The sequence below is a fragment of the Neltuma alba genome, unplaced genomic scaffold (assembly GCF_004799145.2).
Source record: "Neltuma alba isolate B1F8T4 unplaced genomic scaffold, ASM479914v2 tig00012375_pilon, whole genome shotgun sequence".
NCBI classification, from domain to species: domain Eukaryota; kingdom Viridiplantae; phylum Streptophyta; class Magnoliopsida; order Fabales; family Fabaceae; genus Neltuma; species Neltuma alba.
The window spans coordinates 8,848-137,421 of record NW_021636873.1 but is presented as its reverse complement, the minus strand read 5'-3'; the positions used below and the strand labels follow the sequence as shown (position 1 = coordinate 137,421).

The 128,574-nt window shown below is 34.8% G+C and overlaps 16 protein-coding genes, 1 long non-coding RNA gene, 1 other non-coding gene and 1 pseudogene across 26 annotated transcripts; 9 read left to right on the top strand and 10 right to left on the bottom strand.

Moving 5' to 3' along the window:
* Positions 1-12,215: 12,215 nt before the first annotated feature.
* On the top strand, positions 12,216-12,769 carry LOC114726335 (uncharacterized). Its single transcript, XR_003738498.1, has 2 exons — positions 12,216-12,303; positions 12,429-12,769. It is a non-coding gene; the product is annotated as an uncharacterized LOC114726335 (long non-coding RNA).
* A 195-nt stretch (positions 12,770-12,964) lies between these two features.
* On the top strand, positions 12,965-16,693 carry LOC114726334 (protein SET DOMAIN GROUP 40). Its single transcript, XM_028912913.1, has 7 exons — positions 12,965-13,723; positions 13,916-14,063; positions 14,159-14,290; positions 14,419-14,559; positions 15,001-15,116; positions 15,173-15,293; positions 15,838-16,693. Exons 1-7 carry the CDS (start codon positions 13,572-13,574, stop codon positions 16,459-16,461), a joined length of 1,434 nt encoding a protein of 477 aa, XP_028768746.1. The 5' UTR covers positions 12,965-13,571; the 3' UTR covers positions 16,462-16,693.
* A 699-nt stretch (positions 16,694-17,392) lies between these two features.
* LOC114726358 (small nucleolar RNA Z103) lies at positions 17,393-17,487 on the bottom strand. The gene has a single exon (XR_003738499.1). It is a non-coding gene; the product is annotated as a small nucleolar RNA Z103 (small nucleolar RNA).
* A 2,161-nt stretch (positions 17,488-19,648) lies between these two features.
* LOC114726339 (sucrose synthase 7-like) lies at positions 19,649-24,038 on the top strand. Its single transcript, XM_028912917.1, has 15 exons — positions 19,649-19,935; positions 20,043-20,197; positions 20,350-20,542; positions 20,651-20,769; positions 20,953-21,169; positions 21,277-21,372; positions 21,467-21,640; positions 21,730-21,846; positions 21,955-22,121; positions 22,311-22,535; positions 22,660-23,226; positions 23,307-23,445; positions 23,525-23,598; positions 23,724-23,747; positions 23,836-24,038. The coding sequence occupies exons 1-15, from the start codon at positions 19,702-19,704 to the stop codon at positions 23,849-23,851; spliced, it is 2,517 nt and encodes an 838-aa protein (XP_028768750.1). The 5' UTR covers positions 19,649-19,701; the 3' UTR covers positions 23,852-24,038.
* A 467-nt stretch (positions 24,039-24,505) lies between these two features.
* LOC114726348 (uncharacterized) lies at positions 24,506-28,423 on the bottom strand. The gene is made up of 11 exons (XM_028912932.1): positions 27,737-28,423; positions 27,331-27,433; positions 27,160-27,173; positions 26,827-27,045; positions 26,587-26,658; positions 26,219-26,305; positions 26,069-26,107; positions 25,843-25,941; positions 25,249-25,414; positions 24,939-25,048; positions 24,506-24,832 (listed from the first exon to the last, which is right to left on the bottom strand). The coding sequence occupies exons 1-11, from the start codon at positions 27,956-27,958 to the stop codon at positions 24,746-24,748; spliced, it is 1,218 nt and encodes a 405-aa protein (XP_028768765.1). The 5' UTR covers positions 27,959-28,423; the 3' UTR covers positions 24,506-24,745.
* Positions 28,424-31,488: 3,065 nt separating this feature from the next.
* On the bottom strand, positions 31,489-35,173 carry LOC114726337 (NAC domain-containing protein 86-like). Its single transcript, XM_028912916.1, has 6 exons — positions 35,007-35,173; positions 33,995-34,272; positions 33,507-33,839; positions 33,000-33,434; positions 32,580-32,664; positions 31,489-32,280 (listed from the first exon to the last, which is right to left on the bottom strand). The coding sequence occupies exons 1-6, from the start codon at positions 35,161-35,163 to the stop codon at positions 31,616-31,618; spliced, it is 1,953 nt and encodes a 650-aa protein (XP_028768749.1). The 5' UTR covers positions 35,164-35,173; the 3' UTR covers positions 31,489-31,615.
* A 2,780-nt stretch (positions 35,174-37,953) lies between these two features.
* On the bottom strand, positions 37,954-44,848 carry LOC114726336 (PH, RCC1 and FYVE domains-containing protein 1-like). Its single transcript, XM_028912915.1, has 9 exons — positions 44,548-44,848; positions 43,327-43,413; positions 42,712-42,801; positions 42,506-42,592; positions 42,206-42,400; positions 39,586-41,658; positions 39,246-39,392; positions 38,695-39,053; positions 37,954-38,374 (listed from the first exon to the last, which is right to left on the bottom strand). The coding sequence occupies exons 1-9, from the start codon at positions 44,605-44,607 to the stop codon at positions 38,260-38,262; spliced, it is 3,213 nt and encodes a 1,070-aa protein (XP_028768748.1). The 5' UTR covers positions 44,608-44,848; the 3' UTR covers positions 37,954-38,259.
* A 3,413-nt stretch (positions 44,849-48,261) lies between these two features.
* Positions 48,262-49,023, bottom strand: LOC114726338 (glutathione S-transferase 3-like; annotated as a pseudogene).
* A 5,009-nt stretch (positions 49,024-54,032) lies between these two features.
* On the bottom strand, positions 54,033-54,797 carry LOC114726340 (glutathione S-transferase 3-like). The gene is made up of 2 exons (XM_028912918.1): positions 54,477-54,797; positions 54,033-54,374 (listed from the first exon to the last, which is right to left on the bottom strand). The coding sequence occupies exons 1-2, from the start codon at positions 54,795-54,797 to the stop codon at positions 54,033-54,035; spliced, it is 663 nt and encodes a 220-aa protein (XP_028768751.1).
* A 1,658-nt stretch (positions 54,798-56,455) lies between these two features.
* On the bottom strand, positions 56,456-59,337 carry LOC114726345 (protein REVEILLE 1). The gene is made up of 6 exons (XM_028912924.1): positions 58,874-59,337; positions 58,352-58,483; positions 58,136-58,247; positions 57,890-57,951; positions 57,386-57,718; positions 56,456-57,293 (listed from the first exon to the last, which is right to left on the bottom strand). Exons 1-6 carry the CDS (start codon positions 58,883-58,885, stop codon positions 56,811-56,813), a joined length of 1,134 nt encoding a protein of 377 aa, XP_028768757.1. The 5' UTR covers positions 58,886-59,337; the 3' UTR covers positions 56,456-56,810.
* Positions 59,338-73,267: 13,930 nt separating this feature from the next.
* LOC114726351 (UTP--glucose-1-phosphate uridylyltransferase) lies at positions 73,268-84,710 on the top strand. The gene is made up of 21 exons (XM_028912934.1): positions 73,268-73,497; positions 73,685-73,732; positions 73,896-73,987; positions 74,072-74,162; positions 79,769-79,829; positions 79,921-79,998; positions 80,083-80,133; positions 80,243-80,316; positions 81,098-81,170; positions 81,283-81,340; positions 81,438-81,484; positions 81,567-81,632; positions 81,888-81,920; positions 82,653-82,705; positions 82,803-82,878; positions 83,077-83,133; positions 83,215-83,298; positions 83,650-83,748; positions 83,822-83,926; positions 84,376-84,447; positions 84,575-84,710. The coding sequence occupies exons 1-21, from the start codon at positions 73,415-73,417 to the stop codon at positions 84,599-84,601; spliced, it is 1,428 nt and encodes a 475-aa protein (XP_028768767.1). The 5' UTR covers positions 73,268-73,414; the 3' UTR covers positions 84,602-84,710.
* Positions 84,711-87,369: 2,659 nt separating this feature from the next.
* Positions 87,370-91,613, top strand: LOC114726352 (isocitrate dehydrogenase [NADP]). Of its 2 annotated transcripts, none has more exons than XM_028912937.1 (16): positions 87,370-87,540; positions 88,236-88,279; positions 88,368-88,477; positions 88,617-88,654; positions 88,849-88,926; positions 89,075-89,128; positions 89,210-89,311; positions 89,474-89,565; positions 89,667-89,770; positions 89,894-89,962; positions 90,066-90,181; positions 90,271-90,305; positions 90,451-90,593; positions 90,718-90,840; positions 90,936-91,028; positions 91,269-91,613. In XM_028912937.1, the coding sequence occupies exons 1-15, from the start codon at positions 87,492-87,494 to the stop codon at positions 91,015-91,017; spliced, it is 1,239 nt and encodes a 412-aa protein (XP_028768770.1). In that variant the 5' UTR covers positions 87,370-87,491; the 3' UTR covers positions 91,018-91,028; positions 91,269-91,613. The 2 variants fall into 2 exon arrangements, with proteins under 2 accessions (XP_028768770.1, XP_028768768.1); XM_028912935.1 differs by having other exon boundaries at positions 91,263-91,612.
* Positions 91,614-92,544: 931 nt separating this feature from the next.
* On the top strand, positions 92,545-95,305 carry LOC114726350 (glutamate decarboxylase 1-like). Its single transcript, XM_028912933.1, has 6 exons — positions 92,545-93,003; positions 93,091-93,291; positions 93,389-93,603; positions 94,201-94,454; positions 94,540-94,592; positions 94,670-95,305. The coding sequence occupies exons 1-6, from the start codon at positions 92,713-92,715 to the stop codon at positions 95,168-95,170; spliced, it is 1,515 nt and encodes a 504-aa protein (XP_028768766.1). The 5' UTR covers positions 92,545-92,712; the 3' UTR covers positions 95,171-95,305.
* On the bottom strand, positions 95,296-96,424 carry LOC114726354 (universal stress protein PHOS32-like). Its single transcript, XM_028912940.1, has 4 exons — positions 96,118-96,424; positions 95,878-95,987; positions 95,655-95,773; positions 95,296-95,541 (listed from the first exon to the last, which is right to left on the bottom strand). The coding sequence occupies exons 1-4, from the start codon at positions 96,290-96,292 to the stop codon at positions 95,445-95,447; spliced, it is 501 nt and encodes a 166-aa protein (XP_028768773.1). The 5' UTR covers positions 96,293-96,424; the 3' UTR covers positions 95,296-95,444.
* Positions 96,425-98,938: 2,514 nt separating this feature from the next.
* Positions 98,939-101,369, top strand: LOC114726353 (uncharacterized). Of its 2 annotated transcripts, XM_028912939.1 has the most exons (6): positions 98,939-99,019; positions 99,110-99,234; positions 99,336-99,408; positions 99,686-99,817; positions 99,931-100,158; positions 101,233-101,369. In XM_028912939.1, the coding sequence occupies exons 1-6, from the start codon at positions 98,977-98,979 to the stop codon at positions 101,238-101,240; spliced, it is 609 nt and encodes a 202-aa protein (XP_028768772.1). In that variant the 5' UTR covers positions 98,939-98,976; the 3' UTR covers positions 101,241-101,369. The 2 variants fall into 2 exon arrangements, with proteins under 2 accessions (XP_028768772.1, XP_028768771.1); XM_028912938.1 differs by lacking the exon at positions 101,233-101,369 and having other exon boundaries at positions 99,931-100,455.
* Positions 101,370-103,859: 2,490 nt separating this feature from the next.
* On the top strand, positions 103,860-107,729 carry LOC114726347 (transmembrane 9 superfamily member 4-like). The gene is made up of 7 exons (XM_028912931.1): positions 103,860-104,204; positions 105,066-105,106; positions 105,181-105,772; positions 105,871-106,008; positions 106,103-106,259; positions 106,648-107,132; positions 107,216-107,729. The coding sequence occupies exons 1-7, from the start codon at positions 104,053-104,055 to the stop codon at positions 107,433-107,435; spliced, it is 1,785 nt and encodes a 594-aa protein (XP_028768764.1). The 5' UTR covers positions 103,860-104,052; the 3' UTR covers positions 107,436-107,729.
* Positions 107,730-108,845: 1,116 nt separating this feature from the next.
* On the bottom strand, positions 108,846-114,149 carry LOC114726346 (pre-mRNA splicing factor SR-like 1). 6 transcript variants are annotated; one of them, XM_028912929.1, is made up of 6 exons: positions 114,015-114,149; positions 113,054-113,435; positions 112,597-112,677; positions 111,880-111,951; positions 111,569-111,643; positions 109,870-109,947 (listed from the first exon to the last, which is right to left on the bottom strand). In XM_028912929.1, the coding sequence occupies exons 2-5, from the start codon at positions 113,339-113,341 to the stop codon at positions 111,575-111,577; spliced, it is 510 nt and encodes a 169-aa protein (XP_028768762.1). In that variant the 5' UTR covers positions 113,342-113,435; positions 114,015-114,149; the 3' UTR covers positions 109,870-109,947; positions 111,569-111,574. The 6 variants fall into 6 exon arrangements, with proteins under 6 accessions (XP_028768760.1, XP_028768758.1, XP_028768759.1 ...); XM_028912925.1 differs by lacking the exon at positions 111,569-111,643 and having other exon boundaries at positions 109,021-109,947; positions 114,015-114,148; XM_028912926.1 differs by lacking the exon at positions 111,569-111,643 and having other exon boundaries at positions 109,021-109,947; positions 114,097-114,134.
* Positions 114,150-116,813: 2,664 nt separating this feature from the next.
* On the bottom strand, positions 116,814-119,797 carry LOC114726344 (uncharacterized). 2 transcript variants are annotated; one of them, XM_028912921.1, is made up of 8 exons: positions 119,788-119,797; positions 119,013-119,052; positions 118,822-118,881; positions 117,905-117,964; positions 117,693-117,791; positions 117,546-117,605; positions 117,359-117,453; positions 116,814-117,112 (listed from the first exon to the last, which is right to left on the bottom strand). In XM_028912921.1, the coding sequence occupies exons 2-8, from the start codon at positions 119,043-119,045 to the stop codon at positions 116,986-116,988; spliced, it is 534 nt and encodes a 177-aa protein (XP_028768754.1). In that variant the 5' UTR covers positions 119,046-119,052; positions 119,788-119,797; the 3' UTR covers positions 116,814-116,985. The 2 variants fall into 2 exon arrangements, with proteins under 2 accessions (XP_028768754.1, XP_028768755.1); XM_028912922.1 differs by having other exon boundaries at positions 117,905-117,946.
* A 4,131-nt stretch (positions 119,798-123,928) lies between these two features.
* On the top strand, positions 123,929-124,985 carry LOC114726343 (protein OPI10 homolog). The gene is made up of 2 exons (XM_028912920.1): positions 123,929-124,131; positions 124,256-124,985. Exons 1-2 carry the CDS (start codon positions 124,029-124,031, stop codon positions 124,720-124,722), a joined length of 570 nt encoding a protein of 189 aa, XP_028768753.1. The 5' UTR covers positions 123,929-124,028; the 3' UTR covers positions 124,723-124,985.
* Positions 124,986-128,574: the final 3,589 nt, after the last annotated feature.

The following is a 128,574-nucleotide window of genomic DNA, read 5'->3' as shown; positions in this document are numbered from 1 at the left end:
CTAAAGGCCTCAGATTTAATTAGGATGTGGAATTCAAGAAAGTTAATACACTAACATGTGTAACGACTTTATGAAATCTTAGTATCAAGAAAGAAATACCAGAGAAGGCATCATTTGATAATTATTCTTGATGATAATAAAGAGATCATAATATTGTTAGATTGGATAATTATAAATTACCATGTACTTAAAAAAGCCAATAGGGCTTTACTTGTCGCCCGGTCCGAATCCGGACTAGTCGATCGCTCGGGTACAACTGGCTCAAAGAGGCTGGGGCCCAGAAAAGGCGCGGTTGGATACCGGATAGTTTATATCAAAAAAAAAAAAGCCAATACTTACAAGCCATCACACACACACTTATTATGTTGATGCTTGCTCTAAGACGATGGACTTGCTTCCTAAAGATGTGAGAAACTCTTAACATTTGTATAGTAAGGTTTTTTTTTTGGTAACAGTATATTAAGCTTTATATTCCTAAATTCTAGCTTTTGTTGAATCAGTACATTAATATAATTTTTTTAATATGCAAAATCTAAAAAAGGTTACAATATTTACAACGATTAAATAATTGAGTAGTAGCAATTTATTATTTAATTCTTATTTATTGCATTAAGATGTTAAACGATTAAAAAATTATTCAATTACTTTTGTAACATTTTGAATTTCTCTCTAGATAATCTTATAGTAAAAGTCTATATTGGGATTGGCTAAAAAAAAAAAAACTATACTAACAGAGCTATTCATGAGGGCGGACAACACTTTAGTATGAAATACTCCTCCGGTTCTTAATATAGGATCCAATTATTGAGTTGGTTTTGATCCTAAATATAAGACTCATTTATTATATTTATCAATTTTCTCTAAATTACTCTTATGGATACTCCTTCAACTATAATTAAGTAGAAGAGGGAGATGTAATATTAAGAAAGATGATTATGGTATTTGAGGAAAAACGTGTCATATTTCTTATAATTAACTAACTTACCTAACTTCCTTAATCTAATCAAATTAGTTAAATAGATTTTATATTAAAGACTGAAAAAGTAGTTGTTTACACACACGTACCAGACCACGGTGTTCAGAAATATGCGAATAAATAGTGCAACTTGTTCTCAAGACTTTAAGCAGCACGCCTAACATTCATCACAGTTTTATATATATGTATAAGAAATAGTAAAATTGAAAGCGAAATAAATCTCCTTGAAGAAGCTAAAATTAAAAAACTTGCAGGATAATAACAAACGTCGGATCCGATGATATTGGGAGGTGAACGAGTGAGGGAGACAATTGGGCGATAATCCTTGAATGGATGTCCCATATTACATACTACCTTCAGTGCTGTGCTTAAAGGATGTGTTTGGTATGAGAGATTTGAGAGGAAGGGTGAAAGATTTTAATTATTTCCTTTTGTTTGGCAACACACAAATTTTAGGAGGAGAGGAAAATTTTTTAAAAATTTTCCCTCCCCTCCCCTTCTCTCCTCAACCTCCCATCCAAAATTAGGAGGATTTGGAGGAAAATGGTAATATTTTGTCATGTTGTGACTATTATACCCATATTTTATTATGTTGTGACCATTATGCCTATATCTTAAATAAAATAAGGACAACATTGTTCATGTCAAAATATTTTTCCCTTCCCTCCCCTCACGAATCAAATAAGGTAATATTAAAACTTCTCCATTCCCCTCTTTCTTTATAAATCCAAACAAGATAATATTAAAATCTTTCTACTCTTCTCCCTTCCGCTTCGCTCCATTAAAATTCCTCCACTTCCCTTCCTCTCATTGAGCCAAACAGACCCTAATATAAGATATTGTTTGACTTTTAATTTAATTCTAAATATAAGACCTCAGTTCACTTTGTCCCTCATAGTTATCTATTTTTTTCCAAGATAGTCCTTCTAATAATGGTAGTTCTAGCAAATAAACATGACTAGTAATGATATTTTAAGAAAGACAACACACCTATTTATTACAAATAACTGACTTTATTTATTTTTTTAGTCTACTGAAATTAATTAACTAATTTTTATATTTATGAGTGGATGTAATATATAGATATGATTTATATGGACGCCAAGCATTCTTTCTCTGCCCCTAAAAAGGCTCTATAGAACAACATAACCGAAAAATTGAACGGAAGGCAACGGCCAACTTTAGTACACTGTCGGCAACACAGTTATGAATTATTAGACACAGCGAATGAATTGCATGTTTGGTGCCGTATGTCCATTGATCATTTTGAAATATTTTCTGATGTGTATATATTTTAAGTCTCATCAATCAACATTATCTAAAACACATAACATTCATTGGCGTCGCTATGGGAGCCACTTTGAATTTCTGCAACACATTATTGTTTAGCAATAGAATGATTTTGGATGAAAGTGCACGTACGGTCACGGAATCGCACCTCTCTAGTAGTAGGAGTGTTCAATTTGTCCTGATGCTATCATCCCTTCCTGATCCTGGTGAGTTTGGGATGGGGCCAGGACGTCCGTTTCCCCCTTTCTTAAAAAAAAAAAAACTATAATTTTTATATGATTTTTTATGTTATAATGCTTATTTTTCATTGGGCTTTCAAAGATAAAAATATTATGTAGAAAACTCAATTATATAGTATAAAAAAAGTATTAAAAATAATGTTAAAAAAATACGGTAAAATAAATACTCCTCCGGTCCTTAATATAATACTCATTTAACTAGTTTAATTATATTAAAAAAATTAGGTAAGTTAGTTAATTATAAAAAATGCGACACGTTTTTCCTAAAACACCATAATCATCTTTTTTAATACTCCATTTCCCTCTTCTACTTGATTATGATTGAGGGAATATCCTTAGGGGTAATTTAGAGAAAATTGATAAATATGAGAAATTGGTCCTATATTTAAGACCAAAACCAACTCAACAATTAGGTCCTATATTAAGGATTGGAGGAGTACTATATAATGGCTTTATAAATTATTTTATTGAGCAAGGAAATTTTGTTGAGATAATATTATAACTTAAGAGCTAAAAATACTATAAAAATAATAATTATTATTAATAAGTAAATTATATAGTATAATAATAATTATTATTAAATAATTTTTTTAAAAAAAATTATCCCAAGGCGGGACGAAACACCCCCAATCTCTAGCTAATTAATGCCCTTTTTTTTAAGTAATTAATATGATTTCGTTATTCATTTTGCTGAGATATATTTACAAGCCTTTTTCCTCAGACACAGTCACCACATCTTCCACAAACTCCATTCTGGGCCTAATGATTGTTAATTAATATTATGTCCGGTCCTGGTTAAAAGACTTCATTTACTACCTCCGGTTTTAATTATAAGACTTTGTTTATAAACTATAAACGAGATTTTATAATTAAGACCGGAAATAGTATTATAATTTATTCCTAATTATGACTCAATTGACATCATGCATCTTTGTTAACACTTTCTCACTCACGCGTAAGCTTGTGAGTTTGGATCATTAGTAAAGAGCATGATAATTAGTACGTGAACTATAACAAAAAATAACACACAGTGCTACATGATACATTACATTAGGATAGGGTAGTACGTCTAATATAATAATTAAAAATGTGATAGGTACCAGAGTTTTTTTTTCCAATTAAGCAAAGGATGACAAAAAAAAATCTGATGAAAGCGTTACACCTTCGGTGATCAACAATTTGGTTTTAGTCGATTCTTCATGGTTCGTGTCATCGTGATCACAGTGGTAATAGGCATGCTGTGCATAGCGAATGAATTGCATGCTTTCATCAGAGAAATTACTTTATACTCCTCCGTTCTTTATTATAAGACCCAATTTGACTTTTTATTTAGTCCTAATTATAAGACCCAATCCATTTTCTCTCTTATATTTATGCATTTTTTTCTAAGATAATCCTTCTAATAATGATAGTTTTAGCCAATACACTTAATTAGCAAGGATATTTTAGGAATAACAACACTTATTTATTATAAATAACCAACTTAACTTACTTCCTTAATCTCCTCAAATAAGTCAATTGGGTCTTATAATTAGGACCGGAGGAGTATATATTTTTGTTCAGAATTAAATCATATCATCTATTATATATTTTTAATTTTAAAAAAGTTAATTGTCTATCTGTTAAATTTTGTTAAGATATCTAAAAGCAACTGTAAACTTTAGATCCCTGAGTAAATCCTTCTCAATTTTCTTGGCCAGCTACTTAAATCATTCTCAGTTTCTTTTTATTACCAATTAATATTTCGCAGCTTAGGTGAGTGATTGTTGCGATATTTTATTTGTTCGTATGCCAGCGCACATGTTGAAATTGATTAAAAATTTGAAAGCAAGTTTAAGGGAAGACTAACAAAGGAATTATACGACCGAATTCATGGCGGCTATTATATATATATATATATATATATATATATTATCCATAATTCTACCACGAGATCCAAAACCTTGTAACACAAGCTATCTTTACCATCACAAATCATGTGTTTTCTTTTATTCTGATCATAAATAATATTAGTACCAAAGTCAAATTATATTATTTAAAAAGTGAATTTTAAATTAAACGTTATTCAATTGAATCTATTTTATAGATGGTCCACCTAATATCATATACTAATTAGCCAAATGACGATAAAATTATCCATTGATAAATATAGAAGTAATTGTTGGTCGGCCAAGAAAAAAAGGTCAAAACAATAAGAGTTAACTTTGTTTATAAATGGGAGACGTCAACGTCAGTACGTTGCGCGGCTCGTGCAACGCATGGCCCATGGGGCATGCTAATTAATCACATTTCATTATTATTACTATAACAATTATTATTATTATTATTATTGACTTTCTGGTTAGAGACATCGGGTTTTCATTTGTCCATTGTATTATTGTAATATGAAAATGGGTCCAGTAGATATTCTTGCGTGTCATCTTATTCTAGCGATTGATTAGTTAGTTAATTAATTAACCCATTAGAGATCAGATCAGTCCAATAATCCAATTATACCCATAAATGATACTCCTCCAGTCCTTAATATAGAACCCAATTCTTGAGTTGGTTTTGGTCCTAAATATAAGACCCATTTCTCATATTTATCAAATTTCTCTAAATTACCCCTATAGACACTCCCTCAACTATAATCAAATAGAAGAAGGAGATGAGGTATTAAAAAAGATGATTATGGTGTTTTAGGAAAAATGTGTCACTTTTTTTATAATTAACTAACTTACCTAACTTCCTTAATCTAATCAAATTAGTTAAATGGGTCTTATATTAAGGACCGGAGGAGTATATAAACAGTATTGAACATTGATTTGGAAAGTTTGGCGTGCTTAAAATCAGGCTTTGACCGTTATTCCCACTTGACCATCTCAATTACGTATCATCAATTGTTGCCAACAACCAAAGTGCTGATATTTCAGGCTTGGGAATTTATGATAAAATATTTTCATTATTATTTGCATATTGAATCAATAAAGACGCATAACTCGTGAATCCGTCCTGAGAAATTAAATAAGTTAAAACCATGTCATTTGCTATACGCTTCATAAAATACATTATTGTTTGTCCCTTCGGACATGGAATATGTACATGAATGACCTGGACTTGGATCAAACTGTTTGAAAAATACTACTTCGGTCCTTAATATAAATTTGACTTTTTATTTTGGTTCCACATATAATACTCTAATTTTTTTTGTCTATCATATTTATATAATACATTTTTTCAAAATAGTTTTTGTAATGATAGTAGTTCTAACAAATACACTTGATTAGTAATAATATTTTATGAAAGATAACATCTATTTATTATAAATAACTAACTAAAATAATTTTTTAATCAACTTAAATTAGTGAATTAGCTTTTATATTAAAGACCGAGAATAATAGTTAATTAAATATAGATATTGATGATGGCTACACCTTTGTTTTAAGGGGATTTGGCTTTAATTTCCTCTACTATATTTCTTTATCATGCCCCAGTATGTGTATGGAAACTCTTGAGCCATTCAAATCAAACTCCAATACTATAAACTACTACCACCGGTTCTTAATATAAGAGTTTATTTGATTTTTATTTTGGTTATAAATATAAGATATCAATATATCGTGTTTCTCATATTTATTCTTTTTTTAAGGCCGTTTTTGTAATAATGATAGTTATAACTAACACACTTGATTAGCAAAGATATTTTATGAAAAACAACACATATTTATTACAAATAACTAACTTAACTTATTTTATTAATTAACTCAAACTAGTCTACTAAATCTTATATTAAGGACCAAAGGTAATATTTTATACTTTTAAAAAGCGACAATTAAATCTAAGTCATTAAACTCTAAGTCATTCAAGTCATTAATGCATAATAAAGCATAATTAGGACGTCTGCATGTATATTTAATTTGATAATTTTGCTTGAGTGTCAAATATAATTGGATATAATTAATGTTTTGCAGCTTACAGCGTAACCGATTAGACACAAAACACTGTTTTTTATGATCTTTAACAAGAAACAGACAAACATGTAGTCCCCCCTATTAAACATGTCATGTGACAACATCACTTATTTTTGGACGAAAATGTGTTAATGTGTTACGAGGATGTGCTACGGATAATTTTCATGCTGGGTAGCTATATTGGCAGCTAGCTAAACCTAAGAAGGCTAGACGAGGATTAGTATTTAATTTCATTTAAACATAAAAATTGCGGGCGTTGAATAATATATTATTATCTTCGGTCTTAAATATAAAAATTAGACAAAAAATATTTTAAAAAACTCAAAAACATCATTTAAATTTAAAATGTCAAAAATGAGATTATTAGTACTCTTTCAAAGTCATTGACTATTTTTATAAAAATTTTGACATATATCATCACCTATTTATCATTTTAAAATTCAAGTGGTGCTTTTTTTTTATAATTTCTTTTGTTGTCTTTATTATAAATGTAAGACTTTAATTTATTTTATTTTTTAAATTTATATTTTTTCTAGGTATTCTACTATTTGCACATAGTATGGAGATTTCCATCAATAGGAACCACTACGCATGTGATTATGAAAAGATATTCTATAAAAAATAACATACATTTATCATAAATATTCCTCCGCTTATAAATATAACACTTTTCTTGTAGTGTAAACTACACTACAAAAAGAGTCTTATATTTAGAACCGGAGTAGTAATAATTAACTTGACTACTTTTTTGAATATATACTAGAGAAAGACGGACAAGCGTACCACAAGACAAATGATCCCTCCTTTAATGATTAATGTGTATGCTGCCCACAACCACAATAGCATATTCCCTTATCAAGGGAATCAAATTTCCAAGTTTTGCTGATTTCCTTGTCATTAAAAAGCAGAACCAATATGATTGAATTTAATTAATTAAGAAGAAGAAGAAGAAGGAGAAGGAGAAGAAAACGAAACGCAAGCAATGGCTTGAATTGAAGCTGGGTTATGAAATTAATTTTGAAATCAGCTCGAAATATTATAAACCACACATTATATATGCTCTCTGCTGCATTATATATGGAGTTGGCATGTGATATAGATATTGTTCCGGGGTACCTTGTCACAAAATTATTAGATAAAGTTAGGCCCTCTAACAAACTTGATTTTGGACTTTAGTACGCATGTGCAGCGCAGATATTGGCTTTGCTTGTCTGCACAGATTTGTGGCCATCCTTGCCAAATTGCTGTCAAATATCAGCCCTCACCCATCACATACAAACTCTCGTCTCGTCAATATTCGCTATTATTTGTTCTTTTCCAAGTCGCAGCATTTATGTAATCCTTTCAGTTATTGCCTGAATAAGATTCTAATTCTGGCTGTCTGAAAAATTTAATATGTTTTCATGATTGTTTTTCTCTTTCACATTTTTTCTCTCTTATTAATTTGCTCTTCATGATGAATAAGGTACGTTTGAAAAAAATTTATTTTTTACACATTTAATATTTTTAATTAATTTAAACTGTTTTCTTAAACCGTGTAATTTGGTTATCAACCTCTCATGAGAAGTATCAGGTAGAGTATTATGAGGAATGTGACTACACGTTCTTGATTCGTTTGGTGAGAGAGTGAGAAATTAAATATGTATGCTTGTCTAATGCCTATTTTGTTTTCCGCATGGAGTTTGAATTCTTGGACTCGTGTTTAGGGTGAAAAAAAATTAAAGAAGAGGATTGGTATCATCGGATTATAAGACCCTAACAATAACTTGCATGTTTCTAGTAACATGTTGATCGATATGGGATAGCTATGATGTCTTTGATATCCACCCTTCTCTACTATATATTCCTCTAGTCTTATTTACAATACACTTCCAGTATATTTTATATAGACCAAGAAAAACTTTAAAATAGGTTAACTCTCTATTAAAATATAATTATTTTTTAACTTTACCCATTTTTAATATATACATCTTTTAAAAAAGATAACTACTTATATTATAATAAATAAAGGACAAAACAATACATTTATGCTAAAAATTTAATAAAATAACTTATAAATACAACAACAAAAAACCTTCTTCTTTTTTTTTTCCTGTAAATAGGACCAGAGGAGTATGTGGCAAAATAGTTTTGTGCAAGCAAGAGGGCAGAAAAAGCTGGGTTTATAGTTTTAATTAGGATTATGGAAAATGACTAGGAATGGTTTTATTTTTAACTAGTAGGGACTTTCAGCTTGTACTCGGATTTACCATACACAAAGTAGCAGTAAATGATTTAAAAATTAAATGAAGATGTCTCTTTAATTTGTAGCAAATTGTGGAAAGAGATATATATATATATATATATATATATATGCACACACACTTATATATCTACATCTTACATACTTATATTTAATTAATTATTACTGTGAATTCGAAAGCGTAATATGAACAAATCATAAATTGTTGCTAACAAATTTATCATTGATGTTAAAGTATTAGTCAATGATTTTTGGCTGAAATTTTTTCTTCTTTTTTAAAAACTTTGAAAGCATGGCTAAAGAAGAAAAAAAGATATATTTTGACCAAAAAAAGAAAGATAAAAACTTAAAAGAGATATGGGTGTGGGGGTCTCGTGATCATCAGTAGACAACTTGATTTAATCTTTTGACTTTTTCTTTGAGCCGCTGTCGCCTTGGCTAAGATCTAATCCACTACGTTATTTAATCTAATTTTAAATACAAGACTATAATTCATTCTGTTTATTATATTTAGTTATTTTTTTAAAGTAATTAGTAAGAGTATTTTATGAAAGACAATTTCTGATTATTACAAATAACTAACTGAACAAACTTTCTTAATCTACTTAAATTAGTCAACTAATTTTTATATTAAGGATCAAAGGTAGTATATATATAGTTTCAATTATTACATTTATATATGTTCCATCCGTTGGTAAAAACATATCTGTTCTATTATTATCAGCACTCAATTAAATTACCTTATGTAAACTGCTAATTGTCCCAAGTCCCAAAAGCAACACCACGGTCAGAGTTCTCGGATTCAAACCCGGGTTGACATCTTTATGTACGTTTATTTGTATTGTATTTGAAAAAAATTAAATTACCCTGTATTTTATTCCTTCAAAAATTATATTGACTGGTTTGACCTGACTTATTCTGTGTGAATATCATGAATTTCGTAGGGTATGTAGAAATAAGTCAATTACATCATGAGGCTCTAAAATTAGGAAAATGAAGTATGACTGTATGAACGTTTTGACTTGCAATCATATCTACTATATGATTTTTCAGCAGGAAATGAATCATGTTTATTTTTGGGTTGTTGAAATAAGGAATCAGCCGATCTTGTTGCACTCATTTATTATTATTGTTATTATTAGCTCCTCACATTCACATTGATGTCCTGGTGGGCATTAAAAATAATTGTTTCTTCTTTTGACCAGGAGGACATTAAAAATAATTGACAGTGATGTTGCTAGCCATTAAATAATAAATTCGTCCTCAGCCACTATGTGATCTAGTTCGCACTTATTTGATTTGATTTAATATAATAATGGTAATGGTAACTCTAACATGAAACTGTTTTATTCTTTTTAGGTATTTGGTCCCGTGGGGTTTGTCTTGATGTTACATGAAAGACCTTATTATCTTTTGTTTCTAAATTTATTGTTTCTCTCCAAAACTACTCCCATTGCATGTAATTAACGAGAGTGATTTAAAATATAAATGATTAAATTAAAACAAAAATATTTCTAAAAAAACCCCTTTACATTTTTACAACTAAATAATTATACCCGTAATCTATACAAATTAGTTATCTAATTCCTACAATCAACTGACTTTATTTCTTAATTGGTGTAAATTAATCAGATAATTCATATATTTAAAATTAGAGTTTATTTAATGCATAAGAATGCAAATCAAGGACTGATAATCAATTGATCTTTCGTAATTCCCTCTATTAATTATCATGCAATTTGTTTTTTTCCTAATTCTGCTCGACTAAGTCATCATCCGAAGTTAGGTTAGTTTTAATTTAAAGTTCATGACGCGTAATATTATTTAATTTTCTTGATTTGATGAATAATATTAAAGTAGGGCCTGACACGCATCTACATACATATATATATAATATCATTTCTGTGTAAAGAAATAAATAGTAAATAATTTTAAAAGACTTCGGATCAAGTCCTAAAACGAACGGTTAATGAGGTATTTCAAGACTCGTGGTTGATACTTCATAATTACTTGTTGTTTCTACTTTGTTCATTAAGTTTGTTGTAACAGCAAAATAAGAACCATTTAATGAGGAATGGGAACACAAAATAAGGGAGTAATATGGACGAATTTTGTGGCATCACACATTCTACTTCGAACGTACTGACGCGTTTTGCTTTGAGCAAGACGTTCTTCCACGCCAACAAACTCAGTTTTGGTCTTCCTATTAATTCACATCACATCATATTCAATATTTTCTCATGCACTTTTAATATTGCTAAATTCTACACTCTGTGTGATTCACGGGAACATTGGAAATTTAATAATTTTGTTACGAGTAAGAGTACCAAGAAATTATGACATAGAACTGCATAAGTCAATTATAAATGATTATAGCAAAATGATACTTTCGAAAATAAAAATAAATAAAACTTGTTTTATTTTCAAAGTATTATTCACCTACATACCATACCATTACATCTTTTCTTATATTTTAATCCTCCCTTTTTTTTTTGTTGCCCGTTGCCTCTTCTCCATCACTTTTTTTTTTACTTGACTGAAAATAAAAATGGGACCCACAGCACTGTTCAATGGACGGTCGTTCTAAAATTGCTTTCCTATATATATATATTGTTAGATGGTAAGGGAGTGTTTGAATGGAAATCAAACTATGATTTTAAAAGTCATTTAAAGGTAAACAAAGTAAATACTCCTCCGGTCCTTATTATAAGACCCAATTTGACTTTTTATTTGGTCCTAATTATAAGACCCAATCCATTTTGTCTCTTATATTTATGTATTTTTTTTCCAAGATAATCCTTCTAATAATGATAGTTTTAGCCAATATACTTAATTAGCAAGGATATTTTAGGAATGACAACACTTATTTATTATAAATAACCAATTTAACTTACTTCCTTAATCTTCTCAAATAAGTCAATTGGGTCTTATAATTAGGACCGGAGGAGTATGTGAATAAGTTTGTCTCGATTTACAAAAAGTACTTTTAGAAAACATTTTTAGGGGTATCCAAACACGCCTTTAGATTTTTTGTTTTTACAAAAAAAGTTTAGGTGAGTTGCGTCCCAGGAGCTCACTAGAGTTAGGGTATGCCTTTAGGCTTAGAGAGCGCCTACAGATGTACTTGCAGATCGCCTACCAACAAGGTCTTCACATCGATAGCGGAATTTGAACTCATAATCTTATAAGTTATGGACTAACTTCTTACTAACTAGACTAACTTTTGTTGGTAGTGTCCCTTAGATGTTGTTCACTTGCTCTTTTGCCCTTAAACACTCCCCTTCATATGTTGTAAAACTCTTTTGGGCCTAGTTCTGAATTTGGCGACATTGTGAATTAATTTTTCAGCTTAGTCTAAGCCCACAATTGTGGCTCAAGTTAACCATTGAGTCTGTCTTATGGGCATTTATAACCACCTCACTTTCAGACAAGCCCAGAACAAGTAAAGAGCAAAAAAAAAAAAAAGGGGAATAAAATAAAAACAAAAGGCAAGTAAATAAAACGCGTGGATCGTTGAAACTGAAAGTGCAGAGCTCCAGAAGCAGAGAAGATGAAGATATTCGGGAAGCATGTGTTTCCAGGCCAAATCGCACTCTTCGCCTCAGGGTTTGTGATCTAATTCTTTATTCTCAGCTCAGCTGTTTGATTGATTTGGCGATCTGGTTTGAGTAGTGCTTACGATGATTATGAGGATGGAATTGAAGTGTAAATTGTGGTTTAAATCTGATTAGGGTTTTGTTCTTGGCATCAACAACGTACGATGTGCACAGATCAATAAAGAACAATGAAACCCCTCCTTCCAAGGAACAAATGGAAGCCTTAGAAGAGTACATCAGGTCGCGGCGTCGCTCTCCTTGATCCCTTCCTCTTCCTCCTCTGCTTTCACTCTGTAATACTTCTTACATGATTCGGTATCTCAATCGATGTAATATTTCGTGAAAACTTTAATTCATGTTGGATAACGCCAGGTTATTGTATTATAGTTCAGTATGTTATAATTTGAAAGTGATGACATATATTATTAAAATAATTATACTGTTAATTATTTACTGTTTTCTAATTGATTAGTTCATTTTTGGAGCCCCAGTGAGAACGTTATTTTAATTTTTAATTTGATTCTAAATATAAAATCTTAATATATGCTGCTCTTATATCTATCTGTTTTTTAAAAAGTAATTTTTATAATAATTATATATGTTAAATATTTTATTAAATAGTATTTTTAATTAATACATAAGATCAGTAAAGATATTACAAATAACTAACATAATAAATATCTTTAATCTATTTATATTAGTTAATTAATTTTTATATTAGAGACTCTTGTTAATATTACACGTTGAATGCACTCGTACGTCATATCCAAACCTATGTTCGGCAAAAAGAGGGAAGAAAGGATGTTCAAAACAATAACAGCTAGAAGAACCTTTCTTTAATCTGCTTGCCAGGAACTGACAAAAACAGGAAATGAGCAATCTCCACCACCCACCATTGAATAGTGAATACTGATGACTTTAATGGCTCGATTTTTAATTTTTAAAATTCATGTCTTAATGGGCTAAATAAAATTGGGCTATACTAGTATTGGGCCTTTGGTCAGGAAATGGATAACAGAAAATCCCATATTCATGATTTGGGTAATCCGAAGTCCAAGTCATGCCCCATGAGTCCTTGTGGAACCCAGAAGCTCGAAGCAATATGCTTAAGCACGCGGATCATCACTTCATCAGTCCCAGGTCCCAGAATTCCAACTTGGTACTCGGCCGAAACCTGAAACTCTGGAAGGGAAATTAAAGAAGGAGCTTGCTTAATCAGTTAAATTATTATCACTGCATTAGAAAATGCTCTCAGACTAGGGTTTTTGTTCAAAGAAGATGGAAGCAGAAGAAGAACGAAGCCTAGCAAGCTTCCTAAGATGGGCAGGAGGGCTTGGAATATCAGACGTGGCAATCACCAATCCATCCCAAGATTCTATTTCCTGTCTGGGTTATTCTCTATGCGTCTCCCATTTTCCTCACTCTGGCGGGTACCTCCCATTCCCCCCCCCCCCCGCTATTAAATTCTCAATAACTGCACTTATGTTCTTGGATTGAATTGTTTTCCTTACCACTCTAAAGTCCTTTCCACCACTCATAGATAATAGAGGAGGACAATTCAAGTGTTGATGATTCTGATTTGCTATTACTGACGGTGTTATATGTTTTGGAGAACTCTGCAGTAGAGGTTTGGGTGCTGTGCGAGACCTTAGGAGGGGAGAGTTGATCCTCAGAGTTCCAAAATCTGCCTTAATGACATCAGGGAATGTCCTGGAAGATAAGAAGCTCTCCATTGCTGTTAATAACCACCCTTATCTCTCATCTGCCCAGGTATTTTTCTTGCTTCTGTTATTTCTCTCCTTTCATTATCGTGTGAGAATCCTTTATATATAATTTTTTTGGTTGCTTGTGCTTGTTTAATGCAGATATTGATCGTTTGCTTATTATATGAAATGGGCAAAGGAAAATCTTCAAAGTGGCATCCTTACCTTATGCATTTGCCGCATACTTATGACATACTAGCTACATTTGGTGAACTCGAGAAACGAGCTCTTCAAGTTCAGTTTCTATTTTGAAATTTTAGATGCTGATTAGGTTAGATTACAGCATTTTGATTTTCCATTAATGTTAACATTTCATTTTTGTCAATATTTGTTAGAAATGATCTTTATAATGTTGTTATTAGGTGGATGAGGCTCAGTGGGTCACAGAAAAGGCTACATTAAAGGCCAAATCAGAGTGGAAAGAAGCCAATGCCGTGATGGAAGAAATCAAACTCAAGTCCCAACTTTTAACGTTGAAGGCATGGCTTTGGGCTACTGCAACGGTGAGAAAATCTGGCCCATGGAAGGACCTATTTACAAAAAGTATTTTGATATAGACTATAAATGGTTTATTATATATTTTATTTTACTTTTGGCTGAAAGAGCAGAACTTCGTAAATAAAATTTTACTGGTATTGATGCATCGTTGAACTGGGATTTATTTTGCATGTTTAAAGCCATGCCGAAATTACTTCACTTAATGGAAAGGACATTATTGACTGATAATGGCTTCATACATAATGGTAATGGGGGTGCGTGCTCGTCTTTATTTGCTAGCTTCACCTCAAGCTGTGCGGAATAAGTCACAACGCATTGAATTTAAGTAACTTTTTTAGTGTAAAATTACAATCCATTTACATTGTTTTATCTAGCTATTCAAAATATAAATAAATTTTTCCATCTCTCCCTCTCATCCAATCACATTGAAATTTTTGAAAATCTAGATATCGTCCCGGACATTGCACATACCATGGGATGAAGCTGGATGTTTATGCCCTGTGGGTGACTTGTTTAATTATGATGCACCTGGAAGGGGCCCCCTGACCCCGAAGATAAGGAGATTCTATCTTCCAACTCTTCCTCCCAAGTCACTCCTATTTTAAATGCAGAGAATACATTAATGTTTGATGCCGAGGAGCTTGATTCTCATTCCCAGAGATTAACAGATGGTGGATTTGAGGAAGATGTTAATTCATATTGCTTTTATGCTAGGGAAAATTACAAGCAAGGAGAGCAGGTAATTCATTGCATTTTCAGTATAATAGTATTACATTTGGGTTGCTTTCAGCATAGGAGTTCCTAGACTTGCCATTTTCCTCAGCCCCTCCCCCCTGAAAAAAATCCAAAAGAAACAAGGAAGGTAGGTAAAATCACACAGAATCTTTGACGAAAGTGTTATTATTAACCCTAATGCCTGATGCATCTATTTTGTTCATGTCGACTTGACTGATTCTAGACTAGCGTGTTTAGTTTATCCAAGACTTCAGTGTCACATCTTAGTAACTTCTCCTCGACTCAGTGTAAATACTCTCAACTTATTGGAATTATTACAAGTATTGACCAAACTTTATTTCTACTCGAGGCTAAGATTCAAGTATAAAGCGTTGATTGTTTCTTGTCTTGGCGTTGTAGACTATGGAAATTACCAGAATGATTAATCTTGCCTTATTAGGGGGTCATTTATATTAATCAATTGCTAAAGAGTGTAGAAGTACTAAAATTTTCATATCTTCTCTATTGGTAAGCAAACATGAAAGTAAGCTTCAACTTGTTTCCTTCAGGTTCTATTATGCTATGGACTGTACACAAATTTAGAGCTTCTTGAACATTATGGTTTTCTCCTACCAGAAAATCCAAATGACAAAATTTTCATTCCTCTCGAATCTGCTGTATATTCTTCCAGTTCATGGCCTAAAGAGTCGCTCTATATTTGCCATGACGGGAAGCCTTCCTTCGCATTACTGTCTGCATTGAGGTTGTGGGCGACCCCTAAAAACAAGCGTAAGTCCGTCAGGCATCTTGTGTATTCTGGTTCCCAGTTGTCTGTGGACAATGAAATTGTTGTCATGAAATGGCTATCAAAGACCTGCGATTCTGCACTGAAGAGTTTGCCGACATCAATTGATGAAGACACAATACTCCTGAATGCGATGGATAATAGTCGAGATTTTTGTAGTTTCATGGAAATCACCAAACTGTTGTCTTCTAGGGACGAGATTTGTGCGTTTTTGGAAGCTAATAATCTGCAGGATGGCCATGGTTTAACTGATATACTTGTATCCAGAAAAGCTAGGAGGTCCATGGACAAGTGGAAATTGGCTGTTCAATGGCGGCTTGGGTATAAAAAGGTTCTTGTGAATTGTATCTCTTATTGCAACGAAATGCTTGAGTCTCTTTTGACATAACGAAAAGAGTAGCTGCAGTGTAGCCTGAGGTTTCTCTATTTCCAACAGTGTCTCGCGCTTTTAGTATTTTCGGTCTTTTGGTGAGTCGATATTAATTCTTTTGGTCTTTTCTGAAAGTTAGATTGTTACTTGGAAAACATATGATTGAAATACAGATGTGTGACACTAGAGAAATCGCTTCTCTTAGTTGAACCACATTGCCAATTGGAAATGGATTTATTTCGTTGAGGAATATTGATTGAAACAGAACTGTTCCCCGAATTGTAGCCACGGAAGAAGGTGGGTATTCAAAGGTTGGATGAAAACGAAATAATACCACATTGATCAGTTTGACAAAACACGGGTTCGGTTTGAATTGCTTCAATTTTCAGATGATGCTTAAACGATACTTTCTTATAATAAAAAAAAAACTATTAATAAGAGTTAATACCATTTTAATTTTGATTCCTAAAATTTGAAATAGGTAATTTGGGTCTTTGAAATCTTGTTTCTGTTTCAGGATGAAAATTACAAAAAAAACCTCAAAAAAAATATTTTTAAATATCAAACCAGTTTTGTTTATGATATTTTAATGACAAATGACAATATATTTTTATAATTATTCATGATTTGAGATTTTAAAATTCTGGGGGTATTTTCAGATTTTTCCAAAATAAAATTAAACTCATTTACTTTCTTAAAAGGGTAAACCCATTTTTCCTCCATACAAGGCCGATGACAAAATTGCTGTTGGTATGGGTTAGGATCTGTCTATTTCGTTACGCGATCCTTCAGAAAGAAAATGAGTGATCAATGCCAATCATCCTTTGATCCACCCGACGAAGAATTTGCTCCGTGGGCTTCTACAGCCCATAGAGGAAAAGTTGGGTAAACTCCTAATTATTCATTTTCATCGTCTAAGCAGCATTGTTTATCTTTTACCCGCATAGAGATGGATCAGATTCCATTGGCTTGATATCTCAAAAAGAGAAAAATCGCTCAGTATAATCAGCGTCGATCATCTGGGGAAATAATCATCACCTCCATCTCTTTAACCCGTTTGTTCTTTCCTTTTCTTTTTTTCCCCCTCCCGCCTGAACTCGTTTGCTTTATACATTACACATTTTGATTTTCTAAATGCTTGGAAAGTAATTGATGAGATTCCGATGAATAGATAACCACAACGTGTCACCGACATACTCCCAATGTAGGGAATGAATTATCTATATAGCAAAGTTGGAATCAACTTCGATCATTTGGGGAAAGCATCGTCATATCTCTTCCAACTCTAGCATCTTCAAATTAAACTTAGCACCCACACATAAGCTAAATCTACAACTACTTTTCTTCTTAAATTGGAAAAACAAGTTTAGATGAACAAGGAAGAGTCAAAAATATCTAACGCTGAAAATAAATGATGCAAGAACAGTATGACGAATGACGGCAATTCAGTGCCAAGCACAAGCGATAAGAGAAACAGGCGGGCTTCGCCGCATTAAGGAAACACAACTCTGAACCTAACCCTAAAAGCACAGCGGAATTCGACAGAAGATGAGATGGAAAAGGGCAGGAATGAGTTATTTATAAAAGGAGTATCCGGCGAGGCGGCGACGAGGCCCCAACCGAGCGGGCACACAAAATTGGAAAAAAGGGCCGAAAAACCCTAACTGCGGAGAGGCTTCTGGATCACGAATGAGATTTTGACACGTATAATCTAACATTCATATGGATCTAAAGGCCCATACTGATGGCAAAACGTAGAGACAAATCAAGGCCCATAGTGTAGACGGCTCAAGGTTGACCTTTTGACCAGCAAATTTAAATATTCAAAAGCAAAAAGAAAAAAAAGATCACCTTTTGACTGAATTAATTAATTTTTTTGGCCAAAATTGAATCACAGCCTTTCCTTCTAGATGGGTTTTTAATGAAAAAATTGTCAAAATAAAATATTTAAATATAGTGCCATTAAATTGATATGTTTGATACGCGTTGTTTTTATATGGGAGAATTACAATGATGTTTCAATAAAACAATAAATTATAAAATAAATCTTAGAAATTGTTATTTTTTACTATAAAATTTGTCATTACAGGTTGCTTAGATTGTTATTAAAATTTTTAGTAATTAATTTTCTTCCTTAGGATTTCATTGTAATTCTCCTTTTTTGTATTTGGTATGAAGTCAAGGTGAGTCGTAGAGATAATATTTTGATATAAATTACTCCTCCGGTGATTAATGTAAGACTTAATTATTAAGGTGATCTTCATCTTAAATGTAAGACTTATTTCTCATTTTTATTAATTTTTTTCAAATCAACCCCTATTGATATTCCCTTAACCATAAATTAGGTATGAGAGGGAGGAATGATATTAAGGTTGATGATTATGTTATTTTAAGAAAAATATTTATATTTTTTTATAATTAACTAACTTATCCTATTTTTTAAATTAAATTAGATTAGTTAAATACGGAGGAGTATAAAACTTATATTGATATTATAATCATTATTATCTGTTTAGTCATCTAATATTTGAAAAATTATTTTTATTCTAAGGCCTAGGGCGAGATTAAAAGTAAAGGAGGAAAAGAGAGGATAAAGAGCAAGGCCAACGAAAGTAAATGAATAGATAGATGTTTGAGAAGCCAATTACAGTGTTATGCAACAACATTTAAAGTGAGAAAATTAGTATATGCAAGTGATCAAAGTTATTGAATCCTTTTTACTCAATCACTTTGCATTCCTGGTGATTTTTTTTTTTTAAAAAAAGAATACTGTGCATTCTGACGCATTTGAAAGCGTGAGTTATTCTTAGAAAATCATATGCCTCTTGTCTAGAAATATACGAACCTGTAGAATTTTAAAACTTCGTGAAACAATAATGTACGAGATCCCTCCTGAATATCCAACGTTGTGGCTGTAGCGTGCATGAGACAAAGATCGTGTACTCAATGAAGAAAAGAATGATACCTATTGTTCCACGTTGGAAGTACTACCTGAAGAAGCTTTTTCTTCTAAGCTTTGAATCACTTGTCGGAGATGAAGATATTCTTTTCCCTTTCTTCCCTCAGAAATTGTTCTTTCCCAACTTTTCACAAAAATTCCAGCTAAAAAGGTTTCGTTCCTCTTAACATGGTACCCTCACATCCCTGCATATAAATTAAAACGCGTCCACATCGTACGAGGCAGAAAAAACCAACATTATCTTCTATATCTAGCTTTCAAAACCTTGAATTTTACCTTCTCAGAACATCTGTGTTGAAATGGCTTACTTACCGGCATTAAAGCGCACAGATTCTGTGACAGAGAGCATGCCTGATGCACTGAGGCAGAGCCGGTACTACATGAAGAGGTGTTTTGCTAGGTACCTTGAGCAGGGCAAAAGGATCATGAAACCTCAACATTTGATGGAAGAAATGGAGCTGGTCATTGATGACATAAGCGAAAGAAACGAAGTGATGGATGGCTTCCTTGGCCCCATTCTGAGATCCACACAGGTTTAAGTCCTCTCAATTTGAAATCACTTGTTGTGCATATTATGTGACATTGTGTCTTTGAAGACGGCATGGCTGGTCATTGATTTGTTCTGCCGCGAAACTTGCAGGAAGCTGTTGTTTATCCACCATATGTTGCTTTTGCGGTGAGGCCAAATCAAGCATTCTGGGAATTTGTAAAAGTGAGTTCTTTGGATCTCTCTGTTGAGAGCATCTCCTCCCTTGATTACTTGAAACTCAAGGAAATGGTGTATGACGAAAATTGGTAGGTTTTTTTCCCCTTATCTTCTCTTTATGATTTCCTGATCATGATTCTTTTTTTGGGTCTTTGAAAAAGAGAAAAAAGAATGCTGTTACCCGCTGCAAGACATATGCTCGAAGTCTGTGTTGATAACTATCACTGATCTTATTTTGTAGGGCAAATGATGAAAATGCATTAGAAGCTGATTTTGTAGCATTCGATAGCAAAATCCCTCATTTTGCACACCCCTCTTCAATTGGAAATGGACTCAGCTTTGTTACCAAGATCTTATCATCGAAGTTGAGTGGGAAAGCGACGAAGACACAGACCCTAGTTAACCACTTGCTAGCACTGAATTATCGAGGAGAAGTAAGAGCAAGAGCATGAGCCATGAGATTAACTGAATTCATAAAACATTTTTCCTTACAGAATTTTTAGGGCAGGTGTTCATTTTCCTTGTGTAATCTAAATTGGCAGAGTTTATTGATAAATGAAAAGCTGGGTTCTGCAACAAGTCTTCAGCTGGCATTAGTAGGGGCTGATACATTCCTCTCATCACTTCCTATGGACACTCCATATGAAAGTTTTGAGCCACAGTAAGTCTTTTATTATCCTATTGAAAAGACACAAGATGGCATAAATTTTTTATTCATAATTTATTAGAGGGTTTGAACATCTGACACTACTCATATTCCTATCTCACCCGTATCACTCTGACTATTCGTAATTCGCAAGTGGTCTGGATATTGTAATCTAACATCAATGTAATATTTTCATAGGTTCAAAGAGAAGGGCTTTGAGAGAGGTTGGGGAGATACCGCAGGAAGAGTGAGGGAGACGATGAGAATCCTAGCAGAAGCACTACAAGCACCAGACCCGGTGAACCTGGAGAAGTTTTTTAGCCGTATTCCCACTATTTTCAATATAGCTATATTCTCTATTCATGGTTATTTTGGGCAAGAAGATGTTCTTGGCTTGCCAGACACAGGAGGCCAGGTAAGAAATTAGCTTTACCACAGTTTATTAGATTTAGAGGGAATGGGATCAAAGTCTTGATCTAAGTCAAGTTTTTAATACGCATATTCTGTTTGTATTTTGAACAGGTAGTATACATATTGGATCAAGTTAGGGCTTTGGAAGACGAAATGCTCCTCCGAATTAGGCAACAAGGGTTAAACATGAAGCCTCAGATTATTGTGGCAAGTTACATAAGCTGCAAAAATTGATGTCATTGAACATGCATAAAGCACATTCTTTAATAGAATAATCAGAGTATATTCTTGATCTTGACAGGTTACAAGGCTCATACCTGATTCACGGGGAACCAAGTGCAATCTGGAGTTAGAGCCTATCAATGATACCAAGCACTCCTTCATTGTACGTGTGCCTTTTCAGACAGACAGAGGGATCCTGCGTCAGTGGGTTTCTCGCTTTGACATTTATCCCTATCTTGAGAGGTTTACTCAGGCACGTGCATTTGTCTGATATTCACTATCTTGTGCTTTTTTCCTTTCAAAGAACCTCTCTTTGACTGCATCTTTTGTTCATACTGATAGGATGCTACATCCAAAATCATGGAATTTATGGAAGGGCCACCGGATCTTGTTCTTGGAAACTACACAGATGGGAATTTGGCAGCATCTCTGATGGCCAATAAACATAATATAACTCTGGTCTGGTCACCATCCCTTTATTAAAGTTTCACTCTCAAACTGTTTTTCTGGCTTTCAGAATGTCGTCTTCATCATATGTACTGATTCCTCAGCTTCCTCGAAAATCAGGGAACAATAGCACATGCTTTAGAGAAGACTAAGTATGAAGATTCAGATGTCAAGTGGAGGGAGTTTGATGCAAAGTACCATTTCTCATGCCAATTCATGGCTGATACAGTTGCCATGAATGCAGCAGATTTTATCATAACCAGCACATACCAAGAAATTGCAGGAAGGTTAGCTCACTAGCTTTGTACATTTACATCAACGAACAAGTAATCATTCGTAGCCATGTTGTTTAATTTGAAGTTTTGTTTTGCATACACAAAAGAACACACCGATATATTAGTAGGTAGGGCGCATAAAACTAATGCCCATACGAGTAAGTTTGTAATATACTGAATTGTGAAAGTTCTTGTTTGCAGCCAATCTAGACGTGGACAGTACGAAAGTCATATTGCATTTACACTCCCAGGATTGTGCAGGGTTGTTGGAGGGATAAATCTATATGATCCCAAGTTCAACATAGCTGCACCTGGGGCTGACCAGTCTGTCTATTTCCCTCACACACACAGAGACAGAAGACTCACTCAATTTCACCCAGCCATTGAAAACTTGTTGTATGGTAAATCAGAAACCAGTGAGCATATGTAAGTAATTTGGACACCATTCCTACATAGTTATTGTTCAGATTATCGCATATGATATGACTCACTATGTTATTTCAAATAACCTCTTTTTTGTTCTGAATTTCTAAAAACAATGCAAAAACAGTGGGTATCTAGTAGACAGGAGAAAACCCATCCTCTTTTCAATGGCAAGGCTGGATGCGGTAAAGAACTTAACTGGGCTAGTTGAGTGGTATGGAAGGAGCAGGAGACTGAGAAACTTAGCGAACCTTGTCATAGTTGGAGGCTTCTTTGACCCTTTGAAATCCAAAGATAGAGAAGAAAGGCAAGAAATAACCAAGATGCTGAGTTTGATAGAGAAATACCAAGTAAGAGGCCAATTCAGATGGATTGCTGCACAGACCGATAGGTATCGCAATGGAGAGCTCTATCGCTGCATTGCTGACACAAAGGGAGCTTTCGTTCAACCTGCATTATATGAAGCATTCGGTCTTACGGTCATTGAAGCAATGAACTGCGGATTACCCACCTTTGCTACTAATCAAGGAGGTCCAGCAGAAATCATCGTCGACGGGGTTTCTGGGTTTCTCATCGATCCCCTCAATGGGAACGAATCAAGCAACAAAATTGCTGATTTTTTTGAAAAATGCAGAGTAGATCCAACACAATGGAGCAGGATTTCTGAGTATGGATTACAGCGGATCAATGAATGGTAAACATTAAATAAGATCTCTCATTTCTTGTGCATCCGCAATGACTAGATGGTTAAAACTTGTGTGTTTGATTTCGTAGTTATACTTGGAAAATCTATGCAAACAAGTTGCTGAATATGGGAAGCATTTACACCCTGTGGAGGCAAATGCACAAGGAGGACAAAATGGCGAAGCAGAGATACATCAACACATTCTATAATCTTATATTCAAAAAACTGGTAAGGCCAATCGAATTACTCCTGAAAGAGTGAACTTGTTATGCAATGAAATTCTGAAATGGAAATCTCAATGTCACAGGCCACGTCGGTGCCTATTGCAAGTGATGAACCTCCACAGCCAACGTACAGGCAGGCCGTCACCCAACGACCAAGGCAAGTATCTAGAGAATTTCATTGATTATTAAAGAAGTTAGAACAATTATGATTTCTTTCTTTCTTTGAAAAACGTGGTTGCTCTCATCATTGATCTAATATATAAATTTTGTTTTTGCGCACAGACGTTCCCAGTCCAAATTTGAAAGGTTAGAACAAAAGAAAATGAGTTTTTTTTTTGGGTTAGCTTAGATTTACAGCTGAGCAACAACTTGATTAATTTGGCCCTCTTTTCAGGTTCTTTCGGTTTTAATGGTCTGAGCAACACAATCTGCAGCATCACAGAAGAGATTGAAGAAAGCCTTGTCACGCTATATATTTGTGTTGGGCCAGATTTATATGCCCTTTTACATATTTTTTTAATAAAAAATTATGAGCTTTGTATGTGTTGTGTTGCAAGATAGCAACTACTTTAAGTTATGAATAAAATGTGATTTGTTTGAAAAGACTTTCTCGATGACTTTATTTATTTATTTCCGGGGAGGAGTTAATAATAGACAAGCAAGGTTCTCAGGAGTCAAGATTCGAGGAAAAGTTGAACCGTTGGAAATTTGCGTCGTAGGGGAAAAAAACGTTGATGCAAATAATAACAATAACAGTGGGTAGTTATCTGGACATTGGACATTTTAATCTTTCGAATGAATAAAAATAACACTAGTTTTGATTCTTAATGTAAGAGCTGCTTACTTGATTTGATTAAATTAAAAAAATTACTTAAATTAGTTATTTATAACAAATATAATTTTCTTTGAGTACTCATGATTATCTTTCGATGGGAATTTCTTGACATATCTAATAAACAAGAATAGTTTAAAAAATGAATTATAAATTCAGAAGAACAAAATATATTAAGGTTTTATATGTAGAACTAAATTCAATCTCCAATAAATAGACCTAGTAGTTGCCATTAAAAAACATCGTGACTTTTATAGCGAAGGATAGAAAAATAGTTCACTATTGTCATGTGATTGAGGAAACAATGTCACATTCTCGGCATATTCTGTTATAAGTGCAAATAATAACATTAACAAAAAAGGGTATAGATCATATAGTTTGCAAATCGGCTGGCAAAAAAAAAAATGGCAAATCGAATTTGAAAAAGAATAGTATTAAACCAAAAAGACCTATATTTGAAGCAGAAACACAGTCAACCGCAGGCTACTATTTGAGGCTCCATTGCAGTGGATGGATCCCTCTCACACGTTTCAGAACCAATATCTGAAGGTTCTTCTCCCTGCAGGATGATGTGAAGAATTGAGGACTAGAAAACAAAAGGAACGAGAAAAAGAAATTCACATGTCACAGTTTATTGAAATTTGAATGAATCATAAAAAATTTACCTTTGCAATATTCCTGAAGTATGTTGTGTTGTAATTTCCAGTGGGAAATAAAACTTCAATAAGATCGGCTAGTACCAACTGAGGTTGAGAGACTGCCCCATTGAACCAGTCTTCGCACGTAGAAGATCATACACACAAAATTTGATACGACAATTAGATTTCTACTTTCTTTATGCACGCGTATATGAGAAAATTCAAATTTATGGCGCTTAAAATTAACTAGGGTAGTTAATGCAATTGAAGTGAAGAAGCATGATAGACTTACAACTGTAATGGATTATATATGACAAATGAAAAGAAAAAAAAATACCAAGAGTTGTACTATTCTGAATCCTTTTGTCATATCTCCATAAGCTTGTATTTGAGAGAAAGGAGAAACAGGAATGGTCTTCAACTTTCAAATTTTGGAGAAATGCTGATACATTATAGTTGAATGGATCAAAAGTTAATGTTTCGTCAATTACCACTTCCACAGTCTGCATCAAGAAATAAGATTTTATAAATTGTTGACACGCTCAAATAAAAGGCAAATTGAATAGAAAAAAATAATTCAAGAATTAAGAATACGAAATCATATGTGCTACAGATATGAACTAAATTCACTTTCTGAGAATTAATTCTCCAGAAAGGAGCAGATGAACGCAATTCAGTCAAAGGAACAAATGGATAAATAGTCGGCACGTTGTTGAAATTAAAACAATAGCAAGAGGAGTACAAAATGAATATAATAAAGAATCTTGATGTCAAAATTCGTAAGGGTAGGACATCCAAAATTTATCCAAAATGCATTGGAGGACATAAAATTTATCCAGGCCTAATTATGTATAACTTCAGATTCAACTAAGTAGACAGGAAAATTTGATTACAGGTTTTAATACATCTTAAGTTAACTGCAGCAACTTACACATAAGATGGCATGCAGTTCCTCCAGATCATCAGGATCAGAGACATTATAAGAATTCTTGTTTGCATTAAGCTTTTCTCCACCTGCATCTTCCATGTACTGCTTGCAGAGTCGGTGTGCAAAGTAAGGGAAGAGTTAATATGATGCTAACGATGTTATGTCTCTGTTCAGAGCCATCATCTCATTCTCTAACTGCTATGCTAATTATCTATAGTTCTCTTCATACCTTCATCTTATATGCGTTCTTTGAAAAAACCCAAGCGCCCTGCAAAACGAATATATATGAGTCCAGAAAAATTAAAAGAAAAAAAAAGAATGGGAATGATTAGGACATAAATAATACTCGAAACGAGTCAGAGCTTCTGGGGATACATACATCAGAATACTTCATCCATGCTACGATTGGTTTAAAGGAAGTTCGATTGTTTTTTATGTTAGCCAAGCACTGATAGTTCTCCTTAATCTGTACAACAACAAATATTTGGTTGTTAGTAGTTATCAGAAAATTCAATCACTTACAACATTTGCATGAATAACTCTGCAAAAATGATAGAGAAATTTCTAAATGCAACAACAAAATGAGACCCAAAAACCTTCAAGTATAGAAAAACTTGGAAATCCTTGTGCTTTGATTTTACAGTCCAGCAGAGTATGAGGTGTCCGTCTTCCATTGGACTTAGAAACAGAGAAAAATAATTTTTTTGAAGAGAAACAAGAACCTCCACAGATTTTAAACTTAGTTACCTTTGAATACACTTGATTGGCTCTAACTTCTTCATTTGCATATGCTCCCATGAATTTGATCCATTCTGCCCTCTAAAATGGTACATATACCAAGTAGTTGATCAGTAAGAGCACAGGAATTCATTACTGCCATAAATTCATAGATTAATATTTAACAATAAGAATAATAATGTGTGAGCACTTAATGTGAATGCGATGGTTTTCGGGGTCTTTACGGAGTAATGTTCACTTGTTCCTTACCTGCAAAGGAGCGTCCTCTGAAAAAGGGACAAAAGTCACAAAATTGCATAATGGTTGTTGATCAGCATCACTAGAGAAATGAGCTGAAAACTGTGCAAGCTTTTCTTCATCAGTCTTGTTGAACATTTCTATTTGACCATCTTGGTATAATTTCAGAACGCATTGAGAAGCCACCGAGTCTGATGTTATGCCTTTCAAGCTCCCTAGCAAACCTAGAAGCTATTCATGACATAAAAGTGGAGGGAAGATAAGAAGGCCAAGCATCTATGCTAGTAAGACACTTCCATCTTAACAATTAAATCCCAAGAAGGCTGAAGAACCAGAGAATCCTACCTCTAAGAAGGAAACTGGAATTCCAACCCAAGGAGGCAAAAGGAGGAAAAAAGAAAACGTCATTATTTTTCTAGTGAAAAGAAAATTACTCGTGATGTTATGCCGTAGCAAACTAAATTCAGAGAAAAGTAGAGAAAGCAGAGAGGCAGGGATTTGCATAGCATGGATTACCTGGAAATGAATCAGTGTCAACTGAATAGTTTGACAATGGAATTACAAATGATTTGATTCTTGATGTGCAATACTTGGTTCTTGATGCCATTCTTGTATTATTCTGCCAGCGAGAAATTTTCTCAATGGAATTATTAACATATGAAAAGTATTGAACTTCTAGAATGAGCTTCCCATAAGTGGGCAATCTTCGTTTTGACTGCCAAATTGCCAAGGGAGAACAAGATATCTTCTTTGCATATTTTGAATTGTAAAGAAGAAAAAAATTATCCACTTTTCCAAAGTTTTGTCCCCTAATTATTTTTCAAAGAGGAGCCTAGTAGCTTAGAAGTCAGTACTAAACCCCACCGCCATTGCTCGTACCTCCGTTGCTCATTACAGATAGAGAACATGGAAGAGAGTATACCTGGAGAAGAAGGTAGCTGTGGGCATCAAGAGCATTCTTTATGACTTTGAAGGTCTCGCCATAGTATATATGGAAGTTCACAGCATCTTCCACCTTCGAGAAGTTTCCCACTTTCACCATGCTTACCTCCGCAACGCCTTCCCATTTCAATGAACAGGCCAATTCCAGTAGGAGGAATGAGAAGAAGATTCGCAGAGCGCAAGAAGCAGCAGCTGAAGCCATAAGCTCGCCAAAACAGGGTAATTCTTTTTGGGTTTAAGCCTAAACAGGGTTCTCCTGCTGCTACGTAAGTGATGAACTTCTTTATTTAAATGGTGCCCATTATTTTTACGGCGTAGGTAAAACTTAAAAGGGATAAAGCGCCTCAACTTTTTAAGCACTAATAATCATTAATCAGCTATTTAGAGAAACAAGAGAGAGAAATAGAACAGCTTTATTGGCTGATTTGGTAATTAGGCTTGCTGGTGGCAATGAGAGCACTTTTTCTTGGCATTAATTAGCAAGAATAGGAGAGAAACAGTTAAGTGGCTCGTGACTCCGGCATGGATCATTTTGTCATCTTCTTTCCAACATGTTATCTTTTTCTTTTCATTGAAGCCCTGAATCAAACATGTGCCGTGCACTCACCATAGCCCAACCTAACCGCCACATTCACGCCTTGCTTTCACCATAGGCAAAAAGGCTTTCCAGGACCTATCCTGTCAAACGAGAAGAAACATATAGTTCAGGACAGATAATAATGGAATGGGCATGTACCGTTGAATGCGGGGGACAAAATTCGAAATGGGACAGTGTCAAACCAGGCATTTGGCGGAGACATGAAGTTCATATGCAGTTATAAATTATCGGAAGAAAGTGAGTTTGTGATCTTGCCTTCTCATGAAGCATTTGGACTCTCGTGATAGCTTCCCTTTCGGAATCATCTCGAAATTAAAATGATTATATTTTCCTCAGATCTGCAACATCTCAGGAGGGGACACACAATGTGATTTCTCAAGCTGTTTTATGTACTGCTCTACAATATTCAACGCATCATCACCTTATCATGACTCAGATTTAGTCAACATTTAAGATTAAAAATTAAAAACATGACAGTATTATTGGGAAACTCGTAGTCATACCTGCACCGACTTTTTCCCTCTCTGTTTTTCTACCCCCTTTTTTCTCTGGCAGACCACCGTGATTATTTAATTACCATAACAAAAATGCTTTCAGTTTTTACGCGCGCATTTTGTTTAAATTTAAATGACATGGTATCAAGAAGAAATAATATTTTATTTTCTTTAAATCCTATAAAACTCGGTAAATACGTGTGCAGATGAATTAAAATTCCAAAAAATTGCTCAAAGCCCTTAAAAACCGGCCACCTCTCTTAACAAGAATTTGATTAGAATTTTAATTCATTATTTTGTGAGAAATTAGCTTTTTCTACTAAACACAATTTCTGTTGGTGAGATCATTTGCATTACACTATTAACACAGAGCTGTAAAAGGCCTGCCCAATTCCAAGCTGTAAAATGATTTAACAGTATAACTATGTGAGAAAAATTTTATTTTCATTCACGTAAAACAAAGTTTTTTAATCGATTTTAGGATATTCCAAACACTCCCTTAATCTGTTACTTGAGGAACTATTATTAATTTACTATTTTCTTCGATATTTAATGTAAAATTTATTTAATTAAAATTTAAGTAGATTAAAAAATTTAGTTAAATTAATTATTTGTAAGAAGTTTGTATTAGTTTTCCTAAAATACTTATTTAATTGAAAAATAGCTTTAACAATAGAAACTTCTTTTAATATGTACAATTTTTAAGAAAACTTTTTTACATTTAAAAAATATTTTTAACAAAAGTCATCAATTTTCTCCTCACAAACGTTGTCTTGGATTTTTGTGTCAACTATGAAAAGTTAAAGACAAATGTGATAGCTGCGTCACTGCGTGTTTATAAAAGAAATAATTAATCTTCGGGATCTTATAGTTTTTTATGACTTTTAATCAGGTTCCTAAAAATTTTTCTTTTTATCAGATCATTTTACTTTAACATGTTTTTAATCAGGTCCCTCCATTTTTCTTTTTTATCAGGTCCTTATAGTTTTACTTTTTTTTTAATTAGGTCCTTTGTAGTTTTAAAAAAATTATTTATTAACTTTATTCTTTAAAATTAATTTTATTTTTAAATTAATAATTATATAATTGGACAAAATGATTAATATAATCATCTAGTAATTAATAATTAATCAGAATAATCAATTATACCTAACTAAAAATTATTTATAATTATGTTCTAGTTTTGGAAAATTTTATTATCATAATTTGAAATTTATAGTTATAAAAATTAGAATTGAAAAATAAACAATATATATGTTTAACTAAAAATTTAAAAGAATATTAACATAAGATTATTATAATAATTTATTATTTATAGAATAAAAAAAATACAAGGACCTAATTAAAAATAAGGTAAAACAATAAGGACCTGATAAAAAAAAATTATAAGGACCTAATTGAAAACATGTGAAATTATAAGGATCTGATTAAAAATAAGTTGAAACTTTGCAAATTAATTATTCTTTTATAAAATAGTAAAATTATTGAAAGACAAACTCAAGGAAAAAAGGAAAAAAAAAAGTAATTTTATTTGCTAAACTCAAGGTTAGTTAAATACTAATACTTACCCTAGTATGCATCTAAACATCTTTTCATGATAAAGCAGACAAAAATCAAATGCTACCTCTGGTCATAATTATAAGAGTCAATTGACTAATTTGAAGAGATTAAGAAAGTAAGTTAAGTTAGTTATTTGTCCTAAATAGGTGTTGTCTTTACTAAAATATCCTTGCTAATCAAATGTATTGACTAAAACTATAATTGTTAGAAGGGTTACTTTGAAAAAAATATATAAATATGAGAGACAAAGTGGATTGGGGTCTTATATTTAGGACCAAAATAAAAATCAAACAGGGTCTTATATTAAGGACCGGAGGTAGTAGTATAAACTAAGGATAGCTAAATCAATCCAATTTAACCTTAAACCTGATCGAAGTCAACCTCAAACTATCTAGAAAACATCTAAAGAAACAAATGACAACCTACGAACCCTAAATATGAACGAGTAAATAACTAATTAAAGATCATTTGAATAATCACTAATCGGACTCATAAACTATTCAACTAGTTAAATGAAAAGCCCAATTAAATTAGCTTAACTTCCTGTGGTGATGGGCCTGATTGGGCCACATGCTGTGATGATGGCCACGCGCATTGGTACAGGGATTAAATACTGATTACCAACAAGAGTTGGTCTGATTAATCGACTCATAACTCACAAAATCTGTCCTGGTCTTGATGAGCTTTCGGGACCCAACTCACATAAGCTTTTATTTACCAAAAACAAATGCTGACTGGGCTTTGGTACAAAAAAAACCTCACAGCGTGTTCTATTTTTAAAATTGTCTGAAAAAAAGCAACTCAAATAAATATGATATTATTATCTGAAAATGGAAATAATTACTAAAAAGTAACAATTATTTACAAATTAAATATACATCTATGAGTACGTAAATTAGTTGGGTCTATGACTATACGTGTATAGCTTTCGTCATAAACAAAACATTGATTCTAAAACAAAAGTGTCAGTGAACTTTTCATTATTATATATCGATGTTTGAATGCAATTAATTAATTCTTAACCATCAAATTAGATAACGAATGTGTCAAAATAAAATAGATACAAGTATATTTGGATAATCGATGCCCTGCTAGCTTAATTAATGGGGACAAGCCCAATTGGAGCTGTCCGTTGAATCAAATCTTGAGGTTAGAGACAAACGGAAAACAAAAAAGGGCAAGAAGTTAAACTAGAGGAGATGAAGGGTTAATGAACTATGATGAGGTTAGCCCACATGGTACAAAGAGCAAAAGAAACTGTGAGAAAAATGCCTATCTTCTTCAACACCACACTGAATCCTTCCCCACTTTTGATGCTCACAAACCAAACTTCTTCCTTCTCATTGTCCCCCTTGATTTTCTCATCATCTTCATCAGATTCTCTCATTCTCTTCAAGCTGCTATTACAATTATTAGCTGTACCACTCCAACTTCTCTCCTTCACATCCTGATCGGAATCCGAATAATAGATACAGTGCATCAGCAAAAGCGAAAATATGAGTACGATGGGACTTGTTATTGTCTTCACACAGGCCTTCAGGTTTCTGAATAAAGAAACTGTAGTCTCTATGTTCTCCACTGATGAGTGATAATTGTTAGCCATTATCACTGGATTGAGGTGAACCTTGAGGGTTTGTGAAGGAACAATTTGGTGAAAGAATGTGTCAGCTACTTGTCTTGTGGACATTAACATTCCATGGCTGACTTTGACTTCTTCGACCACCTCAAAGCTTGGAGAACTCGAATAATTGCCTTCTTCATCTATCAAGTTCTCATTATTAGCGTCATCCTCGTTGATGAACCCTAATGAGATGTCGTTTATGTCAGTGTCATCGAGTTCCTTGCTGCTATTTTCTTGCTGATTACCACATTCTGCAGCATGATGTAGAAAAGCTCTTATTATTTTCTTCAAGATAAGGGACAAATAGAGACAGGACCGACATCGTTCTTTGATGTCAGGAGGTGTGAGACATCCAAAAATAAGTTGACACTGTTCTTATTGTTCTTTTATTAATCGTTTCTTGGTATTATTATATACTCCTCATCAGAATCCGAGTTATCCAAACAAAAGATAGTGAACAGACAATTTTTAGTTTCTTAATTAAATACCGCAATATACCTTGTAATATATTGATTATGATATTCAAAATATGAGTCAGAATTTTCAATACCTTGCAGCGCTTCATTACCCTCCCTGTTTGCTCGGAAACTTGAAATATCCTCAATTGGAACAATTTTCTGATCTTCCATATAGCCCTATAACAAGATTAGGAAAATATAATCATTAACTACTCTTCTTTCTGTCGACAGTCATTCATTAGCTAGTAACGCCTTACTTAGAAACAACAGAAAAAATAAAATTTTTGCCTCTAAATTAATTAGGACCCAAATTAATAGGTATCTCTGATATGAGCTTGGAAAGGAATTGTACATTATTTATTTATTTTACTATAATGTGATTATTCCCTTTTTTATAATGCTCCATAGTTTCGATATATTTGTATACACTAGACCCATCCTAATTACTAATTAGTATTAGCATTAATATCGAATCTCCAGTGCCGCGTATATATAGAAGTACAAAACCATACCTTAATTTCCAAATCCTTGCTTGACATGCCAACCCATCTTAAATTCTCAACGAGCCTCCCTGCTTTGAAATCATCATCTAGATCTCCAATCTCTATCGACCTAGTGTTTACTGGATCTTCCCAGCAGGCACTGTTATAGTAGTTACAATCATTAGCAGAACTATCTCTGCCAACCATGAAAGTGAAATCATCTTGTTCAGAGGGAGCATAATGCTGGTTTGCAGTACTAGTAGTACCCCATGCGTGAGAAGAATAGCTAGAAGGCTGGTTTATGAGTTCCTGAGAGGCATGAGCAACTGAAAGAATCTCCTGTAATAATTCATCAGTTTCATTTTTAGTTCCACCATGTTGTGGTTGCATCTTCAGTTCAGAAGGAAAGTCCTCCATCGGAGAAAACCTATGCTGCATCCTGGCACATTCTAGTGCAATATCCACCTGCAATATAATTCACAAGACTGTTTATAAATGTACGTAGATCACATGATAAAATATTTGTACTATATATACCTTCGAAGGAGGGTATGGTATGGAGCCATAGTTGGAAAATAATGAAGAAGAATTTGGAAGAGAGAATGGATCTTCAGGTAAGAACTGTGTCTGTGACCATTTCCCATGATCTCTTGGTCCTGAAGGGGGATTATTTCCAATATGGGGTGAGCTATGATCCAGAGGCATCAAATAATCTGAGCTCTCGAAATCTTCTCCTGATTTTCCTTCAGAGTATAGTTCAATGCTGGATGACTGATCACTTGTATTCATAATCTGATTCCCATAATGCTCTCCGATTTTCGTAGTTATAACTGCAGTCTTCTTGAACACACGACATAGAGCATAAGCATCCTGCATTTAATATTTTTTTCCCCAACAAATCAAAAGTACTGTGTCAGCTATCAATACCAGAATCTAAGTTCTTTGAGTGGAGAAGAAGAATGGAATTGTTTGAAAGAAAATGATAGAGGAATAAAAAGATATGAATATACAGAGAAGAGGTGAACCTGAACGCCAGAAGCAACTTCACATTCTCTTTCGTCAAGTCGATACTCATGCATAACCCAGTTGGTACGACATCCATGAGGGGCCCGACCTCGATAGTAAACTAGGGTTTTCTTCATACCCACCGAACGAGATTGAGAATTCACTTTCCTATCTTTCCCTGTGGCTTTCCAATATCCCGATTTGGTGGCTCGATTTGTTCTTGAGCCATTTGGGTACTTCCTATCACGAGGACTGAAGAAATACCACTCCAAATCTTTTCCCGGCAATAACGATTTTCCTGTATAACAATAACCATCGGATCGATTTTGGTTAATACTGACAATCATTCAAAGATGCTTGATTCATCATAAGTTTTGATGTTCTAATTTCTGTGATGATTTGTCTGCGTATATATTAATATCTGTATGTGAGGAAAAGAACGTAATACTTATATTAGTGAAGAAATTGACCGAGACAAGAAATATCTTGCAGATAGAGTACGCTCTGCTCCCCCCCCCCCTTTCTTTTGGGTTAGCTGATTTCTTTTTGACTTGGTGAGGAATCCCATAATTGGCTTATTTACGACTAGTCTTGACGTTCAATACAGGAACCCTAAAAGTGATGAAGGGACCATCCTGTAGAACCCTAAGCACGACACGGTCCTTTAGGCTATAAAGATAAACCTAGATCACATCACCAGGATCAGATATTTTATATGTTAAACCCCCAAAACTATACTTGACCAATAAAGCAAGCATGTGTTTCATATCAAAGCTACAGCATATAAGCAAATATGTACTGTCTTAATTAAACTCTAAAGAAGCTTTCAAATCCAAATTCACCAAAAACGACAATATATTTAATATATATACAAGGTAAGTTCTTATGGACCTTAATCATAATTACACATGCATGCATGAGATATCGAAGAACTAAGTAAGCTAATGAACGATAATAGTTACTATAATGATGTTGTAAAGTTTGAGTCAACAGATTGAAAAGTTCATTATTAGAAGCTGACTAAATACGTACCAGGCAAGTCCCAGGGTTCACACTTGTAAAGATCAACTTCGGGGATGATCTCTAACTCAATCTTGTGCCCGTTGATCTTTCTTTTGAGATAATAAGCAACCAGCTCTTCATCTGTAGGGTGGAACCTGAAACCTGGAGGCAGCGAAACAGGTGCCATGTGTGTATACTATGTATAACTATATCTGTGTGTGTGTGTGTGTGTCCAAAGGACGTTATAGTATTACTGCCTAAGGAGGAGGAGGAGGAAGAAGAAGGAGGAGATGCAAACGATATGGAAGAGATGAGATGATGAGAGAAGGATGGGTGGGAGAGGGCGGAATGTGGGGATTGCTTGGGGTTTTAATAAAGAGGACAAAAAGAAAGAGAGAGAGAGAGGAAAGGAAAAGCGAATGAAGCCACCTCTGAGTACTTTTGTCTTTGGATTACTTTTTATTTGTTTTATGATCAAATGGAGGATTCGATTCCCTGTTATCTTTGGTATGAAGCTGAGCCTTGTGCCCCAGATTATCCTATGCTTCTCACCTGTTCCTTCTTGGATTCTGAGCCCCTCTCTGTCTTCTACTTCCACGTGGCCACACATTATTGGCTATATCTCCCGCCTTTTCTGTGAGAGAGAAGGATTTAACTTAACGTGACCCTACTGTAGCAACTCAACTTTGGCGGCTCTTCCTCGCCATTCTTTCACACTCCTTTTTATTTGTCTCTGCTTTTTTCCATTCATCAGTCTCCGGCCATTTTCAATTCCTCCTTGCTCTCTCTCTATCTACTTTCTTTCTTTCTTTCTTTCTTCCACATGGTTGGTTACAAGTTGGCTGAATATTTTGGGACATTTTGGCTGTTTACATATGAGGTTGATGACAGCCAGTTACTTTGATATATGTATATAGTATGATGTTAGATATGTACATAGTTTACGATTCAAAGTATAAGTTTAAGACGGAATATACGCATTGAGTACTATATGCCTCGCTCGCTACTGAAATATTAATGAAGACTTTGAGATTTGATGTGTGTACGTTGCAGTGGGATAGCTAGCAGTACGAATTCATGATCCATAAAAAGTTCTCGGCTACGTAACAAGTAATAACTATAGCATGTGTTAAAACATATTCAAATACTAACCCTAGAAGAAGTAATTTAACTTTTAATTTGATTCTAAATATAAAACCCTAATTTACTTTGTCTCTCATATTTATTTATTTATTTTTAAAGTAGTTTTTGTAGTAGTTGCACATATTAAATATTTAATCAAATGTTAAAGTTAATACACTTAATTAACAAAGATATTTTAAGAAATACAAATCTATTTATTATAAATATTTAAATTAACAAACTTACTTAATATATTCAAATTAATCAACTGACTCTTTTATTAAAGACCGGAGAATAGTATAACTCACTGTGGAAGTGGTTTGTTTGTCTTTACCGCTATCAGATCAACCTCACAACACCTCTTTTTTAAGTTAATGTTAGATAATAAGGGAGAGTTAAGTTGGCAGTCACGTTGCCGATCATAAGGGAAGGGGAGGGTTATGAGATGGACGAAGAGGTGGGACCTCCAAGTGGGGCCAGTTGTAGCCACGTGAGGAAAGCGGGGGAATCCACGTGGCATGGCAGGATGACTTGTGGGGTAACAAATGCTTTTCCGGTGGAAGCCAAACTACCAAATCTCAGTCTCGTGCTTTCCCTTTCATGAATCCATCTTTTTGTGCTTTTCTGCTTTACGAGTTTATGCTCTTTCCTTATTAATTATTTTCTTCTACATACATGCATTTACGCACTAATCGATCAATAAATAAATTCATCTATATATTGATGAGTAACTCATTAATTACATTGAAGCTATTTGTATGTAGACGTTGATGAATTTGATTTATAAGTGCATGTATTAATTTGCCTCTTAAGACCAACCAAGTAAACTAATTAATTAAGCAAAGCCCTTTAATGATATTTAACCATATTAAGGCCTTGCTGTGACAACCGTTGTTTAGAAATTGAAATCAAATACCCAGTGGTCACACTCTCAATGTTCAAGTCTATTTTCTATATGGAAGCGTAACGTACGTAGAGACTCAAACTATAGTTATATATAATTGGATGGATTCTTTTCAGATTGTATTTTTTTTTAATATTTTGTTGGTTCTTTTCTTCAGTAATACCCACGGGGAATAAGGATTACGTCTCAAACAATCTAAATTAGTTATACCTAAAGCATAAATAAATAAATGCAGACTCTATCAAAGACTTGCATAAAATAGCTACACCTAGCTTTAATAAATCCCCGTAGAAGTTTTCTTTTGCTCTTTTTGCATGACTATCCATAAAAATTAAAATTTTCTTATAAAAAAAAGTATTCTTTTTTTTTAAAATCATTGAATCACAAAAATAAACAAACAAAAGAAGCATAGCCCAATAATCCAATGTAGAATATAGCATAATGATTGGCCTTTTTTGTATGTAAGAAAAATATGAATTAAATCCTTACGTGACAGCGAAAGAGAAATGTCGGTGTATTCTCCCGCATACAGAAGTAGCAATACCATATGAACGCATGCAGAATGATTAATTGATTAGAAAGTTTAGAACTTACTAGCAATTATTATTATTGTATATCGTCGTGTAATTTAATAAGAGCTAATATAAAGCATGCTTATTTTGATAGTATTTAATTTATCGCCAACGTATATAAAGTATTTGTTGCCGAAAGGGTTTTGTCATTCGTCTTTTTTCAGTCTGAATGCCTCGTATACCTCGGCATTGCAGGGCCCCACATGGATCATAAGCTTCCACTACAAAATAGACAGGACTATATATATAAATATATATATATATTCTTATTAGAGAATTAAGAAAGAGCACCGCTTTATCTTCAAGTCAAGATGATAAAATTAAGTTATTCCTTCTTTACAGTAACAAAGAAATAAAACTGATTTTATAGAGGCGGCACCGAGAAAAGCTTTATAGTATCGACTAAAGAAGAAAAAGACATTAAGAAACCTATCATGCGTCTTCCTCTAACATGACTGGTATTTCAATCTATGAATCCAAGGTTGAGATCTGGATTCATACATTCTCTGTGAGAGAAGAAAGAAAAAGAAAAAGATTCTTAGATACAAAGAGATCTAATCATGTTGTTGCAGTCAGGCTATCAGTTAGAGACTAGGCTCCCTAACATCATCACCTACCCAGTGTTGTATAGAAAAGCACTGGGAGAGATGAAAGACTAAGTATAGAAACTAGGGCTTATTAGTTATTACACTTGCTTTTGGCTGCTGTTAGTGTATCCTTCGATCCCATAATCACGGCACACTCTTGCTTGATTCTCTTCCCACCACTGCTCTGCTTCTTTTTCAGAGAATCGTTTCCGGCTGCAATCCAATCGTGTTAGTACCCAATTATGATGCTTTTTGTAGTATTACAGGAATAAATCCCTCACATTAACCAGCAAAACAGAAGAAAGACGAAGAAATCTAGTCTAGGCTTTGCCAATGATATTGGGCTCGAGCCTTGTCCTGAAGTAAATCAGAACTTAACAAGTTTTATGACAAGTAACAACCTCACAAAACTCATTAAGGTTAATGTTCCTTTGACCAACCATCATGATGCCTTCACCTTAAGCTACAAGTGTGTGGGCATGTGTGCGCACATGAAAATGCTATGACCAGAAAGTTGCAGTAGCAGAAGTTACCTGAATCTGACTCTTTTAAGGCCAATTTGGCCACATGGTAAGGAAGTGAGAGTGATGTACACACCGGGATCGTACTGTTCTATCCATTCATCATTTGATCCTTTCTTACCATCTAGCTGAGACTGCACTCCACTGGCTAGAGAATCCTCCCTGGATTTACCACCTTGGAAGATTTTGCTTCTACCAAATTTGGATCTTAATTTGTCAGAGAATACTATAGGAGAGTCAGATTGAATGTCTAAGTTGCAATCTTTTGGAGTATCAACATCCGTGAGCACGGATGAAAGATAAGGCACACATTCGTTTACCCCAACCTTTCCTTCTTGTACAGCATCGGCTTTTTCTGATTTTGTTTGAAGCTGCAATTGTTATAAGCGTTTAATGATACTCTGACGAAATTTTCCTCTTGTGATACCATAAAAACTTTAATGATAAATTGTGAACAACATCACAAGAATTTTTATATAAAGCAAAGATATGGATTAATGAAATAGACTCGTCTAATCTTACATTCCTGCACGAAACTAAATCAAGAGAAGAACATAACTCACTTTTGACGTCAAAACTTTTATGACCTCTTTTGCTGCCCTGCATTTAGCAGCTTCCTCCTTCGCCTGCGACATACTCTTCTCAATCTTTTGTTGACATTCTTGTATTATGCAGTTTTGGAGCTTACATTTCTCTTCAAGCTTCCCAGCCTATCACAACATTTCAAATACAAGCAACAGGAAGGGATTATGTTAAGTTTAATATACATACAGACACAAGAAGATGTGATCTCAAATAAGAAAAGAGCACATACAACATGTATCATATTTGTCTAAGCTAAATTAGGGGAAAAAATTTTTAGAAGACCAATGAAACTCTAAGTGAAAAATGTAGGGTTGCTACCATAGCTCTCAGCCTCTGAACTTCTTCTACAAGTACTTTCTCAGACTTTGGCATATCTTTCTCTCCATTAGGGATCCTGGATACTGTAGATTCTAGTCTCAACGGATTAGAAGAAGCTAATTTATTTTTCAATGAAGAAACGTGCATGAAAGAATTTTCTGTACAGTTTGTTTTAAATATATCAGGGCAGGAAACTTTCCCCCATTGTGGCATCCCACCCAACACTGAAGAAAAGTTTTCTACATGTTTCTGGCCTTCTTGTTGATTTTTCCAGTCCTTCCTTCCGCTAGGCATGTTTTTCATGTAGCATGATTGACTGAAAGATGACAGAGGACCTGGTGATACTGCTGTTTCCCCTCCATCTTCTGTCAGATCAGGAAATCTATTCCGGCGCTTCAGTTGCTGCATAGTGGTACAACTTTGCAACTTCGATACCTTAGGTGATTGAGCAATTCCTTGGCATTTATGAAAGCACTGATCACAAACCCGAAAAGCCTTGTTCCTACTCGGGGCTAGAGATGCATTTGTAACTTTGTTAGTGCTACATGAATTACAAAAGAGAAGACCGCAGTTATAGCAGTTATGCTTCTTTCTTCTGAACCCAAATGGAAGCTCACAGCTGCTACAAGCTGACTGGCCAGCAATAGAAACAGCTTTGTGTAAACAAATTGCAGCTGTGAAGCATGACCCACATGCAATACTCTCTATCTGCCTATCTTTTAGAGCCTCAACAAAAGAAGGTGAGTATCTGTCTTTAGTATCACCCAACCCTAACTGCCCATGTGTTCCCTTGCCCCATGTATAGACACTGCCTGCAGATGTCAACACAGCTACATGATATGAACCACATGATATCTGCTTAACAAACTCCTGTTTCAAGTGTCCTTGGACAAGAGTCACGGTCTTATCCTTAGCATGAGAGTTTCCTAGCTGTCCATGCACCTCACTTCCCATGGTAAAAACTTTACCCAAGTTAGTAAGTGCCACAGTCAACACTCTTCCACAAGATACTTGAACAAAGTCATAATCCACAAGTTGTGTAACACATGTTGGTAAAAGCTTCCTTCCATTATCCGCATGTCCGAGCCGCCCACCATCTCCATCACCCCAGGTAAATAGCTTACAAGTGCTGTATCTACATCGGGCAGTCATGATTTCTACAATAGCTGCCGTGTGCCATGATCCACAAGCAACAGACCTCACTCGCTTACCTTTAAGAGACTCAACTTCTTTTGGTTGAGAAATGCTCTGAAGATTGCCATGCCCTAGAATTCCAAAAGTACCATCTCCATATGTAAATAGTCTTCCACAGCAAGAGACAATTGCAGTATGCCATTCCCCACAAGCAATACTAAAAATACGAATTCCATCCAGAGGTCCCGAAAGTTTATGTGGTATCCACTGACTTCTACTTTTGGCATAACCTACAGAATCTGTACAACCACAATCATTTCCCCATGTATATACTACACCAGTGTCTGTCAGAGCACATGTATGATACTCACCACAGGCAACAGACTTTACATGGATCCCATTAAGAGAATCAACAATTTTGGGAGAGCTAACATCAATGTCAATTTTGTGCCCCAGCCTTCCCTCTTTCCCTTGACCCCAGCAGAACACTTCCCCTTGTTTGGTGACTAAGACAGCATGCTTTCCTCCTAAAGCTATATTTTGTACATCAAGCATCATGGTGGATTCCAGTAACTTTGGCAACGTACTATGACCATTATGCTGATTTACAGACCTGTTATTACCACCTCCTACTATCCCTTCACCCCATACCATGACATCCTTCAATATATTGTTTTTTCCTACATGAGAAGAAGTAGGAGGAGGCAGACGCCTATAGGATGAATTCTTCGCATACCCTGTGTCAGCATATATTGAACCATTTTTATTGACAAAATCTGGATCATCATGTGCAGAACCTGGGACTGTAATATCCATTGTGCTCCTAGAATTGTACGGGAAAGACTCTAAAGAATAAATACTATCAGATGCATCCGATAAGCCCTCAGAAAAGCATCTTTCTGAAAGTGAGAAATTAGGACTCGCATGTAAGCTTTGTACCTGCAAATGGAAACAATTTACTGTCATGATTAAATTGATAAAAGGAAACTTCACATCCACATTTTATTTCTGAGAAGTAAATATCATTGTTGATTTAAATTTTTTTTTAAAAAAGTAAAATTTAAGTAATTTAACATGTAAGGAAAGGTCGCAGCTGAAATGCAATTCAGATTTACATAAACATATTAGTGATTCAATTATGAATGCACTGAAGTAGTATTAAATGATATTACTCTGACAATTTAATGGTTAAACTGTTGTGACTTGGCTGTTTATGCCGAACCACATTTAGTTGGAAGCATCAAATGAAAACCAAAAGTACTAAACTGTCAGCACTATTGTGTTTAGATCGAGAAACAAGTTTGTTACATTCCAAAACCATAGAAATCAAAATTTTCAATCATTTGAAGAGTAATGGAGATTTTTCCCTATGATCAAGGAATGATCAGTTTTATTTTACCAAATATGCCTTCTTTCAAAGGGAGGACAAGAACTTACGAATTATAAAACAAAAGAAAAAATTAATAAAGCAGGAGGCATATGAAACCTGAGAAAATTCAACAGTCTCCTGCAGGAGACCAAGATTTTTCTTTCTCCGAAATATCCCAGCTGGACTATTTACACAACTCTGCACTCCTTTACGGGTTCTTAAACTACTTAACGGTCTTGAATGCTGTGGCCTAGACATCACAGCTCTCAATCCCACTAACCAAGAGGTAGCCTGTGCTTTGTCCTTGCATATCTAGATTAAAAATAAATAGAGATTTGAAGCAATAAATATTAGGAAGAAGAATTTCAGGGAAAAAAGTCGCCAAATAAGCATACTTAAGGAACAAACAAATCTTACCAAATCAAGTGAGCGTTCACCATTTGCATAGATTAGTGAAAATGAATGGCAGTCTTTTTCAGGTTGGCTTTGTCTCTGGGACCTTATCTGAAAAGGGGGAATCATTTGTTAGGCCAAAACAAAATTTTACATTTTTTTTTTCATTTCTACTCTAATCTTCAGTCTTGTGTCGACAATGTGAAAAGTCATGGATGTTTGTGACGCACATTTCCCTGCTCTTGAACAATTCTTGTGACTTCACTCAGTTGCAAATGCTTTTCTTTTTGCCCAGAACACCAAATCAAAGTTTTCTCATCCTGGAATAAGAGGGAAAGGGGCCAACTATCAGTGATTTTATTGTAATGCACAGAAGAAATCAGACAGATAGACAGAACTTGAATGAGGGAGACCCAGTTTATTTTCCACAACCAGAAGTATTTTAATAATTTTTGCTACTACACCAAATACTAAAGGCGGCAGGGTGGACAGAGCTAGTACCCAGCTGCTTACAAACTGCCAAGTTACTTTGGTTATATGGAAATACTTCTGGAAAAGTTATGTACAAGTGCAAAGAGTTTGACTGAGTTAACGCAACAGAAGTAAATTGACAAATTCATACCAGTTATCTTTTTTGTAGATTACAAATTCATAGGCAGCATCGCACCAATTAAAAACCAAGTGAAAACAGAACATTTGCACAGTTATCATAGCAACTTAATTTGGACAGTTCATGATTGAGATCAATGTATAGATATCAATAGAAGTCCATAGACAATTACTTTATATGCATTGTGAGTAATCAAAGTAATCCTTAAAATACATTCCATCTCATATATGCTTACTGGAGAAAGTCTAAAAAGGCAGAGCTTGGGTTTTCCTCTATGTCCACACTTCAGTAAGTATGCACCTTTCTTTATAGATACAATTGCCTGAACAGAGTTAAAACTCAGATTATCAGTTCTCTGAAAGGAGGGCCAATTCTCTCAATGATAAAAAAACACTCGAGAAAAAACTACCAAATCTAGATTCCAGATATCAGACATAGTGAAAATTCCTCAACATGAAAATGCTTGCAGATTAACTTCCATGCTGATCTGACCAGTAGAAGCACGCGCACCAACATGTATCTTAAGTGTGCAAGGACGCATGAAAAGAAAAGAGCGAAATAACATCTTGAGCACACTAACATGTGTACGAAGATTCTGATGGTGGAAGAAAACAGATTTCAGAAGAAAATTACATGAACCTCAAGGCGATGCATTCCATCATATGTAGTATAAAAACTCAATTAGGGAAACAATGAATAGAAAAACAAAGCTTCTTATCAATTTCACAAAACATAGGAAAATTCAATGCACCAGCATATGTAGATTTATAGAACCATCGATAACAGTCAGCTGGACAAGACACTAATAGATTTTAGGCATCAAATAGTTGCCTTCTAGCGATTCATATATATATATATATATATGGTGCTGGTGGAAGGAAACTGGCCACTAATTCCTGTAGTTTTTCTGGTTTCGAGAGTAGGAAATAAAAAACATCGAAAATCGATTTACAACGAGAACGCAACAATTCCACACACTGACGCCAGACTGATAAATACGAGGAGCTCCTGTGTTGGAAAAGCAACAAACTGGAGAAAGAACTGATAATAGTAAACCGACAACAATTTCAGAAATCCAGATCGTTTCATTGCGAGGAAATGATCGAATGCTTCACAAAGAAGATATGACGAGCGTAAGCGAAAAGTTCTGAATTTTGCAATGAAACCCAGTAATCAACTTTCAAAATCGGCACCCTCATTATAGTCCGGGCATATTGCAGAGAAAAATAGACTATACACATATCGCCAAACAACAACGAGCGCAAGGATGAATACGCCTCAAGCCTTGAACAATAACGCCAATGAAACCGAAAAAGATAAAAACCGCAGCGATTCACAACTTGGACGCAGCAGAGAAGAAACAAAGAAGAGAACTTGCTGAAACTAGTGGGATCATCATTTCAAAATTTTTTGTAAAGCGAGCTAGACAAACAGAATTGCTTCGGAAATACGAGACCTGTTCGACAGCTCTATCAAATGGGAATGCTGCAAAGGACTCGGCGTCACCCATTGTCATAATTGTAGTTCCATGGAAGAGAGAATGGCAGACAAAGGGAACAACATAAGAGGTCCTGCGTTTTCCAGCAGGTGGAAAAAAGAAACCTTAATCAATGAGCAGTAAGGATGCTGTACAGGGGAAGAAGACGAAGATGCTTTCTTTGAGCTTTTGCTTATGTCTGACGATGTTTGTCAACAGAGCATAGGAACGTCTTTAAACAGAGCGAAAGAAGGGGCTTGCTCTTCCTTTTATGGGTTCGCTTTGTCTATTAAGCTTCTGGTGTTTGTATCTGTTCCTTCCATTCACTGTCTCTCCACTTCGGAAGTCGTGCTTCGCAGAGAGAGTTCCATGAAAAAAGAAATCATATATATTATGCACGTGTACACCACATCACATGCCATTTTTCTCTTTTTGTGACTTTGGAAGGAAAAGACATTTTTCTCGCTATCGTTTTCATTTCTTTATCATCGCACTATTATTCACGGAACCAGCCTACGACTCGGGAGAAAAAAAAAATCATTTTTTTAGTTTTAAGTGAAAGTGTGAAACTGTTTATTTTCAAAATATTAATTTCCCGTTGGATTAAGTAAAGTAATAATAAAAATTTTGGACCCCCATTTGGATATTGAGCCAAAAATGCAAGCTTTCAATTGTCTTAATTGCCAACCATTTATTGCATTACGGCATCAATGACCACAGTTTTTTGCCCAGCATTGATTCCTTTACCCATAGAAAGAGAGTACAAAAGTTTCCATGTTTGAAACCAATTAATTAATTAAGAATTAAAGCAATAAACTATTGTCAACTTATCAGTATCAAAAATGGTAGACCTTGACTTTACAAAATGAAATGAGCTTAGGATGCTTAGCTCCAATTATTGAGTGATTAAGCAAAAAGTGAAAAAAAATGCTTGTATTGTAATTGTACACTGAAGGCGTTTGAAAGAGAATCAGCCTTTGCATGGACAAAGAAGACAAGAGAGAGAGAGTTGTTAGATGAAAACGGTGAATAATCTGAAGAACTTGAGATGTGTATCAGTAAATTGGGTTTGCTTCCAAAGTTAGGTTCGCCAAAGTCAGATAAACTCTGACAGTATGTGGGCCCACGTCGGTCCCAGAGACAGATCATTTTGATCTTTCAAGTGTTTGGATCTCTTTTTTGTAATTTTGTCGATTTTCGGTCCTTGTGTTTTGTTTATCTGGTTTTGAATCCTGTGTCCTCTGCATGCTCTTAAAACTATTCTGCTTCTTTCCCAAAATTTCTTTTGGAATTTAAGTAGTCCTGCACTGCAACTGCCGGGAACAGAACAGCTATTATTATTATTATTAATTAGTTTTTTGCCCCCAGGCTCTGTATTTTTACATGCCCACTTTATAGATTCTGTATTATTTGCTATCATCTTCCCCCTTATGGATAGGATATCCTTTCCCCTTTCTTTTCTCCTCTTTCTTCCGAATCCCTTCCAGTGAATTGTTATTCATTGTCATGTCCTTCACCCGGCACTTTGCTTTTTTTTTCTTCCCTTTTTTTTTAATTTACAAGATGCCCCTGCCTTAATTATATATTTAAGCTATATAAATTAAGTAATTGACTGGTCAGTCCATGCCTTTCAAATCAAATGAATAGAAGCCTGTCGCCAGTCAATGCCAAAGCATTGGTTTTTTTCCCCCCTCTCTCTTTACTGCTCCAGATTTTTTGGACATACTTTGCTACTTTTTTAATTTGAACTTCTGAATTTTGCAAGGAAAAAAAAAGTATTTTGATTCAAAATATATCATCATCATCATCATCTCAAGCGTTGCGGTAAATGGGGTCAGCTTGTACAATACAATCAGATTTTACTGACTGGATTTCTTGCTGGGCCGGTCTATGTTGCCCGGGGAAAAATATTATTGTTATCTTTTAATTTAAAAAAAACACAGAACTTTCTTTTTCAGAGCATGTGGGGGCATGTCCTTTTGTTTTACCACACAAGAGTATGACAAATTGTAGAAAAAAGAGAAAATTAGAATTTTTTATTTTTAATTATTTGACTTTAAAATAAATATTTTTGTTATTAAAAAACCAAAAAAAAAAATCTCAACCCACGTTAATAGATAAGACTAAAAGAGGATGTGAAAAATAGACTGCTCTTTCATAAGATTGACTAATGGCTTATTTACATCTGCTTATATTTTAAGTGTTTATAAATATTTTTATGTAAGTTAAGGCAAAAAAACTTTCTTCACATGCTTATCTCAAATTTTTCAAATCACAACTGAAAAACTACTTATAAATTATTTTAAACAAGTTCAAAACAAAATTTGGACAATCAGGATTTAATTTCTCTCTAATGTTTTGAATTCAAAAATTACCACAAAAAAAGGTGTCTGGAACTAAATTGAAGTCCATTTAAAAAACGTAAAAATATTACCATCTTGTAATTTATGTGTCAATCTGAGCATGCCTATGGAGCTAGTCTATATGTGAGCATATGTGCACCAATAAATTATTGAATATATATAGAGCATTAGCCGTCCCTGAAGTGATTACATGTAAATGTGGAAGCTAAAGAATAAATGTGTTTAGTTCGCATCATTGTTTTTCCCAAAAAAGGAGAAAGGAAGATAAGGTTGCATGCAGCCCCTATTTGAAACAGACCAATATGGTGAATTCCTACGCTTTCAATAGGTCTAGCCCTAATCATCTACTTGCTTTTCTAAATCACTACATATAACGCTATATGATATTTGACATGCTTGTGTCCAGATATTGTGAATCTAAATAAATAATTCAAAGTCACAGTCTTGTTTAAAATTAAGATACATACTGAATCCATGTCATTTTCGAATACACACACATATTTGTAAATATATAATATATTTGAATTTGACGCTTTGCATGCAGCTCAATTATATTTTGAAGTTTCAACCTTTCTTTTCAAATGTTACGGCGGAGCCACCTTATTAGTTGTTCGGTGTTTGAAATCCATAAACTGTATATTATTGGCTTTTGTCGACTTGTAAAGTTCTTTTCATTGTCCCGTATGCATCAATTATGTCGTTTTCTCTAATATTTTTCTCTCAGACTGCCTCTCTAATCGTTTTATTATTTTTTTTTACGCGAAAATATGTGTGTGTGATATGGTCAGTTATATGACAAACGTAACCCTGGCGGTTGCTTAATAATTAACTGAAACAGGATTTTATAAAAAAAATTATCATAATTAATTAATAAGATTAGTTTCAAGCTCACGGGTTAGTGCAATTTCTTCCTATATTCGTTACTGTCAGGTGAATTAGATTCATATTTAAACCCGTTTTTTTTTTTTTTAATGTTTCATTCACCCAGTTCAAACTACGTTGTTAGGCTTCAAAGAGTGCATCAAGTGATAAATATTTATTTCATGAAATTTAGAAGATGCTGATGACACTAACATGCATCTTCACGCGAGAGAAGATTATTTGTTCGGAGAGAATTATAAACAAGATCCAAATTATTACTTTTCTACACTGAAAGACTATATAGCTAGATGATCACATAGTTTGGTAAGCAATTCAACTTCGAGGCTGAGCTAAATAACCATACTTTGTCATCACTGCTTAGTCTTGTGGTGTAAGAAAGCTGATAAGTGGATCTTCATTCATAATTCTTTCTCTTCATCATTCATCTCATGAACAACTTTTTCCTGGATTAACCCATGATCTGGGCTAATTTGAGGACAAGCTGGTGAACTTTCTCTGGATCTGGATAGGTTTTGGCAACGGAGGGCCTCTGCAAGCATCTTTTCATCCAAGACGAGAGAATTTGGGACAGTGGTCTTCCAGTTTGAATCCCCCAATCTGCTCGTAAGCATAAAACCATGAAGACGGACCCAATGCTATAATGTCCACATAGCCAAATGCATTACCACCAAAAAAATCTTTATCACCTAGAGCCCCCTCCAGGTTCTTGACTACTTCAATCAAGTTCTTCACAGCCGCTTCCCGTTCTTCTGCTCCCTTGCTTAACCAGATTCCCTTTCCAGTCTCAAGTACCTGTGGAACAGTACAAAAAACGTACAAAATCACTGATGTAATTCAACGTAGAAGAGATCAGAAGAAACACATTTGTATAATTAAAACATGAGAGAGAAACCTACCGTTTTGTCAATATAGTCAGCCCAGAAACGAGCTTGGGCACGCTCGTATGGGTTGGTCGGAAGAAATGGTTTGGAAGGCCAGGCCTCATCAATGTAAGCAACAATGTTTGCAGATTCCAGTACAGGCTGATCACTGTGAAGCAACACAGGGACTTTCTTGTGAATGGGATTAGAGCTGAGCAAAACTCACTTTTTCCACCAAGCAGGTTCTCTTCCCTCCTCTCGTAAGCCACACCCTTTTCTTCCAGAGCGATTCTTGCTCTCAGGCAGAATGGGCTTGCCCAGAAATCTAAAAGAACAACTGCCTTTGACATGGTGTTATAGCTTTGTTTTGATCTCTCTCACTTTCCTTGTTGGTTGTGTGACGATAAGAGAATGGGATGGGGGGATTTAATATAGATGACTAGTTTAGTATCGAATTGATATCTTCAAGCTTGGCAACGTTACGTTGAAGGTTCTTGGCCTCGCCAATCCACTAACTTGCATCGTTCTCGTGAGTGTCATTTTTATATTTCTTTTCCCGTTTCGATTTCTTGGCCTTAATTACTTTCTTTCAGTAGAATTTGCCATCTAATGGAAGGTCATATTCTTCACGGCAGGCCAACAAGATCCATCATAGCAATTCTTTAATTATAAATTCGGTTCTTCTTTTGTTTCTTGTGCTGCCGAAAGAGACAAGTTAGTTTTTTCTGTCATTATTTCGGAGATTTATCTGATATAACGAGGATATTGATCTAGACGTTCTCAATATATACTTACAATTGGACTTGAAATGAGAACTTGGATTATAACACAGATAACGACAAGACGTTAGCAAGAGCTGAAGATCTGGGATTATTAATTAATTAGTCATAGCAATATAATTAACCGACGGATTTTCATTTTTCAATGTTCTTCTTGTGAGTAACTAACAATATTCTTTATTCAGATTCTTGAGTTCATACTGCTTCCATTTTTTTAAATATTATATTTAAAAAAAAGAGGTATAGTACAATTTATGAAGTGTTTATATGTAGTTCTTAAACATGAACTGATTGTTATTATATCAGTAAGAAGGGGTCAAATAAAAATAATTAAATATATTTCAATTAACAAAATTAGTGACAATGATTGCACAACGTGGTGCACGGCGTTCAGAAGCACAGCTCGTACGCTAAACTAAATTTAAAAAAGGATTAGCGTCTCAAAACATATAAAGTCACTTTAAATTTGTATTCCTTAAAAGGATATAAGAATCTCTTGCTCGCCCATGCATGAACCGGCTACCCGCCGAAAAGTTAAAAGTTAAAACTACAGACAAAATTATCATTTCCCTTTTTTGACGTGGACCCATTCATCAATACTAAAAATATATGCTCTATGCGAAGTTTACCACACTGTTAATTATTCATAAATAGCATTAAATAATTATTTGTCGGTTTTTTTATATAATAATGCATAAAAATGTACATTTTTATTACTTTTGTCTGATCCGTTCTATAAAGTTTTGGGTCTATGCATACATAATATGTTCATTTTCTTTCCGTGGTTGATCAAAATAGTTAGCAGCACGTAGACATGGTATTATTATTAAGAATCACAAAGACAATCCCGAAGTACCCCCCGCTGTGTGAGGATGAGCTGATCTCGATCAAAACAATACGATAATTATTTAATTATTTATTACTATTTTTATTCTTAATATAAAATTTAAATAACTTATTTATAGATATTTAAAAAAATTAGTTAAATTAATTATTTATAATAGATATTTATTGATTTTCTTAGAATAATTTTTCTATAACTACTTCTTGATAGAATCTTCTTTACTATACTATGTGCTGTTAATAGAGATATTTTTTAAAAAAAGTTTATAAATTTGAGAGGTGATGAAACATATTGATATCTTATATTTAAATAAGATTTTTTATCTTGTTTATATTTAGGATCGGAAATAATATTTAATAGAATAAATGTCGGAAAAAAGGCGAGTTTCATTTTAGAGGAGTGAGCCCATTTGGATACAAGGAGGACAAGGTGGTCGGTGTGGAACTGGCACAAGAGCAACAACAAAGCTCCACTTCCCACAAACTATACACAATCTCACACTTACGTAATAGAATTATACACACACATCACAACTCTGTTACGACACAGCACAAATACCTTATTTATTTCGTCTCCATCATTTCAGACAGCAACTTCACCGACCGTATATATGGGGAGCCACCAATTGTCGTAACATTCACTGTATAAACCCATGAATATTGCCCCCAACACACAGCGTTTGTGCTGTTTCTTAGGACCTACGAAGCTGTTTCTTTTGAATCTTTTATATTTCTCACCAACTTATGTTTTTGTTGAAAAGTCCAAGGGAGTGTCGCCAGCTCATGAGAAATGATTGACAAATGCGCAAATCGACCCACTTTTGAGCGATTTGATAGGTCTCTTCTCCACCCTGGGCCAACCCTATGAATATATCTCAACACTGATGTTGTCCATGTACAGCAAACCTATATGTACATATATTCAAAACACTGCACAGATCAAACATCGGTAGGCAAAATAGACAGAAGAAGATGAAGATTCTACATCCAACGTCAGATATGCTACCGCGACTAAAGAGGAGGTAAAATAGAATAAAAGTTCATGCATGATTTAGGTACATGAAAATGACTTCGAGAGAAAAACCTGGAACTTGAGATAGTTAAGTTTGGCGGAGACGACGTTGAATGGAGATTTGATAGCAGAGACCAGCACACTGAATTAAATCATTCTGGGAAAGTTTATAGTGATGTGAATAAGAAATTAGTGGTAAAAGGGAGTAGTTTGACATATTTATCAGGATGCTTCCTCTGAGGTCAGCATGCCACTTGACCGATTGGCTACAGAACTTGGCGATAGATCATGTATTGGACACCTTCAAAAAGACACTGTCTTTAGCCTGTTAATTTTCTTCGTTGGGTTTATCTTAATCATGGCACTTGGTCTACTTAACGTTGTTTTTATACCTTTATCTCAGTTGTTTAAGGTTCAATTAATGCTTCACAGAAATTTGACCCGCCTGTCTTTCATGTGAAATCCCATGTATCGATCTCTGGCTTTTTCCCAACCTTATATAGCCAATCCGACCGAATATTATAATATCTTTTGTGGTTGTCAAGGACAGAAATTCTTATTGGTTTTGACTACTTAATTGCATGTTGGTGATTAAAGGCCAAGGAGAATCAGCCAACACTTATTCATATAATAACAACTCGAACACAGCACAGGTTGAAATTTGAAGCTGTTGCTGACATAGTGACAAAACTTATTTGGATCAAACTTGTGGACCATGTGAATGGCCTTGTTGTAAAGATAAATTCCTTAAATGGTTTGTTTATAACATGGATTAGACAACTTTGACCCCAAAAAAAACATGGATTAGACAACAATCAAAACGTATAACTTAAATATTATATTTAAACATTGAGGCCCTCAACTAATATGATTGTCTCTTAGCATAGTCGGTGCAAGGGGACTTAAGGGGTGTTTGGAAGCATCCAAAAGTCTTTCTTCGAAATACTTTTTAATAAAACGAGAAAAACTTCTCTACATATTTATTTCGTACACGTAAAAACACTTTTAAAACTATAGTTTTGATTTCATCCAAACACCTTTTTAGTAAAAAAAAAAATGCGACTTGAATATTTAATCATTGAGATTTTCTCTCAAATATATCAATCAGTTTAAGACATGTTGCAGGAAAAAGCTGCTTGGACCAGTAGAATGAAATCGCCCCAAAATATGAGTGTGGCCCAATCTGTTATAAATTAAGATGGTATTTCAAATCTAAAGCAAATTATCTAATAAATTAATTAGGATAACCTTCACAGATAAATTTATTTACCCAAAAAAAAAAAGCGATTAACATTTGGATTCAATCATAAGAATGAACATGTTTAAGTTAAAATAATACTCTCTGATCTTATTTATAAAACATTATATTACTAATCCTATGTCTAATAAACTATTTATGACTCATTTCAAAACAATGTTCTTATCTCCTTTTTTTTCCGCTTAAATAATGTCTTTCCATTCTCCTCTTCCCCTTTTCTCAGAGAGCTATATCAATTAGCAACCAAAAGATAAATTTAGGAAGGTAAAAATTTATGACACTCAACTGATTAACTATAACTTCCTTAATCTCATGTATAAAAGTATTTAACTTGGTGGGACGGGACATGGAAGGGAATGTGTTAATTGAGACTCTTTGTCCTGATGAAAAGCTAGGAATTAAATATATATTTATTCAGAGAAGGAATAATCGAGGGTATGAGAGGAAGTTTGGAAAGGAACTATCTGTCCCTCCCCAATAGGCTTCTTAAACACACTCGTGAATTTGATTGTCTATGTATACAGCCCAGACAAGCGCATGCCTATACGGAACAAGTTACAAAACATGGGCTTTAATTCCCCTGTTGCTCTCTCTGTGTGTGCGTGTGTGAGAGAGAGAGAGATGGATTAATGTGCTGCACTCCTAGCGCCTGCGGGACTGTATGAATGAATATTAATAGGCATGTTAGTTTGTCAAATGAGTCCGAGGTGGGATCCATGGCCATGAAGTTGTCTGCTACCCCCAGACATGGCATGATTGCAATTCTTTGGACCTTTGCTCTGTCATTCCTCCTCCCTGCTTCACATATTCTTGCCATGGATTCCCCCTTTCAGCCTCTCACAGTAATTTTGTTCCCTACTTCCAGTTTCAGTCCTTTATACTATTCTATTAGAGTATTCCACTGTTCATTTCCTTTCCATTTTACGCTACAGCCTGCATCTCTGGGTCGTACCATCCAAAGAATTACAGAAAAGAGTAAATAATTTTTCGTGCACCAGTCAGAGTAAGAAGAGAAACGGGGGAAAATAGATAAGGACAGTCATATTTGAAACCATTTTTTATTTTTTATTTTTTCCCCCCCATGTCAATGCCACTGGCTTTTATTCAAGGGTGACCCCTGGACTTCCATAAGCAAGTACTGCGTCAAAGGAAAAAATTTTATTTCATGAAATTTGGAAGATCCTGAAACAAGCTCATGATGAACAGTGACAACCTTGTACAACACCTGAGGTAGTTATTTGTTTAGAGAAAATTATAAGCAAGATCCATGTAATAACTTTTTTTTTTGTGCCGAATGACCAGATAACCACAGACACACAGTATGATATTCAATTCAACTTGGAGCTGAACTGGATTACCACACTCTCTGATCACTCAATCCAGAAGACTATAAGAAAGTTGATAAGTTGATCTCATCAATACATAATTCTCTTTCTTTATTCCTGCCATATGTGAATTTTTCTTTTGTTACCCCATGATCTCGGATAATTTGACAACAAGCTGGTGAACTTTTTCTGGGTCCGGATAGGTTTTGGCAATAGAGGGCCTTTGCAAGCATCTCTGCATCCAAGATGAGAATTTGGGACAGTGGTCTTCCAGTTTGAATCCCCCAATTTCCTCGTAAGCATAAAACCATGAGGCCGGGCCCATTGCTATGATGTCCACATACCCAAAGGCGTCACCACCAAAGAAATCTTTGTCGCCTAGAGCTCCCTCCAAATTCTTGACTACTTCAATTAAGTTCTTCACGGCCGCTTCTCGCTCTTCTGCTCCCTTGCTTAACCAAATTCCCTTTCCAGTCTCAAATACCTGTTGAACAATACAAAAAACATACAAAATCAGTGATGTAATTCAACGTAGAAGAGATCAGAAGAAGTACATTTGTATAGGCAAAACATGAGAGAGAGCTACCGTTTTGTCAATATAGTCAGCCCAAAAACGAGCTTGTGCACGCTCGTATGGGTTGGTCGGAAGCAGAGGTTTGGAAGGCCAGGCCTCATCAACATAAGCAACAATGTTTGAAGACTCCAGCACAGGCAGGCCATTGTGCAGTAACACAGGGACTTTCCTGTGAATGGGATTAGAGCTGAGCAAAAGATCACTTTTTCCTCCAAGCAGGTTCTCTTCCCTGCTCTCGTACGCCACACCCTTTTCTTCCAGAGCAACTCTTGCTCTCAGGCAGAATGGACTTGCCCAGAAGTCCAGAAGAACAACTTCACCTGCCTTGGACATGTTAGCTTTGATTTGATCTTTTACTTTTTCCCTTGTTGGCTGTATGATAAGAGAATGGGAGGGATTTAATTTATAGAGCAATAATTTAGTGTTAAAGTGATGTGTTCAAGGTTTACGATTTTGAAGGTTCTTGGTTTCGCCAACTCCCAAAGTTGCAACATCTCGTTAGTGTCAATTTAGTTTTTTAGCTAGTTGGATTTCTTAGCCTAGCTTGCTTTTACTAAAATTTTTCATCAAATGGAACGACGTATTCTTCACTGTCCGCCAAGAAGATCCATCGTAATAATTCTTCATTATTAATTAAATCAGGTCCATTGTTTGTTTTTGTTTTGCTCCTGAGAGAGAAATTAGGTTACATTTGGTACAGTATTGAAAATGAAAAATAAAGATTGGGATTGAAGGTGAAAACATATATTAAAAAGATACTTAACATGAGTAATTTTTTATCACATAGGATTAGGCAATCCCCACATAGATAGAATTGGAAAATACCACCTCTCCTCGTGATATTCCTCTATCCCACATATATTGGTTTGTCTAATCCCAAGTATCATACAATTATTCAAACTAAACACTCTTTTCATATAGTTTTATACTTTCAATCTTAATCCTTATCCCTCATTTTTAATGTTTCATTACAAATAGGAACTCAGCGTTTTGGCTCAAACCTCCACACAACAGAATCAACAGATATCACCAACATATTTATACGGATGTTCTTCTATTCACCGTACGTTAACCTTGAAATAATAAGTAATTGATCTCGGGTGAGTAAAACTAAATTTTCTATTTAAAATACTTAACATTATTTTAAAATTTTATCTAGCTCGTTTTTTCAATCGATTTCATGTCCAAACTCCTGATTCTCCAGTAACCTCCCGATTCTTTTTGCAGTCCATACAACTGTGAATTAGCTATTAATTCACGCTGTTTTAGATCGAGATCCCTTTATTTAACATAAATAGAATTCTTTATATAATATTTTAAACATTTAAGTTGGCAAAATTAAAATAATTTCAATGCACGTATTTTTTTTCATACTTTTTATAATTTTTTTGGGAATAAAATTAAATTTCAAGAGTTCCTCTTAGTGAAAGAGATTATGATTGTTTAATCACGAAGTTTCAAATTCAAATCTATATAAATAAAGAAACATTTTTTAGGAGTTGCGAAAGAAACATTTTTGGAAGAATTATTCTCAGCTGCTACTCAAACTTGACATTTGAACCAAATTATATGTTTTCAAAATACATCGAAGTTTATAGGAGCATATAAATTAAATGGTCACTTTGCTCTTCATTTCTATAACTGATTATTTTTTTGGGCCTGACTTTTTGTAACAAAAAGAACGAGATATTTGCTCTGCGTTTATCGGGCCCATAATTTGAACCCAATAGCTAATACTTCTCTCCTCATATAATACGCGGATCGGGTGATGACTAGAGGGTCTTGGACTTTCAGTTAATTATTTATAACAATAAAATTAATTTATGGATTTTCACCATCGTTGTTGTGAACTCGTGATCTCAAGAGTTTCCACCTTCAACCAACGAGATCATTGATCGCGGCAGATTCTTCTCCTTTTTGCATGTAAACTCGATCTATTTCCTTTGACCAAAACAATAAAAAAAAAAAAAAAGACGATCTATTTCCATTGATTAAAGTTTGAACTGGCTTCATTAGGTATATATAAGCATAATAGTAGCATCATTTTATTAACTAGTAATTTGCATGGGCAACAGGGGGAAAATGCTAGATAATCTACAGTCCAAACTAGGAAAAAAGAATTCGAACAAATACCAAAAAAAGGACCTACATGTACTACCTGGTAGTATTTGGAGGTTGGAAAAAGAAAAAAAGGGTCACTTCCGAAATTACTTATAAGAAAAGGTAGGTTTATGGATATGAACAGCAGGAGAATCAGCAGCTGAAAAATGCACCAGAATGTCAAAAATTCAGCCTCCTCCTCTTCAGGCGGGACAATTGCTTGGGGAAACCTGATTATGGAAGAAACTATAATAATGAAAGGCGAAGGCGTTGGCCTTCCTTCTCCTCCACTGTTATAGGCAAGGGCTGGTTTTCTCTTTCTGCTATGAATCTTTTATATGGCACAAACCCTATAGGCCTCTGCAATATTTCAGATATGGCTGATGGTTCTCTGGGTGTTGTCAAGTACCCAAAAAGACTCAATTTTTCTCCCTTTCTGTAGGGATTCATGTGACTTCTGGCTTCGATATCTGGGTTTTCATCATTGTCCCCATCACTTATTGAGCTAGTAATGGTTGAACCACACCAATCTACTTCCTTTTCAACTTTATCTTCAACTTCCCTCCCCCAAGGAGCAAAACCAGCAGGAGCTTCTGTTATATCTGAATTCTTCATTGTCGGATCTGTTACCAGAAGAGTCGTCCCAAAAAGCTTGAAAGTCCGACCACAAGTTTCTTCTGCTGCGTCTTCTTTGGTAGAAACACTCTCTCTAGGGAAAAGCTCAAATTTCTGAACAGAATAATTACAGAGCCATATTATATAAAGTTTTTTATTTAGCTATTTCTAGAAATTACGATCAAACAGATCAGATGAGGAAATACCTGAAGAGTTTGTAGATCAGGAGATGAATGGGCATTCGGGGCAGAACCATCTTCCTCTGATGGACTTCCATTTGGTTTATATGAATCAGAGTATCCGGGAGTGTCTAAACCAAACGCAGATAACACTGATTTCGGAGACTGGTTTTCCTGATCTGATTCTGATGACTTGAGAGAATTAGACCTCATTGGCTGGCCTGCGTTGGAGATTGCTTTATCAGGGAATTCGACCAGCTTCCGAGGGTAAGGATGAGAAGGCTTTCGCTTTGGTCGTGGCGGTGGGATTTCAATGGACTCCACTGAGCTTATGCTGCTCCCAGCAGTCTCACGAAGAACCTGCCACAAGCAAAAGAGTCCAGAGATTGATGAGATGAGCCCTTCAAATTCAAAACAAGTTCTTCATTTAGTACATCAAGGAGGCCATCAAAATTTGAACTTTGTTTCACATATGACTTTTCGCTTATCATATGATAGGGATTTTGTGAAAAAATAGAGAAAGCAATAAACCTTTGTGAAATACTTCTGAGCATGGCTTCGAATCTGAACTGCGCTCTTTGTGCCAACATGTTCTGTTGCGAAAAATAAAGGATCCCAAGACTTAGACCGAGTACACCTTTAATCCTTTCTTTTTTAATCTTCAAATTAGTGATAATTAAATAAATACTGCTTCACAATCATTACTGTTTCAAATTTTCCAGAAATAACCAGATTGCATTCTTTCGTGAAATACAGAAAGTTGAAATTAAATGGTACCTTCAATCTTTCGCCATGCCCTGCCATGGAGCTTCAGAGCTTCAAGGAATTTGTTATGCTCTTCATCTGTCCATCGCTCCCTCTGTTTCGTGATGGTATATGGTTTCCTGACCTATTGAAGAAAACACAAAATCGATTAATTATGTACCATAAAGAGGAATAATCAATCAAATATATATTTATAAAACGCGAGAAAGAGAGGATTTTAGATTGAACCTTTGGAGCATGGTCTTTCCCACAAGAAATCTTGTCGTTTGGTTGAACAAGGGACGCAGAACGTAGTCCAGAACTCAGAAATACTTCCGTTTCTAGTGGAAGGCCGTTGTATCCGGAAACTTCATTATGATCCTGTATTCAAAATCCAAAGCGCAAATATTTACAATCTAATTACATAGAAAAATGTTAAAGGAATTAGCTAGACGTAATTATAATCAGAAATCATTTGTCCACAACCTATAGGAAATATCCAAAATTTGCAATAGTGACCGATTTATGGAATATATGCACTTTTGGCGTTTAGGAAAGGAAATCTCATCATCTTTAAAAATAGATTCCTCGTCCTTTTTGCTTTGCAAAGTTAGATTACCCAAAACGAAGGAACAAACAGATTGAAATCGCATCATATGCAATAAAAATAAATGAAAACAACGATGTTGCAAGAAAATTGAGGCCACAGAATCAATCAAGAGATATTTAACGAAAATAAAATTAGAGAGCAGAAAATCCCGTAAAACGTACCTGGATAGCCATGGCTGCAAATTTCACCAATCAAGATCTTCTCAACTTGCCCAGCGGATTTAGAACCAGGAAGCGACTCAGTGTTCTTCTACCCCCGAGAATATCTGTTAGATCTGTTGATCAATCACGAATCGAAGGCATCAAAGCTCGATCGCAGAGAGAAATCCCCAGAACAGTACATAAACTTTGCCACCCACACAAAAATCCATCCAAAACCTTTCTCTCCTACCAAGTAAATCCTGCGAACAAATCTATAGAACCGGACCGAAGAAGAAGCCGGAATAGTTTTCCGGGAAAATAAATGGAATCAGGGGAGAGAGCAAGACGAGGTATGAAATCACGAGAACTCTGGAATGGGAAAGAGTGACAGTGTTGAAGAAGAAGAGAAACAAAGGAAAATCAGGAAGCTTGGAGATATGGAAGTGAGGAAAAGGAGAAGAACAGGGGAGAGGCAGGTGGGCTATGGATAGAACTTAGAAGAGAGGGGAACGAATGACAACCATGTGGGGTGTGAAAAATGGACTTTGTAATGAAGAAAAAGTGCAAAAGCGAACCAGGAGGGGTCGCCACGTCAGATGTTGAATTTCCGTTTTGTCGTTGTTGGGGAAAAAAAATATTTAAGAAAATACCTTGTTTGCGTGCCTTCCATCGAAATCTCGACAGCTCGTTAAAATCTTGTGGCTGTCGTCTAAAGACAGCCTAGACACGTGGTGGCCTATCGTGCGTCTGTTTTGCACTTTTTTGAATTTTAATGCTCTTTTGTATATTTTAATTATTCTTTAGTCATAGATCATACTCATGCCAGCGTTCAATTAGGGTGTGTTTGGTTGGAGGAGAGGGGAGGGGAGGGGAAATGAGCCCCTTCCCTCATTTGGTTAAAAATTTTAGAGGGGAGGGAAGCTAAAATGTCTCCTCCTCTCCCCTCCCTCCCCCCATTTTGGCTCCCCTCCAAATTGGGGGTTTTTGGAGGGAAGCCAAAATTTTGGACCATTATACCCTTATGGCTTTTTTAATATTCCACTTCTACCCATAAAATATATTATTATAATATTTATTTCAAATAAAAAATATATTATCCTAAGTAAAAAAATAAAAAATATATACATTATTATAATTAAAAATATATTATAAAAATTATTTAAAAATAAAAAATATTTAAATAAAAAATTATAATATTATAAAATTAATTGTTTTTTATAAATATATTATTTATTAAATATATTTTAAAGCTGGAAAAAAAGATAGCCTAAAGAAAATAAAATTTCATTTTTTTATGGCATATAAAATTTGTTAATTTAATTATTTTAAATATATTATTATATTTATTAGAATAAAAAATTACTATACCAATTTTTTAATACACATATTAACATGATAAGACTGAATTTTTATTAAATTATATAATTTAAATTAAGATGTAAATTAATTTATATAATATATCAATAAAAAACATAAACTAATATGTAAGGGTAAAATGATAAATTGATTATTACTATCCCTCCCCTCCCCTCCTTGAACCAAATAAAGGATCATTAAACGCCCTCCCCTCCCCTCCTTTTTAATCAAACCAAACAAGGGGAGGATAAAACCTCCCCTCCCCTCCTTTTTAATCAAACCAAACAAGGGGAGGATGAAACCTCCCCTCCCCTCCCCTCAAACCAAACAGGCCCTTACTCGCAGGCGGGACCGTGGATGATTAATACTCGCGACACTAGAGTGACACGTGTACCACTAATCAGTGCGCCATACAAGCCTGGCCAATAGTCCAATACCTTCCCGATTTGTAAACCGATAAGTGGGATTTACCGGATTATTCATATTTCCTAAATCCAATTATCGTTATAAAAATAATAAAATAATAAATGGTAAGAAAGGCCTAGTACAGATATTAATCGACGCTTCTATTCATGATTTGAGCAAAGGATTTCTTTTCGGGGTATCTTTTTGACTTTCGACTTTCGAGCAGCCTATCAGACTCCCTGGGGGGTTGCTCCAAGATTTTTATATTTTGATTTTTTTTTCTAGCCAGATTATATTTTGTTGGCCTTTATCGTTAAAATATTTAATTTAAATAGTATAAATATGTTGACACCAAAAAAAAACATGTTATTTTTCTAAGTAACATAATCGGCATATAATTTGATGAAATTCATATTATTATTGTTTAGTATTTATACAAACTGAAAGAAATGTCGAAAAGATTTAATGCGAATTTAAACTAAGTTAAATGTTGAAATAAAAATGAAAAGTTAAGGAAGGATGAAAATATCATTTTATTGAAAACAGAAATTTTAGGAATTTGAAAAAAAATTATAATTCCAAAGAGAAAACATTGTATAGATACGTTCTCCATTTTAAGGAATGAAGAGTTACATAAAAATAGGAGTCACTATCAGAGTTTTTTAAAAGATGATTTTTTTTTTTTTGGTGTGAAAAAAGGTCCAGAAGAGTAGGACAGGACTGGGGAATCAGTCGAGCGTGGGGAAGATATTTATTACCCTATAGGACCTATTGATGAGAACAATTATCCTGAATTAATAAAACAAAATTTTGGCAAAAAGAACCAAAATTAACAAATGTTATATTAACTACCATTAATAGGACAACGAACAAGTAAGAATAAATAAAAAAAGAGAGAATATTTTATGTATTTACAAATTAACTTAATATGATAATTTACATCTAACTTTGTTATATTTTTTTCAAATTACTCAGATAATCAATCAATGTTTACTCAGATCTGAATGTCCCTATTTTGCGGTAAAAAGAAAGAAAGAAAGAAAAGATGTTAATTAATACGTGTAAATCCAATACTTGGTGCTTACAGGGACCCTCACTCCCGAATGATGTTTTAGCGTGTCCCTGTGTTTGTGAATATAAAAATAGATTTAGCTTTGTTCGTGCACACACATATTGATTCGGTAAATTTTAGGTGAAAATATTTAATCAATTCTTTTTTTGGTAAAAGAGAGAGAGAGAGAGAGAAGAGATTCATAAAGAGTAAAGAAACAGATACAAGGCAGAGGTAGCGAGCGGGTGCAAGTTGTGACGGAGATAAGGTATAATTTCAATAATAATAATAATAATAATAATAAGAGGATATCTGGTTAAGATATGAGGTTGAAATATCTTGAAAAAGCGAGGGAGAGACAGGGAGAGGAGAGTGAGTGGGGGCCAAGAGCTGCGGATAGACGATAGACGATAGACGATAGACGAAAAGCGCACAACTTTCTGGTATGCACTGTTTTCCACGTCATCACCACCGGCCGCCCCACTTGTAGTAATCCGACACGTGTGCATGCACTACTGGGTAGTCATCCCCTCCTCACCACTCGTTTTCTCCTCATTTATAATTTAATTCTAAATTCCTCCAAAAATTTCCGAGCCACATGCTTTTCTTTTTGATTTTTCCTTAATTTTTCCCCACTAGGAAGGTAAGGGGGGCAATAAAGTGCATACAAAGAAAGGGAACTGAAAAGTGCCAGGTGCCGTAGGTTGCTTTGAAAAATGAAAAATGTGCGGCTGAAGATGAAGAAGATGTATAGGTGGCAACATGTTCATTCACTTCCCGGTTCTACCCCCCAAGCGTCCCATCACATTATGGGTGGGGAACATTTCATTTATTCCCCCCCACTTCATATCTCCGCCCGATTTAGAGTACAGATGAGCGATTGAAAAAGTAGTTTATTGAAAAAGTAGTTTATAGAAAAGTAAAATTGGATAAAAGTTAAATTGGATAAGTTAAATTGTGTTTAGATTAGAGTTCAGAAAAGCTAGATTGTAAAAGTGAGATTGGTAAAAGGTTGTTTGGATTATGATTGAATAAAAGTAAGTTTGGTTATAAAATGACCAAAATATATATGAGTTTTAATAAATAATGAAACATAATTAAAAAAATAATTTCACATAATACAATGAAATTAAAATAATTTAATATGAAGAAGTCATAAAAAATATTTTAAATATAAAGTGAAATATGAAAAAATAAAAGTATATTTTTAGGAGCATATTTAAAAATAAAAATATATTTCTAACTTATTCATTACTTTCAACTAATTTTAACTGATTTTTTATTATCTACAAATTTGTTCTTTGAGGCTTATAATAAGAACTAAAAGAGTAATAAATTTCTTAACTTTTTCTCTCTCCATATTTCAAAAGCTATAAGCCATAAGCTATAAGTCATAAGCTGTTAATTTTAGCTTATAGCTTATTGTAGCTTTTTAGACAAAAGCCCGATTACAGAAAAGCTGATCCAAACAGACCTAATTTTGTCAATCGAGTTTATAGAGCTTATAAACTACTTATAAGCTCAAAATAAATGATGCCAAACAGGCACTTAATCTTTTTAACCACACGCGACAATTATATATCCACGATTGATTCCTCTCTCTCTTCTTTTAATCTTTGATGTATAATTTCATGTGAAAATTTTCTTTTGTTTTAAAAAAAAAGTCTCAAATTGATGATAAGCACATGCACCATAACCACAAATGTTAAGGGGTAGGTCCAATATCACGCAGTATTTAATCATTCACCTAATATTTTAAAATATTTTGTAACTCATCAAATATATTAAAATATTTTTCAGCTGTGTTGAACATTCTAACGTAAAAGAAAATATTTTGAGATTCTGACAATTAAATCGTGCCATAATCATAATTATAAGAGTTAGTTAAAAATTTAATATAGTCTTAAATATAAATACAAGACTTTAATTTACTTTATTTGATATAATTGTTTATTATTTTCTAAAATAGTCTCTGAAATGATTAAGAGTTTCGATTCTCATACTTATATTCCTCCACTTCTCAATATAAAACCTATTTAACTAATTTGATTAAATTAAAAAAGTTAAGTGAGTTAGTTAATTATAAAAAGCATGACATGTTTTTTTGAAAATACCACAATCATCTTTTTTAATATTCTTTCTCCTTCTTCTACTTACTTATAATTGAAAGAGATCAATAGAAATAATTTTTAAAAATTAATAAAAATAAAAAATAAATTTTATATTTAAAACTAAAATTAATTTAATAATTAAATTATATATTAAGGATCATGACTAGTTATGTTTCTGGTGAAGCCACCCTCCCGCTTTCACGTGATCTGTTCCGAGGAACAAAAAGACCAAACTAGCAGAGACCAAACCTTCCACTCTTTTCGCCTCCCAGTGGATTCCGCTCAACTTGGATAAAGTTGTGGAACTGGATAATAAATTTTTTGTTCAACTTCACTGCAATATGCCAAAAGGCTAACAATATAAATATTTTGCAACTCATCAAATATCTTAAAATATTTTTTAGCTGTGTAGACATTCTAACGTAAAAGAAAATATTTTGAGATTCTGACAGCTATATCGTGTCATGGTTGTAAGAGTTAGTTAAAAATTTAATTTAGTCTTAAATATAAATATACTACTATATCCTTTAATATAATATCTTTTCAACTAAATTGTGCTATTTAAGAAAACAGTTAAAATTAGCTAAAAACAATTAACGTGCAGTAAATGTAGTTTTTCCCCCAAATATACTCATATATATAAATAGATTAACGTGAGAGAGTAATAGCTAGATAAATGAAAAAAGAGAATGTATTAAATACATTAAATTAGAGGTAAAATATGTAATACTGCATTAAATACTCATACAAACTTAAAGAGGATCTTATCAAAATAGACAAAACCATTCAAAAAATAAGATCTCGTAATAAAGGACGGAGGGGGTAAGACTTTAATTTACTTTATTTGATATATCTATTTATTATTTTCTAAAATAGTCTATGAGATGAATAAGAGTTTCCATTCTCATGCTTATACTCCTCTAATCTTCAATATAAGATCTATTTAACTAATTTGATTAGATTAAAAAAATTAAGTAAATAAGTTAATTATAAGAAACATGACATATTTTTCCGAAAACACTACAATCATTTTCTTTAATATTCTTTCTCTCTCTCCTATTTGATTATAATTGAGAGAGATCTATAAGAATAATTTAAAAAAAATTAATAAATATAAAAAATATGTCTTATATTTAAAATTAAAATTAATTTAATAATTAGGTTCTATATTAAGAATAACATAACTAATTATATTTCTTGTGGAGCCACCCTCCTACTTCCACGTGATCCGTTCCCAGGAACAAAAAGACCAAACTACCAAAGACCAGACCACCCAAGACCAAACCTTCCACTCTTTTCCCCTCGCAGTGGATTCCGCTCAACTTGGATAAAGTTGTGGAACTGGATAAAAAAATTTTTGTTCACCTTCACTGCAATATGCCAAAAGGCTACTATATATCCCAATGTCAATTTGTTACATTTGCTGATATGAGTACACTATTAAAAACAATATAAATACTGGAGTACAAAAGTGATAAAACTGACAGCAGTCATGCGGAAAACCAGTGCCGGAAGCACTCATTCAGTTATAAATGTAAAACAAAATAATTAATTCATGAAAATTAAATAAATTAATTAAGTCAGCTGTTTATATAAAAAATATGTTAATTTTTTTAAGAAAATACTTAGATCAAACTACTTATACTCATTATATCAATTTATTCGTTCATGCACAGCATATGTCTTATATTTTTATGTGAATATGTAATTAAATGCTATTGAATGATAATATTTTAAAAATAAAAATCGTGTTCATACATTATTAGAGATTTACAACCCTTTAATATAATAATTAATAGGAATAATTTAAAACATTATAAATTTTGAAAACAAATTGAATTGAAAATCTTGCAATTTACAAGTGGAAAAAAGTTTTTAAAAAAAAACTAGGTAGTTCTCGCATTTAAGATTAAAAAAGACTATTAAATTGAGTTAATATCATTTTTAGTTTTTGAAATTTGACCTCATTTTCAGTTTAATATTTAAAATTTGAAGGCAGCGATTTTGATCAGTGAAATTTAATTTCATTTTGACCTGTTTAAGAATTTTTGTTCCTAAAATAGTATTTTTGTCGCTGAAATAAGATTTCAAGGACCAAAATTACTAGTTCTAAATTTTACGAATCAAATTTAAAATTATGTCAAATTTTAAGGGTTAAAGATAGAATTAACTGAATTCCAATAGAGACATTCTTGGCAAACCAAAAAAAAAAAGGAATTTGAATAGAAATAATTAATCTAGAAAGAAGATAGATGGGATGGGGAAGGGAGGGAAGCACAGGAAGGAGAGGATGAGAATCTAATAAAGCAAATGATACTTGAGAATGAAGTGAGTGGAATAGGACAATTAATAGGCATAAGGCAGATATTCTGACAGTGCATTAAGAAAACTTAAAGAAGAAGAATATGGTATATCTGAAACGAAGTGAACGACCTATGATGCAGACACAAGACACACGCCATGCTGACCTGAGTGAAAAAGTTCAGAGGACTTAGAATTAATACCGTACAATGATTCTAAAGTAAATAAAGCGCATATATGTGCATAGATATGAAGAGCTGCTTTCAACAGGATTTGTGGAAGGCAGTTTTATTCTGTGTGCGGTTTTTTTCTAAAAGTTATTATATTCCTCATCATCCCTTATAAATTCCTGTTCCCACTAGGAAGCTTGTAGTCATAGACGCCCTCGTCGACATTATTAGCTCTGCTCTGTATCTTCAGAGTATACATCGCTGTCATCAAATAAAGCATGTCCCAATCTCAGCTTTAACCTTCTTGTCCTTACCTAATTTGTTCACTGAATTGGACCTAGTTTACATTTACACGATAATATAACTCAAATGTATGGACATGTGCCATATATCTAAAGCTTGATATTTTTGAACTGGATATTTTATGAGGAAGGATTCAACACGTAGTTTTTTTCACCCGCTAAAACATAGGTATACTTCTATTAGACGCAATCCTATTCGAGGTACTGTCGAGTACTAAATGCGGATGCCTCTCCTAGCGGGAATTTGAATCTTGGTTCACCATGTTGTGGGAGACTAACCCCTTTCACTGGATCTAACCCTTATTGGTCGATTCAACACGTAATTGGTCATATTATAAAGCCAGCCTAAAGGCTCAAATTAACTTCGCATGAATACTTATCATGTGTTTTTATCATATGGATAGATAATTATGACTGGTATTTCTGCTTTGCTTTTAGAAGTACTACCCCGGTCCTAATTATAAGAGCCAGTTGATTAATTTGAAGAGATTAAGAAAGTAAGTTGAGTTAGTTATTTGTCCTAAATAGGTGGCGTCTTTCCTAAAATATCCTTGCTAATCAAGTGTATTAACTACAACTCTTATTATTAGAAGGGTTACTTTGAAAAAAAAATGTATAAATATGAGAGACAAAGTGGATTGGGGTCTTATATTTAAGATCAAAATAAAAGTCAAACAGGGTCTTATATTAAAGACTGGAGGTGATAATATATATTGTTTGACACACGTCAAATGCTTAATGTAAACATATCTTTGAGCCAGGGCTTAAATCTTAATTCACTATATGAACTGACTTATGATTAGATTATATTCATGATACATGTTAATTATCTTTTGCACGTTTGGTTTCGTAATAGATATGATCGCAACTATGATCTTGGTTATTTCCTTTGTGCTCCTTATCACATCATATCATAATCGAAAATAAATTCTGATCTTCCAATAAGAAATAGACAGATTTTTAAGTACGGTGGAATATGTTACCATCAGAAAGAATCATTTGACTGGCAAGTCTATTATTGATGAGTAACTCTACATTTGCAGGGTAAAATTTTAGATAGTGATTTGTTTCTATTTGTAATAATTTATACAAGTGGAGGAGTGGTTTTTGTTTTTAATATGCCAGTATTAAATGTATGAAATGAGTAGCTATAAATGTTGCGTTCACAATTAAATACTGGTAAATAAATAGGCATTAAATAAGGTAGAATTGAAAAAATGAGAGTAAATTTAAGATACATGGATCGATTAATTTAGCATTAATTGATCTAAATTTTATTCTATGTATAAATAAAAACTAAGGGGGTACATCACATGCATATCAACGAGTAATAGCTGGCAAAAAAAAATCAACAAGTAATAATATTATTTTGTGGGCATGAATGCGATGGAACAAAACTCACTATTGCGCCTGCCTGGGTGGATATAGCTATTCAATTGTTGGAAGTGGACGCGGGTTTGTTTGGAAAGCAATATAAATGGAGATTTATAATGAATCTTATATTCACTATTAGTATTAATTGGGCTTTTTGACAGATGACAGTGCCAGCACAAAATCAATTTATTAAAACTCTCGCAATAGTCCATAATGAAGAAAAATTACCATCTTCCCCTTCGGAAAAAACACGGAGAGCTTATAAATTGCGGGTATATTTGGATTGGTGTTAGACAAAATTGACTTCTAACCTAACTGATTTTTGTAACTGAAGTTAGAATAAAAGTCAGTTAGTATAATGCAATGGGTTAATTAATCCGTAAGTCCTTATAGTTTCAACCAATTTTGAATCAGGTCCCTATAGTTTTTTTTCTTTTTATTAGATCCTTATACTTTTACCTTTTTTTAATTAGGTCCTTGTATTTATTTTTCTTTTAATTAAGTCATTATAATTTCATTAAATTTTTAATCAGGTCTATGTAGTTTTAATTTTTATTTATTAATTAAATATAAGCTTAATTAAATAGATTAATAATGAAATATAAAATATTAATAAGTAAATTAAATTAATAATTATGTAATAAAAATAATAGAATTAATTAATTCAGGAAAATTTTTAGAACAATTAATTTTTTTGCTAAAAATTTAAAATCATTATAATAATTCAATATCTTTAGAATATTATTGTTTATAAACTAATATTAAATAATATATACTATTTTATGTTTATATAATAATACTATTAGAATTCATAAAATAAAGAATAAAAAATTCAGGGACTTAATTAAAAATAAAATAAACTTATAAGGATTTGATAAAAAGAAAAATAAATACAATGACCTAATTAAAAACAAGTGAAAGTATAAGGATCTGATAAAAAGAAAAAAAACTATAAGGACCTAATTCAAAATTCGTTGAAACTATAATGACTTGCGGATTAATTATCCCTAATGCAATTTATATTTGGATAGATGCTTTTAAAAAGTCAGTTGAAAAAGTTAAAAGTTGTTTGGATGATTAATAGAAAAGTTAGTTTAGTTGTAAAATGATTGAAAAGTATATAGAGTAGTGTTTGAAATTTTATGTTTTTAATGTGATAATAATTTAAAGAAACACGTAAAATTATTATGATAAAATGTAAATAGTTTATTTGTAAAATTATAAAATAAAAATATTTGTTACGGAGAAAAAATTGAAAATATATTGTAGATAATTAATTAAATATACATAACGAACAAACATGAATATAAATTAAAAATTATTTGGTCTCTAATTAAAGTAAATAGAATCACATAACTAATTAGATAGTAAGTTTTGCACAATTTTTTCATAAGTCAGTTAGAAAAGTTGATCCAGATTGCGTTGGATAAGTTAGTTAGAAAAGTTACTTTTTTTTCATAAGTCAGTTAGAAACGAAGTTCAATCCAAATAATCTTCTGAGCTGCAAGAAGCCACAAACCTTAATTTCATACTTTCTCATGTGCTTTTGGCATTCCAAACGGCAATCCAAACGAGCCCTGCATGGTTTACCTCCACACAATTGATGTTAATGTGCAGAATGAATTAATAGAGTAATTATCTTTTTCTTATACATACTATCTCTTTCATAATTATCTTTATTATAATAATTTTTTTATCTTTTCTTATATTCTTTTTCCCCCGAAAATAAGGGTATTTGGAAGAAAAATTCTAATTTTTACTTATTTATTGTCTTTAACTAATTTTTTGATCCATATAATGGAGTTCAAGGTTACTTATAAAAAAGACAGAAGGAGTAGTATTTAACATGATATATAACTGAAGTATAATGAAAATGAGAGTAGTAACAGTTTGTCTTAACATTGATTTGAGTATATATTACCCCGTATCTTTAATATAAGAGTTAGTTTGACTTTTAATTTGATCGTAAATATAAGATTATAATCCAGTTTGTCACTCATATTTTTTATTTTTCAAAGTATTTCTTATAGTAGTTGTACATATTAAAATTTTTATCAAATGATAGTTATAATTAATATACATGATTAGCAAAGGATATTCTAGAAAAGGCAACATTTATTTATTACAAATAACTAATTTAACAAACTTACTTAATCTATCCAAATTAGTCAACTAGCTCTCATATTAAGAATCGAATGTAGTAATTTTTTTATATAAAAAGACTTGAGTATTATTTTTTATTCTTAATATAAAAACTAATTGACTAATTTTAGTAGATTAAGAAAGTTTGTTAAGTAATTATTTTTAATAAATATGTGTTGTCTTTCTTAAAATATCCTTACTAATCATATGTATTAGTTAGAATTACTATTTAGTGAATATTTAATATGTGTGACTATAAGGACTATTTTAACAAAAATAAATAAATAAAAGATACAAAATAATTAAATTTCATATTTAAATTAAATTAAAAATTAAATTAATTTTTATATTAAAAATAGGAGATAGTATAATATTTATTTTTCTTAGGTTTGACCTCGGGGGCAGCTATGGTCATAAACCAGCGAAAGCAAAGCACGAGGATTCGCGGAAAGTATTGGCTCTCCACCGCCTTTTAGGAGCCTCTTGGTACGAACTTATGAAGGAAAATCCCACGGAGAGAAAAAAAAAAAAAAGAAAATTACTAAGTTTTAAATCAGAATTATTTTTTAAATTTTGACAAATTTTAATTTTTAGGCTGATTTGCAAAAAACTGTTTCTGTTTTTTTATTTGATTAATTTAAATCTTTTTTAAATATATTATTTAATAAGTTTTTTCAAACCTTTTTGAATAAAATTTTTTTGTCAATCACTTTACGTTAATTAACTCTTATTCTAATTTTAATTGATGAAAGTAAATAGGAATAAAAGTTAATTTTGTCAAAAGTTAACCTTTTTTGGGTATTTTTTCCCCAATGTTAATCTAAACAATTAATTTTTTGGCCCGAATTAATTTAAACAATTCTTAAACAGCCGGAAAAAAAATTGAACGATAATGTCAGTACAATGAAAAGAGATGCAGCCAATAAAAATTCCACAACACATTCTTCATATCATCATCACCGAAATTTTCAAAATCTAGGAAAGTCCTCCACTTTCCAGCACTTCCTTCGCTCTCATTTCCCATCCACCTCCTTTTTCTTATTACTACCTGTTTTAAATATAAAAATTAATTAAATAATTTAAATAGATTAAAAAAATAAATTAAATTAGTTATTTATAATAAATAAATATTATCTTTATTAAAATATATTTGCTAATCGAATATATTAGCTAAAACTACTATTATTAGAAATATTATCTTGAAAAAATGCATAATATAATAGACAGAGTAGATTTGAGTCTTATATTTAAAATCAAAATAAAAGTCAAACAATGTCTTATATTAAGGACTGAATATAGTATTATTTTGTCCAGTTCTTCAAATATATACGTGTACATATATACAACGCCTCACATACTATTATACGAGTTAGCTGATTAATCTAAGTAAATTAAAAAAATAATTAAATTAATTGTTTATAATAAATAAATATTACCTTTTCTAAAATATCTTTGTTAATTATGTATATTAGTTAGAATTATCATTTAATAAAATTTTTAATATATGTAACTGTTATATGAACTATTTTAAAATAAATAAACAAATATGAAAAATAGTGCAGATTAAAATCTTATCATCAAATTGAATAAATTGGGAATTTAGGATAACCAAAAATGACTTTGACACGATTTGGATAGAACAAAGTGGAAGCCAACCAGGCCCATTGAATCACCGTTTTGGATAACTTCACGAGGTTCTCAACCCAGATGCTATGGTCCCCGGCTTGACGCTTTATGCCCCCCTCATCATATAATCCGGCGAGTTATTTTAATCCCGTGACTTGACAGTGATTTCTTTCTTATAATTTCGATCGGGACCCCATTCCTCTCATCATCAACTCAATTATAGATCTAAACTGACGTCTGATGATAGCAAAACGTTGATATATACATTAATATAATAAAAAAAAACTTTATTATTTTAATATTACTACTTATTTATAGATGTTGATATAGTAGTTACACGTGTTAAAATACTTTTATTAACACACATGATTAGCAAAAGTATTTTAGGAAAAATTATACTTATGTATTATAAATAACCAATTTAATTGATTTTCTTAATATACTCAAATTAATTAATTAATTTTTATATTAAAGATCAAATGCTGCAAGAAATTTTGTGGCTCACCGCACCAAATTTACATAACACATGGGAAGTGTATTATATATAATAAAATTTACAATAAATTATATTATTCATAAGTCATGAATAATACTGCTAACTCTCCAACTTGGGAAACATGCACGTCTTGGCCATATATTGTCTACCTTTTAATACAATTCCAATTTAAGTATGCTTATTAGTTACACAAATTTCAAATAAATTCTTCTAAGAATTATTAATCAACAAATAACTCATTGTTATAAGAAATAGACAAGGTATTACTTTATACTTACCAACAGATAAATAGCGCCGTCAGATCTATAAGATATTACTAAATATTACAACTATTTAGAAAATAAACTTTATATAGCAAAATTAGTAATTAAAATTCCTCAAAATATTCATAATTAATATTATGTTACAAAAATGAATATAATAGGTGAAAATAAAAGGATTACTTCCCTATATAAATATATATATATATATATATTAATTACATGCGCGCACTTAATCTTCGACAGGGAAATTTCCATGTCAATGAAGGGTCATGATTTTTATTTTTTCAATACATATATTATGAATTTTACACTTTCAAGAACCTACATTATGAAAATATAACAAGATCAATGAGCAGAAAATAAAATATTTATGGGGATTATGATTTTAATAAATTAGAAAATAAAATTCAAAATGAGAATTTTTTTTTTGGCTATTCATGGAAGGCAAATCCTATTCAAGACACTGTCAGGTATTAAATGTAAGCACCTCTCCTAATAGAAATTTGAATTTTAGTTTATCATATTATGAGGGATTAGTTCTTTCTATTAGACTTAATATCAGTTGGTAAAATGAGAATTTTTTATTGAATGCGAGGCGAATATTTACTATTTATATTGAAATTGAAATATGAGATGAGCAACAGACGCCTAAGACCAAGCCCGACGTAAGAAAAATAGGGCCCAATCAGGGGACGAGGTAAAAACCATGGGCCGGGCATCGAAGTTTTGAGTTCTTACATTGGCGTGAAACAGGCGCCATTTTAGCGCCTATTATATTCGGCTGCATATTCCCGTGTCCAAGAAATCAAAACCGCCAAACGTCTTGTTTAGTTGTCGATATCTGCGAGCGCCACCACACCCCTCTCTTTCGCTTCTTCTGTACCCTCCCTTCGAACACTCGCTATCCTTACTCTCTCATCTCCACACGTAGCCTTGCATCTTTTCCCTTCGAAGCTTCTACAGCAATGGCCACTGCCGCTCTCAGCCCTGCCGATACGGAGAAGCTCTCCAAGCTCAAATCAGCTGTTGCTGGATTGAGTCAAATCAGGTCTCACGTTTCTTGACTTCAATTATTTCATTCTTCTTCTTCTTCTTTTTGCACATCGCTTCGATCATCTCTTGTTATTGTTACTTGGATCATTTTCGTTGTCAGAAAATTATGCGTGTAAAGCTTGCGATCTCGGATCGCAGGGATTTTCTTTATATCGATTGTTGAATTGTGACGTCTGTTGCAGTGAGAATGAGAAAAATGGATTCATCAACCTCGTGGCTCGCTATCTCAGGTGAATCTCTTGTCAGGAACCTTAGTATCTGTGCCTGCAATTCGTTGATCTCTAGATGTTTCTAGTCTGCCACCGAGCAAATATATTTTGATTTCGAATTTTGTTGATGATACCTTTTTTTCCTTCATTATTCTTCTTCTTCTTTTTTTTCAATGCACTAAAGTGGCGAAGCGCAGCATGTTGAATGGAGTAAGATCCAGACGCCAACTGATGAAGTAGTTGTACCTTACGACAGTTTGACACCGCCTCCTGATGGTAACCATCTTTCTCTGTTTGCTTTTGTGAATTTGATACATCTTAAATTGATATTATCGTTTATAGAAATCAAAATCGATGCAGGTTCATCTGACATTAAGAATCTCTTGGACAAGCTTGTGGTACTGAAGCTTAATGGAGGCTTGGGCACAACTATGGGCTGCACTGGTCCCAAGTAAACATAGTTTGAATAACACACACACACACACACACACACCTTTCATTCTTCTTGTATAGTTTGGACGGCCAGAAGCTTAAGTCAAAATCAAGATTAGCTGTGTGATTAATAATCTCTCTTTTTCTAGCTTGAAAAGAATGCAAGGCTTTTTTACATGTCCTCGATACTTGTTAGAATCGAAGAATTGATTGCAACAGATTTCCTAGCCGTTAGAATCTTATCACTAATTATATGCTCTTTCCTTATTTGTAGACCTAGAATCATGGGTATTAACTATAGATTGATTACCCATTATTATTTCCATTTAATATGATCAGATTTCATGCTCTCAGTAAGAAATCTGATCCCTATTTATGTAATATAGCAATCAGTGGAATAATACACAGAAATATTTAGTTCTTTCCGATATGGTATCAGAGCTTTCGGAAAGAGAAAATGAACAGTGATGAGTTCCCAGCACTCCTCTTTGGACGTCGACCAGTTGGATAGGATGGCCCTTGCGTAAAGATTATATCACTCCCAATTTTTATGAAATACAAGATGCTCATTAAATGATAAAAATAAGAAACTAATCCGCACCACTTCTACAACGCCCGAACCAGGCACAGAAAGGGCCAAATTCGATCGCCCTAATGGCCGGATCATCTCCAATCAGTGAGTCGACATCGACTCACTCCAACCCATCGTCCTCTGAGACGAACACGACCCTCCAGGGAGCAACCATGGCCCCAGAACTCACCGCTGCAAATGAGAATCAACAAACTGTGATAGCGCACAAGCTCAACGGAAGTAACTACCTCCAGTGGTCACAAAGCGTCCTGATGTACCTCCGCGGAAGACGCAGAGAGAAGTATATCAATGGTCAGGCACCACAACTAGCCTCGGATGATCCAAAATTTGATACTTGGTTCGCCAAGAACAATCAAGTGATGACCTGGCTGTGCAATTCCATGACACTGGAAATCAGTGAAGGCTACCTATTAGCGCAGACAGCCCAGGAAATATGGAATGCAGCCAAACGAACCTATTCTTCTATGGACAACACTGCAGCACTGTTTCAACTAAAGAAACAACTTAGAGAACTCAGGCAAGGTACTTTAACGGTAACCCAATACTATAGCTCTCTTATGAGAATATGGCAACAATTAGATTTGTTTGAAGTTCACTCATGGAAATGTTTAGATGATACTCAGTATTACAGAAAGCTAGTTGAAACAGAGAGAACCTATGAGTTCTTGTTAGGACTCAATGACACATTTGAAGAAGTAAGGGGTAGAATCATGGGTCTTAAGCCCATACCCTCACTTTTCGAAGCCTTTAATATGGTGAAATGTGAGGAAAGCAGAAAACAACTCACTCAAACTCCAGTGACCCAAAATGAAGCTTCTGCAATGGCTGTCAAAAGTGGAAACACCACAGACCAGAAACGAAAAAGTGACAAATGGTGTGAACACTGCAACAAAAGAGGTCACACCAAGGAGATTTGCTGGAAGCTGCATGGGAAACCTTCCAATCTGAACAACAGACAAAGAAATGAAAGAAAAAGCTACCATACAGAGAAGAAGGAGGAAGAGGAAGAGAAATTAAGTCCAGAAGAGGTTCAGCTATTGAGGCGAATTCGGGAAACAGACCAGTACTCCAAATGTTAACCTAGTAAAATCATGTAACTCTATAATTGCCCTAAATGCTATGGTGACTAGTGATGATGTATGGATTGTTGATTCTGGGGCCTCAGATCACATGACTGGTAACAAATCTCTATTTAGCAATATTAAACTCTGTCATGAAAACTTGAAAGTAAAAGTAGCAAATGGAATTAGTGCTAAAGTGTGTGGATTAGGAACTGTTGAATTAACTGACTACTTGACCATACATAATGTGTTATATGTGCCAGAGCTCACTTGCAATCTCATTTCTGTAAGCAAACTGACCAAAGGTCAGATTTGTCATGTCCTATTTGATGACAGTGGCTGTATTTTTCAGGATTTAGCCTCGGAGAGGATGATTGGCAAGGCTAAAGAGTGGGATGGACTTTACTACTTCCACAAGAACAATAAGGAAACACACCAAGCTATGATTAGCCACAACACACAAAATAGAGATATTTTACTGTGGCATCATAGGTTAGGCCACCCTAGCTTTGATTATATGAAGCACTTGTTTCCACATCTCTTTAATAAAAAAAGCTCTATTTCTCTTACCTGTGATACTTGTCAATTTGCCAAGCAAACTAGAACCACCTACTCAAAAGAACCATACAGACCCACTGCCCCCTTCACACTTATTCATAGTGACATATGGGGTCCAGCTAAGACAAGGACCCTCTCTAATGCTCGCTGGTTTGTTACTTTTATTGACGATCACACACGAATGACTTGGATCATTTTATTAAAGGAAAAATCTGAGGTTTTTGAAACATTCAAAATTTTTTTTATGTTTGTGAAAAATCAATTTCAGACCACAATCAAAGTTCTTAGAAGTGATAATGCAAAAGAATATTTAAGCAAGGCCTTCAAAGAGTTTCTCGAACAACAAGAAATACATCACCAAACTTCATGTGTTTATACCCCACAGCAAAATGGAGTGGCTGAAAGAAAAAATAGGCATATCTTAGAGGTAACTCGTGCTATTATGTTAGGAAAAAATGTCCCCAATCTGTTTTGGGGAGATGCAGTATTAACATCAGCTTATCTCATAAATATAGTACCCTCTAAAGTCATAGACTTTAAAACACCAGTACAAAAATTACTTGAACATCACCCAAATTCTCCTCTAATAAATCAGTTACCTCCTAAAATTTTTGGGTGTGTTGTGTTTGTGTACAGAAATGAAGGCAAACTCAACTCTAGGGTCGAAAAATGCATTTTCCTAGGCTACTCTCCAACCCAAAAGGGATATAAATGCTACTCTCCCTCTACCAAAACGGTCCACATCACAAAGAATGTTGTGTTTTATGAAGATGATGCTTATTACCCTAAATTACCCATTCAGGAGAACTATGGAGCTGCAGAATGGCTAATCCAAGAACCAGCGACACCCAACAGACCTGAAGAGACACCAAACAGACCTGAAACAATATCAGCTACACCCAACAGACCTGAAGAGACACCAAACAGGCCTGAAACAATACCAGTGACACCAAACAGACCTGAAGAGACAACAAACAGACCTGAAATACCGACAACCAGACTTGAAACAACACTGGAAATACCAAACAGAATTGAAACAATATTTGATATAGTAGAAGCATCTCAAGACAGTAATGAAACTTCACAAAACTCAAACCACAACCATAACGAAGATGAACATACTCTTGAGAATCAAGAATTAAATAACAGCAATTACTCTAATGGAGAATTAGAAGAAAACACTCCCACTACAAGGCATGACCATGACTCCAATCCAAGGTTAGATCTTGAAGAAATGGGATGGCCAATCGGCCTAAGAAAGGGAGTCAGATCCTGCACCCAACATCCCATCCAAAGGTTTGTTTCTTATGGTAATTTGTCAACCAGAATGCAAAACTTTATTGCTAACAGTGCGCAAGTAAAGATACCAGAAACTTTCCAGCAAGCTATGGCTAGCCAGGGATGGAGAAAAGCTGTGGAAGAAGAACTGAGAGCCCTTAATGAAAACCGGACGTGGGATATCACCACATTACCACCAGGAAAGAAGGTAGTGGGATGCAAGTGGGTGTTCACTCCAAAGTACAACCCTGACGGAAGCCTAAACAAATATAAGGCCAGGCTAGTAGCAAAAGGGTACACCCAGACCTATGGAATAGACTATCAAGAAACCTTTGCTCCAGTAGCCAAATTCAACTCTATCAAAATCCTACTCTCGGTGGCTGCCAATCTGGACTGGCCTCTACATCAACTAGACGTGAAGAATGCCTTCCTAAATGGAGACTTGGAGGAGGAAGTGTTTATGGAGATACCAGAAGGGGTACAAAGACTTGAAAATGCCACTAAAGTGTGCAAACTCAGAAAAACTCTATATGGGCTAAAACAATCCCCAAGGGCTTGGTTTGACAGATTTGCAAAGGCGTTGAGAAGGATTGGATACTCACAAGGCCAAGCTGATCACACCCTATTTGTAAGACACAGAAATAAAGGGGTCACCATCCTTATTGTCTACATGGATGACATTGTGATCACAGGGAACGATGAAGAGTCAATAGGATCCCTAAAGAAGGCTCTTGCAAATGAATTCCAAGTAAAAGACCTTGGGCAAATGAGATACTTCCTAGGCATGGAAGTGGCTAGAACTAAGAAAGGAATTAATGTATCCCAACGGAAATATACACTGGACCTTCTCTATGAAACAGGAATGCTTGGAGCTGCACCAAGCGACACCCCGATGGAAACCTTGTGCAATTTAGAAGTCAAGTTAAATGCTACTCCAGTTGACTCTGAGAAATACAGGAGACTAGTAGGGAAACTAATCTACTTGACCCATACACGTCCGGACATAAGTCATGCAGTAGGAGTAGTTAGTCAATTCATGCACCAACCCCAAGAAGAACACATGGATGCAGTTCTCAGAATTCTAAGCTACCTAAAACTCAATCCAGGAAAGGGTATCTTCTTTGAAAAGAACACGAAGAGAAACATAGAAGTTTACACAGATGCTGAGTGCTGACCATGGAAGATCCCTAGAGAACAGGAGGTCCACTACAGGATATTGTACCTATGTGTGGGGAAACTTGGTAACATGGAGAAGCAAGAAACAACATGTGGTGTCAAGAAGCAGTGCCGAGTTAGAGTTGAGAGCTGTAGCCCTTGGTGTATGTGAAGGGATATGGATCACTAGACTCTTAAAGGAACTGAAAATCACCTATGAAGGACCATTACACTTATGGTGTGACAACAAGGTGAGTATAGAAATGACTAAGAATCCTGTCTATCATGATAGAACCAAACATGTGGAAATTGACAGACACTTCATTAAAGAGAAAGTAGAAGAGGGCATCATAAATTTGTCTTACATCAAGTCATCAAGCCAAATTGCTGATATAATGACAAAACCCCTAGCTAGAGTCCAGTTTGAAAATCTTCGAAGCAAGCTGGGGATGCTAGACATTTACTCTCCAGCTTGAGGGGGAGTGTTAGAATCGAAGAATTGATCGCAACAGATTTCCTAGCTGTTAGAATCTTATCACTAATTATATGCTCTTTCCTTATTTGTAGACCTAGAATCATGGGTATTAACTATAGATTGATTACCCATTATTACCCATTATTATTTCCATTTAATATGATCAGATTTCATGCCCTCTGTAAGAAATCTGATCCCTATTTATGTAATATAGCAATCAGTGGAATAATATACAGAAATATTCAGTTCTTTCCGATAATACTTAAACTTATAGCCTGCAGCCCTATAATACTAAATAGAGTGAGCGTGGAAATTTTCAGAGAAACGGTATGTCTCCATTTACAAAATCATCGTAAATTTCTGTCCGCATAATGATCATTAGAAACGATGGGGATGTAACGTTTAGTCTTGTGGCTCGGATTTAGTGAGGAAGTTTACTTCAATGTAAATTAGTTTGGTTGTTTTTTCCCCCTGATGTCACCATTTATGATGGCCTATAATTGCAGATCTGTCATTGAAGTTCGTGATGGGTTGACATTTCTTGATTTGATTGTCATCCAAATTGAGGTTAGTTTTTAGTCCTTCCTTGCAAGAAATTTTTTGTTCCCTTGTTTTCTTCATCAAGCGTCCTTTCCTCTGATGACTCTTATCATTATAGAACCTCAATAACAAGTACGGAAGCAGCGTTCCTCTGCTTCTGATGAACTCTTTCAATACTCATGATGACACTCTCAAGGTGCTTGGTCCTCACCTCTAACCCTCTTGTTTGTGTAGAATTCTGAACAGAATTATGTAAACTGACCACGTTTTCTTTTTGTAGATTGTTGAAAAATATAAAAACTCGAACATTGAAATCCATACTTTTAACCAGGTTTGTTCTGACACTCGCTGGCCTTTTGCTGTAATATTTCCTGGATTCTCGGGACCTAGGTTTAATTTATTGTGTGGACTTAGCTTTCTCATTCCTCAAATTTTTGCAGAGCCAATATCCCCGATTGGTTATTGATGATTTTTTGCCATTGCCATCCAAAGGGAAAACAGGCAGAGATGGGTGGTATGACCTCATTTGTGCATTCTGTTTCTTTTATATTATTCCGGTGTTTTGATTTGTGTTGCTAGAAGTATATCTGAGTTGAATTAGCCTCAATTGAAAATAACAGGTGGATAATTTAAGTCCGAAGCACTCTGTGAAATAATGCTAGTGAATGGGATTTATCTTATGTGACGCTCGGAATTTGTGCATCCCTAAATCATTATGGTTGTGCAAATTTTTTTAATGGTGATTCTGTTGATACATCTTATCAAACCACTTGGCCAATTTATGGATCTGAGAATCGTGTTTGTTTAATGTCAAAACATTTTCATTCATATTCTTCCTTGGAAATGAGTGTTATCACAAGATTTTTTTGGTTTTTTATCTTCATGAATGGTTGAAGTGTTCTGCATGTGGCTACCTTTTTGGTTATTCACAAGAACCATGGGAATTAATTTGATAAAGAGAGCAACAATATTGATGCAGTGGTTTCTAACGTTAGACCTAATATTGAATATTGAGTGCTTAATTAGTCACTATTCTCAGTTTAAATACATTTATTAAAGGTAATATGTGTTCATGTAACAATTTGGATCAATTGCAATTATATAATGTAATTCACTCTCCAGTATCATTTTGTACACCTAAGCTATCTATCTCTCTTTGTCCTTCTTTTTAATGGTATTGATCTAGACTTTGGTTTAGATTTTCCAGTGGGGCACAATTCCAAGACTAAAAGCTTGAGCATGTCAACGTTAATAGACTTTCAAGTTTGACTTATGAATAATTCATTGATTCATAGGTACCCTCCTGGCCACGGGGATGTCTTCGCATCACTATCAAACAGTGGCAAACTTGATGCTCTTTTATCAGAGGTTGACACTAGAAATCAACCTATTTGCTGCGGGACTTTGTTGTTTTTGTTAGTAATTATTGTCATGGTCTTATTGTTTGTGTGTTTTATTTCTTTTCTTTGTTGTTTTACAGGGTAAGGAGTATGTGTTCGTTGCCAATTCTGATAACTTGGGTGCCATAGTTGACTTGAGTATCCTTACATAAGTCTTTATTTTGGTCATATATCTCATTAATTACCCATGAAAAGCATCTTTAGCGCCATCAGTATCCTTAACTAGTTCATTTAGAAATCTTAAATCATTTGATCCAGAACAAGAATGAATACTGTATGGAGGTAAAGAGAGATTGTCAATGTGAAATAACTTCTTCTCATCATCGGACTTAGCATCATTTCTACATAATTTTATGTTACACAGGTCACTCCAAAAACATTGGCTGATGTGAAGGGTGGCACTTTGATCTCTTACGAAGGAAGGGTTCAGGCATGTATCCGTCACTGATTCATTTCTTCCTGACGTAGATTTGTTTCAATAACTCTCAGAACTGAGTATCGGAAATTTTCACCAAAACCTCCTTTTATCAACTTCCATGTGTTTATTATTCATCCAGAATCTGACCTATCCTGCTGCCCTTTCTTTGGCTTGTGTCCCTTGAAAGAAAATATATGAAAAGTGAGATTGATAAAGATCCAATACATCAGCATCAAATGATATTTTATCTCTCATTTTGTGATGCAGCTCTTGGAAATCGCACAAGTCCCAAATGAGCACGTAAGCTACTATGCCTGTATCTTTTCTTCTTTTTTGGGCAATACAATGAAGTCCTAGAAACTAAGTTGAGGAGGAGGAGGAGGAGAAGTGGTAGACCAAGTCCCCGTAGGATCAGTGCTCCTGCTACTGAAGCCATGGGGGCCCCTATCTCTGCACTGATGCACTCATAGCCTGTCTTATCTTTCGAGGATATCCTGCTGTCCCCCTCCCCCTCACACTAGTGTGGGCAATTGTAAAATTATGTAGTATTTGGTTAAAAATAATAAAGCTATGAAGATTACAGAATATGGTAAACTTATTGCCTTTTTCACATCAATGTGTTATGTCATTGACATGATTGATTTTAAATAATTACTGCCTCCGATCCTAAATATAAGAATTAGTTTGTAGTGTAACTATGTATCTATTAAAAAGCAATCCATTACAGTTTATAATAAATTTCACTTAAGATTATTGATTGCACCATAAGACATACTACTTCTGGTCCTAAATATAAGAGCTCGTTTGTAATGTAATTTTTATTATAGACTGTAATGGATTGTTGTTTAGTAGATACATAGTTGAATGGAAAGCTGTCATCTCTCAATTAAATTTTGTTAGGAAAGAGAATTATCATCCAAGCTTCTCTTGTCCTTTTCATTAGGTGGGACATGATTGTTGATAGATGGCAAGTATGATGGAGAATAATTTCCCTGCTTATGCCATTAACCTATGATGTTTCTACTTGTGCAGGTCAATGAATTCAAGTCAATAGAGAAATTCAAAATTTTCAACACAAATAACTTGTAAGTTATCCTAACTTCTAGGCTCTTAGCTGTTGCTCTGATTGTTATAGAATTGATACTCCCGTGGGGTAGTACTTACAAAGCATATGATCTGCAGGTGGGTGAACTTAAAAGCAATTAAGAGGCTTGTTAAAGCTGAAGCTCTTAAGATGGAAATTATTCCCAATCCCAAGGTGAAAATTGATCTTTTGCAAGAAATAGCTTAAGCTTAATTTTCTTATGGTTTTTTACAATTTTACCCCTTTTTTGGGGTGGGCGGTTTTTTTTTTTGGTTTTTTTTGGGGGGGGGTTGTTCCCTATATTGGTTAGACATTTGTGTTTGGACACGACATTCAGGTTGAAAATTGCTGATAAACTTATTTGGGCTTTAGGAAGTTGATGGAGTGAAAGTTCTTCAGTTGGAAACTGCAGCTGGTGCAGCAATAAGGGTAATTCATGTTGCTACCATGCTGTTAAACAGTTAATGTTGAGACATTTCTGGTGCTCATATTTTCATGTCTTTTTATCAGTTCTTTGACAGGGCTATTGGGATAAATGTGCCTCGATCTCGATTCCTTCCAGTGAAGGCAACTTCAGATTTGCTTCTTGTCCAGGTGATAAATCTTTCTGTATTATGATATCACCTCCGGTCCTAATTATAAGAGCTAGTTGACTAATTTGAGAAAATTAAGAAAATAAGTTAGTTATTTGTAATAAATATGTGTTGTCTTTTCTAAAATATCCTTATTAATCAAGTGTATTGGTAAGAACTACTATTATTAGAAGGACTATCTTAGGAAAAATGTATAAATATGAGAGACAAAGTAGATTGAGGTTTTATATTTAGGACCAAACTAAAAGTAAAAAAAGGTCCTATATTAAGGACCGGAGGTAATACTATATATGGGAACTTATAGGCTGATTTGAGGCTTTTGTCTAACGCTAGTAGTTGTCCTGTGTTACAGTCAGATCTTTACACCTTGGAAGATGGCTTTGTCATCCAGAACAAAGCTAGGGCAAATCCAGCAAACCCTTCAATTGAATTGGGGCCAGAATTTAAGAAGGTGAAGATTAGCATTACTACTTATTTGTCTTTGTTGGTTACAACGATATTCATTTTCCCAGTTTCCTTGACAGGTTAGCGACTTCTTGAGGCGGTTCAAGTCAATTCCTAGCATTGTTAATCTTGACAGTCTTAAAGTGGCTGGCGATGTATGGTTTGGAGCAGGTGTTACCCTCAAGGTATAAAGTATAATCCTTCTATGTTGAGTAGTTTTTTTCTTAAAGATTTTCTTTGCTTAATGTAAAAATTCTAAGTTAATAATCATTTGAAAACTAGTCTGTTACTGCTGGAATGCCTAAATAATTTTTAAGTCTCAGCCTCTGATATGATTTCCGTTGGGCTTTGGGTAAGAGATGTTGCATGGCAGCTGTCCTAATTCCCACGTTCAAATTTGTATTCTAATTAGTTGAGCAGCGAATACAAGAAACCTCATTGCTTATGTATTCATAAGTATTCTACAAGCTATAATGAAAGTTTGGGTTCTTCTATGACCCCAGGATTGTTTCAGATGTTGTCAAAAATATAAAATTATGATCTCCGATCAGTGTTTTGGAATATTCTTTTAAAAGGAAAAAAAAAATCTTACAATCTTACATCTGACATTTGTCTTTCTGGTGCTGCTTCACAGGGTAAAGTGAGTGTCATTGCAAAACCGGGAGTGAAGCTGGAAATACCAGACGGAGCTGTACTCGCAGATAAGGTTTTTCACTAAATATATGCTCCCCCCCCCCTTCCCTTATGAGTAAAGAATGCGTGCTATGTGTGCTTGTTTTTAACCACAAGGTTATTATTCTGAGCAGGCGTAATGGTTGAATTTCTGTTTGCAGGAGATTAATGGCCCTGAGGATCTTTGAGCAAGCTGCTTGGATCAAGGTGTATCCAACTATATACATACAATCTTGACCGTATATGCTATTTCACTTAGTGTATTGCTGCAAGTTTGGTAGGAAAATAAATTTTTGGAGGGGGGGAAAAAAAAAACAAAGGTGAGGACGCCCGAACGTTTAGATTTGCTTGCATTGAGGTGCATCCGACGACATGTGATGTTGACGGTATATGTTATGTGTAGTGCTACGAGTTTGATAGAAAAAATAATAAAAGAATGGCTGTTGTCCTTGATTTGATTCTGTCTGAGGTCTGAACTTTTAGATCTGCTGGTGATCTATGAACAATAAACGCTGGCAAGGAGGCTTGTTGTAGAATCTATGTTGCATCAAAGATTATACCGATGATCAGCCGTAGCAGTTTCAGTGACGCTGTATCTGAAAGTTGAACACATGTATTCTTTTAAAAAACGACAGTGTACTGAAAATAAATCAGGGTAGAATTGCACATTTATATAATAAATTTAATGAGACAAAAAAAGGGTTAATATAGTATTTGTTATTATTTAGATTTTGATTTTTCAAGTTTTAAACTATAGGTTTTCAGGTGTTTATTTTTAAGGACCAATAATAAAAAAAAATTTAATGGAGTAAAACTTACGATTTGAATTTGAGGGACTAAAATTAAAATAAGAAAAAGTTTAAGGAATTAAAATTGTATTAACAGGGAAAAAAATCCTCTGTCATCTAAATTAGTGGAGGAGTACTTTCTTTTGTCCACAAAATCCTGTGCATTTGGGCCAACACGATTATTCATTGGACCCAACCTAAATATAGATCAGCCCAATGATCAGGTGATCTTCCCTGTTGGTCCAACTAGATTGGCCAAATTGTACCTGAAAAGGCACTGGATTCGCCAAACGCCTTTATATGTTTTCTTCTTCTCTTTCAGCCTTACTCTCGACGCAAATAATCAAAATTCAATGTAATCGCAATTGTTCATTCAAAATGACAATTTTCTTACCATTGTTCTTCTGTGAATTTCTATCAGTAAAGTATCATTAGGCAACACCTATCTTCATTCTTTTTTTTAAAAAAAATATTTATTTTTTTATTTGGGTATGAAATTAAATTGTTCTGATTTATAATCATTACTTCACTATCAAGTCCGCGTCTAATGTAATGTGCACATGATGGTACATCATATTTAGTTCTGATGATACATCATATGTATTCTATTACCTAACTCGAGTATGGTTATTTATTTTATTTTTTTGGCCGTCACGAATATGATATATATCTCTATACATGGCCACGTTGCATCTTATAATGAGTTGAATCGCATTGCTTATAATTTATGAATAACACTATTTATTTACAGATTTTACATCCTATGATACATAGGTGAAAATTTAATTTTTTAATATTATTAGAATATTGTAAACTTGAAAATGTAGTCAAGGAAATGTGAGAAATAATTATCTTTAGAAAAATATAGGTAATAATAGAAGAAAACACAAATAAATGAGTAATAACTGTAACACATGGACAATGGTCTTTTTACAACAAAATAAAATATGAACACAATATAATTTTTTGGAATTTTTTTAATTTTAAAAAGAGTTGGAGAATGGCATAATAAGGGGGTTGAGGAGAACGGCCTTTCCTGGCGGTGGGAGGAAGGCAGGCATGCGCTTGCATCTAGCATTCCGCAAATGAAAACCATCAAAAACAAAAGGTGGGAGTGATGAGGGAGGCGGTTGGTTGAATCGCCTGACTATTCCTCACCCAGGTCCCACCATCCTCACTTATTATATCCCCTTCCCTTTCCCATTCCACCCCTCACTCCCTCTCCTTTTCACGTTTTGCCATTTACTTTTTTAACGACCCCCTTGATAAAATATGATATACTGGTGAATGACCTGTGCATCCCCATCCACTCCCCATCTACACAATCATACGTTGTTCCTTCTTCAACTTGAAATATTGATCTCACACAAATCATCACCATGTTCAATAATTTTTTTTACCGTTTATTTTCCACACTTGGTTTTTCTGTTGATTAAAAGCAGCATTAGATGCGAATAAAAATTTGAAAAGTAAAAAAAATTATAGTAAAAAAAAAATTCTTATAAATTGGTTACATTATAATGACCACGTCTGGTAAATACGTGCACTTGGTTGGCTCTGTATATAGCTACATATTTTGGCTTGCGAATAATATTCTACAATATCTTTTCGGTAAATTGACTATTGATGCTCATCTTATGTATTTAATATTATATTTTTTAAATCTGGCCTTTGAGACTAACAGATTCGTCCATCACACACTGCACCTACACCTGCCTCTTACCAAATAATGCATAATTTAATAATGATTAATAATAATATGCTTTCTAGTATTGAGCTTAATAATCTAAGGCTAAAGGTTGAAATGGTCATGCGACATATTGATGGCTCACTAATCGCGTTTACTTTGAAATTACGGTGTCTTCAGGAATTTTGATATAAAGGCTCCACCCGAGAATGATGGCAAACGGGAAATGCATGAATTTGGAGGGGAAAAAGCCAAAAAAGAAAAAATCTCCATCGGCACTGCCAATAATAAATAGAACAAATAATAATAATAATAAAATTCCGTGTGGATGTTCGTGGCAAAGAGGCAAATAGATAGATATGAAAGGGTGTATTGGACATTGGACGATAAATATAACTCGAATTGCCGAGCTCTGCCTGCTCTGCGCCTCCTTTTAATACTTTCTTCCCACTCTATATTCGTTGCTTTTTTCAATACTCCACCTACCGTCTCCTTCCTCTCTCTCTCTGCTTCCCTCCATCTCTAGCCGCCGGCGGAGACTGTCCTCACGTCTCCGTCTTTCGCCTCTTCAGCTAGATCCTACGCTCAGATAGCAAGTGAAAAATGGGATTCGAGAAGATCAAGGTCGCCAATCCCATCGTTGAGATGGACGGTGAGTTTGGATCTGATTGCTTCACTTCCGTTCTCTCACCCTTCGATGTGTCTATATCTTCTTATTATTTGCCTGAACATGATCTTTTTCTGTACATTCTGTGGGCCATTATGTGTTTAGTAGATTTCTTTCACCTCCTTTGCATGCATTTTCGAGATATTATTGCAATGAAGTAATTCTTATGCCTTTTCACTTTAATCAATCGTGGGGCGAGCCATCCATTCTATTGTTATTTTTCTTTTACCTGAAATTGGCTACTCTCTCTTTTCCTTTTGTTTACTGTTATCTGTGGACGTATTTCCGTTTGAGCAAAGCTGCCTAAGAAAGCTTTACTGAATCGTCGTTTGTCCATTTCTTTTCGTGAATATTTGATCTGCTAATGCCCGGTAAAATTGTTGGCATTTTCTAGATGGGGTTGATCTAGTCTGGTCAATGTTTCTTGTGTTTGTTTAGAATCTTCGAAGGATAGGTCAATGGTGTTTTAAGCGTTCACTGAAATCCATTTTCCATTTCTAAAGTAAGAACTGGCCTTGTAGATGACTATGCTCTGTATCGACACCAACTATGGAACGCAAATATACGAATACAGTATTTTTAATTTGATTTGATTTATATATCTTGCATGGCTGATTACATTTTTCTTTTCCGAAATCCTTACCTTTCTCACGGCACTCTCTCTAATTGCTGCGCTGCAGGAGATGAAATGACTCGAGTTATCTGGAAGTCAATCAAGGATAAGGTATTTCTTTATCATCTTTGCGCTTAATGTGTCTATCAGGATACATTTTTGGATTCGTCGTGACTCAATTGTTACTTTTGTCTGACAGCTCATTCTTCCATTTGTCGAGCTGGAAATCAAGTATTTTGACTTGGGCCTTCCTTACCGTGATGAGACTGATGATAAAGTTACTGTTGAAAGTGCAGAAGCTACTCTTAAGTATGTTCTTTACATTATTTGTTGAGTTGCTTGGCGTTCTATCTTCGCATCTTTAATTTGTTTAGTCTTTGTAATTCAAAATCATTTGAAAAATTTGGTGTTGTTTCTTCTTCCCTAATGGTTACGCGCTGTTATACAGGTACAATGTAGCAATCAAGTGTGCTACTATTACTCCAGGTACTGTGGTTGGGTCTATTTTTTACCCCCGATAGGATTTTGCATTCATAGATCGCTTACATACGTTGACAAAAATGAGAACGGCAATGCCCTGCAATTTTAATTATTTTATTGCTTATTCAGGAATTTTAACAACTTAAGGGGTAGGTTATAGATGTAAGCAGCACTAAGATTTGTGATCTTTTGATGAACAGATGAAGCTCGTGTGAAGGAGTTCGGCTTGAAGCATATGTGGAAGAGTCCAAATGGCACAATTAGGAACATTTTGAATGGTAACTGAACTTTCATTCATTGGTTATTATACGTTAAATGCTAGGGACTAAAATATTATGCTTCTTGTTTGTGGCTGGTGGGTGATAAGTGATAGATGGGTGACATGTTGGTTTCTTATTGGTTGCACTGTTTGCAAAATTCTTCTAGGAACTGTCTTTAGAGAACCAATTCTTTGCAAAAACATCCCTCGGCTTGTTCCAGGTACTTATATTGAATTTTGTGTTGTGCTACTTTGCTTCTTCATTTATGGAGTGCAACTATTCTAATGATACAATTTGATAGGCTGGACTAAGCCAATTTGCATTGGAAGGCATGCCTTTGGTGACCAATATCGGGCCACTGACACAGTTATTAAAGGAGCTGGTCAGCTGAAGCTAGTGTTTGGTATACGCTCTGCTTTTAGATGGGTCTTTCTTGTTACCATGTTATCGTTACTTTGCATTTCAATTTTCATTAGTTCGTCACATGCAAGTTCTGGAGAGCCAGTATCTATTTATTATGTTTGTCAGTTATTGTAAATTACTCATATTTTCTTTATTCTTGCAGTACCAGAAGGGCAGGGAGAGAAGACTGAACTAGAGGTTTATAACTTCACTGGTGAAGGGGGCGTTACGTTAGCTATGTATAACACTGATGAGGTTGATTTACAGTGTCCTTTGCTGGTTTGATTAGGTAAAGTTAACTGATTTTGCAGGTTACTAATACTCTTTTTTTCCCGCTTTTCTTTTGATGGTCGCAGTCTATCCGTGCTTTTGCTGAGGCTTCCATGGCAACTGCTTATCAGAAGAAATGGCCTCTTTATCTTAGCACAAAAAATACAATCCTTAAGAAGTACGATGGAAGGTAAGCAAAAGTTAGTTTGTTATTTATTTTCATTTCGGGCAAAATATTTGCAATTATGGTTTTGATTTGGCCTTCTGTGGTTTCCCCTGTTCAATTATATTTTTATTCACTTATTGGTTGAAGATTTAAGGACATCTTTCAAGAAGTTTATGAGGCCAGCTGGAAATCAAAGTTTGAGGCTGCTGGTATATGGTGAGTGTACAAATGGTTTATTATTATTATTATTATTTTTTTGGGGGGGGGGATATTGTGTATCATACATTTATCTAATTACATTAATCTCATGGACTTGAAGGTATGAGCACCGGCTTATTGATGACATGGTTGCGTATGCTCTCAAGAGCGAAGGAGGTTATGTATGGGCATGCAAAAACTATGATGGAGATGTCCAAAGCGATTTCTTAGCCCAAGGTTTGTATGATTTCCTTTTTAACTTTTTTTATTTTCTTCTTCTACTATACTTTTCTTTTGGTCACTAATACCTTTTTATGTTGTTTTAGGTTTTGGATCGCTGGGTCTGATGACATCAGTTCTGGTAAGTGTTAATTCAAGTCCTGATACATTTCACCCAACCTTTGATATGCGATGCCTGTACCCCATGATTTGGTTGGGTAACGCCCATTTGAAGCTTCTTGGTATTTTCATGCGTCCGCAAAACTCAATATATGGATTGGGTTCAGGTTTGCCCTGATGGAAAGACCATAGAAGCAGAAGCAGCCCATGGTACAGTTACACGCCATTTCAGGGTTCATCAGAAGGGAGGGGAAACCAGCACAAACAGCATAGCATCCATCTTTGCTTGGACCAGAGGCCTAGCCCACAGGTATTTACCTGCAATTATATTGCAGTGTTGAGTGCTTTGTTTCTTTCCCCCTTGTATTAGACACTTAACTTGTAATGTTTGATTTCGATTTAGTGTGGAGATTAAGATACATCTTTATTGACAGGGCAAAGTTGGACGACAATGCTAGACTATTGGATTTCACTGGAAAACTAGAAGCTGCTTGCATTGGAGCAGTAGAATCTGGGAAGATGACCAAGGATTTGGCACTCATTATTCATGGATCCAAGTATGTTACATGTTAATTTGTTGCATCATTTGCCAGATTTGGCATTTCTAGAAGACATGGATTGATTTTTCACTTTACATTTCACGTGCGAGCAGGCTTTCTAGGGAGCACTATCTGAACACCGAGGAGTTCATCGATGCCGTGGCAAATGAGCTTAAAGCCAAACTTTCTGCTTAGGCCTGAGTCTGGTAAGCTGCTTTCTCGTTCCCTACATATTTAAGCAATGATATTTTATTTCAAAGGACGCGGGAAACATTGAAATGTTGGTGAAAAGTACTGTAAACATTTACCAGTCGATCACTTTCCACGTTTTTCTATGATTTCTGTCGGAACTGTACTTGTTTGTTCTGGGGCCTTGTTGCAGTATTGTGTGGGAGTCAACATTTATTATTGAAATTTTGCTTAGCTAGCTATTGTTTTAGTGGCAGTTTCAGATGGGTGAGGCTTGCGAAACAGGAGGAGGGCACTCCGCTGATGCTACATTATCGGGAAAAATAAAAAGGAAGGAAAAGAATCATTGGTCTCTCACATTTGGGCCCTTTTCCTCCTTCTTTGTGTTGAACGGAAGAAGAAATGGGGTTTGGTTATTTATTAGCCCTAATTGCAAAAACAGATGGTCGTGTAATTTCTATTGATTCCTTGGAAGTGGATTTGGCCTTATTTCTGCTGATTTTGCTTTGCCTTCATGCTTGCTTTATTCAGCATATAATTAACATATATAGTCTCAAGACTTAAACAAGTATTTTAAAATTTATAATTTTAAATACGTATATTTATGCACCTGTGTTGTATGTATTGATAAAAGATGATTCATAGATTCGAAAGAGAATTGTACGGAAGTCCTTTCGACTTAAGATTCGTTCACCCTCATCCACCTCTCTAATCCAAAGTGGAAGATGGTCAACGATGCAACTATGGTCTGATAGGGTTAGAGCAAACTCGGCTAAACTATCAGCGCTGCTAACAAAGTCACTATGAAGAGAAATTTTTTTCTTTTTTTGTTCACTATTCCTCCCTATCCATCGTTGTCGCTGGAATCACCCCGTTCACCTCCGAAAGCATTGCTGGAATCATCATTGGTGCCCAAGCCAATTATTCTTTTGATTAAACTACGTAACTATTGAAAACCGAAAACTACGCGGAAAATGTTACATAACCCGCTTGAAGTGACTGGGCAAATTACTTGAAGCAAGGTAATGGCCATTTAGACTTGGAAATTAAGCAGATGAGAGGTAGTGATAGATACCAATTGTAATTTTTCTTCTATAAATTATGGGAGCATTGTAACTAATAATGAAGATCAAGCAGAAATAACTGCAGTTTTCTTTAAAATATACATATATTTATATCTATTACTTCCTCAACTTCCAATTAACATTAAAATCGAACTAATCTAAATGATTAGAAATATCAGTACCCTGACTCATACAAGTTCATGTAATTTTCTTTTATCATTATTTTATATTATAAGCTTCTTCTTGTTGGTCATATATAAAATTACATATATTATCATTTATTTCTTTTACATTGCAACTGAAAACGACGATCAAGTAGAGATCAGTGTAGTTTTCTTTAAAAAAATTCTTTGTATTTTGACAGACTATTATCCATCTCCATATAATATCATATGAGGGAATGAATTTGTTTTTGTGGTAAAATATAAAAGGAAAGAGGGAATGAGGCATAAATAGGGGTTTCCATGTATAGACTGGGTTTGAATCGTGTTTTGCTGCGATTATACCGCACTCACCACTCACTCTCTGTTAACTCCCTCCCTCCTCTTCTTCATCCTATCATTTCATTATACCATCTCATTTCTGATTCAATTCTCTATCCCTCCCCCCGCCCTGATCCTCCGTCTGTGTGTCGGCCATGGTTCTGTCGAAGACAGCTTCTGAGACGGACGCCTCCGTCCACTCGACGTTCGCGTCGCGATACGTGAGAGCGGCGTTGCCAAGGTTCAAGATGGCGGAGCATTCGATCCCCAAGGAGGCGGCGTACCAGATCATCAACGACGAGCTCATGCTGGACGGTAATCCCAGGCTCAACCTCGCCTCCTTCGTCACCACCTGGATGGAGCCTGAGTGCGACAAGCTCATCATGTCCGCCATCAACAAGAATTACGTCGACATGGATGAGTATCCAGTCACCACCGAGCTCCAGGCACCCCCCTTCTTCCTTCTCACTTTTCACTGCTCAGTTGACATGTACTAGCAGTGTTGAGTTACTGAGGTTTGTTTGATGTTGCAGAATCGGTGTGTGAACATGATAGCCCATCTTTTCAATGCACCGCTTCAAGATTCAGAAACTGCGGTGGGTGTTGGCACAGTTGGCTCATCGGAGGCCATCATGTTGGCTGGCTTGGCTTTCAAAAGAAAGTGGCAGAACAGAAGAAAAGCAGAGGGCAAGCCAATCGACAAACCCAATATTGTCACTGGTGCTAATGTTCAGGTCTGTTCATACATTTTGATGGATTTACATACAAGTCTTTCAAGGCGTTGATGATCAGGTTCAGTAATCTTATGTTCATCATATGTTCGTGCGAAAGGTTTGCTGGGAGAAATTCGCGAGGTACTTTGAGGTGGAGCTGAAAGAGGTGAAGCTGAGGGAAGATTACTTCGTAATGGATCCTGAGAAGGCAGTGGAAATGGTGGATGAGAACACCATCTGTGTTGCTGCTATCCTTGGTTCCACCCTCAATGGAGAATTCGAAGATGTCAAACGCTTAAATGATCTCCTCATTGAGAAGAATAACGAAACTGGGTATTCCTCTTTCCCGTTTGTTACACCTTGAATGTCTTCTTTCAGAAACGTCTTTGGCAACAGCTAAAGCTACGATGGATTTAAACACCCAAATTATCAGATACATCTATTTAATGCATGAATCAGATCCATAAACCCAAAAGATCAATCCTATATCAATTCTTAGAAATCAGAGATGAAAGCGTATACCTGAATCCCTTTGCTTTGCATCAGTTTTTAAATTCACAATCTGGTGTTTTTTCCAGATTGTTACCACAGCCCCTATTTATAATTATACACTTGGGTTCGTCATATTTACAATTTGGTCCCTCAACAAATTATAAATATCTTTATCAATATCAATCCGGTCTCTTCACATTACTTCTATTACAATTATACCCTTGAACTTTAAAAATTCAATCCCAAAGAGATCACCTCATTTAAACTTAATTAAATAATAGTCACACATTTTTAATATTTACATGTGGGGGAATTTTGTTCCCCTATGTCATTCTCACATTACTCTGGTCAAAACTATGGTTTGGTTAAGAATAATAGATTTTTAAGCACACGCTTAATCTTTGACTCTAATTGACCTACGAAACTCATTTGTGGCAGATGGGATACCCCAATTCATGTGGATGCAGCGAGTGGTGGCTTCATCGCACCATTTATATATCCAGACCTTGAATGGGACTTTCGCTTGCCACTTGTGAAGAGCATCAACGTTAGTGGACACAAATATGGACTTGTGTACGCAGGAATCGGCTGGGTCATTTGGAGAAGTAAGGAAGATTTGCCTGAAGAACTCATCTTTCACATCAACTACCTCGGAGCTGATCAACCCACCTTCACCCTCAACTTCTCCAAAGGTCAGTCATTTGTTTAACACACACCCAAATCCCTCAAATTCTCACCATCTAACTGAAACTCTGATATGATATTCATTCAATGCAGGGTCTAGTCAAGTCATTGCTCAGTACTACCAGCTCATCCGCCTGGGCTATGAGGTACTGGGACCAACCCGAAGAACCACCATTTGTAAGATCGGAGCTGTAATTTACGTGTGTTGACTGGTTATATGCAGGGATATAGGAATGTGATGGAAAATTGCAGAGACAATATGATAGTGTTGAAAGAGGGGTTGGAGAAAACAGGGCGCTTTAACATCATATCAAAAGATGATGGAGTGCCGTTGGTGGCCTTCACCTTGAAGGATCGCAGCCACTTCACGGAATTCCAGATATCTGATTTCTTGAAGCGTTATGGGTGGATCGTGCCGGCTTACACTATGCCTCCAGATGCTCAGAACGTCACCGTCCTCCGCGTCGTCATCAGAGAGGACTTCTCCCGAACCTTCGCCGAGCGTCTCGTCATTGATATCCAGAAAGTCTTGCACGAGCTCGATTTGCTACCTGGCCGGGTCATCGAGAGCACCACCGTCAACGTCACGGCGGAGATGGCAGAAAACGGCAATATCGTCCCCAGAAAGAGTGAAATCGAAACCCAAAGGGAAATCACTACGGCCTGGAGGAAGTTCGTGTCCGACAGGAAGAAGATGAACGAGAAGATGAACGGCGTTTGTTAAATTCTTTCAAATTTCCATGTTTGTTTTCGTTTGTTATTATTGCAAATTTACAATTGCTCTGTTTACATTATTCACGTGTAGAAGAATGAATAAGCAGGACTGTGAAAGTAATTCTTTTTGGAGAATTTTAAATCACACATTGTTATTCTCACTTCATGAAAAGCCAACGGTACATATATTTATGTTCACAAGCACCTTTCAATCAAACCTTTTCTTTTTCCTTTTTATGAATTTGCTTTAAAGAAACACAAACACAAACCAAACACAATCCATATCAGTGCCTTGAATTGGAAGACAGGTTCCCCTTAACCACTGTGACGGCGCATGAAGCATTTGTTACCACATAGTTGCTTACACTCCCCAACAACAACCTAAAAAGAAACATTAAAGCAGGAAAATCACACACATTTAAGCTACTCAATGAAATCATACAAGTAGAATTATGAATTTTCCATGAAAAAAAAGAGAGAGATGATAGTATTACCTTTTAATGGAGCCTAATCCTCTGCTTCCAATTACAAGAGAGTCAAGCTTGAGATCTTCAGCAGCCGCACACAGCTTCTCCCTTGGATCTCCCCAATATACTTTGGCTACTACTTTTGCCTGTTTCAATTTCCATACCACAAAAACATACAAATATTATCGCATAAGAAAAGAAAGTTATATGATCAAAAACAGAGCAAGCAACCAAGGTCAAATAGGAATACCTCTTTGGTCTTTGACACAGTATCAAGGATGTCCAAAACTTCAGAGTCTCTCGCAATACCATATTGCTTCGTGAAATTTATCTCCTTCAACTCCTCCAGAGGCACCAGAGCTGCAAACCCAGAAAAATATTATTAACATTTCATCGAACAGAACAACAAAGCCATAGGTGGACGAAAATAAAAAAAAACAAAGGATCAACTCAGAACTATGGCCATGTAGAAGCAAGAGGGGGTACTTACGTGAACCAGTGTCTTCGAAAAGCTCCTTTCTGGTGTGATCAGACTTAGGAGGTTGAACGTTGATCAAGATGATGAGATCTCCATGGTCGATGAGATTATCAACGGTCCATCTGAGAGCAAGTTTGCTGGTGGGAGAGAAGTCCATTGCAATACCAACTCTGCGTGACTTCGCCATCTTCGACTGATGATACTGATGAGAGAGGAAGGATCTCTTGTTGTTATATAATGGCAAAATTGGCGGCTATACTGTTCGGCTAAATTATTCGTTGTGTCAGAATGTTCCTGAAAGAGCTGGAGACGCGAGGACAGCTATGATTCCATCAGGAGGTGGCTTTATTATTCCTACAACAGAAACAGAGCTGCGCCCATGGCTTCCTGTTTTGTAATTATAACTGGTTAATTACATGTGCTTGATATTTATTTAATAAAACCTTAATCATATATTGAAATTTGGACGAAACCAAGTGAGATTTGAGAAATTATTTAGACAAAATAATTAACCAAACTTTTCTCAACTTTGTATGCCATATGTTTTCAATTAGTGTTGCATATTATTTTATTTAAAAAAAAATGACTTAAGTGAATTCTAATATTTCATAGAAAATAGACATTATTTTAAAGAGATCTTATTTGGTAAAAAGAATTAAAAAAGACGTATAAAAGGAGAAATCATCGGCCTTTGTCAAATGACTTTATGAGAGAAAGAAGGGGCAACAAAAAGAGCAGAGTGAAGTGACACCCAAGCTTTGCCTTCCGAAATCCGAATAGAGTAACCCAGAAACTGGCACACCTGTTTGGTGCTTCTCATCCCATTTGCCTCTCTATTAGTTGTTCAGCATCTGATTCTTTTCCCCTCCACTTTTTGGGCACTTTAATTTTGAATGTATCCTAGATAATTAATTTACAGAATTAATTATTTGTATTAAATATATATTGGTTTCTTATAATATCCCTTATTACTCTTAATAGAAATCTCATGAAATTTGATAAATAACAATAATAATAATTTAGATAACAAATCATATTTATAAGTGAACTGGGATTCTATGCTTGGCATCAAAGTAAATCTTTTCACTGATTTTTATAGTTAGAATTAGAGCAAGTAAATTGAATTACCAAACATCATACTATGCCCCATCGTTCAAAAGATGTTTAACAATATATTTATAAATTACTTATTCAGGAATGAGTTGCTTGTGATGAAAATTGGATGTAGTGATTTAATCTAAAGATTTCCTCAATCTCTTTTCTTTCTTTGTCTTATCCTCTCCTTGTTTGTCAAATATGCACCAAATTAATTAAAATAGCTGGATTCCCTTATTGACAACAAAATTTGAACTTATACTTTCTATAAATTATAAAACCGAATCTTGTGAATGGAAATAATTTTGTTGGCATATCATACATCAACTCTTATATGAAAATGTAATATTTTTAAGCTTTTTTTTTTTGTTGAGGAAACTAGTGAACAAGAGACACATGCATACCTAAACTTGGGATAAGGTAGAGGCAAACCCCGACAAAGTGAGATACAAGTTTTGCGCTTGAGGGGGGAGAAACATCCACGTGGCATTTTGTATTAGGATGAAGCACTGAGGATTGAGACGGCTCTTTGTTTCTCTCTGTCATATTTTGCCAACCCTGCCAAATTGAACCTTCTCTCATATTCGCCTCTGCTTTCCCTCCACTTTCCTTCCACTAACAGCATGTAACATTTAAACCTTCTTCAATAATGCGGATTCAATAATAGATAATGTCTCACATCTCATTCCTCTCCCTCTTTCATATTTTATTTTTAATTATGAAAAAGATGCGAAGTATATTTGCCTTGTTTACATTACATTTTGCACCAGTTTTGTGATTAAACTTTAGTCTACAAGCACAAAATATAGTCCTTCCGCAAGAAAAACAGGGGAAGATTTGTTCTTTTTTAGCAGATTCAACTTGAATGCTTGTTCAAATCTATTTATGAATGGAAAGTCAAAGGCTTTTTCAGTAGGTTGGCTACTAGTAGAATCGAATAGCAGAAATCAATACTCAAAAACGTAAAGCTAGAATACCCTATTTTCAAATCTAGTCGGTAGCTTCTTTTGGTCCTCATCTTCCGGCGCAGAACAGCAACATTCGGAAAACTCTACCTAAGACAAAGAAACGTAACGAATCAGAAAGAAGACAGTCGTACACCTCCTTTGAGTCTCTGCACCAAAGAAAGAGATTTCATAACGAATGAGAATCCAGGATAGTGATGCTTTGAACGTGTCCACTATGTTTCTCCATTTTCTACCTTCCACCAGCCGCTTCAGACAATTCTGAGTGGTTTAACTTCTTTAATTTCGGTTATGATAAAATACCTCATTTCATACTCAATAACGTCTTCTAAAAGTAAGATAGAAGTGCCTAATAATATCTCTGTGTCTATGTCAACGTAGAAGGAACAGACATAGATATGATTCTCAGAGACCTTGAGCTCAATCATGTAACTCTTGTTGTATAAACTAATCTAGAAGGCTGCACAACTTGGTAGATGAGTAAAAAGCTCGTGCTCATTTCTTACAAAAAAAAAAAGACCTTCCTTAGTATAATTAGACCAAAAACTTGTAGCCATATTACATAAATATTAATAATTTAATTAATGTGGCCCATTTATTATTTTGCTCTGCATTGACTAATGCGTGGTTAGGTAGGTGGGTATTTTCAGCGTTTCAAAGGGCCCATTACAATAAATTTCTTCGAGCCAAAAAGGTGAAATACAGTAGTCTTTTTGTTCACATATATGAAAGTTAAGCACTCAATAATTAACCTGCATAACAGGGGGCTGTATCATACCTCACCAGCTAGTGTTCTCACTGCTCAGCCTCCATGGATTTGGAGTCTGAAGCCACTCATTCAGATACATATCTAGGTATTCATGCTATTGCAATCCATTTCGCTTCCCCTTTTCCACTCTTACTTGAGTTTTACTTGTTTGTAATCTTGATTTGCTTTATCCCAGATGCTGCAGCTGCAGAATCCTGGCTTTTATCTGATCCTACGACTGGGTACCTTGAAGATGCTATTTCTGGTTGGGGTATTTGGTGCAACAAAGAAAATTCACCATCCCACTTTCAGGATCAAAAGGTTTTATCTTGAATTTATGCTCTTTACATTTTCCTGACCAACATACTCCATTGCTGATTTCATATTCTTGGAAACCTGATAACCTTGTTGATCATTTACAGGAATCACTTTATTTGGATGACCAGATAAATCTATTTTCAACTTGTTCTGCCACAACAGCCCAAGTCCTTGATAGTAAGCCCTTCTTTCTTCTTCAGTGTTACTTCGTTCTGAGCAATAACTCATAGTTGAGGTTCATGAGACAATTAATTGGTCTGTCTTTGCCGGTTGGGAAGGGGTGGTTGTTTTCTTATTCTGTGGCTTATATTCCTTGCAATAAATGATCAGCCTAACATTTAAGACCTGTATTTTACTTGTAGTGGAAACACAACCTGCTACTTTTATACAATAACAGTAACAGATATACAACCTCACTGTCATAGTGTCATTTATGCTAATTATTACTTTGCAGATAGTCGCGAATTGAACATTAGGGGTCAATCATCAACACAGAGTGATATGCATGGAGCAATAATCAAAGATGACAGTTCTCAGAGGAGCTGGGCATCTGGAGACTCAGATGAAAATGATGCTTCAGTTTCAAGTATCACCTAAAGGCCATTATTTGATTTAATATTCCCTTATCCCACACATTCTTAATCTTTCTTCTTCCCTTCTTGTTTGAAAGATAATGATGCATTTTCATGCCGTGTCCAGAGAGTCAGTGGAAGAAAATAGCATACCCATTTGAGTTGGTGAAGCGTGGAGGAATGGAAGGTGAAACAACCCTAAAAGACATAAACGAGCAGATAGTGATGAGCCCAACAAAGCCAATTCCACATCCCGTGCCACATTCGATGACTTCTTCTGCGTCATCGTTTTCAGCTCGCAGTTTTGGTATGTCAGGGAAAGCAGTGGTAGCCCTCACAAGGATTCATACCCAAGGTAGAGGTTCCATTACCATTATGAGAACCAAGGGCTGAGTTCAGCCCTTACTCTTGTATGATACATATATCTGTATGTCTTAGTGTTTCTGTACAAAAACTCCAACCCAAATCCTGCATAGTTTATAAAGATGAATGGAGGGTTCATTAGATGCATAAAACTTCACCGGCGAATGCCTTTGTACCTCTGAAAAATGAAATGAACCGAATTACTATACAAGTTTTGAAAGAGGAGAACCAGGCCCTTCAAAATTGAGACTGTACTCACATAATCTTAAAGAAAAGGGTTTGATATTGCTGCTTGCTGTTTTTTTAGGCCAAAAATTTAACGAAGTCTTACCCGAAAGCTTAAGATTTAATAATTGCTGACGTTATTTAAGTCCAACATATGTTTGAAAAAAAATGGAAAAAACAGCATAGATGTGAGTTGGTGAATGCGTAAGTTAGAGGATGCATGATCCATGAATGCCGCTTCTTCACTGATTCTAGTTATGTCCAAGTCGAACACTAGCCACTCGTAGCGCCCCCGCCTCTGATACTTTTCTCTAAAGGGTGTTTGATAAGTTATAAAAATGTGTTTGAAAAACATTTTTTCGAGATAAATTTTCCTGTATATTTATTTTGTATATCATAAAATTACTTTTAAAACCATGATTTCATTTTCATCTAAGCACCCCTAAGTTTAAAAATTCCTCTTTTAAAATATTCTAATATTTATACACTGCATTTGTAAATGTAAAGTTTAATAAATTCATCGCATTAAATATAATTTATTCTTTGTACTCTTAAGGCCAGGAAAATTAGCCTGGTGCCATCTAACCCCAAGAGAAAAAAGTTTGCTCTAACAAACACCCAAACCAGAATAGATCTTAATCTACGCTTTTGCACAGATAGACTCAATTGATTTTTTTTATGTTTTAATATTTATCATGTTGTTGATGTGATATATAAGGATGAAAATAACGCGTCATTTTGTTTTGTTTTCATATCAAGTACAGCTCATAATTATTACAATTTTTGAATTCATTGAGGTAGATTAAAAAAAACTATTTTTAAATTCGTTCTTCCAATGAAGGAGCGTGATTGGGCCCAATAGAGGCCCGGTCAGAAAGGCAGCCCGCAATTGAAGATTGAGTTCGCCGAAAGAATGGAACCGTAGCTGCCCTCATGCCCTGCCACGTTATTATTCTATTTATTTAATATTCAAAATGGAAGAAAATCAACGAAGAAAGATGAAATAAGAGATTTGGAGATCCTTAGTATGCACGTTTTGAGACTAAAAAAAAGATGGACGTATACGGGAATTAGTCGAAGTGGCGTTTTCTGTGGTGGAAAGATTAGGATTAGAATTCCAGTTTTCAGGTCACATGGCACTAAAATCATAATTAAAAGAGCAATTTATTAGGCTACAAAACAAGAATAGAAGAAGAGGGTGGCGGTGCGTCTGGCCTGGCAGCATCCTCCAATTGGCGTGAACAAATAACGTATACAACACATAAAGAAACCATAAGTTAAGAAAAGTCAATTAGTTTTTGGGCTAATTAAAGCCCATTAAGAAACAAGATTACTTTTTAATGGGGATGGTTAACTAGGAGCAAGAGGGTGGAAAAATCATTATAAAAACACAAGGATATTTTTAAGGATAAGTTATAAATATTTATTTATTAAAGTTTTTTGAAAATTTAATATTAAAAAACAATGAGTATGGTATTTAGTCAGAGCATTGTAGAACCGTAACATTAAGCATTTTTTTCAAAAACTTCTTCTTTAAATATGATATTACAAGTTTAAACTTTCTCAAGAAAATAAAAATAAATGTGAGTTATTATAGGATTAATATACGAATTTATTTATTATGAATTCGCCCGATCCAAGAATCCATTACCTCGTAACCGACCTTAGCATGTGTAGTGTCTTGATGACGAAAACTGATCCTTGGACACATTATTGGACATGTTTGGAATGATTTATAAGTATTTTTTTAATCATGATTTATGAAATATGATATAAATATGTGAGAAAAATTTTGTCTGAACTATAAGTGATTTCAATCGTAATCTCAAACAGGACCATTATCTTCTACCGTCAATCTATTAGTTTGATTTTAAATAGAAAGTCCCAATTCACTTTATCTCTAATACTTATTCATTTTTCTAAAATAGTCCTTACACATGTTAAGTTTTCTTTTAAATAGTAACTTTAACTAACATATATAATTAATAAGGGAATTTAAAAATATAATACTTATTTATTATAAATAATTAACTCAACAGACTTTTTAATTTATTTAATTAGTCAATTAGTTCTTATTTAAAAACTAGAGGTAATATTTCCAAACGTACTTCGTTGTTCATTGGAATTACATATCAACTAAATACTTCTTCTTCAGTCTTTATGAAGTTTTGTTTGATACTTAACATTAATAATCCATTCGATGTTCGATTTTGAAGGTTCAAAGAGTACAATTAGATTAATTAAGGTCAATTTAAAAAATATTATCATAATTTTTGAACCAATAAAAAAATTTAAATATATTTTCAATTAAAATTGTCTGGTAAAATATTACTGCCAATTCAACTTTGCAAAAAATAAATTAAATTCTCGTTTGGTTGATTTGCACTTCTTTTGGAAGATTAATTTTTCAGAAAATATAACTTCCCATGAATTATACTTCTTAGTGCATACGATTTTTTTGGAATTTATAATCATTTATTTTACGAAAAATATAATTTTTTGATATGATGAGAAACAAAATACTAGGAAACCTATTTATGCATTATTCAGTAAGTTAAAACAGCAACTAAGCAAGACAAATGTTATTTGTCAAGAATTCAGACATCCCCCCTCCCTACTTACCTAACCAAGTGACCTCAAAACAATTTTTAAACATTATAAAATATTAATATGAATTTTATATTAATGAATTAATTTAATACAGCTACTGGTATTTTGGACATGAGTGGAAAGAAAAAGCCAGGTGAGAAACAAACTGTATCATTAATTAATACTTTTGGCACCTTACTACTTTTTCGAAGTAGAGTTATAATTATGTTGATGAGGAGTGAAATTAAAGTATTTAAGATATAAGATCGAGATCTATCAAAATTTCCATTTAATTATAGAATCCACATGAGATGAAACACGTCTGAAGGAGTAAAACTAAGTAGCCGATTCAAGTAAGTTAAGATGCTTAAGTGTATTATATCACTTAAGTATACGTAAAAGAACAATATTTAAAGTAAGTTTAAATTAATTTATATTTAAATTAAGGGAGAATGACAGAAAAAGAAGCTGAAAATTACAAATCCCAAATCAAATTTGGTAACACAACTTTATTTAGTATTAACAAGTCTGAATTTGCAAATAACAACAAATTTTTGTTGATGTTCCTTGTTTGGCATTTACAAAATTCCAGCTTCTTTTTTTGTGATTATCCCAAATTATGATCTTAATATATATGTATAAAATAATAATAAATTGAAAAGTTGATTTTAAAATAGTAAAAAAAGAAGAAGAAGAAGTTTTTCTTAATTTTTACAAAATATGTTGAAAATTTCTTATAAACAACTAAAAGAGTTCAGGTCGATCTATCCATTATGAATCAAAGGTAGACTGGCATTGTCTTCACGCCATGTGCGTTAGGCACGTCCTTGCCATTGCTCATTAATTTCTTCGCAATTCACGAAGAGGATTTCCCACACCCTCTGAACCCACACTAAGTCAAATGTATATATAGGCACTGTGAAACGAAATCATCCTACTTGATTATGGTGAAGGCGTGGAGATTCCATTCTCTGTGAATTGTGTTGTTTTCCCCCACCACTCTCGCATGCATCTATTTGGCTAACCGCTCGCTACTGGCAGAAGCCATTGCAGAGCCTCCCTCGCTTCACTGATGGGAATGTCAGTGCCGTGTTTGGCTGACGCCATTTTCATTCTCTGCTGCTGCGTATCTCATGTCACATCTGATGAATCGGATCATCGTTACAAAGCGGGTGATTACGTTCCCTTTTACGCCAACAAGGTGGGACCCTTCCACAATCCCAGGTATTTCTTCATTTCAACCCCAATTCTCCTCGGACAAATACTGAGAATTTAACTTCGCACAGAATGATTTCCCCCGGAGTCTCTAAAATTTGAATTTTCAGTTTCTCGCCGGTAAATATATAAAGACGATAGATGCAATATCAGCCTGATCTCATGGTATGGATTTGGTCATGATCGTTCTAATTTTATTACTCTGAATGAATGGTGGCAACCATCAAATTAATGCGTGAATTCTGGTTCTCTTATGACCGCCAAATGCTTGTTATTTTGTGTATGAACGGATCAAATTCCAGTAAGTAGGAAATAAGTGCTGCGTGAGCAGCTCGATTTTAATTCTGACTACATCCATGATAGCTGTAAGATCTCAAACCTTGTAAGTTGACCTCTTAACACCAGATGGATAAAGGTTTGGTTTGTTTCTATTGCTAATTGCTATTGGAGAAAATTCAGGGAGTGTTTACTTTAAAGAATTACATTGACAATTAAAGGTATAGACCTTTTGTTCCCTGTTGAACTTTCATCTAGATTCATAATTGAATTTATATTAAGTCTTTTAATGCATTGATTTTCATTAAATAAAAGACTCCTAAATTCATTTTTGTTTGCATTAACTAATTCTCTAAATGAGAACATAAAAGAGATTGAAAATCTATCATCAGTGGGTAGCAGGGTAACAAACTTGCTGAAAAACTGGACCTCCAAGACATCTGAAATGCTTGATGGTTATATGACATATAGGGGCGCGTGTTTTCGTTGTATGACTGATTAAATTTTGTTCAAAAGAAGTGTTATATGTATTTCTCCATCACAGCGGACGACTTTCCTAATTTTTTTGTACTTCTCTTCTTTTTATGCCAACAGCGAAACATACCGATATTTTGACCTTCCCTTCTGCTTACCAGGTTGGTTTCCTGACAGAATTCATATTTGCTATGGTGGTCCTCCCCTATTTGTAATTGACAGTTGTTTAATGCAGCTCATGTTGAAGAAAAGAAAGAAGCTCTTGGAGAAGTTCTGAATGGGGATCGATTAGTTGTTGCTCCTTATACCCTGCCCTTCCTAGTTGATAAAGAACCCGAAAGTATTTGCAGAAAGACGCTGACAAAGAAAGAAGTTGCTAGATTCCGAGCTGCTGTCTTGAAGGATTACTTTTTCCAAATGTACTATGATGACTTGCCCATCTGGGGCTTCCTAGGAAAATTTGACACTGAAGAAGGCAAAGATGATGACCCCAAAGAGTCCAAAGTTTATCTTTTTAAGCATCTCCATTTTGAAATCCTTTACAATAAGGATCGCATCATTGACGTTATAGTTCGTAGTGACCAAAATGCCCTAGTGGACCTGACAGAGGACAGAGAGCTCGATGTGGACTTCACATACTCTGTCAAATGGATTCAAACAGATATTCCATTCGAGAAGAGAATGGAGAAATACTCGCAGGCTTCTACATTGCCACATCACTTGGAAATTCATTGGTTTTCAATCATCAATTCCTGCGTGACAGTTCTCCTCTTGACCGGATTCCTAGCCACGATTCTCATGCGTATACTAAAAAATGACTTTATTAAGTAAGAATAAATCCCACCAATTAATCTGTGCTTGCCTGCTCTCATGAATTGAATTCTAATTTATGACTCTGATGTAACCACAATTCTAAACATGATAGGTTTACACATGATGAGGAGGAGGCTGATGACCAAGACGAGGGAGGATGGAAATACATTCATGGTGACGTATTCAGGTACCCAAGATACAAGTCTTTGTTTGCAGCAGCCATTGGATCTGGCACCCAGCTATTTTCACTGTGAGTGCTTATCTTGGCACGATCTGGTTTTTTAACCTTCGAGTCGTTTTTTTTCATGTTTTTCTTTAACATGTATCTTCGCTCCCGTTCTCAGCACAATCTTCATCTTTATGCTGGCTCTGGTTGGTGTTTTCTATCCATACAACAGAGGAGCTCTGTTTACCGCACTGGTTATTATATATGCTTTAACCTCTGGGATTGCGGGCTACGCTGCAGCGTCCTTCTATTGCATGATCGAAGGGAAAAACTGGGTAAATTCTCGCTTTTTATATGACGTGTCATTTGTGCTTCCAACACTTCCTTTTGCAGCTTATTTCAGTGCCGTACTCATGTCTGTGCAAGAATGTCACTGTCAGTTTTGCTCGAACATAATGTTGTTATTGACTCTTTCTGCTCCATGTCCAAAATGAAGATTCCAGCAAATGATTCTGAATTTATTCTAGTTTGCTGACTTGACACTTGATTCAACATGAGTCTCTCCATGGCTCACATTAATTACTTAATAAGACAATTTATTATGATGCTGTAGTTTTCCTCCCGGGGTTTGCATCTTCATAGCATTTGAAAATTCCTCTGCAGAAATTACAAATCCAAATGCAGCGTATTAACAGATAAAATTTTGGTTCTATGGCTTGCTAGGTGAGGAATTTGGTGTTGACTGGAAGCCTGTTCACTGGACCTTTGTTTTTGACATTCTGTTTTCTTAATACTGTTGCTCTGGCCTATAACTCCACTGCAGCACTCCCATTTGGAACGATTGTTGTTATTTTTCTCATATGGACTCTTGTAACTTCACCATTACTAGTACTGGGGGGAATTGCGGGTAAGAACAGCAGACCAGAGTTTCAAGCTCCTTGTCGCACCACAAAGTATCCCAGAGAGATCCCCTGTCTACCATGGTACCGGAGGACTCTTCCTCAGATGGCTATGGCAGGGTTTTTGCCTTTCAGTGCCATTTACATTGAACTCTACTACATATTTGCAAGTGTTTGGGGCCACAGGATTTACACCATATACAGCATTCTGTTCATTGTATTCATCATTCTCTTTGTTGTCACTGCTTTCATCACTGTGGCATTGGCATACTTTCAGCTTGCTGCTGAGGACCACGAATGGTGGTGGAGGTATGATTACTGTTTTGTCTTTTCCTCGCTCCTTTCTTCAAATTCTTTTGTATACTAACTTTGCATATCTGGGATGAAACTAGGTCCTTCCTTTGCGGTGGATCAACAGGCTTGTTCATATATGGCTACTGCTTGTACTACTACCATGCGAGGTCAGATATGTATGGTTTCATGCAAACCTCATTCTTCTTCGGATACATGGCCTGCGTTTGCTATGGTTTCTTTCTCATGCTCGGAACCACCGGATTTCGTGCTTCTTTAATCTTTGTCCGTCACATTTATCGCTCTATCAAGTGTGAGTAGCAAGAGATTCACTGGCTCCCACCACACAAGTTCTCTTTTCACTATTGTGAAGCTTAAATGTAGAAATTTCTCTTACATCTTATTGTTGCTAGAGATTAACTAAAGAAAATCAGGAATAGATTTACAAGGTCTCCATTGCTCAAAGTCTTTCTTCTTGTTTTTTTTTCCCTACATTATTTAATCAATACTTCTATCCATACTTTCAAAGTTGATATTAGAAACTAGATTATTGATCAATATAGTTGTATTAGTCAAAAGAATTGTTGGCAACACAAAAAATATGATTACTTCTCATTCTTTGTGCATTACCTTGTTTTTTTTTATATAAAAAAATTTAGATGAATTGAGTCCTGAAAGCTTATTAAAATTAGGATAGGCCTCTAGGCTCAAAGAACACTCACAGAGATACTCACATATTACCTACCAACAAAATCCTTCTATCGGTAGTGAAATTAAACTCACATCATTGTAAATTACAAACCGATTCTTTACTAATTTGACCAATTCTTGTTAGCCACATTATGTTACTTTCATCCTACCTATTTTTTCCTCTCAAGTTCAAATGATAGGTCCTTCATTTTTTACTAATTGCACAGTAGAGAATGGATAAACAGTGACATACTCCTTTTGCCATTTTTTATAAGTAACTTTACACTCCATCACATAAATCAGAAAATAGATAGAAATTGAAAGTTCTTTATAAAAAGTAACCTTATTTATGAAAGAGAGAGAAGGTAAATGAAATAAAAATAATAGTTTGAAAAATGAGATAATAAATATATTGAATATTAAAATAAGTGATTTATTAGGGGCAAAATAGAAAATTTGCTTAAAATTTTTTAAGATAACATGAAAATGTTTATATTTAGAAACAAAAAATAATAATAATTATTGCTCATTAAAAAAGACTGCTGAAAGAGTATACCGAAGACGAGGCACATTCCGACGGACCTTTCCCGTTTAAACTTGGGGACGTTGCACGCGCCCATTTTTGCCGTCCTCTTTTGAGTCAACATAGATAGAGATGACTTGTTAAGGCTTCATTGAGTTGCTTGGTTTCATGACCCTATCATGCGCCTCATTAATAATTTCCAACGTGGAAATTAGAAAAAAGCGGTAAAGTCCACTAAACGTTTTCTATGACAATGTCAAGGGCAACACAAAGAAGTATTTTCCGCAGCATCTAGGAATTAATCCTTCAAAACTTAAACAGCACCAACTTATGCATCAATCTTGATCCTCCCAAGGCCATTGCCAAAACACACGTTATGTTTTCCGATGGTGCAAAGAGACCCGGCAAAAATCACTTCCAACAAATAAATGAAGGCATGCTTTTTGCTTTCCAGACACCAAAAATAGCCTTCCACCTACAATTTAAAACATGCAAAACATACCAGAAAGAAAATTATGATTAAATTTAGTATTACATTCTCCCCTCATCATGCTAAATATAATGACATAGATAGCGTTAGTCAGACTAAATCTCTAGTCAACAAATAGAGGCAGCTACAAAGGGAAAGGTCCAATATACTTTCTCGTAAAAAGTAATCCAACATTTAACGCACTTGGCGTTCCAAGAAATGTTTCAGTACTTCCAGGTGGAACCGCCAAGTCTAATTACCTCTTCACCACCATTATCCCTTCCAGGAATTCTGTCGTTGTTGACATCACGTTTATTATCACTTAAATCACCATAGATATCCTTTAGTTTAGCTAGATTACTGGAAGCAGATGTCTTGTCCTTACTCCCGTCCCTCTGTGGACTAGAATGTGACTCCAACCGAGCAGAACCAGCTTGCAAACTCCGACTCCTGCTCCTGCTCCTGCTCCGGCTCCTGCTCCGGCTTCGATAGTGCCTGCTACCATCATGCCTTCTATAGTCATAATCCCGGCTACTTTCTCTCTCTGCATACTTAGACCTCCTATCATAATCATAACTTATCTCCCTATCCCTTTCTCTACCCCTATCCTTCCTGTCTCTGTCCCTCTCACGATCTCTATCCCTATCCCAGTCTCGATACCTTTCTCTGTCTCGGTCCCGGTCCCTGTCACGATCATAATCCCTGTTCCTGTCCTTAGATCTAGAGCGATGACGGTCCCTTTCCCTATCCCGATCCCTTTCATAATCCCTGTTTCTGTCCCTAGATCGAGAGCGGTCACGCTCCCTTTCCCTATCACGATCCCTTTCATAATATTCATGGCTTCCACTTTGTCGAGTGCTTGGAGATCTTTGTTCTTCACTGCCATTTCTCTCATGAGGTGGACCAGGTAAAGTGCGGCGAATGGGGGATGAATCCCTTGTTGAAGCACGATGTGGAGCCCGCTGACCAAAAGAGACTGAGAGGGCAGCCTTCACAGAAGGAGGTCTGCGGGCAGTCTCATCAGAACCATGGCGGGTGCATTCCCCAGTTGAGCCAGAATGTGTAGTAGGGAGCTTCAATTTCTCAAGATTAGACACAATCTGCCGCATTACAGGAACAGGGATGCGGGGAAAGAGTGTGTCAAAGTAGTACTGCAAAAGTAGAAACACTCATGAAATGGGGCTCAAGGTCAAAGTAAAATAAAAAATTACAAGCAAATCCCAAGGTTAAACAAAATTTAATAATTGTATTTGTAACATTCTAGAGAGTCAATGATGCTCGCATATAATGGCACCATGCTCGAATTGCTAAAGTTCACGATACCTGACAAATTAGATACCAGACAAAAACTACCACAAAGGAGATAGGAGTCATTCATCCACAACAAATGATAACCTCATGGACATGTATATCCAAGCATACAAGACAAACGGCTATTAGGTACAATGACAACAAATTCTTGAGCATGGGACGAGGGCAGTATATCGGAATTACAGGTTTTTTAATCTCTCTCCAGAATCCCTTCCATGAGTATGGTAATTAGACAATGCAGTTACTGTACAAGTTCCTTTATTTAAACAAAATGAATCCACAAGTTTGAACCATTCAATTTCCAATCTTCATGAGACTTCTATGGAAGAAAATGAAAGGGCTTCTCCTTTTTGGGATTTCGGCAATGCACTCTCCTAAAATAAAATTAAAAAGAAAAACTAGGATCGCATTCCCCTTGCTAAAAGGCATCTTGTTGGATGTCTAAATAGCCATGTGGTAATGGTAGCATCTTGTAACTAAAAAGGTGGCTCACATTTTCTAAGCAAAGCAGTCATATTGAGGGCAAGAAATTCAACCAATTCATTTCCTATTACTTGTCTTTTTCTGTATAATAAGTAATCCTAAGAAGATGAACCTTAAAGAGAATTTTAGAAAGAGATGGACCTTCACCGGACCAAAAAGCCACAACTAACCAGACGCAAGATCAGACTACACAGCTATTGTGAGGCTAGAGCAGTTTGGACTGAATACGACAAGGCTTGCTTAATATAACTTGAAAAAAAAAAAAAAAAACAGACAAACAAAAAGCCGAGCTGACACCAAAATTCAACCTCAAGCTTAAGAATATAAAAAATATGCCATTAACAAAATACAAAATATAAATAATTTAATATTTTTCATTCAAATATTTAAAAAATAATGAAAGTAAAATACAGAATAAATATTTACATATTTTATTCTATTTGTGGTAATTAAAAATTATTTTTATAATTATAAGAATATGTATTATTGAGAACTAAAAACGATTTAGTAATATGGAAATTTTTTTTTTTCAAATGAGAGAACAGAATATTGGGCGGGTTGGGCCGGATTTGACATTGCAAGGAATGTATTGCCAACGGTTTCCAAGTTAAACAAAAATGCAGAGTGTATGATATGCAGGACATGTAAAATAGCCCCACTCCAAACAAGAGAAAACAAAAAATGAGGAAACCGCGTACAGGGAGAATGAAACAAATAAAAAACAAGCGACTACAAAATATTACTCAACTTCTTGACCATATTCAAATTTTCACATGACTGTAATGGAAGACCTCAGACATGTGTTTCTAAAAAACATATGGACGACCCTGCATATTAAGTCAGAAGAGCATTTAATAAACAGAGTTATGATGTACATGAAAAAACGACAATATCTTAGCTAATTCTAATAAAAAATTACTTGTAGGTATGTGAGTCTTATGTCCAAAAGATACTGAAAGCACCTCATAGGACCGTTACTCCAAATTATGAGATGATGAGAAACATAGCTTCTTTTGCAATCTTGGGATGCAGCTGGATTCTGGAAGGAGAGCTCTGAAGACAGAAATCTCAGTTTAACTAGTCAAAAGTAAGTCAAATGATTTTTCTTTTCCTTGTCATCGTATGGCATTACTTTTAAAAATCTCAATATCAAGAGATCAGGGAACACTTTGCTGACTATCATGCAAAGATATTTGATTCTACAAGCAAAAGGAAAGCATGAGACCGAAGAAATTAAAACAGGAAGCAACCTCATAAAATATAGTTTGATTTAGTTAATAGTAACTAACCTGTCCAAGGAGCAAGTCACGGATATATACACCCATTGTCGTCATGCGTCCACTAGATCCAGGAGAAAATTCCTGACACACAGAATCATAATTGAATATGATATTAGATACTAATTCTAACAGTGATTTTGCAAAAGGGGATACTTCGAGATAACAGAAATTCAAATGTAGAAAACTAGTAATTAGAGTCCATAACGTTCTGTCAAGAAATGCGATTAGCACAAAATATTCACGACAAGACAAATTGTGTAAAGTAAATTAACAGTATGCAATGCATAACTGAATCACAATCAGAGCAAAGGCCCAATCAAATATAACTTGGTGGGAAAAGCAGACATCAAAAAGTACTATGGGCACAACCTATACAATGAATGTAAGTACTGAAGTCTTGACAAGTTTGTTCCAACCGTATAAGCAAATTTATCTTTGTTCCACAGCTACAGATCGGCTTAGCAGAATCAATAACTAGATAGTAAAACAAAACAAAAAATATCATACAAAATGTATGACGTCCTGCACACTGACAGGAACCTCTTCTACTTACAACACTCCAATGCAAGGCGAAGTCATACTTCAATTTGAAAAAAGACCACGGTTTGACAACTTTAATATTGTAAGCATAAAATCACAAGTATGAGGAAAAATTCACCCTTCGGAACAATCTGAAAGTAACAAAATATTCCAAGAGTTCCAAAGATCATATACAAGTCTTCATACCTCGTCATCTTTGATATATGGCTCAAACCAGTTCCACAGACTTTTTGGATCAGCAACATATCTCAAATAGAGAAATCCGATCTGCAAATAATATGAGGAAGAATATAGAACATACAATACACAATCAGGTCTCAAGGTAAAATTGCAAAAAATCTGACAATATGCCTACATCTAGCCTTAACACAAAATCAGGGTACAAGCCATGCTTAGCACAAAAATAAACCCACATCTAGTGTTAATGTGATTATAGGGTAAAAAATAGCAAGGATGCAATTTTTCGTGTCCCTAAACTAAGTACTAAACGGCATATATGGGGTAGTAAACTATTGATTCATGCTCAAAACAGGAAGAAAAACACACGCACACGCCCCTCATGATATTAATGCACGAAGTTTTCAGTAATTACAATAAAACAAAACAGAAAAGGCCAGCATAAATTGCCGGGCACTATACTCACAGCTCTTATATAAGGAGAATCCGGGTGTTTCAACAGTCCATGCATTTGTTTGACGGTAAGCTTCATAGTAAAGAACTTGTAGAGAAGACAAAATGCAGTTGAGGGACCACGGCAGTTTCCCGTCATCCAAGGCTCCACGTGATCAACTTGATTGTAAATCTCATCAATAACTTCATGGTATGTCTTCAATCGATAGAGCTCCTTGAAGTAATCAGACGACAAAATATTCATGCAAAGGACTTTCTCAAGCAGAGAATCTATTGGCTTGCCACAACTTTGTATCTCCATGATGGATGGCAAAATGAAATTAGCCCCCAGAATAAAGCTTAAACAACGTCAACTCTCACGAAGGATATGCAATGAAAGTGTCACGAACTCATTCCTGCAGCAAACCAGAAAACAAAACAACCATCCTCGTTCATTATAACACGAATTAGCAGAACTCATAAAGTGATTACAATTACAACATGGATTTCCTTTAGCTTAAATTCCATGGCACAACAACTTACAAAACACATTCACACAGAGACCAAAGTTCACAACGTTTAGCGCCTATGAAGCAAATAACTAACTATTAATTAATTTAGAGTGAAAAAGAAAGAACTACAATAAGATGGTTCATCGAAACCATTACCATGACAAGAAAAAAGCGGGGAGAGGCAACAATCTCAAACAAAACCACTTTTAAAACTCAAATTGTTAGAGAAGAGCAACTCCTACACCCCGAAAAATGAAAAGAAGAAGATGGCGAACGAGTTGCAAGGGAAAAGGTCCAGGAAGAACCCTAGAACGAAGAATTAAAAAAAAATGAAAAGGTCTTCACCAAAATTCACAATCGGGTACAAAATTGAACTTCGGATTTTTTTAATACAGCTACTGGAATGTGCAAAATAACACAAAATGCACATCAAAGCAAGTTCAAAAGCCAAAAGAAATTTGGACCAAAAAAATGGGAACGCACCAAAAAGCATCTGCGGAAAAGATTTATTTCGACGACAGAAAGTAGAAGGACGGAGCTGGAGAAATGAGGTGAGACAATTGACTTCAATAGCGGCGTCGCGTGGATCTGCTGTTCGATTTGGTAATCAATCGTGGAACGCGACGGAGAGAATGCAGAAGGGGGGCTTCCGGTGTTATATGATATGACATGGTGATGTCGAACCGGTCGAGCCAACTCGAACCGTCCTGAACCGAAACTCAGCCAACTCCAAAGACCGAAAGTCTACAACATAATTAATAAAAGGGTTAAGGTGCACCCAGCACTCCCAAGTATTTTGCCAGGTGCACCCAGTGGCCTAAAGTAATTTATGGTGCAATTTTGCCCTCAAAGTAATTAAAATGGTGCACCGGTATCCCATGCTAACAGATCTGTTAGTTTGATCGTTAAATTGATGAGTCAGCATAAGTTTGACCAGAAAATCTGACGTGGCATGTCTAATAAACAGGTGATGTGAAAATTTTTTCGGGGTTAAGGTGCATCCAGCACCCCCAAGTATTTTTCCAGGTGCACCCAGTGGCCTAAAGTAATTTATGGTGCAATTTTGCCCTCAAAGTAATTAAAATGGTGCACCGATATCCCATGCTAATAGATCTGTTACTTTGACTGTGAAATTGATGAGTCAGCACAAGTTTGACTAAAATAATCTGACCTAGCATGTCTAATAAGCAGGTGACATGGCTTTTCTTGTTAATTCCATTGTTTTGTCTGAATATTACTCCTCTGGTCTTATTTATAAGGCACTTCCAGCATGTTTCACACAGACCAAGGAAAACCCTAAATTTCATTAACTCTCATTTAAATTTTAATAACTTTCCAACTTTATCCCTATTTAATATACATTATACATCATATAAACAAAATCAATACAATAATAAATGAGGGGTAAATTTGTACATCCATACAAAAAATTTCTCTCGGTGCCTTATAAATAGGACCAAAAAATATCTTTTCTCTCTACCCTATAAATAGGACTAGAGGAGTATCTCTGAAAAAATTTCTTACTCTGAAAAAAATTCCAAGAGCCGAAGAGAACATTTACTGAACAGAGAAAACAAAGCAGTGGCAAACGAAAAAAATTCCATATCACCTGCTTATTAGACATGCCAGGTCAGATTATTTTGATCAAACTTGTGCTGACTCATCAATTTCACAGTCAAAGTAAGAGATCTATTAGCATAGGATACCGGTGCACCATTTTAATTACTCTGAGGGCAAAATTGCACCATAAATTACTTTAGGCCACTAGGTGCACCTGGAAAAATACTTGGGGGTGCTAGATGCACCTTAACCCCAAAAAATTCCACATCACCTGCTTATTAGACATGCCACGTCAGATTTTCTGGTCAAACTTGTGCTGACTCATCAATTTAACGGTCAAACTAACAGATCTGTTAGTATGGGATACCGGTGCACCATTTTAATTACTTTGAGGGAAAAATTGCACCATAAATTACTTTAGGCCACTGGGTGCACCTGACAAAATACTTGGGGGTGCTGAGTGCACCTTAACCCTTAATAAAATATTAAAAAAATTAGTTAAATTAATTATTTGTAATAAATAGGTGTTGTCTTTCATATTTATTAATTAGAAGTATTATTTAATGAAACATTTAACATGTACAATTACTACAAAGATTACTTTAAAAAAATAGATAAATATAAGAGACAAAATAACTTAGAATCTTATATTTAGAAACAAATTAAGTATCAAACTAACTCTTATATTAAGGACTGAAAGCAATATTTATTTCATAAATTTTTCATCTCTAATTTTTTAACTTTAATCTTCTGTAAATTTGTTTTTAATGAGATATATTATTTATTACAATAATTTTAAATACATAAATTCCCCATAATATTTTTTAAATTGTTTGAATTTTGAAAGAGCAATATTAATTAGTCAAACTAAAAAAATACGTTAATAATCACATTAATATTTAGTATAGTATATAACTCTAACTATAAGTACCATATTATTAATTTTATTTTTATATAATAGATTGATTTAATGAATTATTGATCTCAATATATAATCTGGATAGGCAAAGGTAATAGGTAATGTTATTAATTATTAATTAATTAATCTAAATGTAATGTTACTCTAATTTGTAATTATAGGCTTGTTTTGAGTTTTTGTGGTTCAAGAATAGGTATCCACACTTTATTCTAATAGACTCCACACACCAGTTCTCATTCTTTGGAATCAGTTTTATTACTCATTACAATGATGAGTACCATAATACTCATCGTTATGATAAAATATACACAATTTAAATATGATTTTAATGGTATAAATTTAAAATTTTAAGTAAAAAATTTTCAATAAAAAATTATTTTTTGAAAAACTTACTGTCAAGAGATTATATTTATTTTAGATTATATATCTATTAAAGGAAAACATTTTTCAAAAATAAAAAATTTAAAAATTTAAATTTTGACTGTCCATATTAAATTTGAACGGGTGATATTTGATGAGTATTATGGTGACCTTTGTGACCTTCTAATTTTAAGAAAGAATCATTAAATCAAATGTTAAGAAATTTGTAGTGGTTAATACTGATGATTATATACAATTTTTATATCTGAGCTAATATAGTTCTTTCATCTATCCCTGGTTCAGCCATGCTGGTTCAAACTCATCAAGTAGATCAGAGAGAAGATCATCAGAGGAAGTCATCAAAAGCACAAAGCAATCTTTTATTGGATTGATACAATGAAACCATGAAAGCGTCTTCACTTCACCTAAAACAAAGTTCAGGAGTAGTGGACCTAGTTGGTGATGATGGCATGGTATGGTACAAAATTCTGTCTACGTGGGACTAGTAGTGTACAACATGATGCGATTGAATACAACAAGCAAGGAACACAAAAGTACATTTTACATGGTCGCTTTCAATTCACACCCACCCACAATGTCTCAAAAAGTTCGTTTCTACTTCACGGGCTTCATCATCAGAGCCGGATGATGAAACAAGTTGTAGAACTCATATCCTGGCTCGCAGCTCCACCTCTTGCTCAGGAAGCTTGGCTCTCTTGGAATTGTCAATGGCCTGCTTGATCTGCGTTATTCCAAATTATTATTACATACATGGGTAAATCTAGAACATCTATATAATATGCTTGAGGAAGCTGGTCAAAAAAAAAAAAAAAGCTTGAGGAAAAGCAGCATTATTCATAAACCATAAAACATTACCTTACGGTTTCATTATCTGAGACAGCTAACATGTCAGAAAGTGTTTGTCGTCTGTTTTATTACCTTTTTTGGAATGAAAATGTCACTCTTTGTTACTATGATAATAGTTTACCTTTGAGGCAAGAATGGCCTATCAAAATATGGCATCAATTGAGCTCTTGGGACCATCTCCTTCCTCATCAAACGAACCTCTTCCTCTTCAATCATCTGCTCCCACATTTTATTCGTTCATTCAATAGGGAATTCTGTTAAATAATACTACAAATTTGTTAATCTAACTACGCTTTCCAGTTGTCTACCTTCAGCAACTTCTCCTCTCGTTTCCTTTGGATCTCCATGAGATAGAACTTTGTGGTGACCTGCGCTAATTATCTCAAGCATTAATTATTGATCTGGAATCTATCTGGAGCTTTTTAACTTTCACGGATAGAGTTCAGTGATCTTACTGCATAGTTAAACATGGCACGTTTAACAGCTCTTTCTTGGGTATGGAGTTTGAACTCTTGTGGTTTTGTATTTTCTCTGGGAGGAGATTTCCTTGAAGCCTTGAGATTAAAGGGAAGAGATTATATAAATATATATATGTATATATAAAGTGAATAACTTGACTTGATGAAGTTGTTACTGGTTAATTTCCATCTTGCAGCTATATCCTTACCTGCTTGTTCCTCTCATGGAGCTTCTCTTTGAGTTCTTTTGTCTGTGGAACACCCATTGTCTGTTTATTTTATTAGGTTATGTGAGACAAATGATTGAAGGACAAAAAAAGCAGAACATGAAAGGGTTTGATAACAAATCGAATCATGTCTAGATAAGAGAGAGAGGAAAGAAAGCATGTTAAAGCTAATCAATAATGAATAATAATGCTGTAATAGGCAAATGCACTTGTCTTTTCATAATGGGGTCCATCCAGTGGAGATATACTTGATTAAGCCTGGAAAGTAATTGCATGGTTCAACGGACTAAAATTAAGTGGAAAAGTTTCTTGGTGAGAAGTTTTAAAAGAATGTTACTTTCTCTGCTTAAGAGAGAAGGAAACATGCTATATCTAATTCAAAACCCAAAAGTTTTCGGCCAAAAAATAATAATAATAAAATGAAAGTTAACTTGTTATTTAAAAAAAGAAAAGGATAAAAGATACGCATTTAACTGTTACATTCCATTTGTGTCAGACTTCAATGTTTCTGGCCTTCTCAATTATGGCCCTTTTAGAAAGCTCTTATTGCTTGCGGTACTGATACTTTTCAAATAATTCAATTCACGAAATGAGAAGGACATTGAATAAGAAACTCCATGGTTAACATGGATATTTAGCTAGCATGCAAGAGACTATGCTCAGATATAGCACAACCTAATGGTTTCTTTCTCTTTCACGTGCATCATTAAAAAATGAAGGTGTTGACAGTTTCACAACTTGGGGACTGTAGGATAATAAGAAATGTTTCAAACCCTCTTTGCATGAAAGTTCAGCTTTCACGGAAGAATATCGACTAAAGGTCAGAACAAGAAAATGAGTGGTTTGTAAGAGATTATTGGGAAAGGTAGAACGAGCCAGCTGTGGCATTGGCTTCTCACCATTCCCCTAGAGTTTGTATTGCTCCATTCAGCAGCAGACCGTGAGGTATTCTTCACAAACTTCAACAACAGAAACAATAAGAAAAAATGCAGAAAGGCGCGAAGAAATCAGTACATGATATTCCATTTGTAATTAAAACAGAAGAGAAGAACAACATATAAGAAGAAGAAGAAGAGGCATAATCCTAAACCTTCAAAGCAGACTTAGTGTTTGCTTTCTCCATTTCAAGTGGATTTTATTTGATGAGGGTGTAGCAAGTACTGGGATGGGGGCTATATATAATGGAGACTAAGTTTGGAGGTTAGTGAATGTCTGAAATTCTTTCATTTCTGTTGCTACATCGCCAGCATGCTTTTGGATTTGCATGCTATCTCCTACCAAACTTTCTGATTAAACCTCCCTCTCACACATATATTTGTCAAAGCCCTTCTGTGTTCCTTCAAAATTCCTCTTGGCTTAAGTAAGACATATTCACTTGTTCCCACGAGTAATTAATATAATCTAAGTACGCTGGCATGACAAGATGAAGAACACTAAATTATCAGTTGGTTAAGTGGAGGCCTACCAACTTACTAAAGTAGCCACTTTAATTAATTAGTAAAACTAATGATTGTTCCTGCATATAATTACAAGGCACACAGAAGTTATTAAGAATTACTTAATAGCCAAATTTAGTATTAACTTCTAATTCTAATTCTAATGCTTGAGGATTCAATATGGCATTAAATATGTAAGATTTACATATATTGAGAACTCTTGTGATGCCATCTAACCTGACAATAGTGTTTCCTTGCTTAGGTTCATAGTCATCAAGACCTAAGGAGTAGGAAGAAGAGTGGAAGCAGGTATCAAATTTTTGACATCAAACAAACGTCAATCTTTTAAGTTAAAGACGATGCCATTTAAGTCATCAATACAGTGGTGTATTGTATTTTTCTTCACCCATTGTGATCATTATCTTGCTGTAAATCCTCTCTGGCTGAGTCGAATGAGCAATATTATTGTTTTTTCATCCAATATAAGTATGTATACACCGATCAAGTTATACTGGGGTATAAACACATATATTATCAGACTTTTTAATGTTCTTCGTATCTCTGTCAGATTTCAACCCAAAATATTCAATATGCCAGATGTTGTTTGGTTTAAATAAAGAAGTAAACTTGAATTTGGAGAGGCTGATTTTTATGGAAAGCTGACATACACAGGGATGACCCATTAGTTATTACAGTATCTTGCGTATTAAATACTGAAGTGCACATAGTGAGCCTGCCAGTCCCTTTCATTTTCGGAGCAAAAGACTAGTAAGCAGTATTGAAAGTGCAGAAAGAGATGACCAAAAGGTTGTTAATAGCAAGCTTTCAAATGTTTCTTGTTGAAGCCGTCAACCCAACACGACACTGTGTCATCCATTTAACATTTTGTGTTGGCGTAAGCAAGACATAAATCCAGGTTCATGCTAAGTAATCAAAGCACACGAGCTGATCTCTCTCTCGCTCTCTCTCTCTCTCTATAATAATAAAATCCACGAAATTACATCACCGTTTGTTGGTTGATTTGAAACTGATCTAGTACATTTCATTACAGTCACCCCTTTTATGAATTGTAATCAATGATGGCTTGTGCCACAGGCAATTCCAAAATAACATTATGTTTGAATTTGAATTAAATGCTTCAAAAGTGACAGCTCAACAACAACTATATCAACCAAGAGTAGTAGTATACTTATTTCTGCATAAGACAGAAACTCTTAAATTGGTCCTCTGCACATGAAGAAAAATATTCCTTACATGAATCAAATCCAAGTTTGCAGATCAGGATTCCGTATTGGACATGAATGGATTGGTGTTTCCGCTCAAATAAACAGTCTGAAAGTAAATAAATGTATAAGGGATTAGTGAATAGTTCGTAAAGTGGTATTTGTGGAATGAAGTGGGAAGTGTGAAAGAGGGAGGATTGAGATTGGGGTCGGTGTCAATTCCACCAGGGGAAAGGGAAAGAAATGACAAGGGAAAAGGTGGGTGATGGCTAGCTTTCCAATGTTTCTTATTGAAGCCGTTAACTAAATGAAATGAAATGAAATGGGAGTGCAAAAATAAGAACTGTTATTGGGGTAAGCGAGATGTCGTCCAAGTCGTTAGGTTGTGATTCGAAAATCAACCTACTCTTCCTCCATTCATGCTTCCGCTTCAAGGTTTTATAAAAAGCTACTCCTCCGGTCCTAATTATAAGACCCAATTGACTTATTTGAGGAGATTAAGGAAGTAAGTTAAGTTGGTTATTTATAATAAATAAGTGTTGTCATTCTTAAAATATCCTTGCTAATTAAGTATATTGGCTAAAACTATCATTATTAGAAGGATTATCTTGAAAAAAATGCATAAATATAAGAGACAAAATGGATTGGGTCTTATAATTAGGACCAAATAAAAAGTCAAATTGGGTCTTATAATAAGGACCGGAGGAGTACTATCTTTTATCCTCAGTGTAAAACCTAGTTGATAAATTTGAAAAGATTAATAAATTTACTAAATTACTCTAAAATATTAATATTTATTGTTTTCCTCTAAATTAATTTATCTCACTTATAAATTAATGTAGTATAATAATACACATAATATCTTAAAGAGATTATATAACATGTATTATAATTGAGTAATTTAATAACTTTCTTGATTTTTCTAAATTAATCGATTGAGTCTTATATTAAAGGTTGAAGATAGTATTAGAAGAATAATCATGGTAAAATCCTCCCATGACGCTGACTTTAACTGTTTAATTAACAAATTACTATGTCTTTTTTTCCTCTCTTCTCATTCTTGACTACTGAAATGACCTTGTCTTAACTTAACTGAATGAACCTGTCTACTCCCAAATTCCCTTCCACTCAAACAACTCATAATATCTCCTCAACATGCAAGGAATCTGCAACTTGCAACCCAAGGCCCCATTATTGATGATGATTATTGACCCCAAAAGCATAGCATTATATAAAAGCTATAATTAATAACTTGATCTGTGTTTCTAATCACACAATCTTATCTACTCATTTGATCTTTTATGCGGGTTACCTTTTTTAATAGATTTATTATAATCTAAAATGAAAGTTGTGGTAAAGTTTGCGAAATATTTTTTCTGGTTGCAAAAGAGGGACCAAGCCCAAAAAAAAAAGAAAACAAAGCCACCTGGGTCATCCAAGCCCAAGACACGTGTAGCCTCACTCAAATCCTCACACTCAACTCTTTCACTTGCAGAGATTAGAGAAGTAATGCAACAGCTCATCTCAATTCTCCCGGCTATTCCCGAAGCTGGACATGACTGGTGTGCTCATTCTCATGGTTATTTTACTACTAAAAGCACTTATTATATGATTGAAAAACCACCTCCTAATCTTTACAGTTGAAACTACAAGACTATTTGAAAATGGAGAGGAGCAGAGAGAACTAGAGTTTTCCTTTTGATTGCTTTTAATAATAAATTACCCACTAATGATTGGAGAAGTAAGTGGTCCCAAACTTCATCTACCTGCCCTTATTGTGATGATGGTGTTGAAACTACTGTGCATATTTTTAGAGATTGCTTTTGTGCTAAAAAATTATGGATGTGTATTTTACGTCTCATTCACTATTCTTAATTTTATGCTGCCTCCCAACGAGACTGGTTTACATTGAACTTCAAAAGGATCTAGGCAATTATAAGTGTCCTAGCTGAAATCTTATATGGCGTGTGTCTGTTTGGTATCTATGAAAATGGAGAAATTGTTTTTTACATGATGCTAATTTCCGAAAGCCAGTTGACCCTGCTACTATTATTCTAAGAAATTGGAAGAATTTAGTTCAACATAATAAAACAGAGGATGTTCAGTTTTCTCCTGCGCCATATGCTCCCTTAATATGGAATTTGGTAGAGAATCTGTCTTTCGAAGAGTCTGTGAATTAGTTTTACATATGCCCTTCTTATATGTATTAGATAGAGAATCTGTATTTTAAATTTATGTTATTGATTAAGGAGAAAGATTGATTAGAGCAAATTTTAGACAATTTTATTTGTGTAATTAACTTTTTAACTAAAGCAACATATAACTGGAGTGAGCATAGGAAATCACCCCCCGCCGGGCGGGGGGGGGGAAGCAGGTGCCAGGGGATACAACGGAATAATTGCACACAGGTTCCTCCCTCTCTCTCTCTCTCTTAATGATTTAAAATGGGTTTTCTTATTATTTAGTAGCAGTACTTAGCAATATTATAGTTGTCCTTCACTTACAATTTTTTTCCTTTTTTTTTTCCCTTCTTTATTTTACGCACACCACCTTTTACACATGAAGAAGAGTCCTTCACTTGCTCAATTAACAGGTCTTAACAAGAGGGGGTTCAAGTGTCTGTGATTCTGAGTTTCTGTCAAACTTCCACCGCAACTGATTCATGATTCTTCCCAGGCGCTAGAAAAATAGTTTTGAGGCTTCAATTGCCAGCCTATGAAACATGAATCACCTTAGGATGAAGAAAGCGTCAAAACATAATTAAATATATATTTTAGAGATAAATTCTTATTATTAACGTGGTAAAATTAAATTGTGAACTATAAAGCAAATATTTTTTCCAAAAAAATAAAATAATATATGATACTACCTCCAATACTTAATACTAGCCCCAGTTATTAATATAAGAGTTTGTTGACCAATTTGAATATATTAAAAAATTAATTAAATTAATTATTTATAATAATTAGGTATTGTTTTCTTTAAAATATCATTGGCAATCATATGTTAGTTAGAAGTAGCATTTGATAAAATCTTTAACATATGCGCATTATAGTAGTTGTACATGTTAAAGATTCTATCAAATAGTAGTTCTAACTAATACATATAATTAGTAATAATATTTTAAGAAAGATAACACATATTTATTATAAATAATTAACTTAATAAATTTTTTTAATCTATTAAAATTAGTTTTTATATTAAGAAAGAAAGTAATCTCTTGCTTTAAAAAAGAAAAAAAGGAAAAAAAAAACTCCAGATGAGGGTGGTAAAGGCGCGGCTCTTCCAATCGATCTTCTTCGATATTCTAGACTATGCTGGATACTTCCGTAGTCTCAACTTCGTGGCGGTTCAATTCCGATGCTACATTCTCAGGCTCCTTCGCTCGAGTGTCTTGAGTTCTGAAGCAGCCCCGCCTTTGATCTTCCATTACAGCATTGAACCAAAATGTTCGGAGTTGTATTTCCAAACCGCAGCTTCCCAATCGACATCTCCACTTTCTCTCAAATCGACACCTTTCACTGGCTCCTCGACATGAACACTTTCGTCGGTAAGCTTCACGACTTTCTCCCGCTTACCGCTCACTGCGTACATTAACTTAATCCCATTTCAATCCCATTTCTTCCCCAGTTCCCCCCCCCCTCAATTTTAATGCTTTCTGTTAACTTGCGCAGGAGAGGCGTACGATCAAGTTCGCGAGGTTTGCATTTTCCTTTTGAATAACTTCACACTTCCTCCCGACAAAGCTCTCGCAGTTTACATCCAGTCGCCGGGTTCGCCTTTCCTTTATTGCGGGGCTGTCACGATAGCCCGCCCGTCCGCCGTGCTCTCGCTGCCATGGCCGGAGCCTGGGGGTTCTGGCCAGCTACAGTTGACGGCCGACGCGCAGCCCCTCTCGGCGAAAATTGGAGTCTCTGTTGAGGACCTGGCATCGTTGCCGTCCCTGGACGTCACCGCCGAGAAGCGAATCGAACGTTTAGCATTGAAAGTGGGTGAAAATTTGTTCAATTTTATGCAGTCTTTTTGTGGGGTGGATGGGTCCAAATTGGTCGTTCCCATGGATATTCTGGATAGATGGTTTAAGAAATTCCAGGAGAGGGCCAAGCGTGATCCTGAGTACCTGAAGGGTTTCGCTTTGTGAGCTTTTGCAAAATTGTAGGTCACATTGAATTCATCCCTATGTAAGCTGAATATTTTCTTTTTCGGCCTTTTTTGTGTTATGAAAAGAGAGGAAATCAAAATGCCTCTTGTGGTGTGCTTTTAAATGTATTCTCGCCATTCTGATTGATTGCAGTATAGGGCGTCATACTGTTACTGAAGTGAACGTATGCATGACACAGCCAAAAGGAAAATATTGTTGCAACATAAGAACAATGGAAAGTGATCAATAGTAGCATTTCACGATATTTGAAGTAAATTAGACGAACTCCTGTTAGCCTATATCGATGCAGCGAATTCGTATTCTAGATTTTCTGGAGAATTCGTGGTCCAAGAAAAACTAGTAAACATAATGCAATGCTTTGATAAATAGTGAACAGAAATTTGAACTTATCTCTGAATCCCTATTGGAGACTTATGGTGAGTGAAGCTTGTTCTGTTTCTTGTGCGTTTTTTGGTAGCATGATGTCATTTGCATAAAAGCATCTTGCTTTGGTTGCTTTATTCACTGATGAACAACTTTTGGTATATGTCTAAAATGAAGGATCGTAAAGCCAAAGAAAGTAAAGATGGAAATTAATGGTTTCTGGAATCAGTAGATGCTGTGAGTTGTGATAGGTGAGGAAGAGTTGCAGGATTGCTCAGAAGCCGCAATACACTGTATTCTTAGGTGGCATGAGGCTTGCGTGGATCCTACTATTGGAAAAGTCGGTCCAAAAAATGAGACTAGGATTTGTGGATGATTTGGTGGAAACCATGTCAGAGATCCTAGAAGAACCCAAACACAATAAAATTCACTCAGTTCTATTTTGTTTAATTGGTTTATAGTTTCCTATTTTATGTCATTTTGGTATCAGCATTGGATAGTTGCTAAATTGTAGCTGCCTTGGCTCTATTGAAGGCACGAGGTTGACAAGAGGCCGTACTTGTCTCTTGATGAATATTCCCTTGAAACTTTTGGCGTCTCGCTTAGAAATGGAATCATGCTGCAAATTCGGAAGACGGGCGTTGGCAATTCCTTAATCCTGCAGAAATGGTGTATTAACGGGCAGATGCATCTTTCCTTTATTCTGAGCTGATTTGGGAAGGATCACAATCCTTGGCAGATATAACTTTTTTTTTTTTGGGGTTACGGATAACAAAATATATTTATGACCTGAATGGGCATGTAGTTGTCCTGGCGATTCTATTGACACCATATGATGGGCTAAGCCCAATAAGAAAGTCCAGTAAGCATGGGCCTAAGATACAAAGCAAATGCCCAAGCGCATATTGCAGCTCTTAGGCGGGGATCTTAACACGGCATAAGGAAACATTCGAGCAAACATTTGTATCCAAAAAAAAGAAAAAACATTGGAGTAAACATAGTGGATTCAAATCCTAATTAGTCAAGGCCTTCTCAACCTTCTTCACATATCCCCACCCTCAAATTTTTTTTATCTTCTCGCGTTATTCTCAGAGAAACATGTACGAAAGGAAAAATCAAATTAAAGCGTGTCTTCTTTTTTTCTCCGTTTCTTTGTTCAAATTGAAATCTTTCCGAAGTCCCTTATAAAAGTCTAACGTGTGAAATTATTTGAATGCAATATGTGAGTTATAATTGATATATAATACAAATACAAAACTCTACTTTTATTTTGGAAGCTGCAGTTGGGACCTCACTAGTGGTTGCAGAGTAAGAATGAAAACGGGAAGATCTGACAGCGGCAGAGGCTATGAATGCGGGGAGTTACTCAACCGGCTCAGTCAGTTTTGCTATGGACAATGTCAGAACTCAGAAGCCCCCTTCGCCCCTCTTTCTCATTCTCCGTTTGGAACCCAATTGCACCAAAATTAACATACTAGTAATATTTATTATATTTTCCTAATTAATTATCATCTAATACAAACCCGACGAGGCCTTATTTTCAAGAATTTTAAATCTCTTCCTTTCTTGAAACTCAACTCAACCTATAGGAGTTGGATATAGCGGAAGGAGCTAGTCCCTCACAACGTGACTAATCAATATTTAAATTCCTGTTGGTTAGTACCTGACAGTGCCTCGAATAGGATTGCCTCTAATAAAAAGATACCTATGTTTTAGCCAAAAGAAAAAAGAACTCCATTCATACTATGAACCTAACTAAAGTTTCTTAGATTTGAAAAAAATTCGTCTAAAATCACCATTTCTCAACTAAATATAGCACAAATTTGGTTTATATTTTGTATTAATATTGAAAAATGGTGTATCTCTGTAACCAAGATGTGAGTACTGAAACGTGAGAAAGAGACAAATTCCAAGCCTTACAGTACTAATAATATCAATTTTAGATCATTTATTTGCACTACACACACACACGACAGTGACTAACTAATTGCTAAATAACTGAAGTAACGTTATGACACAGCGAACTTAACCAGTCGCAACAAATCATTGGGTTCTTTTTTTTTTTTTTTGCCAACAAATCATTGGGTTCTTAAGCAATACACAACAAACAGTTAAAAAACTACCATATGACCAACGACTATTATTATTTACAAACCTGGAGTTCTATATTCATCGAAATCACCTCTTACTATTATTAAACTTTTGCTGCTGTTAGTGTTGATTAAGGTCTAGTTGTGATGCAGCATAAGTCTATGTAGGCTATTCACTACATATAAAACCCACTGATGAAGAATGGCTTCAAATCTCGTCCTTTGTTTGTGGGGAGTGTCAGGGTTGAAAAAGTGAAAGTAAAGTTGAAAGATGCTCATTCTCTCTCTTACTTTTTACATATAGAGGTTGAAAATCAATCATAAACCAATTGATTACAAAATCATTTACTTCCATCTCACATCAACGCCTTCTTTTCTTTTATGTTCTTTTCTGCTCACCCAGAACAGTACTGTCTACTATCCTAACAACTGCCCACTAGGTATTCGTTGTTCATTTATGTTTTCGATGAGGCGTGAGAGGCTTATATATCTTTAGGGTTACCATCTCCCTCAAAACCAAGCCATCTTCCATATCTCTTCCTTCACAGACACTCTCAGACGCCTTCTTATGTCATCTTCAACGTACTCTTTTGGTCCTTCTATATCTCACTCCTGACCCGTGCCCACCTGTAGGACTCCCCCAAAATGTTGTCATTCTTCTCAATTCAATTCTTACTTTATTCTTTCTCGCCCTAAAATTTGGTATTATCTGAGCTGTAAAGAGTTTATCCCTCTTTTCTTCTGCATTATTAGCACACACGGGTTATTGATATTGAGATATATGAGATATTGATGTGTTTATGTATACTTCATTATGTTATAGAAGTATTAATTAGTGAAGTAGGATTAAATAGTGGTTGGAATGGTGTGATTTGATTTTTGGGGGAGATGGTGGTTGGCTGAATAGGGAGGTGCAAGTGGTGTACATTACATTGTTCTTTGCCAGACTTTCAGATTTCAGCCTTCAATTTATTCTCTTGTCAAATATTTGGACCCCATTTTCCTCCTCCTTTAATTCCTTTCATGTCACACACCAAAAGGGGACTTTGACATGTCTTTCTTCCCATTCAGTTTCTGCGCTTTCTTTAAAAGTTAATCAATGATACTACTGTTGATTTTCTACCTTTCCATGACTTTTACTTGTTAGCTTTTTTGAGTCTAGGTCCTAGCTCGCTTGCTATACCTACTTAAACTAGCCAACTATACATTCTATCCCACAAATATAGGCTAGCTTATAGCTTCACTATATATATGTTTATGATTTAACAATTATTTTAACCTACAGTGGTCAAACCCCTCATTTTATGGAACTGTTGGATTGAATTGGAATCTGCAGGATAAGAATGTCCTGGGTTATTCCACCAGCTTATTGTTTACT

Bases quoted from the DNA above. Each gene is read 5' to 3' on its own strand.
- LOC114726334 (XM_028912913.1), top strand. From the start codon at position 13,572: ATGGAAGCAGAAGAAGAACGAAGCCTAGCAAGCTTCCTAAGATGGGCA. The intron at 14,064-14,158 runs GTATTTTTCTTG...TGTTTAATGCAG, and splicing joins CTTATCTCTCATCTGCCCAG to ATATTGATCGTTTGCTTATT. The intron at 14,291-14,418 runs GTTCAGTTTCTA...TGTTGTTATTAG, and splicing joins TCGAGAAACGAGCTCTTCAA to GTGGATGAGGCTCAGTGGGT.
- LOC114726339 (XM_028912917.1), top strand. From the start codon at position 19,702: ATGGCTTACTTACCGGCATTAAAGCGCACAGATTCTGTGACAGAGAGC. The intron at 20,198-20,349 runs GTAGGTTTTTTT...CTTATTTTGTAG, and splicing joins ATGGTGTATGACGAAAATTG to GGCAAATGATGAAAATGCAT. The intron at 23,227-23,306 runs GTAAACATTAAA...TTGATTTCGTAG, and splicing joins TTACAGCGGATCAATGAATG to TTATACTTGGAAAATCTATG.
- LOC114726348 (XM_028912932.1), bottom strand. From the start codon at position 27,958: ATGGCTTCAGCTGCTGCTTCTTGCGCTCTGCGAATCTTCTTCTCATTC. The intron at 26,659-26,826 runs GTAAGGAACAAG...GTACCATTTTAG, and splicing joins CAGAGGACGCTCCTTTGCAG to AGGGCAGAATGGATCAAATT. The intron at 26,108-26,218 runs GTATGTATCCCC...TTCGTTTTGCAG, and splicing joins CATGGATGAAGTATTCTGAT to GGCGCTTGGGTTTTTTCAAA.
- LOC114726337 (XM_028912916.1), bottom strand. From the start codon at position 35,163: ATGGCACCTGTTTCGCTGCCTCCAGGTTTCAGGTTCCACCCTACAGAT. The intron at 34,273-35,006 runs GTACGTATTTAG...ATTGTTATACAG, and splicing joins TGAACCCTGGGACTTGCCTG to GAAAATCGTTATTGCCGGGA. The intron at 33,435-33,506 runs GTATATATAGTA...ATTATATTGCAG, and splicing joins TACCATACCCTCCTTCGAAG to GTGGATATTGCACTAGAATG.
- LOC114726336 (XM_028912915.1), bottom strand. From the start codon at position 44,607: ATGACAATGGGTGACGCCGAGTCCTTTGCAGCATTCCCATTTGATAGA. The intron at 42,401-42,505 runs GTAAGATTTGTT...TTTTTAATCTAG, and splicing joins GTGAACGCTCACTTGATTTG to ATATGCAAGGACAAAGCACA. The intron at 41,659-42,205 runs GTTTCATATGCC...TTCCATTTGCAG, and splicing joins AGACTGTTGAATTTTCTCAG to GTACAAAGCTTACATGCGAG.
- LOC114726340 (XM_028912918.1), bottom strand. From the start codon at position 54,797: ATGTCCAAGGCAGGTGAAGTTGTTCTTCTGGACTTCTGGGCAAGTCCA. The intron at 54,375-54,476 runs GTAGCTCTCTCT...ATTGTTCAACAG, and splicing joins CTGACTATATTGACAAAACG to GTATTTGAGACTGGAAAGGG.
- LOC114726345 (XM_028912924.1), bottom strand. The intron at 58,248-58,351 runs GTTCAATCTAAA...TTTCTTCAATAG, and splicing joins GGAAAGACCATGCTCCAAAG to GTCAGGAAACCATATACCAT. The intron at 57,294-57,385 runs GTATTTCCTCAT...TATTCTGTTCAG, and splicing joins CTGATCTACAAACTCTTCAG to AAATTTGAGCTTTTCCCTAG.
- LOC114726351 (XM_028912934.1), top strand. From the start codon at position 73,415: ATGGCCACTGCCGCTCTCAGCCCTGCCGATACGGAGAAGCTCTCCAAG. The intron at 79,999-80,082 runs GTGCTTGGTCCT...TTCTTTTTGTAG, and splicing joins CTCATGATGACACTCTCAAG to ATTGTTGAAAAATATAAAAA. The intron at 80,134-80,242 runs GTTTGTTCTGAC...AAATTTTTGCAG, and splicing joins AAATCCATACTTTTAACCAG to AGCCAATATCCCCGATTGGT.
- LOC114726352 (XM_028912937.1), top strand. From the start codon at position 87,492: ATGGGATTCGAGAAGATCAAGGTCGCCAATCCCATCGTTGAGATGGAC. The intron at 90,182-90,270 runs GTTTGTATGATT...ATGTTGTTTTAG, and splicing joins AAGCGATTTCTTAGCCCAAG to GTTTTGGATCGCTGGGTCTG. The intron at 90,306-90,450 runs GTAAGTGTTAAT...GATTGGGTTCAG, and splicing joins GTCTGATGACATCAGTTCTG to GTTTGCCCTGATGGAAAGAC.
- LOC114726350 (XM_028912933.1), top strand. From the start codon at position 92,713: ATGGTTCTGTCGAAGACAGCTTCTGAGACGGACGCCTCCGTCCACTCG. The intron at 93,004-93,090 runs GCACCCCCCTTC...TTGATGTTGCAG, and splicing joins CAGTCACCACCGAGCTCCAG to AATCGGTGTGTGAACATGAT. The intron at 94,455-94,539 runs GTCAGTCATTTG...CATTCAATGCAG, and splicing joins CACCCTCAACTTCTCCAAAG to GGTCTAGTCAAGTCATTGCT.
- LOC114726354 (XM_028912940.1), bottom strand. From the start codon at position 96,292: ATGGCGAAGTCACGCAGAGTTGGTATTGCAATGGACTTCTCTCCCACC. The intron at 95,774-95,877 runs GTATTCCTATTT...AAATTGAAACAG, and splicing joins CTGTGTCAAAGACCAAAGAG to GCAAAAGTAGTAGCCAAAGT. The intron at 95,542-95,654 runs GTAATACTATCA...GTTTCTTTTTAG, and splicing joins GGATTAGGCTCCATTAAAAG to GTTGTTGTTGGGGAGTGTAA.
- LOC114726353 (XM_028912938.1), top strand. From the start codon at position 98,977: ATGGATTTGGAGTCTGAAGCCACTCATTCAGATACATATCTAG. The intron at 99,020-99,109 runs GTATTCATGCTA...GCTTTATCCCAG, and splicing joins TCATTCAGATACATATCTAG to ATGCTGCAGCTGCAGAATCC. The intron at 99,409-99,685 runs GTAAGCCCTTCT...ATTACTTTGCAG, and splicing joins AACAGCCCAAGTCCTTGATA to ATAGTCGCGAATTGAACATT.
- LOC114726347 (XM_028912931.1), top strand. From the start codon at position 104,053: ATGGGAATGTCAGTGCCGTGTTTGGCTGACGCCATTTTCATTCTCTGC. The intron at 104,205-105,065 runs GTATTTCTTCAT...TTATGCCAACAG, and splicing joins GGACCCTTCCACAATCCCAG to CGAAACATACCGATATTTTG. The intron at 107,133-107,215 runs GTATGATTACTG...GGATGAAACTAG, and splicing joins GACCACGAATGGTGGTGGAG to GTCCTTCCTTTGCGGTGGAT.
- LOC114726346 (XM_028912925.1), bottom strand. From the start codon at position 113,341: ATGGAGATACAAAGTTGTGGCAAGCCAATAGATTCTCTGCTTGAGAAA. The intron at 111,952-112,596 runs GTATGAAGACTT...TCTGTGTGTCAG, and splicing joins CATATATCAAAGATGACGAG to GAATTTTCTCCTGGATCTAG. The intron at 109,948-111,879 runs GTTAGTTACTAT...CTACTTTTGCAG, and splicing joins GTGACTTGCTCCTTGGACAG to TACTACTTTGACACACTCTT.
- LOC114726344 (XM_028912921.1), bottom strand. From the start codon at position 119,045: ATGGAGAAAGCAAACACTAAGTCTGCTTTGAAG. The intron at 117,965-118,821 runs GTGAGAAGCCAA...TAAAATAAACAG, and splicing joins ATACAAACTCTAGGGGAATG to ACAATGGGTGTTCCACAGAC. The intron at 117,113-117,358 runs GTAAACTATTAT...GGAATAACGCAG, and splicing joins AGGCCATTCTTGCCTCAAAG to ATCAAGCAGGCCATTGACAA.
- LOC114726343 (XM_028912920.1), top strand. From the start codon at position 124,029: ATGTTCGGAGTTGTATTTCCAAACCGCAGCTTCCCAATCGACATCTCC. The intron at 124,132-124,255 runs GTAAGCTTCACG...TAACTTGCGCAG, and splicing joins CGACATGAACACTTTCGTCG to GAGAGGCGTACGATCAAGTT.